Source organism: Brienomyrus brachyistius, chromosome 20, assembly GCF_023856365.1.
Source record: "Brienomyrus brachyistius isolate T26 chromosome 20, BBRACH_0.4, whole genome shotgun sequence".
In the NCBI taxonomy this organism is placed as follows: Eukaryota; Metazoa; Chordata; class Actinopteri; order Osteoglossiformes; family Mormyridae; genus Brienomyrus; species Brienomyrus brachyistius.
This window is the reverse complement of record NC_064552.1, coordinates 16,763,814-16,879,296: the sequence shown is the minus strand read 5'-3', so window position 1 is coordinate 16,879,296 and position 115,483 is coordinate 16,763,814. Positions and strand designations below refer to the sequence as shown.

Genomic DNA, 115,483 nt, shown 5'->3' with positions numbered 1-115,483 from the left:
TTGGGGTAGCAGTATGTTTCAGAAAAATGAAGTTCGATATATCATAAAAGGCCAGTTGAACAAATCTAATCTTATTAAAGATTTATTTGCTATTTTATGTGATTATGCATTTAATAAATAGATATATATGATATATATGTAAACATACATATAATACAGTAATATTTATTTCTGGAGCTTGAATTTGTTAATGTTTTTCATATATATTGTGAAGATAATGGTACTACAATACTAGATGATTTTTTACTTATGGAATTATTTTTCTTAATTCAAACTCATAACCATTTTAATGGAAAAAAAACTCGTGATTACAATTCTTTTCCACAGTCACAAGCATTCCCCAGGCAATATCTCTTCAAAGCATTCTTAATTTTAAGCAGTCTTGTATGACAACTATTTAATTTCAAGATTGATACTATTTGCTGATTTCAAATTCTTGGTGTCTGTGAGTTGTTATATAATAGTAACAATGTCGCTTGTATTAGTAGTACTATTTATTTATTTTTTAGAATATTAAATAGGTCCTGTATCATTTGTATACAAGTTTTTTGCAAAAATAGGAATACTGTTTGATTTTTATAGAGCAATGCTTTTTTATTTTAGCATATTATTTCATATTCTTTCAATTTAACCATAAAACATGAAACTTTCTGGAAATTATGCATTATTATTTGGGATATTTGAATGAGACTGCATCCCTTTCTCAGTTCCTACAACAGATGACATATTTAATCATACAATTTTTATTATCACAGTAGGAACTAATTGGGCATATTAATGTAACTGCAACCTTCTTGTGAAAATATGTAGTTTATATTACTTTTGGCTTATTTAAAACTGTGAAAATCACAGAAATAGATGTTTGAGAATAAAGTTTTTGTAGTCAAAATTACACTTGTAATGTGTGATTGATTTCAAAAAAGCTGTTTTTGCATTGTGGTTCTTTTCCTGAAGAGGCATTTCACCCAAGTAAATTCGTTAATTTTATACATTATACATTCTGCACACTCATCTTCTGTGGCGATGCTGTAAAACCAAGAGCATCTTTAATGATGTAATTAAAAAAAAAAACACTTTACATATTTGCTTCTTTGAATCTTCTGTCAGTGTTTGGGGAAGTAGAATATATAAATTGCAAGATTATTTAAAGTTACAGCAAAAATAAAAGCACATACCTACTGTTAATAAAGCAAAAGAAGACACCAAGAAAAACCTGCTAAAAATAAACAGCAAAAGGTTATGCTGACTGTGCACACTTAAACACAAGAAGCATGCATCACATTTATATTGAGTTATACTATGCCTTCATGCCTTATCCAGTGTCATTGTTTCAGTGTTGCAGGTGGACCAGTATCTGCTCCACTTCCAATATAAGAATATAGCGATGTGTAATATCATACTGTCAGGTCTCAGTAATTACAGCAGTGCATAATACCAAACCAACTGCTAGTCACTGCCACTAAAAGCCCACAAAACTACCTCATTAAGCGTAGAATGGTTACTAATTAGGCGAGCGTCCTGATAAGGTAGTTCTGTTGAGGGCTCCTTTCGTAGTGAATGTATGAAACAATTTGCACGATAATATAAGACAAATCACAACCTGTGTTGTGAGTTTCACAATTCACTGAGAAATGTGCAATGCATTCAGTGTCCCTCAGCTGAAGTACATCAAGGCCTACATGAAGATGAGCGTGGAATATTTTCGGTCGCCTCGCTGTTGCACCCTTACCCCAGACTCACAGGAGCACGAGTACACACACAGTGGTTTAGGACACACTACTTCTGTTGAATCTGCTTTTTATTAATTCTAATTGAAACAATTATTTTTTAATCAAGTGTTTTAGCCTAATTGATTTGCCTAATAGGCATGCTGATAAGGCAGGTGTCACTTGAATCTAGCCTATAATGGTAACAGATTTGTACATATTAGTACAGTTGTCCCTCCAGATTCACATATTTGACATGAGTGGTTTTGGTTATTCACAAGCTGGCCGTGAACAATTAAACAGGAATATTTTTGAAGATCACAGAAACTTTCTGATGACATATAAGCTAAAAATGATATTGAAACACATTAAATTAAATACAGTAAATAATATAATAGATAACTATTAAGGTTTTTTAATATCTGTTAGCATAAGTGTATGGTATGTCTAAAATATTATATTATATTATTTTAAAAAAATGAACTTATGTTGGCCTGCGTACCCTGCACATCTTTGTCTTGGCAACCAGCCTCTCTCACAGGTTACCTGTCTTTTGTGATCTAGTTGTAACAGACACAAGATCAGGACTGCAGGGACAAGAAATAAAGTATTTTGTTTAATATACTAGGGCTGCATGGTATTATTTTGTAGTAATAATTATTGGGGTATTTATAAAACAAAAAGGATTTCAATATATATTTCTCACCAGTCTAAGAGTGATTTAAACAGCAAGGATGAAAATGATTATGAATGTCTCAGAGAACACTTATGCAAAAGCAGTGGAGGTAAACTTTAAATGAATTTTGAAACCTATATTAGATAATAATATAACGAATAATAATTAAAATTGCAAAGCCAGCTATGTTTTTCTTTCCTATAACAAATTAAAAATGTTTTAAGAAAACAAGCTCCCTTTTTCCTGATTAGGAAAAAACCTAATCTAGCTGACTAGTGATGCAAGAACTGCATGTGCATGGCATGCAATGTTGATATTAATACTGCACACCGTTTAATTTACTGGTCTTTTTTCGAATCTTGTACAAAATACCCCACCCTGCGTTGTGATGTTATTCAGCGCCAGTACCAGTTATAAACCAGTGGAAGACAAAAACATTCTTTAAGTACCAAAAGTATGACTTGGTGAGATGGAAAAGCGCCCTTAGAATGAATTAACGGCAAAAATGCTGTATAGTGGTACCATTTGTTGAAGAACTTATCAATAGTATCGGTATTAGTTAATAATTCAGTACCAGTTCTTGATGCCCATCCTTACTCAGGACACAACCCTGAGGAATACCTGTGTGGAGAGTTAGGTAAGATGATGTGTGTCCAACCACACAGACAATCTGGGGTCTGCTCCTCATGACTCAGTTGCATAGAGGGCAGTTGCATCTTGTTTTGATCTGTTTTGACAGTATGCAACCTGAAGCAGGTCCAATATGTTAGGCATAATGGAGCAGATCTCTTAAAGTACTTCATAATTGTAGAGGTGAGTGCAACCAGGAGGAATTTGTTTGGATCCACAATATTTTCTGGTAAGTTGACCCAAACTCGCTTGACCCACGAGTTACACATAGAGCCATGCATTAATATGCTCAGATAACTCTTAATGTGATTTTTTTTCCAAGCGCGCTGCTAAAATATAAAAATATATTTATGATTCCCTTTTAAGAACATAAGAAATTTACAAAGGAGAGGAGGCCATTTGGCCCATCAAGCTTGTCTGGGGAGAACTTAACTAATACCTCAGAGTTGTCGTTATCTAGCTCTGATTTAAAGGAACCCAGGGTTTTAGCCTGCACTACTTGAACAGGAAGACTATTCCACACTCTAACTACATGTTGTGCAAAGAAGTGTTTTCTCAAATTCAGTTTAAAATGTTCTCCTGCTAATTTCCACCTATGGCCACAGGTTCTAGTATTTAAGCTAATATTGAAGTAGCCAATTGGCTGAACAGCATCGAGACCTGTTAGAATCTTATACACCTGGATCATGTCCCCCCTTAGTCTCCTTTGCTCGAGGCTGAACAGATTCGGCTCAGCTAACCTCTCCTCATAAGACATTCATCTATGAATAGGAATCATTCTTGTAGCCTTATGTTGCACCCTTTCCAAAGCAGCAATGTCCTTCTTAAGGTATGGTGACCAAACCCACACACAATATTCTCCCTGCATGGATTACCTTACATTTATCTATGTTAAATTTCATGTGCCAGGTATCAGCCCAGTTGCTAATTAAATCAAGATCCCATTGTAGCGTATGTGCTGCTAGTTTAGTATCTGCTACACCACCCACCTTGGTGTCATCTGCAAATTTAACCAGTTTACTGTATGTATTGGTGTCAATATCATTAATTAGGAACAGTAGTGGTCCTAAAATTGAACCCTGCGGTACCCCACTATGAACGCAGGCCCACTGTGACATTGTGCCTCTAATAACTACCCGCTGCTTCCTGTCTGTTAACCAGTTTTCGATCCAAGCTGCTACAGTTCCTCAAATCCCTGCAGTTTTGAGCTTAACCAAGAGCCGTTTGTGGGAGACAACATCAAAGGCCTTTTGGAAATCTAAGCAGATCACAACATAGGCCTTTTTGTGATCAATTTGTCTTGTAGCTTCCTCAAAGAACTGAAGTAGATTAGTTAAATCTGAAATCTCTGCTTTTGTCACCCCTGACAATTTTCTATAGTATACAGTGATGTTATTCAGTTTACATAATGCCCCGGCAACTTTTCAAAGGTTGATGCATCGAATTCTCAGCGATGTTAGGAATTGTGAAATCTATCTAGATGACGTTGTCATTTATTCAGATTCCTGGGAGAAGCACATACGTTTGCAGAAAGCTTCGCTTGTCCTCGTTAGAGAAATGTGAGTGCCGTTAGTTATTTAGGAAAATTGGTCGGACATGGAGTAGTTAAGCCGCTACATAAAGGTCCATGCGATCACTTCCTTCCCTGTCCCCCAGTCGCCGCATGAGTTAAAACGGTCCTTAGGGATGGCCGGTTATTATCGTTGTTTCTGCAGGAATTACTCTGATGTTGTTGCGCCCCTGACTCGGCTGTTACAAAAAGGGGTCTTCATATGGTCCCCGGTCTGCCAAGCAGCATTTGAGTCAGTTAAAATGCTACTCAGCAGTTCACCAGTCTTAACAGCCCCAGATTTCTCTAAGCCCTTCAAACTGGAGGTGGATGCTAATGGGATTTGTGCTGGTGCTGTTCTCTTGCAGGAGGATAACCGTGGACATGACCATCCTGTTTGTTATTTTTGCCGGAAACTTGTGAAGCATCAATTGGCATATAGTGTAATAGAGAAGGAGGCCCTCGCTCTTTTATGTGCATTACAACATTTTGAAGTGTATGTGCAGGATACCCCCCAGCCAGTGATGGTTTACACCAATCACAATCCCTTGGTTTTCCTCTCAGGTAACACCAATCAGCGTCTCATGCGCTGGGCCTGAATTGTGCAGTCCTTTAGTCTCGTGATCACCCACAAAAAAGGGGTTAATAATCTAGTTGCTGATGCCCTCTCTCGGGCTTGACTTGTAATTTCGATTATTTTCGTTTTGTTTTCCTGAGATCCTGCTATGACTGTTTGTATAACACTCCGATTTGTAATTGTGAACTCCTGCTGGGGCTCACTCTTGTGTGGGGGGGTGTTACAGGCTGTAAGCTGTGTCATGTAACACGAGGTACGTGCTGTAAGGAAGATACGTGCCGTAAGTTTCGGAAGGATGCCTGCCGGTTCTTCGAACGTCCTGAGCTCTCGCCCATTCGTCAGCCACTCTTTTGACTCCGCCTTCTGGACCTGGCCCCGCCTCCCTCGCCTTTGGAGCAATTTCCGGTTTGCTGACAGAAAAGGCTGCTGCTTCGACATTTCGGCGGCTTGCCTGTAAGCTTGCTCTTCGTTCGCTTTCCCTTTATATGATTGCTCGTGTATGCTTTTGTTCCCGATTTTTCGATTCTCGCCTCATCCTTTTCTTTGGACCTTTGCCCTGGTTTTGACTGCTTGCTTGGTTTTGGAGTTTTCACCTGTACTTCGACTTCGCCTCTTTTATACCCCCTTTGGATACCTTTGCTTTGGCTGTGTCTGCTTGTTGCTTGTTATCACTAGGTGTGTGTAAGGAGTGACTGCCGTTTTGGTTTATGTGTTAAGTGGGGATTACTGTTTGTTGGTTAGGGAGTTTAGGATTAGACATTGTTGTTTCATTTCCACTTTAGTTTCCCTTAGTTTAGTTAGCCTGGACTGTGTGTGTTCGGTAGATGTTTGTTTGTTTTTGTTTGTTTCTTTGGCCTGTGTCACTCCCGAAGTTTACATCGTGTTTGTAAACTTGTCTGTGAATAAATATTAAAAAACCATAAAAAAACTCTCTTTGTGTCCCATGTTCCCCTGGTTGTCCCGTCCTTCCCTTTCCTTTCCCTTAGTGTTGCGCTCAAATGACGCGTTCGTTTTCCTCTCTGAACTTGGAAATTCCGAGTTCAGCGACATCACATCCGACAAACTCCCGTTCGAGCTACAGTACCACATCTCCGAACAAACATGGCTGCCTCCATGAACATGCTGCTGTGTGTAGTTGCTTTATATTTTAGCAGATTTGGAGTGAGATTATTTTTTCCGAGAGACAAACAAACAAGAAACACAAACTAGTTTGGGGTGATCTGTATAAAAAATGTATCTGTTCCAATTCAGCACCCATGTCATGGCTCTGCAATGTTTGGAAATGTTCCACCAAAGAGTTTTGAGTTATTCTTTTAACAAGTGAAGTGCCTTCGATAGCGGTGGACAAGTCTCAAAACCATATACATTCACTGACTCCAGACAAAACAATAACTGCAAACAATTAGATCATTTTTTATTGACTATATGAACACTAGAAATGTTCCCATTATGTTTGCTTTTTTGAATATTCCCATAGCAATGGAGTCTGGCAGAATCATCCTTATTTGCATAGTTCTCAAAGTTTCTCTTTTAGTAATACTTGATTTTTTTCATCTGGAAACCTTAAAGAGCATTCCAGCATCATCAGCTGACTGCTGCACATACATACTAATGCTAATTTACATAGCACATCAATATGCCAATTTGGATCTAGCCATAGGCAACAATATGATTAAGGACACAGACGTATAATTTGAAGCTTGCAGGCTCACATCCCAGCAGGCGTCTGATGCTTTTAAACAAAGGTAATATAATATATATATTACAATATAAAACACAATTACATCAGCATCTATCTTATAGAACCAAAACGCCTAACTGCAGTCGTGTGCACGCTCCTCTAAAGGCAATTTTGTCACACTTACATCTAACATGCAATTCATTTATTTAATCAAAGTAAGGATGAAGAAGGGGTTTATTCCATTATGCCTTATGTCATGGCTGTGATGTTGATGGTAGCGGAGCCTTTTGCACGAAGTCCTGCTTGTGCGTGCCATCACAGTACGGGGCATTGCTGGTGTGCTTACAGCCACAGAGCAACAAAGTGCCATCTTGTTCGGGTATGAAGCGGAACGGGGATATCTTTGGAGCCAATGCCTTGTGGGAACCGTCACAGAAGGGCTGAAATATGAAAGACAGGGCAGAACACCATGGACATGAGATACGCAGTAGGCCTTTGAAGACTCTTTGCTACTGTTTTATAGTGCATGTATTTTTATTATATTCTCTGAGTTTATTTTTGGAAAGTGCAACAATACTCTGAATAATATTTTTTCTATTCATCCACCTTCCAACTGCTTTTGCAATACAGGGACATGGGGTTAGGCCTAAGCCAGGCAACACAGGGCAGAGAACAGGAAACAGCCTGTGCAGGACGGCAACAACACACATGTGTGTGTATCCATATCTTTGTGGGGAACATCCATTATTTATACTGGGAAAAACTCAAATCCCAGCAACGACAACATTGCCCCACCCTAACCAATCAAACTAAACACAAAACTTTTTGTATTTCTAGTTTTTTGATTGCAGTCACAGATTTTTATAACATTGGACTATAGGAGGAAACAAGGGTAAGCTGAAGGAAATCCACGTAACACAGAGAAACTCCACCCACAGACCAAGGGCAGGATTCTTGCAAGCATGCTGTCCACAATAATAATACTATTTGTCATTTGTTGTATTCACTATTAATATTACAATACTAAGAATTTACAGAACATATTACTGGAAATTTCAGCATACACAAAACACTATGCAAGATCAATACATCAGCTAGGCTCAGAATGTCAGAAATGTAAAATAGGTTCTGTTTACAGGGATAATGTAACAGAAAAACAGAAAACAGAAAAATTAATGCAGGAAAACAGATTGCATGCATTGAAGCCTTGATTCATACTGTACAGTGCTGTTGCTCATCCATAACACTTAACTGTGCTTGATCTCCAAAGAAATTTTGTGTAATATAAAAGACAACCTCAGTAAACACAACACACACTTTTTAAATGACCATCCACCAAAACCAATATCACCCATCTAAAAATGTGCCCCATTAGTCATTGAATCAACCACTGAATCTAGAGCTGGGTGGTATGACCAAAAATTTATCACAATATTTTTTAAAGTTATATCGGTTTCACAGTATACACCGGTATTCTTTAAGTATGACACATTTTTGTTTTACGCTTTTGCATTGTTCCCACATTAACTATATTATTTTATTATTAGCCATTGCGCCTATCCGCTACCTTAATAACATGTGTTTGTTGGCTAACTGCTTATAGATAAACGGCTAATGTTAAGATGTGCGGTCATCAAGTTAACATTTTTGATAAGTGTTTAATAGTTCCGTGTTGCTGGAACGCGAGCTTTACTGACCTCACGAAATTTCTCAAAGACCAGGATGTTGGTCTTTAAGATGCTTCGCCAGGTTTGACGTGCTACTTGACTTCGTCGCCACAACTTTGTAGCACTGTTTGCATAGAGGATTATCGACATCCTTAGTCTTTCCATGCTCGTCTGCAAAATACTTCCAAAGGCGCTTTTGCGTTTTTTTTTTACTAAAGCGACTTGCCAAGTGCCTTCAACTGCAGTGTATGCCATGTTCGGCCAACTCGGTGTGTGTTAACCAGCACGAATGCGTTCAGCGGCTATAGAGACTAGTGGTGCTGTGTGAAATGTGGCGAATGAGGCGAAAACTACTCTGTTGGTAACAATAAAAGTGAAAATGAGTATCTAATCAGATAGTAATTGATATAAAACATTAGTATCTTAGAATCGATTTTTTTTGACAACCCCAGTGTCTCATAATTTTCAACTCAAGCGTCAGCTATATCTTCCGTTTCTGATATTTCATGGTACATTTTTAGTGGTGCAGCAGTGAAAAAGGTCACTCCTTATACAGGTTCCAACTGCGCCACTTTCCGAACTTTGTGTAGGCTATTTAAACCGGTATTCCTGTAGTATAAGAAAAATGTATATTATAACAATAATAAAACACGGTTTTCGGTATGAACCGGTATACCGCCCAACCCTAACTGAATCAAAAATAAATTGAGTTGTCATAATTAATGATTATGAATAAAAAATAGAGGAAATCAGGAAGGAGGTAAATACTTTGTTATAGGACTATGTTTTGTGATTGCAAAGATATTATACAGTATATATGGAGCTAAAGAAAGAAGTGGAAAGAGCCTTAAAGTCTAAATTTAAGAAAAATATGTCCCCCACTTTATGAACGATCATTTTGTGACATTAACCTTTCCAGAAAAATCTACATTAGCACCTGTTTTCGCTAACCAAAAGGAATCTGAATTTTTTTCCAAAAGGAATCTTTTTGCTTTTATGAAAAAATTTGAAAAGTGAGAACATCCTTTAGCATTTATTTATCAATGAGCCAATTAAGACATACAGTCATGCGATACATAATGATGTTTGTCAACAATGGACTGCATATCCAACAGTTCCATGAGATCATAATGGAGCTGAAAAATTCCTATCACCCTAGTGATATCGTAGCAGTTGTAACATCACACCACAATGCATTATTCAGTGTGTTTGTGGTGATTATTTCTACTTTACATAGACTGTGTATCATATCATTCCTGCTTGTAGTATGCTATATTGGCAAAATTATTGGGACACCCCTCCAAATAATTGAATTCAGTGTTCCAATTGCTTTCATAGCCACAGGTGTATACAATTAAGCACCTAGGTATGCAGACTGTTTCTACAAACATTTGCGAAAGAATGGGTCACTCTCAGGAGTTCAGCAAATTCGAGCGTGCTACCTGTGCAATAAGTCCATTTGTGAAATGTCCTTGCTACTGAATATTCCATGGTCAGGTGTTAATGGAATTATAACAAAGTGGAAGCAATTGGGAACAACAGCAACTCAGCCACGAAATGGGAGGTCACGTAAAATCAGAGCGGAGACAACGCATGCTGCAGTGCACAGTGTGCCGAAGACGCCAACTGTCTGTAGAGTCAATAGCTACAGACCTCAAAACTTCATGTGGCCTTCATATTAGCTCAAGAACAGTGTGTAGTGAACTTCATAGACTGGGTTCCCATGGTCGAGCAGCTGCATCCAAGCCTTACATCACCACGGATGCAATGCAAAGTGTCGGATGCGGAGGCGTAAAGCCTGCCACCACTGGACTCTAGAGCTGTGGAAATGTGTTCTCTGGGGTGACGAATTACACTTCGATGGACGGGTCTTGGGATGGTGATTGCCAGGAGAACGTGACTTGCCTGACTGAACTGTGCCAGATTTGGTGGAGGGGGGATAGTGGTGCGAGATTGCTTTTCAGGGGATGGGCTTGGCTCCTTAGTTCCAGTGAAAGGAACTCATAATGCTGCAGCATTCAAAGCCATTTTGAACAATTTTATGCTCCCAACTTTATTGGAAAAGTTTGGGGATGGCCCCTTCCTGTTCCAACATGACTGTGTACCAGTGCACAAAACAAGGTCCATAAGGACATGGATGAGCGAGTCTGGTGTGTAAACCGATCACAATCGTTTGTGCCGGTTTGTGCCATTAAAACTGTCCTTTGTGCTGCTTCAGTGCAGATATTGCTTATGTACATGGTCACGTGACTCTGCCGTTACATTAGCCCCCCATTTGCCTCCATATGTGTTTCGTATGTAGTGAATTTTCCCATTAGAAATAATATACACTGCTAAAAAAAAAATAAAGGAACACTTTTTAATCAGAGTACAGCATCAAGTCTATTAAACTTCTGGGATATTGATCTGGTCAGTGAAGTGGCAGAGAGGGTTGTTTATCATTTTCAGCTGCTTTGATGTTAATGAAATTAACAACTGGTGCACTAGAGGGGCAACAATGACACGATACCCAAACAGGGATGGTTTAACAGGTGGAGGCCACTGACGGTTTTCCCTCCTCATCTTTTCTGACAGCTTTTTCACTAGTTTTGCATTTGGCGACGGTCAGTGTCACTACTGGTAGCATGAGGCGATACCTGGACCCTACAGAGGTTACACAGGTAGTCCAACTCCTCCAGGATGGCGCATCAATACGTGCCATTGCCAGAAGGTTTGCTCTGTCTCCCAGCACAGTGTCAAGGGCATGGAGGAGATTCCAGGAGACAGGCAGATACTCAAGGAGAAATGGACAGGGCCGTAGAAGGTCCTTAACCCATCAGCAGGACCAGTATCTGCTCCTTTGTGAAAGGAGGAATAGGATGAGCACTGCCAGAGCCCTACAAAATGACCTCCAGCAGGCTACTGGTGTGAATGTCTGTGACCAAACAATTAGAAACAGATTTCATGAGGGTGGTCTGAGGATCCGATCCTGCTCTCACTGGAGCTTGATTGGCATTTGCCATAGAATACCAGAATTTACAGGTCTGCCACTGGCACCCTGTGCTTTTCACAGATGAGAGCAGGTTGACCCTGGGTACATGTGACAGATGTAAAAGGGTCTGGAGAAGCCATGGAGAACATTTTGCTGCCTGCAGCATTGTTCAGCATGACCATTTTGGTGGTGGGTCAGTGACAGTGACATATCCATTGAGGGACACACAGACCTCAACAGGCTAGACAACAGCACCTGAACTGCCATTAGGTATCGGGATGAAACCCCAGGACACCATCCATCATCTCATTAGGACCATGCCCCGAGATTGTCAGGCACGCATACAAGCACGTGAGGGCTATACAAACTACTGAGTACAATTCTGAGGTTCTGCAATGAAATTTCAGCAAAATGGACTAACCTGCCGCATCATTTTTTCACTTTGATTTTCGGGGTGTCTGAATTCAGCCCTCTGTAGGTTTGTAATTTTCATTTCCATCAAACGATGTGGCATCCTTTGGTTCCTAACACATTACCCAGTCTACATCAGTATAGATATCCAGCATGATTTTTTTTCCCCATTGAGATCTGATTAGTTTTCAAAGTGTTCCTTTAATTTTTTCTGAGCAGTGTAAAAACTCAGATGATTCATTCCACAACCCACAAATATTCATATGAAAATGACTAATATAAAATATAAATGAAAAATACATAAAACAAATTAAGTGGAAGCAATTGGGAACAACTTCACCTTTGAAAATAATTGTGGATGGCGTGAGGGAGACCAGCTGTTTTCGGTCGCTAGTAGTCCAGTGTATTTCAATCCGCATTCGAGTACGTTTCCCGAGTCCTGTCATGAACGTTGTGTGTTCCCCCTGCTAATAAAACCCTTTTTTTGTATCCATGGCTCCCTTTGCCTGCTTCCGTGTCTGATCTGTGACACCAAGCCCTGTTGTAGCATTTTTACAGCTGCAATATCTTTCCATGTGTGTAATATTCTTCAGTGTTTGCGTGTGTACTTCATGTTCCATAGCCTAGCCGTCTTCTTTAGTCAGTGGCAATGAAAAGAGACAGTGCAATTATTAATACTATGTGCATAAGTATTTAAGTTACATGGTGTACATAATTTCCTCAAAGTTTAATGCATAAAACACAGTTCACAGGACATGTCTAATATTTAGGTTTATTTTTGACGCTGGGTTGCAGCAAATAAGTGGGCAAATGCAGTGGAATTATAAAACTATTGCAAGGGATTGCAAAAAATTTGCGAGAGAATACAAAACTATTTTCCCACCCTGACCTCTTAGGGGCTCTGTAGTATTCTATATACACAGAGTGATTTAATATACGAATCAAATCGTTTATTCTTTGATTATACAATAACTGAATGTGGGCTTTTAAAGGCCATTATTTAAGCTTTATATTAAAGGCAGTATGGATAGCAAAGACACCACAAACAATTCCTGCAAGAGTTAGTGGTGTAAACATTCACATTGAACATTAGGCAGACTATTTACAGTGGAAACTGCTTGTAGTGATCATATCTGTCTGGGTGAAATTGATCACTGTAAGTGGATGATCATTATACCTGATTTTTCTTCTTCTCAGGCAGATTACTATCCAACCAACATTTGTATATTTATTACACGAATATAAGGTAATGAAACAGATAGCGTAGCCATTCGCTTAATTTTATTGACGATTTCAAATTACAGCTTTTTCCAACACTTCAAATTACAGTACTATACAAATTACTGAACTGTGTATAATTCAAATACGCTAACAGTACAGTACTGTACATAATTCAATTCAGTTTTATTTACACAGCACATTTTCACGTAGACAGGTTACTGAAAGGCAAAGTAGGACGATCAAAGTAAAATACATTTTAAAAAAAACTGCAGTCTTAATTTTTTCCATGGGTTGTCGTATAAAAGACCCAAAAGGAGCATTGTAAGTGGACTACTTGATTACTACAAGTGAATTGTTTAAACAGTATTGGTAACAGGAATGATTTCCCCCCCCCCCCCCCCCATCATTGATCACTATAACCATGATCACTATAAGCGGTTTCCACTGCATTTACCATTTCCAGTTGTAATGCTGCAAAATGCTTTACCTGTTTCTTGCTGTATCCACAAGCACACCAAGAATAACGCTGGCCTGATTTCACATCCACTCTGAAGGGGTGCTTGGCTGCAATGCATGGCTCTGTAGTTTGACTTTGGATTCTGACCTATTCCAATAGATGGTTAAAACGTATTAATGGTGCAGTGAGAGGTCATGAACTTATGTGCCCATCCATCTAACAATCTAATTGCTTATCCCAGTCAGGCTAAAGGAAATTCATGCGTCTGGTACAACTGAACAGAGTGGCCTTGATACACAATAGAGGCATCATCAAATTTTTCAGGGAACCCTTAGAAAACCAGAGACAGAGGTGTTTCCTAGGAAACAGTGGCAATAACAAGGGTAAAGGATGCATGGAAGTCTTCAAATCAAATGCTAGATAAGAATATATCCTCTACCAATCAGCATTCTCAAGCAGATCATGGGACTGCATGGCATTGAATGACTTGCGCATGTAATAGAATTTTATTTATTTTTTAAAAAGACAAAACATCAATACTCACCACCCAACCTATAGGACACATGAGGGAAATAATTGTGTCACACTTGATTAAAATGGATCCTATGCTTTCAACATCTACCCAAATTCCTATTCCTCCCACATCCACCAACCACTACAATTACTGGATAGATTAACTGGAAATGGGAAAGCCAATAAATGTGTTTTTACCCAACCACTTCTAAGTCCTAGTTGTGACACATAACTCTAGAACTAAACCTATTCATTTATTGCACATTTCACTTACATGCCAATTTACACAATCATTCCCCATCAATTAAGCAGTTAACTGTATCTGTGTCTTAATGGCCATATCTTTCATAATTTCATGTCTAAACATTATCGGCATTTTCTGTGACATAACAGTAATAACCATAACAGACATACCAACTGTAACTGCCATGTAATGTCAAACAGAAATACACAAACACCATTGTGATTTTCTTCTGAGATTGTTTGACTGTACACACAAGTCTGTATAATATACCAGATCCCAAACTTGCAAACAACCAAAAGTTATATTGGCATTTAAAATATGGACACATACACACACTACATTAAAATGAGCATGCATACTAAAATGACTGACATATTCCCTGGACAGGCCCATCACGCCCTGTCCACAACCAAATCAGCACGTCTCCCAGACGCCCCAACCTCCATCTCTGCCCCCCCCTACAGTAGGCTTGGATGGTAGATAATTATTCATACCATCCATTCAGGGTGGGTTTGCCCATGATAAGTTATGCTGAATAAAAATACTGCAGTATGACAAAAATATTACAATACTACTGCTCAAGCCTACCCTACACATCTCCAAAATATCCTTATAGAAAGTTACAAAACATTTCACGAAGTTCCACGATAAAATTCACTGACTGGCTAATGAACTGCTACCGGTAAAATTTCTGGAGCGGGGTGGGCTAGCAAAAAAAAAAAAAAAAAACCACAAATGAATTATATAGATAAACTTCATTTTACAATATTCAGAAAACCCATCTCATTCCACACAGTTTAAGAATCACTGACCAGGCCAGTCTGTTCTGTAGGTAGGTTTTTGCTCCAACTTCCCAATTAGAGGACTGATTGAGTCCTCACACCTAGATTTGAACAGCTGCCGTATACGTTATCCCCAAAAACCTGCATAAACACCAGCCCTTTGCAAATTAGATTGCCCACCCCTGGTTTAGATGGTTTAGCCATGTTCACAAGATGCTTTCTTTAGCCTCCCATTCAGCGCTGCCATTTCAACTTTAGGGTGATTGGTATCAGGTCACATCATATGTAGATTTTCATCCAAATAATGATTTGTAAAGATCCAAAGAAGAGTAAATTGAGTAATACCAAATGTAAGTAACCTGTTAACAAGGTGGCCAAGGTTCTTCTGCAATCACCATTCTCTTTGCTGTCACTAAGCTGCGCTGCTTTAATATTGATGCTATTCGTCTCAAAATGCAATCATTTCCCATAAAAGTGTCCGCAGTTTGAAAAACTTTCGAGCTGTTGCGTCCATGGAATACAATGATATACATTTTATTAGGAAGACCTGCTTAAGGAGCCAGTTTGTCCAAACAATCAATATGCGTCTCCATCTTTCAGAGAAGTCCAGTTACTTAATTATATTAATTCAGGGGTGGGCAATCTTATCCAGAAAGGATCGCTGTGTATGCGGGTTTTCACTGAAACTCCCTAATTAGAGGACTGATTGGCTGAAGAGGCCTCACACCTGGGTGTAAACAGCTGACCTACAGGTTATCCCAAAAACGTGCATACGTACCGGCTCTTTGTGGATAAGATTGCCCGCCCCTGCATTAATACATACCTTCATCCCTAGAAGTCTTCACTGATTTGGACTCAAATGTAAATTAGAAAGTATTTTAAGTGAGGGATCAAATTGTACGCATTATACGTTTACACATTCTAGCAATTTCAGTTAAATACTTGAAATACATATATATCGTATTAAAAAAGCCATAAATTTGCATTCTATAATGCCTCAAACTTTGACCGTTTGACATACATGCTTAATCAAATAGTAACATGGGAAAATGGAAATTACTTGTGTGGGGTAGGATACCATTATGGGGAAATGCAGAAAACGGTAATAAAAGAATCAGCATTTTCTACATTCCCCATCGCAAGCCTAGGTCTCTACCTAATCTTAATTGTATAGCTAATTAAATGTCTACTGATCTTAAACCCCTGCTGTAACATTCAAACTTCTTACCCAAAATATGGGAAGAATCCCGAGTTTATGTCTCTTAAGGGTTGATATGTTTCTTCCTGCAGTCTTGCATAATATGCTGATCATGATTTTTTTTCTTGTCAGTTTCTCTTTCGCACTTTAAAATCCAGCAGCTTTCCCCAGTAAAATGCAGGTCTCTAAAATAAATCACTAAACTATTTGCAGAAAGGGACCTTCGATACCTTCTTCTTTTTCTTCGATTTTTATTGCGGTTTGTAATCAGCCTTACTGGAGCATTACCGCCACCTACTGGACTGGAGTGTGGCACAAGACGCTAACCGCCCAAAATGGAGAGAAAACTAGATCCATCCATCCATCCATCCATCCATCCATCCATCCATTTTCCAAACCGCTTATCCTACTGGGTCGCGGGGGGTCCGGAGCACAATGGGCACGAGGCAGGGAACAACCCTGGATGGGGGGTGCGGATTGCGTAAAGGCTACCTTGCGGGAAAGCCGCTGAGTTCCGTCAGAAAACTGTTTTTAACTAATCTGTTTCTGCACAAAAAGAACCAGCTGATTTGATGGTAATATTTTACACCTATTTCACCAGTGACGTTGGATATTTAAACTTGACCACCCTGAAAAGAACAAATAAACATTAACATAGGCTACAATAAAAACATGGGAAAACGCATTTATGTTATGTCCTTATGAAATTTATGTCCTGCAATTTTTAGTAGTAATGCGCCGAACGAGACTTTTGACACTGTTAAGCTTTCGCAGTAAAAGCTAGGTTCAGTGCTCCGAAGTTTCCCATGTCCCACCGACATCTACTGGTCAATAAAAATGTCCAGTAGCCTACCATCATTTTTCTAAATGAACAACACGTAAACACATACGGTCATCATTAAACAAAGTATAGCCTACAACAGTCACAACTGTTTTAAGTTTTACTTATACACAGACCTAACTGTATGTGTATGAGGGATTTTATGATCTGGTTCTGTAGGTAATATCAGCCTATAGATCTATAATTAAAATATATAGGCCTATAGTCATTAACACGGGGAGCAAAAAGTTTAACGGGTTTGCCTTACTGAGTGCCCTACAACATATATTCATAGAATAACACAAATGCACAGAAATTGACTTACATGTTTTCATTTAAGAAATTTTTCTTCTGTATTGGGGCTGAACCTACTCATTATTATTATTTTACTAATGACATCCCCAGCTTTTAAGAAGATGCACTCACAATTAAGGCACAGCCGTCGCTAATAGAACCAGATATTTAACGGTCAATGTACTGTATACAACTGGGGGTATATTGCAGGATGTGCCTGCCAGTAGTTAAGGGGGTGAAAAAATTACCAAGGACAGTGGTTTCATCTGTAAAAGGAGTATAACAAACTTGAAATTTATTTGGTCTCCCCATCTTACAAACATATTTGTGGCATTGGGTGTATGTGCGCGTGTGTGTTGTATAGGCATAAAAAACATATAAATCATTCTGCATAGTTGTAATATTTCTTATCCGTCGTTTTTCTGAAATACAACAAGGGAAGGAGACAAATGAAAAACGCAGAAAATGCTTCGGAACACTTCACACTCCGGTGCATAGGGGGCGATATTACATTCAGAATTTTTAATTGCATTGAATTTAACCCACCAACGAAGTAGTAAGCTTTAGCCAAAATGGCGGCTTCCATGATGAGGTTGCTCATGCCTTTTCAAAGGCCGATGATCTTTAAGGTTCAGGTAATTCACCGGAGCCACATTTAAACATGTATTGAAATGCGTGTTATGTAAACCCTTGAAGTCAAGAAATGTAATTCTAAATCTAAGTTATGTGTAGTTCTTTAATACATTGGTTTGCATGTATTGCGCATGGCATATGTATCACAATTCTAATATTAAAATTATATAGTATAATATTTTACGTGTGTGTTAAACCTTGTAACTCCTAAGATAGGATCTAGGTTTATCATGACCATGTACTTGTCAAGTGTTTTTAAGATGGCTGGATATTTTTACACTTATTGTATTTTTCGCAATACATAAATAATACATAATCTTGTATGTGTACAATAATGCCCATACATTTTTAGAACATATACATGTATTAGTAAACATATTCCGTTTTGGACCGATGTTTTTTCCCAAAAATGTATACCTAACAAAACTGGGGTTGTCTTATTGGAGTGGAAGAATTTATTTCCATGTTAGTATAGACATACAGCAGTAGATGGCATAAATCCGCCTTCTAGCTGTGGTGGCCGTGTACTTTAGACGCAGTGGACGGCTTTTTGCGCTCCGCCTGGGCAGGATCTTCGTTTGTCTGATCCTACCTACTGTTGGCTGATATAAATGTGGTTAGCAGGACTGATCAGGCGGTTAGCGCTCTTGTTTTTTTAAATTGTGTAAATTGATATGTGTATTCGTGTATTTTTTAATGGTGAATATCATAACTGTGCAGTGTTTACAGTGGAACCCGTGTGTTTCGTTAGTGTACAGGGCTCTGAGACACACGGTTTACCCCTCATGTAATCTAACTCCAAACGTTTGGTAAAACTTGACAGCCTTGGCGTGTAACCGCGAGTGTCATGTTTACTTTCCGTGTATAACGGTTTTTCGAAGGGAGCTGGATCTTACGGCTCCATTTCGTTTCAAAAGAACGGCTCCACGTTCTTTTTGGGGGGTTGCTAGGTTTATCTGCGAATTAATCACTGGGATAATCATAGGGTGAGATTTGGGTCAGATTCACATAATTTTATTTCGCATTTGTGGATTTAGTTTAGCTGCGCTAAATTACTTGTATTGCCAGACCTAATGTCGATGATCTGCGTTGTAAACATTATACAAGGTGACGCCATATCCCCCTGCTGTATAAATTAATTTACTCTTTTAAGTTTATCCTTTCTATGAAACGTATTATGTAAAGTTGTCTTGCAACGCTTACAAATCCCGCTCACTGTGCATTCAAATTAAGTAAGTTAATTAACGCGACGACGTACTTTTGTGATGTTTCACGTATAGGGGCGTGGAGTGGATTTGGAGCAGGCAGTGGAATGTGACCAGAACGATAAAAAGAACGGCTCTCAAGCACGATTTCCTTTCGTCTGTACTAAGGAGCCGTTGAAAAGAACTATATCGTTCGGAACGTAATATCTCTAATAAAGAGAGCAACTTTAATTTTAAAAGAGCCGGCACCACCTTTGTCAAAATTACTCAACCACTCCCCACAATACGTGGGTCTAGTGAATCAAAAACATTCTGCGCCCTCTAGGGTTGTGGAGTTAATTATATTAACTGTCCTTTCTTCCTAAATAGTACGTTTGTTTATTGACATGTTTGCAGGATTGGAGTACACTGGAATATATATATATACACTTATTGTGATGTGATTGCCTGTGGTTGCTTTTTAACAGCGAGATGGTTCTTCTTATATGTTCTTATAACTTATGTTCTTGTCAAATAAAATATGTTTTTCATTATCAAGGTAGTTTTTGGTATTCCACAAACTTTTCCCCCCAAAAATAGTTACTTGAAAAGTGGGGGTCTTCTTATAATCGGGTCAAAACGATATTGACATTAGGGTTGCAAAATTCTCTGAATTTTCCCTTTAACTCCCTTATATTTCTGTTAATACAGTATGCAAATTTGAGGGTATGATGCTTTTGTAGACATTTTCATGCACATACAAGTTAATTGCCTGCCACTGTAGACACATTCCCGTTAAGATGATAACTGAAATAGTGGGGAAGGTGCCGCATATTGATTACAATGAAATGGAGCAGTTTCTGACACCTGATCTCCCTAGTGTGATTAAAAGGTGTTTGATGAATCTTCTTCAGAATAACAAAAAATAATATAGGTGAACAACATTAACTGACAAAATGCCACCCAGTGGCAGCATTGCAGGTGACTACCTGATACCTACTATTTGATATCCATCCATCCATTTTCCAAACCGTTTATCCTACTGGGTCGCGGGGGGTCCGGAGCCTATCCCGGAAGCAATGGGCACGAGGCAGGGAACAACCCAGGATGGGGGGCCAGCCCATCGCAGGGCACACTCACACACCATTCACTCACGCATGCACACCTACAGGCAATTTAGCAACTCCAATTAGCCTCCGCATGTTTTTGGACTGTGGGGGGAAATCGGAGTACCCGGAGGATACCCCACGACGACATGGGGAGAACATGCAAACTCCACACACATGTGACCCAGGTGGAGACTCCAACCTGGGTGTCAGAGGTGTGAGGCAACAGTGCTAACCACTGCACCACCATGCCACCCCTCTATTTGATATTATCTCTCTATTTAATCTTTGATTTATGAAATGGTAATAAAATCTAAATATAATATGGATGAAACTCTATACCTGAGACATCTACACCTGAAGCCTTCTTGTGAAAGCTGAAAATCTGAAAGTACGGATATTATCTAACATCCCTGGTACATTGTATAGATCAGTGGTTCTGAGGATGGGCTGAAGCAAGAGAATTTCCTGAATATTCTAAAATTTAAACTTGACATTTTTTATGGGTGATTTTAATCATGTTACCTGTGTGCCATTTCTGTAATAGCGCATGAAAAAACAGGTGCAAATCTGGTGAGCATGATTACGTTGAGATGAGTTACAAAATACCAGAGTAGCATTGATTGCATTTGAAAATACCGTGTAAATACTGTATGGATGGTATGACGGTAAGAAAATATTATATTCTGCCCAAACGAGGTGTAAGGGGGCTAGAAGTAGAAGTTGTGGGCTGTGGTAGCAGGGGAGAATATATTATGGCAAGAGCATCTATTTAAATATCGGCTCTTAGTTAATGCGTGTAAATGTTTAAAAACTTACATTTTTGTTAATATGACAGGTGGTTTTTCATCAACTTACTTATTTTTTTTGACATCTCCACATAGATCTCACCATTCAGTATTTTTAATTAATTTGTTATTCAGAAAGCCATTTATATTTTATATGTTGGATAGCAGAAATGTTGGCCTCTTGGTTTTTTATTGTGGAGTTTATGGAAAATGGGTTGATTTTCAGATACATCTGCATCATTTCCAAATTGCATAAACCGTCTCTTTGCTTGTTCTCTTCAGATTTTATGACATTTGTTGATTGTCTTATTTAATATTTTTGATTGTACTTTCCATAAGAGTAATTTTTAAAATTACATTACAAATGATAAGTTGTTGGGGCGGCATGGTGGTGCAGTGGTTAGCACTGTTGCCTCACACCTCTGGGACCCGGGTTCGAGTCTCCGCCTGGGTCACATGTGTGTGGAGTTTGCATGTTCTCCCCATGTCGTCGTGGGGTTTCCTCCGGGTACTCCGGTTTCCCCCCACAGTCCAAAAACATGCTGAGGCTAATTGGAGTTGTTATTATAAATATTTATATCTGTCATTATTATAATAGCTTCTAATTCTCCCTTCTTGTTTTCCTTTAGTGTGTAGAGACTTTGCTGGACCCTACTGGATATTGTCGTCTGCCTACAGTAACCCCACTGCGGACGAAGAAGCGGTACTTCATTCCAAAGATGCAGGACACGAAAACGCAGAGCAAGGCTGAGCAGGAGGCACAGGCCCGCAGTGCCGGCTTGGTGGTCCAGCAGGAATATATGGAGAGAGCCATCAACATTGCCTGCACTGGTAAAGGCCGCACCACTGTATGCAAGCTCAGGGATGGCTTCATGCTGAAATTTCACATATTTTAGTTTTCCATGTTATAGTAAAAAGTCAATATCACTTTCTGTTGACACTTGATTTAAAAGTCTAGAGTCTAGACATTTACATTTACAGTATTTGGCAGACGCCCTTAGCCAGAGCGACTTACGTAAGTGCTTTGAGACTCTGCGATGAATTTCCGATGCTAGCTCAATAAGGACCCAAGCTATGAATACCATCTGTCTGACAACTCCGTTGAGAAGTGCAGAATTTTTTTTTTTTATTTTTTATTTAAACACACACACCAGAAAAAGAGCTGAGTAAGAATACAGAAGTACTACGTCAGGTATTTCTGAAAAAGGAATGTTTTGAGTCGTCGCTTGAAAACATTCAAGGATTCAGCTGTTTGGACATCTAGGGGGAGTTCATGCCACCAATTAGGTGCCAGGACAGAGAAGAGCCGAGATGTATGTCTTCCTTGTGCCTTGAGGGGAGGTGGGACCAGTCGAGCAGTGCTGGAGGATCGGAGAGATCGTGGTGCAGTGCGGGGTGTGATGAGGTCCTTTAGGTAGGATGGTGCCAGACAATTTTTGGCTTTGTATGCGAGCATCAGTGTTTTGAATCTGATGCGGGCAGCTACAGGAAGCCAGTGGAGGGAGCGCAGCAAAGGACTGGTGTGGGAGAACTTGGGAAGGTTGAAAACAAGACGAGTAGCTGCATTCTGAATCAGTTGGAGGGGACGGATGGCGCTCAGTGGTAAACCTGCTAGAAGCGAGTTGCAGTAGTCAAGGCGTGAGATGACGAGGGACTGGACAAGTATCTGGGTAGCCTGAGTGGATGAAGATCCAGATTGTAATGAAGATCCAGTGCTTACTGACATATAAAAGTTACTTAGATGTTTAATCAAATGTGTAATCCTCCACAGGGTTTCAGATTGTGTGAGCATGGTTTTCTGCATTTTAAACATTGTCTCCAGAGTGTGACTTCTACAAATTATTCAAATGTAATGGATTCTTATTTAACTTTCCACTAGTATGTTCAGTTCACTGTCCCTGTAGTAATACATTATATGGGCGCCAAACTAGAACTAATTAAATTTTGAGACAGATGAACCCAAAATTGAAGCACTGCTGCGTCGTGATACCCAAATACACTGCAGTTTTGACACTTGAACTCAAGACCTGTTACGTGGATCTTTTTCAGACTTTGCAGAGGGACTCTGTTGCTAACGTAGAAGTGATTACATTTTGAGAAGGATTATCCCAGAATTGAACGGACTTAGAGACAGTAAACATTATATCGATGAAGATCATACTGACAGTAAAGAGAAGGCCAACTCAGACACTTGGTCTTGTCATTATGATAACTGTTCTTCTAGAAATTGTACCAAAAGTTGGTGAGTGTACGCTAAATACGCAATAGATGGGCAGAGCAAAGGCAAGGACTGTCCAGGGAACACAATGCTGTCATTTCCTACTGAACCAAATCTAGTTAAATCACTTGCGTCGTATTAACTTTTTTCACCTCCTAGTGATATTTTAGCAGAGCAGAGTTTGTAGTCCACTATGCTTTGAATTTTGTCCTTAATTTTGGAGTACTTCCACCCTGCAGATACTTAATGGTCCCACTTATTTTGCTCATTAATGATAACACTGATATGTCGTTACTGAGTATTGGTTATAGGCATTGGTGCCTTGTCATGAGTACAAGTACATAAGCAGGAGATTGATGCACCCCAATAAACCATGCGTTTTTTACCCAACAGAGCCCCTATGGGGGCATGGACTCTCAATGCTTAATAACTGGACTGTGTCTGTTCAAAGAATAAATGATAGCATCAGTAGAATAAAACTAAATGACAGATATGTCCTATGAAGTGGACTTAAAGCATTAAACTATGGGGGACAATGCACACCATTTAACTGTATAGTATTTGTTATTAATTGCAAGTTTTTTCAGATAATGGAAAAGTATTGTAAGATCTCACAAAAGGACTCCTTATGTCCTGCCATGTCCCCTCGGGAGCTGTGTACTACCCAGACACATTTTCTTTGACTGCCTAAGACATGCACAGTACTATATATTTGGAAGGTGACACCTCCATTTTTAAGCATTTTCCCTGCTGTGACCAACTCTGAGTGTCTGAAACATTTGACTTGTTTTCACTGCATGCTCACAAGTGGGACATTCATCATATAGAGCAAATCGTAATGTGCAACATGTACAGCAAAATGTGTTGATTCTCCTAAATTCCTGTAATTTATTTTGAATTCTTTCTCCTTTTAGCTGGAATATTTGACCCTTACATTCCGCCAGAAGGTGATGCGCGTCTTTCGAAGCTCTCCAAAGAAGGATTGAAGCAGCGCACAGAGCAGCTTAGGCAAAGCGCTGCTTCGCAGTTAGCGTAAGCGTTTCTCTTTCTATTGCTGCTAACTTATACTGTCTTTCTTGCATTTACTGTTGTTTACTCTGACTGTATGCTTCTAAATCCCTTTTTTGTAGCATTACTTTAAAATTTTGTAAGTACTTATTATATTCCTCTGACTTTGAGGAATACATATGGTTTTAGTCCCGGTCTACCACCACCACTAATGCCTTGGTATGTAAGTTAACGCAAAAATGGTTTGATCATTTCTTTTTTTTCTAACTTTGCACAGGCATTGTTTGGGTGAGAAATTAAAATTTGAGACAGATTGCTCCAAAATTGCAGCAGCACTGCATAGAGATAGCAAAAAAACGGGAAGTTTTGACACTTGATCCTGTTAACACGATAACTAAAAACCATTTTGATATGAAAACAGTAAATATTTCAATTTAAAATATTTTGACAAATCTTTTTCAAACTTCTCAGGGGTCGGGGATTCGAACCACAATCGTTCAATTACAAGTGTACTTCCCAGACCATTGAGATGATTAGAGGCTAATCCTTCTGTCCGTTTGTCATTGTTTACTCTCTTTACCTTGTTTAATCTTTGGTAGATCTTATTACCATTTCACAAAAACATCACACCTAAAAATGTATGCTTGATCAGATCCAAAATTGTAATTTTGCCTGGAGAGGGCAGCCAAGAGTGAAAAAGGAGGTGTTTTATAAACACAGATCTGCCATCTGAACTTTTTTCTTTTCTTTGGACAGGTAATTCATAACAGATTATTAAATGAATCAATAAATTAATCAGTAGATAACTTTAATACTAATATAATTGTTAGTGACAGACTTGCTCTCAACCCAGCTGCCTGTTGTGGTAATTGCAATGTAACAGTTTTTTGTGCATGGCCCGCAGTGTCATTGTTAACGGTTCACATTGTGTAGGCTTAGTTGCAACAGTGAAATGTGAAATTGTCTAAGTTTTTTAAACTACTAAACTCCAAAAACGTACATACTAGTCAGGAGTGTTAAGCTTAAGTTATGATGAATTGTGTTAGTATGCAAATATGGTGCATTTTCCACTCCTTTTCAGCATTTGTAGACTACATTTCCTTGGTATCCATCATTTCTCCAATGCAGTGAATATTTCCACAAAGATAAAACTGTATTTTTTGCCTTCTTGTGCAGGATTCGAAAAATTAAGGAGCATGATCCACAGTTTAACACGAAGGACTTCCCAAATACAGCCCTGAACATCTTTATTGAAGCTCATTCTGCACTTACTCAGTAAGTCCAAGCTTCATAAGCACTGCTGTGTGTGACGGCAACACACCATGTTTGCCTGGTGTTTTGAGTATTTGGGGGGAAAAGCGATGGACTCATGAGGTCAGCTGATAGTTCCCATTAATGGGTTGGATTAATGGAGCCCCCCCCCGCACACAGACACTTGGAACATTTTTCTCACCACCAGTATGCATTTGATACAGTTGTATATCAGTATACAAGTATAGTTGGCTTTTGTTTAATTTTTGCCTGCAGTGCAGTTTACTTTTTAACGAGGGGAATCCCTTTGGATACTGGTACAGTTTAGTAATGGTGAGTCTGGGTTATATCCCTAAAACTGAGATCTCTTTTTGGCATAATGGAGTGCTTTTGGTGACACATGTGGCAGGGAAATGAGTCTGTGAGATTTTTCATATTTTTCATTTTTTTCATACCTCTTGAACCATATTTGGTTGGTGTTTTGCCGTTGATTCATTATTCATTTGCCCAACAAATAGCAAAATAGCTTTTAACAAGCTTCCCATTGATTGAATTTAAGCTAGCTGACAAAACCAGATATTCGTTGTACATGTGAGGGCACTGAATTCAGTCAACACCAAAGAAGCATTGTCTTTTTAGTTCTGCTCGTTCACATAAAATGGACCAGCATAAAGAAATGGAGCAGTTGAGAGCAACTTTTTCCATAGCAGGCAAGCAAATCATTGTAAATAGTTTTGAAGAATTTGAATAAACGCTCAATGTGAAAAGTGACAGAGAAGAGGCATAAGAATTCCCTGCATGAGTGTTATCAGTGTTGTTGTTAGTGTGGGAGCAGACAATGTGAAGTCTCCTTACAACACGAATCAGAACCTGGAAAAAGAATTTAAGAAACTACAAATAAAAATGTATCTAGAAATTGAACAATTCTAGCATGGCTAACCAATATGACAGTTTAGTTTGCCACTGTACAAACTGCATATGAAAAGAATTTGAATCCTGAAATAGATTCATAATATTTCTTTCTTCCAGAAAAGGCAAAATAAAGAGGTCCAGAACATATGGGGTCATGAATGACACGGTGATTTCATTTTTCCCCAAATTGGGGCTGGATCATATTTTGTCTGACAGCTCTACCTTTGGGGTTGTCTGTGGTATGCAAGTCCACTACATTGGGGGTTTCCACTGCTGGTATTAGTAGCCCTACCTGTAGAACCCCAAAGTAAATGAAGAAAGATTCCAGGCCTGAGTTCTTACTAGTGGGCCATTGAAAAGAGTCGGATTGGGGGTTGGAATAGGGGGTCTATGGCTGACAGGTATCCTCTGTCCCCAGCAAGCAGTTCATGGAAGTTTAGGGGGGGAAGTTGTGATACATTGTTGTGCTGGAATTCAGGAGCTAACTATGGTTAGTCATAGAAATGTTTTTATTGGTCAACAATAAAACAGAATTGTGCATTGATTTTGAAACCAAATTCAAAATTTATGAACCAAAATCACATTTAGGGTTAACTTATTTATTTTATTTACCCAGAAATGAAAAAGTCACCTTCTCAGTCTTATTCAGATTTTCATCTATGAGTTTGATTGGTTTCCAGACCTACAACTTGGACCACATCTTGTTTCAACATCCTGTTCTCTTGATGTTCTATTATTTCCCACTCTTGTAAAACTGATTTGTCACCAGCCTCCCACCTACATGTCCTCAGTGGCATTCATGTCAGATGAGGGTGGTGGCCAAGTTATCAGATGCACTTCTTTTTGAAAGCCCATCTGTGGAACTTGTAGCATCTGAAGAATGTACAGTAGTCATGTCATGTTTCACAGCTGATGCACCTGCTTTGTTGAAGACTTATGAGCTGCTCAGTAAGGGATGTTTAGTGAGAACCTGCATGAGTTTACATTTGTCCCAGGCATTAATGTTCTTGAAACCTTTTCCTTTGGTTTGTGTCCTTTCTTTCGTTGCATCTTTTGCATACTGCTTTTTCCAGTGGTCTTTGTGTGATGTCTTTAAAATATCCAGTGTTTTGCCAATCACCAATAACTGCACCATTTTCTCTTTCTCATTCACTGATAAATGTTTCCTTTTACCCATTTGTAAATACAGAAATATTTAGTTTTATTTTCTGTTTGACGTTCTTCCTCAGCTCGTAATAATGTCAGGCAGTTTTGTCATTGTTTGCAAACTAGAGGTCACACAATGTTGTATAACATAGGTGCAATCAAATCAAGTACATTCCCTTTAGTACAAGATAAATAGTGTTTTAGTTTCTCTACTTGATCATAAGATATTTAACTATTTACACTTGCATAATTTCAGACACACCGTATATTTTATATTTTGTACTTTTTTATCCTTTTATTCCCCTGTTATTAGCACCAATCAGGAAAATCCACATTAATATATTTGTGCTGCAGTACAATAACAATGAAGCTTTCTGGTCAGTTCTGTTTTGTTGTATACAATGGATGTTAACAACCTTAAAACACAATGTAAAACCAGACACTGGTGGAATGTTTTCAAATGGACAATGATGAAAGCAGCAAAATGGTACATAGGAATAAAATGAAAAACGTTAAATATAGGAAACAATGTATTATCTGTGCAAATTGTAATAAAATGTCAAAGTACTGAAGGTCATGAGAGTTAATGCAATGTTAAGATTGGTGAGGAGTGGCACAGAAATGAGTTTGCAGTCTGAGCAGCCATAAGGAAAAGCTGTTAAGCTCTCAAACCATAGTGATAAACATGCAGCTGATACGTTCATGTCATAAGAACATAAGAAATTTACAAGCGAGAGGAGGCCATTCGGCCCGTCAAGCTCGTTTGGGGAGAACTTAACTAATAGCTCATAGTTGTTAAAATCTTATCTAGCTCTGATTTAAAGGAACCCAGAGTTTTAGCTTGTGCTACGCTAGTCTGAAGACTATTCCATACTCGACCTACATGCTGTGTAAAGAAGTGTTTTCTCAAATTCAGTTTAAAATGTTCCCCTGCTAATTTCCACTTATCGCCACGAGTTCTAGTATTTAAACTAATACTGAAGTAGCCATTTGGCTGAACAGCTTCCAGACCTGTTAGAATCTTATATACCTGGATCAAGTCCCCTCCTTTGTCTCCTAACCTCTCCTCATAAGACATTCCTCTAAGACCAGGAATCATTCTTGTAGCTTGCATAATTCTTGTCCTTTTTAAGGTATGGTGACCAAACCTGCACACAATATTCTAGGTGGGGTCTTACCAAGGAATTGTATAATTGTAGCATCACCTCCCTTGACTTAAACTCCACATACCTAGAGATGTAAACCAACATCCTATTGGCCTTTTTAATTGCTTCCCCACACTGGTGAGAGTAGAACATGGAAGCATAAACATACCCATGAGGTCCTTCTCATCATCAGGTACCTTTATATCTGTACTTTATATTTCTGCTCCCTGCTTGGATTACCTTACATTTATCTATGTTAAATTTCATCTGCCAGGTATCAGCCCAGTCGCTAATTTAATCAAGATCCTGTTGTAGTCTCTGTGCTGCTAGATCAGTATCTGCTACACCACGCACCTTAGTGTCGTCTGCAACTTTAACTAGTTTACTGTATGTATTGGTGTCAATATCATTAATGTAAATTAGGAACAATAGTGGTCCTAAAATTGAACCCTGCAGTACCCCACTATGAACACAGGCCCACTGCGACATTGTGCCTCTAATAACTACTTGCTGCTTCGTGTCTGTTAACCAGTTTTCGATCCATATGTGTTTTACCCTGTGTTTTGTTTTAGGTTTAACAAGGAGAAGCTACATAAGCTGGTGACTGAGAGGTGCTATCCTGTAAGTCATTCTGATAGTCACATTGATTGTAATTTGCATGTAATTAGATTTTTCACAATGCTCAGTGTGTTGTCGTGGTTCCAGGATCAGATTCATTTATGGTAACCATTGTCCAGGTATGACATGATGTTTAAGGTAATTGAGACCTTTGTAGCACAAAGCAGTCAAGTAGAGTATCATTTTGTAAAAAAAAATATTTTGTGTATTGTTTTCAAGAATATTTTTAATAATCTCCGACTGCAAGGCAAAACCCTGCTACCACAGGACATTAACATTCATGTATGTAGATAAACGTACGCTTAACATTCACATTCCCTATTAAATCCATTATAAAAAATGTTTACTTTAAAACTGGTCTGGATGACTGTATTAGCAGGGGATGTATTAGGCATGTTTTGGTACCTGCTGCACGGAGAACATGCATTGACACTGCCGGTGTGTATGGCTCCACAGGAGATGGTGAGGGGCAATCGCTACAAGACTTTACGCTGGAGTTTCGTGGAGTCCCTTGAGCCACCTCGCGTGGTACATGCCCGCTGCCCAGATATGGTCAGCAAAGGCAACCTCTACGGACAGGTCACACTCCGGTTACACTCTCGGCAGGTGAGCAGCTGATTGGCTCATCTTTAAGGACTGCGTCAATATCATATTTTAATTCGTGTAGCACCCTACCTGAAAAGAAATGCATGTAACTCAAAATGCTGAGTATAAAAAGGAGTCACGCTCTCCAAAAGAAGCAGTTTGTTGAGGACAGGAATAGAATAAAAAATTGCCTACTTACCGTGTTGACCGGAATGTAAGATGTTTTATCGTTTTTCTTTTCGCCGCAATACATCTCAAATAGTGACGTTGTGTTACATTTGGAGTCTAGACAAAAAAGGGAATAGATGCCGCCAAGTAGGATATTTTGTAATGAACGTTTTGACTTGCTGTAATATGTTAATATGTATTTGCCGTAAGATTTCTCGCATGAGCGTCACAGTCTGAAAGATGTGTGAGAATTGGCAGCCCTGGCAATCCGCATGTTTAGCCTGTATCCCTGAATGTTGTGTTAATTGTTGACTTCTCTGGCTGTGCCACTGCTAGTATTAAACAGATAGTGGCTCTTAATAAAAATAGTAACAATCATTTTAAAAGAGCTATCATGTCATTAATCACTCAACCTTTCCTTGCAATATATATTTTCCACTCTCTTCATGTGAGTCTGCTGTATCAAAAGCACTCTGCACCCTCAAAGGTTGTGGAGTGTGCAGTACTCTTTATCTACCCCCCCCCCCCCCCCCCAAATAACAGAGTGAGGGGCTTTATAATAATGGGGCTCATCTTATATGGGCGAATATGGTATATACAATTAACGTGACATTAGTTATTTAATTTTTACATATACTAGTTTAAACTGGTTAAATCCACTAAATGCATACTTAAGCTCTGCTGTGTGCTTGGTTTTGAATAATGGTTTTAATTTTAGTTTCAGACCTTTTTCTGTTGAATGACTGATAAATGCTACATTAACCTTCAGGTTTAAATGTGCTTCATGTTCCCCTGTGACCTAAATCTTCATTTTTGTAATGCATTCTAAATGAACCCTCTCACATAATCACTGCTTTCCTGCTATCTGTCAGACAGTGGCCATCTATGACCGCTTCGGGCGGCTGATGCTGGGGAATGAAGATGAACCACGGGATGTCCTGGAGTATGTGGTTTTGGAGAGGCATCTGATAAACTCTTACGGCTGTTGGAGGCTTCATGGAAAGATCATCCCAGCCTGGGCTCCTCCTAAGGAGCCTGTTATCAAGGTGAACCATTTTTCTATTTGTAAAACATTAGAATGCCGCATCACTATATAAAGACAGCTTGTCTCATTTCTTGGAGCAAACTAACCTCATTGGTCTCGTCTCTCTTTTTGTTCAGACTGTCATGATTCCTGGCCCACAGCTGAAGCCATGGGAGGAGTTTGAGAGCCTCTGCTATGAAGTTCCCAAGCCCAGATCTGTGCAGTGGCACCAATAGCTCCTTTGCTAGCCACTTTAAAATAAGTCTTTCTCCAAAAGTGTCAGAAAGTGAATTTCTATTATGTACTTTTCCACCAAAATTCTGTTGTCTAACCCTGCTTTCTCACTTGTGCGTTGCTTTGGATATGTGTCTGCTAAATAAATAAAATGTAAAAATACTGAAATTATAGTAAGAAATCCATGCTCCACCTTGTTAGGTAGCCCGGCTGCTCAAGGGATGTGGGTTAAATTCATACCTCTGCTCTGGAATTTACATTGATCTGCATTATGAAGGTCTTCTTCCACAGTGCAGTGATGTGCAGCTCATAGGTGTCTAAATTTCCTGTATTGTGTGAGTATGACTGTGCATTGATTATCTTAGGTGGCATCTATGAATTGCGTCAAGCGTGTAGCCTGTGATGGATCGGCATCACGTGCTAGCTGGGATAGGCTACAGACCTCCGTATTAATCAGATCACTTTACAAACTGTTATTACATTATTAAATACTATGTTGAGTCAGTAAATTATTAAAGGTACAGTAGCACTTTCTATGAATACCATGTCTATAAAAATGATCAAATTGATATTGATTATAATGCATTCATAAAGCATTATAAACATGGCTATTAATATTTATAAAAAGGCATAACATAGTCTGGCTTATGCATTATGAATGATTTATGAAGTTCTCATTTATGAAGCACTATAGGTACCTTCATAACAGTACAAAGCACCTTTCATTCTTAAAATGCATTATTGATGTACTTATAGTCAGGGGTGCACATAACTGGTACGCAAGTACGCATTCACCTTTAAGAACGATATGTGTGACAATCGATTGTTTGCACAAATGCGTACTTATTTTATGTGGATTTGCGCTGCTATGACAAGAAAATACCTTGCATTTTAATCTTTATATGCTAACGACTTCATTTGCAGTATACGGGTTAAAATGCAAGGTATTTTCTTGTCATAGCAGCGCAAATAACGTAGTGCAAAAAAACGATCGATTGTCGCACATATCGTTCTTAAAGGTGAATGCGTACTTGCGTACCAGTTATGTGCACCCCTGCCTATAGAGCATTATAGATGAAAATTTCATTGACGCTTATGAAGTATTATAATCAGCAATATAATGTCATGACTGTCGATAGAACATGCTGTAAACTTTTAACAGATGAAAGCTGTAAGTGTTGACAAAGGCACTTCTGTTTTGCTTATGTTAAGTTAGAGGAGCAAGTTAATACGCGTTTTAGGGAGAAGGTGTGTACGCCACTAGCCGGGAGGGGGGAGAATGAAGAGCAGAGAGGTCGAGAGAGCTGGGTGACCGTAGGTCGTAGACGCAGGAAGGGGCGTACACACGTTGCAGAGGCGGCATCACCTGAGGTGACTGTGTCGAACAGGTTTCAGGTTCTTCCAGCTTTAGAGCCGGAACGGACTGGGGAGGCAGGTGGGCCCTTGGGCACTGAGGAGCCCCCTCCCCCCAGGAAGAGGGAGGTTGTGGTAGTGGGGGATTCCATTATTAGGGGAGTAGACAGTTATGTGTGCACGCGTGATAGAGGGTCCCGTACGGTGTCTTGCCTGCCTGGTGCCCAGGTAGGAGACCTTCCAGATCGTGTGGATAAGCTTTTGGCCCCAGCTGGGGTGGATCCAGTTGTCGTGGTGCATGTTGGCACCAACGACATAGGCAAGGGTAGAAGGGCTGTTCTGCAGGATAAATTTATAGAAGTTGCCGATAAGCTTAGAAGCAGAACGTCCACGGTGGTATTCTCCGAAATACTCCCCGTGCCACGTGCAAGTCAGGCTAAGTTAGCTGAGATAAGGAAATTAAATGCGTGGCTAAAAGGATGGTGTAGGAAAGAGGGGTTTAGGTTTATGGGGCATTGGAGGACCTTCTGGAACAGGTGGGACCTGTTCAAGCCGGATGGGTTGCACCTGAACCAGAGGGGAACCAGTGTATTGGGGAGGCGTATGTGTAGAGTAGTTGAGGAATGTTTAAACTAGGGACTGGGGGGGCAGGGAGGTTAGTTAACTATGTCAGTGGGGGGAAACGGAAAGCCCCAAATAATCATATTGTAAGTGGGCACCGTAATAGGCCTACCCTTTGTTGTCTGTATTTAAACGCCAGAAGTATTAGGAATAAAATTCATGATTTAGAGGCTTTTATCTCATCGGACTCTTATGATATTATAGGAGTAACTGAAACGTGGTTGAGTGAAAAGGATGGACAAGAATATAATATGGATGGTTACACGTTGTTCCGTAAGGATCGTATAGGAAAAAAGGGAGGTGGTGTTGCAGTATATGTAAAGGAAAACTTGCAGGCAAGGGAACTTACTGATATAAATAAAACTACGGAAGCAATATGGGTAAAATTAGATGCTAAAAACTCAAATAGCCTAATTGTCGGTGTTTGTTACAGAACACCTAATATAGCTGCTGAGGAAAGCAGATTGTTATACAGTGATATTAGGACTATGAGCAATAAAAATGATGTGGTAGTTATGGGTGATTTTAATCTACCAGGAATGCAGTGGGACATTGTCACTGGCTCTTCAGAAAATGAACTGGAGATGGTGGAATTAGTACAGGATTGTTTTTTTACTCAGTTTGTTAACACCCCTACCAGGGGAGATGCCATTCTTGATCTTGTTCTCTCTAATAACCAGGACAGGATTGGTAAATTAGACGTTTTAGAACCACTTGACAGTAGCGATCATAACATGGTCAAATTTGAGGTTAAGTTTAGTGTTCGAAGAGCTAAGTCCAAATCAAAAATATATAATGTTAGGAAGGCTGACTTTAAGTGTATGAGACTAAAACTAGAAACTGTGAACTGGATGGAGTTAAATAACAAAACTGTTGAAGAGGCCTGGGAATTTTTTAAAAGCACATTATTGCAAGTGCAAGAGGACTTCATACCTGTTTCCAGCAAGAATAAATCTAGGAAATTGCAACCTAGGTGGTTTACTAGGGAAATAAAGCATAAAGTAAGGAGGAAAAGGGCTTTGTTCCAGCAATGGAAAATAACTGACGATGACAGAATTAAGCAGGAATATCTAAGTCTACAGACTGAGTTAAAAAATGATATTAGACGAGCTAAAAGAAATGTCGAAAGGATGGTTGCATTGGAAGCTAAGGATGACGTTAAAAGTTTCTTCCAGTATTTTAACTCTAAAAGAGCTCTAAAACCTGAAATTACTAATCTGCAGGATAGTAAGGGTCTTATAATAGTAAACGACATTGATATAGTAAATGAGTTCAATGATAGTTTTGCACGGGTATTCACTGTTGAGGACCTTAGTAATTTACCAGTTATTACCTATCCAGCATTGTCTATAGCTAATATATATATAACTGAAGCAGATGTTTTGCAAAGCCTAGCTAAGCTCAAAATAAATAAATCCCAGGGTCCTGATGGCATCTTACCTATAGTGTTAAAAGAGATGAGGGATATTATTTGCCGACCCTTAACTTTACTGTTTCAAAAATCCTTATCTGAAGGTGTGGTACCTTCTGATTGGAAGCACGCCTTCATAACGCCTATTTTTAAAAAAGGGGATAGAAGTAATTTGTCTAACTATAGGCCAATCAGTCTAACTTGTATAACTGGTAAAGTTATGGAGGCTATAATCAAAGAGAAAATGGTAGATTACCTGGACTCTAATAACATTTTGCGGGATAGCCAGCATGGATTTAGGAGAGGTAGATCCTGTTTAACAAATCTGTTGGAGTTTTTTGAGGAAGCTACTCAGGAAGTTGATGATAAGAAGGCCTATGATGTCATCTACTTAGATTTCCAAAAGGCTTTTGATGTTGTCCCCCACAAGAGGCTCCTACTTAAACTCAAAGCGACAGGTATTTTAGGTACCGTAGCGACCTGGATTGATAACTGGTTAACAGATAGGAAACAGCGAGTAGTTATAAGAGGCACAATGTCACAGTGGGCTTGCGTTCATAGTGGGGTACCGCAGGGTTCGATTTTAGGACCACTATTGTTCCTAATTTACATAAATGATATGGATACCAATATATACAGTAAACTGGTGAAATTTGCAGATGACACCAAGGTGGGTGGTGTAGCAGATACTGAATTAGTGGCTCAGCAGCTACAGCGGGATCTTGATTTAATTAGTGACTGGGCCGATACCTGGCAGATGAAATTTAACGTCGATAAATGTAAGGTACTCCATCTAGGGAGCAGAAATATAAAGTACAGGTATTTCATGGGTGTCACTGAAATAAAGGTAGCTGATCATAAGAAAGACCTTGGTGTGTATGTTGATGCTTCCATGTCCCATTCTCGCCAGTGTGGGGAAGCAATAAAAAAGGCCAATAGGATGTTGGGGTATATCTCCAGGTGTGTGGAGTTTAAGTCAAGGGAGGTAATGCTAAGATTATACAATTCCTTGGTGAGACCTCACCTAGAATATTGTGTGCAGGTTTGGTCACCATATCTTAAAAAGGACATTGTGGCCTTAGAAAAGGTGCAGCATAGGGCCACAAAAATGATTCCTGGTCTTAGAGGAATGTCATACGAGGAACGGTTACTTGAGCTAAATCTGTTCAGTCTCAAGCAAAGGAGACTGAGGGGGGACATGATCCAGGTATATAAGATTCTAACAGGTTTGGATGCTGTTCAAGCAAATAGTTACTTCAGCATTAGTTTAAATACACGAACTCGTGGCCATAGGTGGAAATTAGCGGGAGAACATTTCAAGCTGGATTTAAGGAAGCACTTCTTTACACAGCGTGTAGTCAGAGTATGGAATAGCCTTCCTGATAATGTAGTGCAAGCTGAATCCTTGGGTTCCTTTAAATCAGAGCTAGATAAGATTTTAACGACTCTGAGCTATTAGTTTAGTTCTCCCCAAGCGAGCTTGATGGGCCGAATGGCCTCCTCTCGTTTGTATAGTTCTTATGTTCTTATGTTCTTATGTTCTTATGTAATAGTAAATACTGTGAGCAAAAATATTTAACAGAGGTTTAAATTAAAATTGTAACCATGCAGCTAGAAAGGTGCTTTGTTTATTTTAATAAATAGGTTTCATTCATTTATCTTTAGGATAATTAAAAGTACTACAAGAATATTAAAATACTTCATTATATTTCCTGTAACTGCAGAAAAAACTGCATACAAAACAATGTGAAACGAGTCAGCTCAGTAAAATACATTTATTCACAGTAAAAGTTGAAATGCTTTAACAACTGCTTTTCACTTTTCATTAAAAGTATTTAAAATTTCATTTTACAGCCAACTGATTACTTCTCCACAAAGTACAAAATACAAAGAAAAAGATTAGTCATTTTTAAAATAAGTGCTTCCAAATATGTCTTGAATACAAAACATCTGAAAACTATGCATAGTCTAAATTAGTAACAAGCTTAAAAATTAATCTTTCAGCATTATATTGTATTTCCGCTGACAGCGGTGGCAGAATCCAGAACTGTACTTAAACTACATTCAAATAAATGTGTCACTTCTGGGTGTATTTAACCTAGATAGGAACTGAAATAGCTTTATACCGTTTAAAATGAGATTGACAGAAACCAGTGCTTGCCTGTTTGTTTTCAAAGTTACAATAATCAATGAAAATACATTTTGTTAGACACTCAGAGAGCACATTCATGACATTTGACAACCAGTGCTTGGAGGACACTGTCCATAATCAGGGGCAGAGTAGGGTTTAGCTTTCATAGGTGACAGAGGTAATGTGACAAGTTGTTTATGAAGTTTTGCTCCATGGAAAATCAAATTGGTAATAGTACAATGAAACTTATAATGCCTTTGCATTATGATGCTTTTCAGAAATTCACTGTGGGGTCAATTCTCCCATGGTCTTAAGTCAGAAAGCACATAGCTGTGTGCATTTTTCACTGAAGTGTATTCTCCCATCAACTTTAACTTGGGGTTCACACACAGTGGATGGAGAAACACCAAGATATGGGCATGTCACATGTAAATGACCATTAATAATATAATATAATGGGAATATAATAATGCCAATTGTTCAGCACAAAATTCAAATGCTGTATTTTATTCTGGTTAAAGGAGTCTCCTGGTTGTGAGAATGAACAAAAATAAGCATAGTAGGCTGCTGCTATGTTTTCATTTTCATAATGAAATGGTTTCAGAGGATTTCAATTAGGTCAATGTAAATAAAAGAGTCCATGTTGCACATTGATTGGCCAAAACATTGAGGGGGTAACTCCCTTTGCTCGCTTGACGAATTAATTATACTTCTTGCACGGCTGCCCCTTCTTTCTCAGGTGAAGGGCGGTGGGTTTATGGGGGGATGCATAACTTAACATCGTGAAACTTATGAAGCATATTTTTTTATTAACTGTCCGATGGAAAAATGCACCCCTGAGTGTGTTATTGTCATTGTTGTTTTTACCCATCCTTGCTGGGATTTCTAACATCTTGCTGAAAAATATTTCTAATATACAGTCTTTTAATTATAAAGTCAAACACTGAATGCAAGACCTGTAACTTAAAATGAAATGAATAAATTTATGTAATCAATTCATATAAAGACACTGCTGAGGAAATGTGACACATTTTGTACTTGCAAATGTTTTAGCCAAAGGGTGGGTGGATTGTAACCTGTCAAGGTTATAGTTTATCGGGCGTTTGTTTGTTGATACTGCCTGCTGTATCATTCATTGTTGTGTTTGCTTTGCTATGGATAAGTGAATAGGTAAGCTAATTCACAAATCTGGATTCTGCCACAAAGTTATACCACCAATGGAAGAATAGTAATGAAATATGCTGAAATATCACCTAAAGTTATCCAACTTGCAACGCATATACAGTGTCTATGTATGTAAATTCCCACATACAATTTCAAAATACAATTAATGAAAATGTCTGCACATATATAAAATAAAAAATGGGCCATACTGCCCCAGTGCAACTTAGATTAAGTACTTCTTCAAGATCCAGCTCATTCCTTCACACTATAAATTTCTTTGTATATATTTTTTGTAAGTGCCAATTACAGTGGATTTATCACACAATGTTTCTGAAATATTGAAATAAAACTTTGGGATGGTGTTCCTAAAATCATGCTTAGTCGTACTGTCACATCGATGAATAGTATGCAGATCAGGTTCTGATAAATCTAAGAAGCACAGGATGGTCTCCATGCCCAACATACTGATATTTTGAGGCAATGAATTTTCAGCCACAGATAAATATGGTTGCTTCCATTTGATAATGTACAGCAATGATAAAACTAACAGCTACAAAACATCTAAGAAATGGACAGATTGTGAGTGCAATACACAGATTAACTCATCTTGTAATCAGAGTGAATTAGTTTATACAGGACGTGTGAAAGAGCTAAATATGTTTGAATAATGAAAAATATAAGCAGCACAATGTGGCATCCAAGAAAGAAACAGTTACAATTACAAAAATTGCGCATCCAAAGTAATATGATACGAGCAAAAGTGTTTCAAATACAGAATCTATCCTGAAACATAAGACTATATCTTAAAACGCACATTTCGTAAGCTAAAAAGTGATTTTGTTAAAAAAATATGCAGCAGCTATCTTAAATATAGCTATATTCTCTTCAGTATTAACAAATATTATTGTAAATGTAAATATTCACAATTACCAAAAAGCAGTATTGAGACTGAACTGAAGTACCTAAGGAAAAGGCTCAAATTATTTCCTCTATGTTTAAATACACATTATTAAATTCTAAATTGAAAGAGCACTAATCAATTTTGGGTGATAAAATGACACGATTCTTATTACCTACCACATACATATTTCATAAAGGCATTAACTAAGTACAAGACAGAGCATGAAATGTAATGCTATGAGTTTTTAGGTGTTTCTGTACATATCAAAATTTATTTAGCAAAATATGAAATGAAAAACTGTGCTAAATACTATGTGATCATTTTAATTCTATTTCCAATGCCCTATAATGATCTAACAATTAGAACAAGTTATTTGGATGTTTTTGTTGTAAAAAAAAAAACAAAAACATTAACCTCATTTTGGTGACCATTTAAGTCATATATGAAAAATACAAAAAGTAAAGCATTAGCCAAATGAAGAAAATTGTATATTAAATCTGGTTACTTTAGATAGAATATTTGTGAGCTGTCGTCTAACAAATAGGTGAATCTATTTTTTAATTTATGACACTTCATTTCGATTAGTGTCAAACTTCACACTTTTGGTCTCTAATGTTTTTGGTGTCCGTTTACTCATACAATTTAGTTTAGCTCTAATTGCGTTGCTGTATTTGAATTATTACTAATTTGTGTCCTGGTTTGTTGTCTTTTTTAAAAATCAACTATTAAATTAATCCATTTCAACGTCCAACAATTAATCTCTATCAAAATACCTTAAATTAGCTGTGAAGTTATGGTTTTTTTCATTGTTCATAATATCACATAAAAACAACTAAAAATGTGTTCAATTCACATATATTTAGAGATACCGAGGTCATTCAGAATGAATCATTTACAATTCACATTGTCAACAAAAAACAACAAAGTAGTAATTCAAAATAAACATGTAATTGCTTACATTGCTTGTTTGAGTTTGTGAATAGAATATCAAAGTAATATCTTGTTATTCAGATAACTTTGCGCGCTGGCAGGAAAAGTACTTTGGTACATTTTGGTAAGTTTTATGCTTCAAGTATTAAATATTGCTGTCATACTGATACAAACTATCATTTAAATGAAATCGTACAGGCTATGTTTAAGAGTTTTTATAAGAAATAAAATAAATACAACTAAAAACAGCCTATATCTTTGCCTTAGAAATCTCACAAAAATATCAGTCAATATCAACATATTAAAACTTGTGTAATGATTACAAATAAAGTCTGATGCTTGAAATTGAATTTGTCAGCTATATCCAAATAGAAAAGCTAGTTCCTAGAAACAGTTCCAAATTTGAATTCAGCAGAAAAAAAACAAAAAGTTAATATGAAATAAAAATAAATAAAAATGTTTTAAAAACTTGGAAACTAACGGCAGAGAGACGACCTTAAAGTGCCTTTAAATTTTCACCTAGACTAACATACACTTTGAGGGAATGTATGGTTTTATTAACATTGGATGTACACAATGCACAAATAGAGCAGCAGCACTGCATTAACGGGCCTCCTCAGTACCGAAATATTTAGACTTTTTTGTAGGACGGCCAGAAGAGGCAACATACACCCCAAAGCCAAATAAATATCAGTCTTCTAAAACAAATCAAGGACTAATTTTCCTATTATAGCTACCTACCTTGGTCAGTCATCCTCCGTAGAATTTGGTATAATTACCTAAGACAAAAACACCTGTATTAATTTAATTAATTTATAATGTGTAACCGTCTGATTTTACGTATTTTTGCAAACTTTGTAGATAAACTAGTTAATTATTATTGTTATCTCTATTTAAATTCATAATTATTGAACTTATTGTTCATCTCCTTAGTAGCTTTATTATATAACTATTATTAATATAATCTTTCTATAAGTACATGGCAACATGATGTATTGTATGGTATTTTACGTCATAAAATGGAGGTTTACTAATAATTACTAATCATTGTAAAATTGTGAGGTCTAAGACTAAGACTGCTTGTAATTCTGTGTATCTGTATTTTAAGCTGCCGGAATCTTGTAAAATCATATGAAAATTAATATTTGCTTAAAATATTTTTTTTAAAGCTGGGGTGAATTAAATGTAATTTATTCACTGTAAGGCCGGTCAGTCCTATAGTTGATATAGGCAACTGTCTAGGGTCCTAATTTCTAAGAGGGTGCTGACTTAGCCGGCTCATTTCACAAAGACAGTGCAAACTTGGCTTACTCACACTCCCTGACGTTCTGGCAGAAAATGCAATGCACGGCACCCCGAGAAGTACTGGAGCCTTTTGCAATACCAGTACAAAAGACCTATGTGACGTAAAGTGCCCCATAAGTATTTGTGACCTCCAAATTGCCGGAACTGAACAGCCACGCAATGTAGGGCACCCCTAGAAGCATTGGTACCTTACGAAGTGCGGGCACACAAAGGTTACATGACGTAGCATGCCCCTAAAACAGTGTTTCCCAATCCAGTCCTCAGGGACCCATAGGCAGTCCACGTTTTTGCTCCCTCTGAGCTCCCCGTAGCAAAAATATGGACTGTCTGGTAGGGAGCTCAGATGGAGTCAAAACGTGAACCAGCTGTGGGTCCCTGAGGACTGGATAGGGAGACACTGCCCTAAAAGTATTTGTGACTTCTGCAGTGAGCCAAAGTGAAATTGGCTAGATACGTTAATCTATGGCACCACGTGGGCCAGGACTGATCCAAATTTGATGCTGACCATTGTATTGAACTGTAATAACAATTGAACAAAAGTTACAATACTATTAAATGCACTTGAAACTGCACAAGTTTTTTTACAAAATGGGAAGCATATGATGTACTTTCTCATGCAACACCTGTGGTACAGATCCCATTTTTAGTAGAATTATGAACATAAGGAGACCATGCTACACACATGCAAGTTAACCCCATGAACACATACTTGCGTCTAGTATGTTAGTCCTGCCTTTCCAAAGCTTATGCAGACTGCTTTAGCACATAATGTACGATTCTGCAGAAACTAAAGTTATTTAGCTTATTATTTAGATTATTTTTATAATTATTAATATTATTATTACTTTTGGAGTCCATAGCTGTAGAAGAGCCTGTTGCTTTACTAACAATTCTGTGCATGTTGATTAAATATTAACAAAGGATATTGTGATGACATAGGATTTTAATGAGCAGAGTAAAGCCGTAGATGTATATTAGCAGTTTGATGTGTTCAACTCAGGATGGCAACAAGTTACCAAAAAGTAGCATTAAAAAAGAAATTGTGAGATCATTACAAAATTTACACTACATTTATAAACCACTGAGTCACCTACCAGCACGGAGAGTAAAACACTTTTTTTCTCTTTTATCTCAAGGCAATGATTAGTATTAGTATACTATAAAATAAAATGTTTTTTTTTTTTTAGAAATTTTCAGTGCTAATATAATTTCTGGAACCTCACCCCAGATGCTTGATTTACTTCTCTAGGCTTATATACGGTCAAACACAGCAAAGAGATGATGGTTATGGAGCTCATAAGCATGGATGTCAAAATCATTACATTTCTGCAAATACAAGTACAGTTCAAACTTTACAATATATATTTTTTTACATCTGATTTGTTCTGGCCATTATATATAATACATCTTCATAAATGATGTCTTGTAAAAAAAAAAAAAAGTGTTTTTGTAACTCATGCCTAACTTTAATCTCAGTGAATAAATCACGAATAAATGACTACAGGGTAACTTTAAAATTCATTTTTTTAGATGCTGAAATGGTTTAACTAATTTGTTAAAAACCTACAGGAGCACTTTAGTTATAGAAATCTGTGTTTATGGCGTGACCTATAACAACGCAAACAAGGAAGCCTGGCTGATGTTTGATTTAAAGAAACTAAATAAAATTAAATAATTAAATAAGTAGCAGTGGAACAATATCCCTACAATTTTACTGCTAAATGCAAAATGTTTGATGGATATGGTATGATACAGTATGTGGTCTCCCATCAAGCATTATGTCTGGATGTCATAAAGCAATCAGCCACTCGTTTTTACAGAAATTACAGAAATATCTGCATTTTTCTTATCTTTATCTCATCTTTATTTCTCTAAAATCATTAATAATGGTAAAGCCAAAGAAACATAACCCATAAAAATGTATTTAGTATGGTCTAATAGTAACTGCTGGTTAGATTTTGTCCCTTTTTGTCCCTTGATTCATTACTCAAAAGGAAAATGATTTATTTTTTTCTTAAAAACTGTATGACAACGTGCACCATGTATTTCCTTTTTGTGAAGCAATACTTTTTAAATCAGAACATCATTTTCATATCAGTTCATAGGTGCAGTTTGTAGAATCAGTCCATTACCTATGCCTGACTTCTCAGTAATAATACAGTATGTTACTCTAATTACAATACACTTGTATACGATTCATTGTCATTTGGTTTCAGTTTTTTCTGTAATGAAAAATATTCTGTATTAAACATCATAATCATATACTTCATAAAATAACTTAACTGTACCTCTATGTACACCGCATGGTAATGCTTCAGGGGGTGACAGTTTCACTTCATAAAAAACAGTTTGAGAAACTGAAATATACTATACAACTTAAGAACTGTGAAAGAGGTACAAGCCACAATTGTTACTTCAACAGTCAGGACACCAAACACACAAACTGACAGAATGCAAACATTCTCTGGGTTAAAAAACCCAACAACTAAACAGATATAAATCCATCCATCCATTTTCCTACCCACTTATCCTTCTGGGTCTCAGAAGCTATGGGCACGAGGCAGGGAACAACCCAGGATGGGGGGCCAGCCCATCGCAGGGCACACTCACACACCAGTCACTCACACACGCATTCCTACGGGCAATTTAGCCATTCCAATTAGCCTCAGCATGTCTTTGGACTGTGGGGGGAAACCGGAGTACCCGGAGGAAACCCCACGACGACATGGGGAGAACATGCAAACTCCACACACATGTAACCCAGGCAGAGACTTGAACCCTGTCTTATTTTTAACCCTATATTTTTAGAGTATAGGTAAACCCCCTGTGTTTATATTTGACAATTTCTACTAAATACTTTATTATATTTATTCTTATAATAATATATGCCACTTTCATCTAAACTATAAAAGCTTGCAATAAAAAGAAATTCTTCAAATGATTATTTTTGCTTGGTTCAGAGGGGATTTTTATTAATTAGCTTTAAGACGCTTCACTGGAAAGAGGCCCGTTGGTTTTGTACGCTCAATACTGGAATCATTCTTATTTTATCTGGTCTTGGATGTATTTTAAAATTTCATTTAATTGAGCCTTAAACTGACAAACTACACATATTACTGTCATGAGTCAAACTTAATTAAGAATGTCTAATTAGTCACTAGTTCACAGGGGTCCTCATAAATATACTTTTAAGCCTGGAAAGAAGGAACTGAACCTTGAAGTAATATTTTCCAACTACATATCATATTATTCATTTAGTCTGTGGTGCTGTAAGAATCCATAAAAAAAGGAAGGCATGAAAAAGTGAAGTATATCTCAATGAGTTTGTGTCTGTATGAGCGAGATAAATACCAAAAGAAAGATTCAAAAGCAGTGCTCTTGATTAAGTTTGATTGAAGGCGCGAGTACATGCTGTGCATGTTCTCTAATATTTATGTAATGTGGATGGGTTCGTTACTAACAATAATTGAGATATTATGCTTAAATTGTTAAAAAAAATAGTAACCAAGGCAAAGATATCTAGTACTGATCAATGCCAATTCTTGCTTAGTGCACCCCATCCACAAAACCAGATAAGTTAATCTGTATACTGCCAAATTAAAACTGGTGCTGTACATTCAGTATATTCAGCACCCGCTGCTAACTGTACGTCACAGTGACCCCCCCCCACCCCTCCTGGCTGCAGTTGCTCTTCTGCTCCAATTGTTGTCAGTTCTTCTCCCCACCCTTATCTCCCCCTGACTAAAGACACAAAGAAATGCACATTAAAAAACATTGAATTTTGCGTCTACCGGTAGCAAACATATGTACAATCTATCTTCCTAAAAAGATCATGTATATTCATTAGCAGTCATGACTCGGTAGATAAACATTATGTTGGTATTTTTAAAATTCATTGTTTTGGTTAAAGATTCTGTTTAGGCACTATATGTTTCACTCTACAGTACGGCGAAAATAAACCTAATAATAAATAAATAATACTAATAAGCCTGTCAATAAAATACATTTCAAAATTTCATATTTGAAAACTATTGACGAATATGCTTTCGAAATGCGAAGTCAATTCACGTAATATGGCAGAATTTCTCATACCTACCCCAGGTTTGTGCTGTGTGTTGTCTTGCAGATTGAAGAAAGGATTTCCTTGGCTTCCCTGCAGTGAGGGAGTTGTTGCCAACTGGTTGACCATAGGGTTGGCAGGCGAGGAGGTGAAGGAGCTGGCCAGTGTAAAATGCTGAAGTTCTCGTCTCTGCTGCTGAATCATCTGGTAAACAACAACCTGTTGCTCCTGAGTAGCAGACGCAGATTGATGGGGGGGATGGGGGGGGTTCAGCAGGAAGTAGAGAGTGGAGAGAAGGCAAAATGGGAAGTGTAAGTAGAAGGATAGAAACGAGAGGTTTTTGGCACAACAACATATTACCCTAGCCCCAGGACATTAGGCCTGAGTGGTATATGGTACATGGTATATGGTACTTAGACAATATTTTCAAAAGCAACATTATTCTGCTATCATGGTGCAGATGCCCCATGATAAATTTAGCAAAGAAAAATATCTCAGTACATCATGATATTACCATAATACCACCCAAGCCTATTGTACACCTCTCCAAAAATAAATCAATTAAATTAAATAAACTCAATTCAATTTTATGTAATTTCAGGGGCGTAGGTTTGATTTCAACATTGGTAGGGACTAAATCAGTGCTGAATCCTGCCAATTATTTACTGGACTGCTACTGATAAACTTTGCCGAGCAACAAAATTTGCCGATATAATTTGCTGAGGGTCTGCTGGTGCAAAAAATATATAAATGGTACATTTGTCTAGGTGTAGACTTTCATCCATGGTTTTGTGAAATGGCAATAAGGACTATTAAAGATCAGACAAAGGATCCGTCAAATCATCTCTGAGTCACCATGTTGACAAGCTTAAATCTCTGAGCTGCCCTTCCCTTTATTATTACATGACTATATGCTTCGATTTTTGGGCAATTTGCGTTATCGGCAGTAACCAGATCAAGGATTTGAGGCTGTCCTCCTCTTTAATGTCACTATGGAGGACTGTTTTATTTTCATTGTGAAAAATGTTAGTACTTTGACATAACATTCACAAGGTCAAAAGCAGCCTTTCCTTTGCTCTCACTAGGTGGTGTTGCTCTGTGTGGTTTGTCTTAAAACTCCAGTTATTATTATTCCAGTTATTTACCCATAAGATGTATCTGCAAAGTTTGAAAAAGAGTGGTTGCACTAATGGGATCAGTTGTCTGAAACTGCCATTTTCTTTGTTATGACTTTGCGGCACTACTTCAGCTTTGGTGTTAGCTGTCCCAAAATTTGACCAGTTCCAGTTCATCACCCAGACAATGCACAATCTTTCCAACTGAAATAAGAGCTGTCATATATTATTTGTAGCGGTGGTGGACTGGTCCCAGAACTCTATGCACTTCCCATCCAGAGAACATAATAAGTACACAGAGAATAACCAGCAAACAGGTTCCTTCTTGAACTGCCCAGCATACAGGACTGTGCAATAGAAGAAGAACATCTAATACAGAAAAAGATGTCTATTGAGAAGTTCAATGAAGGGTAAATTGCTTTGGTTAATGAAATGGACTGTTATGAACATTACGGGAGTGAAGTGCTGGGAATGAAGCAGCTGCTGAAGCTGGTGCTGCTGCTGGAGAAGGAACTGCTTCTGCTGTTCTGAGAGTAGGGAAGACCTGCACCATAATGAATCATAAATTACTGCATATAGTAGCGAATATATGCAGACAACACTGTTGATATACAAGTAGGGTATCACAAGACATATATAACATTACTGTTATATAAAATATGCATGCAAATGGCACTCCCAAAACATACAGCACATTTTCATCTAAGCATAAAATGAAAGAGATTTATAACATACACAGGAAAATGACCTTTTTTCCTTAAAGGACTTTTCCTTATTTACGTGAATTTTGCATTATTACATTTACGATACACAAAAAGTGCTCCTGAAAGGAATACAATCTCAGCAATACCAATTAACTTCCTATCACTACCCCTACATCATGAAAATACTCCGTAGCCTATACCAGTGGTTCTCAAACTCGGTCCTCAGGACCCACTGCCCTGCTTGTTTTCCTGCTATCCCTGCCCCACACACAAGTCCCAGCTGTCTTTCAGCTTCTGATTGACTGAACACACCTGATCCAGGTAATCAGCAGTGAGTAGGGCAGGGATAGCTGGAAAACAAGCAGGGCAGTGGGGCCCGAGGACCGAGTTTGAGAACCACTGGCCTACACACTGGTGTTATTAGTTGTTTTATTTGAAAGGGGAACTCACGAAGTCAGGCTGTTAGGGATCTGCAAACCCTGAGACAGTGTCTGTTGATGAGATGGTTGTTGAGTGGGTACGGAGAGCTGAGGCTGCTGGGTAGCATTTTGGTTGGGAGACTGAATCACCCCATTTAGGCTACCCAGCACACCATTCATGGACAGCTGTGGACTTCCAGTCAGACTAGACATTAACCCACCGACCATCGGAAGGGTGGTATTACCAGCTTGATTCATGCTTCCCAGCCCTCCAGTAAGTGCCCTCCCCAGCCCATTTACAAACTGCTGACTAAGGGAGGCAGGGCTCTGCTGAGGGGGCGGAGTGCTCTGAAATGAAAGGGAGGAGCTACTTCTTGATGGACAGCCAGAGGGGAGCTCCTGAAAGACAGAGATTACACAAGGCGCTATATCACAAAACCCCAGAAACTGGCATCCAACTGAAGCATACACCTGAGGTGAGACACTTACAGGCAGGGATGCACATAACTAATGTTATAGGCAATTTCTTGTTATAACAGTAACCTTCATAACCTTTATACCATGGAAGCATGCATTTAGCCACGTAAAGGTTAAAATGCATGGTGATTTCATGTCATACTAGCCGAAATGCATATAAAATAAGTACAGATCTATGCTGTTATGACAAAAAATTGCCACATATATCATTTTAGACAGTAAATGTGTACTTATGAACCAGTTCAGTGCATGCCTGCTCACAATTAAATTTCAGTTTATTCCCTGTAAATCACAATTTACAAGATATGGACAAAGTAATGGGACCCCTGGCCATTACACCCATGGGAACTTTTATGACGTCCCATTCTAAATCCACAGGCATCAGTATGGAGTTGGTCCCTTCTTTGCAGCTATAACAGCTGCCACTCTTCTGGGAAGGCTTTCCATAAGATTTTGGAGTGTGTCTGATGGAAGTTTTGCCCATTCACCCAGCAGAGCATTTGTGAGGTCAGGCACTGATGATGGACATGAAGGCCTGGCTCACAATCTCTGTTCTAGTTCTAGTCTTTATGGACCTTGCTTTGTGCACTGGGGCGCAGTCATGCTGGAACAGCATGCTGGAAGCATTGAATTGTCAAACATGTCTTAGTATGCTGAAGCATTAAGAGTCGTCTTCACTGGAGCTAAGGGGCCTAGTCCAACCCCAGAAAAAAACCCTCATCCCATCCATGAAACTGCCAGACAGAAAAGCATGATTCGTCCTCTACAGAACACATTTCCTCTGCTCCAGAGTCCAGTATTGGCGTGCTTTACACCACTTCATCCAGTGGTTGCAAGTAAGGCTTGCATGCAACTCATCATGTAAACCTGATAGCATGACTCAGTGCTTAACTTTATATACCTATGGCAATGGGTCTGAATGAAACACCCAGAATTCAATAATTAAGAGGTGTGACTCAATAGTTTTGCGTATATAGTGGATTTTCACAACTGTGCACACCAAAGCTTGGTATCTTGTATCGATGTTTAGTGACTTTTTAAGTTGATTTTGAAAAAAACAGGATCAATGTTTTTGAAATTCAAGGTATTTAAGAACTTTATGATGAAAAAATGAATTCACATATAATTTTTAACCATATGACATATTACAGCTGTGTCTTCTAAAAATGTAAAGTTAATGCATTGCTAGAACATCTATTCCCATCTTTCCAGGGTTACATGCACATGGTTGCAATGCACATTTGCCCACTTTCATATTTAAAATTTCAATTGTGCAATCTGTGTAAAAGCTATGCCTCTTTTTCAGAGACTCAAGGGAAGAAAACAAAATCACATCTGTTTATGTACAAGCAGTGGTTTGGGAGACATAGCCATGTAGGGTAAATGCAAATGTGACCTCACCTCAGAATTTGTGAGCGTGTTCTCATTCATAATGCAGGTCTTTGAAGGGGGGCTCTTCTTGGAATTGAGAGCATCTGTAAAGAACAATAATCTGAGAAACAACAATCTGAGAAATTTAAAAAAACATTGTATTATAATGACAGTACTAAATAAAGTGATTAAATTTAAACATGTTAAAAGAGTGTACTATTTAATTTGCATTTTAAAATAGAAAAGGATTTCTAACTAGACATACAGAATATCCAGCAAAAGAAGCATGTTAAAAGTCCAATCCAAACAAAACAAGGTTTCAATATCTTCACAATTTTATACTGATATATTATGAAGCTCGCAGATAAATTAATCTGGTACCACTTTACACAATAGGACTCCCTTTACAATAGGGTGGTGAGTAGCTCAGTGGGCTAAGTCTCTGTGTCTGTGATCAGGAGATCACTGGCTTGAGCCTTGGTCTCGACAAAACAGTCACGCGTCTGGGGTCCTTCATCTCCAGCTCCGGGGGGGCACACAATGGTTCACACTGTGCTGTGACTCCCAAGCGATGAAGAGCAAGATGGGGTCAGCAAAAAGACAAATTCCTTTGTACCTGTACTTGTACAATGGCTGATAAAGGATTATTATTAAATGATAGTTTTTCATTAATTTAAAAAAAACTGTATTATAACTTCCTTAAATTGTTTGGTAACCTGACTATTAACCATTCACAGACCCTTTATAAGGGTAGTCTTATTGTAAAGTGGTACCATAAATTCAGAGAAAATCTTCAGAATTTCAAAAGTATGCCTACAATCTAGTTTGCTATACAGATCCATCCATCCATTGTCCACCTGCTCATCCAGTACAGGGTAGGAGCAGGTGCCTAACCGATGTTTCTCATTAGTTTTCTGTATTTTCTATTAAGATAATTCCATTTTTAAGGATAGACGATGTGAGCATTTCCAGTCTAAAATGACACACATTTAGTCCCTTTACATTTACATACACTGCCAGTCAAAAGCTTGGACACACCTTCCCATAGAAAGGTTCATATTGCTGTTTTCTACATTTTAGAATAATTATAAAGACATAAAAACTATAAAATGACATATATGGAATTAAACACTGACTAAAAAATAATAATAATTTAGTTCAGTTCTGTGGGTTGGGATGCAGAAGGTTGTCAGTTCAAATCCCAGGGTCAGCAGAATGACTCCACTATTTGGACCTTAAGCAAGGCCCTTAACCTGAATTGCCCCAGGGGCAGGCTGACCCTATTGTCTCCTCTAAGCTAGTTTCATGATATTGGCTCCTGGGATACTTTTCGAGCTCTCCTGAAGGAGGCCCCCCTTTTCCTTCATTCTCAGGTCAATCTCCTACAAAACCATTTCTTCTGTGATTACGTCAGGTGGCCAGGTCATGTGACGCAACATTCTCCTTTGTAGGCAGCTTGGTGTGTCCAAAATTTTGACTGGTACTGTACATTTCTCTAGCAGACACTTTTGTCCAAAGTGACATACAAGTGAAGCAAATAGCACATCAGTAGTTGTAGCACGTTGAAGCTGGAGGAAAACGGTACGTGATAAGGCTGACCATGAGGGGAGGACAGGAAATTGATCTGGTTGGTGGTCAAGACAGAAGAGGTGGCAGGATGTGCCTGAGGAGGGAAGGGTACGGCCAGCTCCACATTCAGAAGCTGGAGTCGCTCCTTCTTTGCAGTCAGACTGAGAATCTGATCCTGAAGTCGCTGGTTCTCTTGCTGCAGGGAGTGCAATGACTTGAGCATTTCTACAACTGAGGCATGTGGATTGGGGGAAAGGGTAAAGAAGTAAGTAAGGGGATGGCAGGAAAAGAACACAAGGAAGGGCAACATAAGAGAAAAAAAAAAACAGGCATGTTAGGTTTTCCTTTCTACTGCAATGTAACAGCACTTTTAGTCAGATATCTCCATTACTCTGCTGTGATGAGTGAGATGAGTCTCACTTACTGTTCACTCCCATCTCTCCATTGCCGTGTTTCTCCAGGAGGAGTTCGATGTGGGAGCTAGCGAGGGGCACATTTTCCGGCCGGCCTCTGGCCCCTCGGTCCACCCCCTCCCTCTGGTCAAACAGAAGAGGCAGGCTGCTCATAGGTGACCTAGGCAAATGGAGCAGATCTTACATATCTGGTAAACAGAAGTTCGCTCAGAAATGTAAGCACTGATATTAGAAACCTAAAAGTAAAATTACACAGATCAAAACGTGCTATTTATGATAAAAAGGGAAAACTGAACAAGAGGCAATAATTATCGTATGGGGCACCACAGCAACTAAGAGAGTGGTTAAAGGATACATGACATCAAGAATCAAAAACTGCTTAAGGTCTACCTCCAGTCAGCTGCTTTCTCTGTGTTGGTGATCTTTAACTACACAGGGACTTGTTGAGAAACACCTACTGCTTGTTCTGTCATACATTACAGTGAAGTACAATCACAATGAAGGCAGCTGCTGCATCAATACTGTGGCATGATGAGCAAATGTAGGATATTTAAGAATTACAAAATTATGGCCTAATGCCATTATGTGAAGAATACAATCCTTGACCAAAACAGCCAATAAAAAGGCTTCCATTCCCATTCTTGTGTACTTATTTGTAGAGTAATATATTTTTTTGTGGCCGCAGAATAAGTTCAATCAGTTAAAGAAATGTATTGCTTGAGATTTCATGGTTAGCCGCTTGCAAACAATGAATGTCATCGAAACATAAATACTAGTGTCAGAAACTAAAGTGAGGCAGCACCCCCTGGTGGCAAAAAATATCTTTGTCCACCACTTCAACTGCAATACTAACAACTCAAGCAAATTTTATTAGAATATTCATAAAACACAGTTGAAACCAAACTCATGTCCTGATTTTCCAACACGCCCCTGGGTCAACAAGAGAGGGGCTTGCATTTCACTTCTTTAAACAATCAGAGTCTTCATTGTATGACATCACCACATTAAATAAAACCAGCGTTTTCTTTTAAGTAGTAATGTACATAGATTTGTAAAGTATCCATTTTATTGTGTATGCCTTTTGTTAAGGGACATGTCATAGATATAAAACATAGAAACATGCTTACCTGCAAAAGCTCTAATGTAAGCAATGTAAGGGTGCGTCTTTATTTCATGATCATAATAATAACAACAAGCTGGGGGTTAAGGACCTTGCTCAAAGGCATATGGACATGTGGTTATTTCAGTAAGGCTGGGCTAAAACCAGCAACCTTCTGATCACAGGCACAGAGGTTTAGCCTGCTGGGCCACACACTACCCCCAGCCTGATGGGTGGAAGAGTTGAGTTTGAAAATGAGAAAATAATATGTATCAAAGTGGTGGTCCTACATTAGGGTTTCTCAGTTCTGGACTGGAGATCTACAGTACAACACAGTTTGCAGATTTGCTTGCTGAAACACATCTTAATCAGCTAATTACCAGGTTTAGAATTCATGTTTGAGTAGGGAAATCTGGAAACTGTTTTGGATTCTGGCCCTCCAGGACTGAAACTGGGGTACCCTGTCATACATCCATCCTTAATGACCCAGGGATGCACTGAACTTGGGAGAACCAGGACGTCCAAAACCAGTCAGTCAGAAGAAATAATACTTGAACTTCAGCTGTCTTTGAAGGAACAACACTGAGGAATAATCTGATGGTGTGAGACCCGAGACCAGATCCTGAGAAAGAGCTTGACTGAAAACACTGGGTCGCCTTATTACGGTGTTTTTTTTTTACTTTTTGTTTTGATCCCTTGTTACTAAAGAACTATATGTTATGTGCTTGTGAATGATTATATTCTCAGAAAGTTATAAAATATTTAAATATCTCTAAAATTTTTATTGGACCAATAATACTATAGTAAACTATAAACGAGCTTTAAGGCTATAATGACAGCAACTGAACTCCCATGCCACTGGTGACCGACACCTTAAAAAGAACATCAGAGATATAATTATAATAATTATAACATAGTTACAATATTCAACTATGCTTAGGCAAGGTATGTATTATAGCAGAGTAAACTATGTTTAAATGTCATCTATGTAATGAAGGGTGAGTTGATGCAGAAGAAGAAGAGATAAAATATTATTTTATTGTTATCAGTTCATAGCCTTGTTATTATATGTGTTTATTATTTCTCTCTTTTTGCTTCCCTTCTGTTTTATTCAAGCACATCACATTTCATTAAAGGCTGAACATAGGAGGACAAAGCTGAAATGGCCACCTTGACAGGAGAGCTTGCACTGAGCTGCATGAGTGACAGTGGGAGACAACAGTAGACAACCTTCCGTTATCAGTAAAGATGTAAAAGTGACAGACAGAGAATAAACAAGTGATAGTTACTGTGAGGAAAGGCTTTCTTGTGGAGAGCTGCCCCGACAAACAAAGTGATCTTCCAGATGTGGCTCTGAAACAAACAATAAGATTACTGACCATCATCACAGAGGATACCGTCCACTTTTGGTGGAAGGCAGAGTCAGTACTGGGTTCTGTGTATTTTGCCCAATGTCACCTGAAAATAAGCATAGGAGCCTGCCCTATGGCCCATAACTGTGACATGCTAGTTTTGATCTGTGAACAATGCACCTCGATCCAGTCTGTCACTCAAGACAAATGGGAAATTCCCAAATGAACATCATCGCAGCCAAAAGCCCTGAAACATGGGTCTGCATGCCATCCCCGCCTGTAATGCTCTCACAGAACCCTTGACTATTTGAAGATGCAAGTCAAAACAACTGAAGAGCAACTTTGTGATAAAATTATTTCCATAATATGTGAAAAGATGCGAAAGAACCAAACCAATAAAATATATCCAGTTATATAAATGAATTCTGGGCAAAACATGCACTAAAACAATCTAAAACATCTAAAAAATTACACAGATCAAAAAACATAAACAGCAATTTATTTTGCACAGATAAAAATTATAACATCGAAAACGACAGAGGGAGGAGAACAGGCTGCTGTCAAGCCACCCGGAAAGGAGCCCACTACGGGTATCATGTGCCATGTGCTGTACGTGTGCAGACAACCTGGCAGCGAGCTCTGGGTCTGGCTCAAGAGAGGCGACAATGGAGAGGCAGTCGATAGAGCGCTGCCGCACACCCGGGTCGAGCTCAGACTGTAGGAAGAACTAGGGAGTGTGTACACCTGCAGGACAAGAAGTGTAACATCAGCATTATGTAGGAATTGTCAGGAAATTTCTTCATTCCATAAATAGGTATATATACATAAATACTTAGACATGGTTGAAATGGTACTTTGGAAATGTATTCCAGGACAGTTACTAAATACCTGGTGAAAACATGTAGTGAGTAACTACAGCCAATAATCACAATATTTAAGTAACCTAAGCTTACTACACTCCATTATTTCTGGAGTTCCCCAATGTCAAATGTGCACACAAACACAAGAGAAAAGAAATGTCAATAAGAAGATTCTGAAGACAACAGAACAATATAAGATAACAATAGGAGAACAATTGGAGACACATATCAAACATGTCGCTTAGTACATGGCTTAAGAGACTCAAAACTTTGACAGACCTTTTATTGTTTAGACATATTTTATTTCATGTGTTTTTGATCATAGACTAGGCTGTTGTCACTGTTTAAGATCAAATTAATATAAAAAGAAGACATCACTGTAAGAATAGACATGAGATGACCAGCTAGTTTATCTGACCAAAAGTAGGTAGTTAACTAACTAGCTAGCTAGCTGTAGCCTTTGTCAAATGGCCTGCATAATATTTGGACTTTTTTTTTCCTTCAGATATAGCTCAGTGTCGTCTACATGCTGGTGGAAAGAAATACTTTATTTGTTAATATAGTTTGCTAACAGCAACATGTAAAGGACCCAGAAAAGATCCCTGAGCGCCCCCCCCCCCCCATGTCACCACACACCTCTCTGAAGCATAGTCACCAAAGTGCCACATATAACTCACAATCAAAAAGAGAACATAGAATCTAGCACCGAGCAAGAAAGGTCAACCTAATTTTGCAGCTGTTGTGATCGACAGTATCAAATGCAGCACTATGGCCAAGGAGTAACAAAATAGCAGGGTGGCCAGAATCATTGTAGAGTCTCAGGTCATTCAATCCTCTAAGTAGGGCCGTCTCAGTGCTATGAAGACCTTGAAAACCAAGCTGATATGTCTCATCGATGTTATTGTTATTAATGTTATAAACTAACTGTACAGGTACCGCTTTGTTAATTAGTTTGCCAAGAAAGAGGAAGTCAGAAATAGGCCTGTAATTGCTGAATACAGAGGAGACCAACCCACTTTTGTTTAATAGAGGGCAGACTTTGGTGGTTTTAAGGTGACATGGGTAAACACCTTGTTGCAGAGACAATTATATTCAGCTAATCATTACAGATACAATTAAATATGTTGTTTAAGAATTTAGTGAAGAGAGGATCTAAGGAATAGCTTGTGTTCTTCATAAGAGGCATGATTGTCATTGATGGCTCATTGATGGTAACAGCTAAAAACGTCGACATGTGACTACTGTGTTCTATGTGCTGGAGGAGAAAGTCCAGCCTCTGATAAACATAATTCATGATGTCATTTCTTGTGTCAGCAATTTTACTGCTAAAAAAGTCTGCAAATCCATTACATTTCTCAATAGGGAACAATTTAAAGAAAACCTTTGGGGAGGGTTAATAGTTAATGTGTCAATAGTGGAAAAAATTTTGGGGCATTTATATGGGCAGTGAGGAGACCTGATAAATAAATACTCCTAGCCTGCTTCAGGTCTTCGAGAAGTATTTTTAAGTGATGCTTGTAGGAAATATAGTGTACTGGAAGCTTAGTTTTACCTCCATAAGTGCGTTTATCACTAAGATCGATTTTGTAGTCATATCATCAGATCTATAACACTATGTGTTAGACACTCAGGTTAAGAGAGGAGCTGAGCTGGATTAGATGATGGGGGAGAATGCCAGATAGACCTGGCAGACCCAAGCACATGGCGTGTGCTGGGAGAGTCTGGCCGCATCCTCTGTCCAAAAGATTCAAAAGTCGCACCTCCAGCAGCAATTCTCTTGCATCCTGAGGAAGGCTGGAGACAATAAGCCTGACTGTGCCATGTTCCGTGCCTTCGTTGCTGGGACACTGTGAAAGACTGTGGCCATAAGGTTGTTAATGCCTTTCACAGAGGCAACGCCTACACCTGGGGGTGGACACCAGCGGTAAAGCAAGCTGTCAGGCTGAAGGTCTTCCAAGTTTAGTTAGCCTGTGAGACTCCAAAGGCAGCTGACAGGTACCGGCCAGCCAAGAGGAGTGTGACGTTTGTAGTTGTGGAAGCAAAAACTCGAGTTTGGAAGGTGTTTGGTGAGGCCATGGGGGTTTTGGGAGGTGTTTGGTGAGGCTATGGGGGGTTTGGGAGGTGTTTGGTGAGGCCATGGGGCGTTTGGGAGGTGTTTGGTGAGGCCATGGGGGGTTTGGGAGGTGTTTGGTGAGGCTATGGGGAAAATGACTCTCAGTTGGGATCATACCATCAGGCAACTAAGGAGGAGGAAGACGCAGCCGGTAGCCACTAATTTCCAAGGGGGCGGGACTGTTATTCTCAGTGAAAAATGAGCATAAATAACAAGATGACGAAGATGAAGAATGATTATTTATACTAGTAAGAATTGTATAGATAAATTGAATTCATATTCTTACTGGTAAAAATGGCATTTTTATTAGTAAGAACGTTATTTTTACTAGTTAGAATTAAGTTAAGCCTTATAATAATAAACGGCAATTTGGCTTGTCACAGTGCAGTATTTTGAGAGAAGACATGCAGCTACGTAAATATGAGCTCTAATATACGCTTGTTTGTTTGTTATTTCATAAATATTTTTGCAGCAATTTTAACATTTGGTCCCAAGCAGACAACAGCCTCTTAACAGCAATATAAAAACAAAAAGTTGTACAGAAGTTTGTTTTTAATTCTGAATATAAAAATCTCAGATCTCAAAAATCAAATGATCGATTCATTTCCTGGAAAAGTTTCAGAAAAATGTCTGAGGATCTCAAAGAGACTTAAATTTCCCCACAATCATCCATCCTAACTTGCAGACATACAAAAACACAAACTTTTATTACCTGTGTGTTGGTCACAGAGGAAGATGTATAGGGGAGCGTAGAGGTATGGGAAGACAGCAGTCCTGAGGCTATTGTGGTACTACACATACCCCCACCCAAAGAGACAGGGTCCTTGTTACTTGAGTAGACACCTGAATAACGAAAGCAGAGGTCCGTATCATACAATATACTGTATACATACAATATGAAGAATTTGATAACTTACCCAAAGTTATACAGTATTTTCTGTCCTTGAGTGTAATTATGGGCCAGTTTCTCTGTCAACACACAGCTTCTGACAGTAAAACTGAACATTTCCAAATCAAATAAAACGCAAAGCAAAATGATATTATCATGTCCTTATTGTGCTGATGGTGTAAATAACTGTAAACATACCATATCACTGAGCAGTGATATGGATAGCATTTGGAGTTCAGTAGAAAGAAAATAGTTCCTACATAAAATTGCTCACTACAGGGACTGTGGATTATCTCAAGTAGCTGGGTCATGATTTCTAAGTGGGATTACTGTTGAATTTTTCGAATGCATTTTTGGTGCTTTAATCACCAGAGAAAGAATGCCATTTAGCCCCATTATATTCCAGAGATGGCATTTCTACAGCCGATTTCTCCAAAACTAGGCAACTCTCATCACAAAAGTACATACGGACAAATAATGCTACATGATATCTGAAAAATATGTTTTTTTTTCTGGGATGAACTGTCCCTTTAAGCAATCCATGGATACAGGCCTCTGAACATCAAACGGGCACCAGCTGAGAGGGAGAACACATTTAGATATCTCAGAGTCTGTATCGCCGATGACCTCACCCAGCTCAATTATGTTCAAATAAGCCAGGCATCAGTTGTACCATCTTAGACAGATGGGGAGGTTCAAGGTCTCACCATCCATTCTTAAACCCATCTACTCTGAAGCTTTAGAGAGCATCCGCACCATGGGAATCACAGCCTAGTTTGGCAATTACTCTGCCCAGGACTGCAAATCTCGACAGTAGGTGAATCATTCAGCTGAATGCATCACCAAGGCTGATCTGCCTTCCCAGCAGGACATTTACCTCAGACGACGCAGAAGCAGAGCAGCTCAAATCAGTAGGGACACATCACACTCTAACAAGTACCTCTTTACCAGGCTAAAGTCTGGTAAGCGCTTTTACTGTCTCTCACTGAGAGATGAGAGGCTCTGAAGGAGCTGCTGCCCTCAAGCCATCAAATTACTTAATCAACAGTTACAATTCATCACTCTTTCCTTATCTGTGTATATCACATTTTATTTGAACTGTGTTACTTATCTCTGGTATTTTTCGGTATAACTTTTTGTTCCTTATTTATTACATATTTATTGCCTTGTTACTCCTTACAGTATGTCTTACTGCTCTCACTATTTTTATTATTATTATTTATTTAAATTTTATTTTATTTCACTGACTGTATACCTTGCATGTGACAAATTAAGGCCTTCATTCCAACCAGTCCGTGTGGTTGTATGCTGTACATACATGTTAGTTTAACAAGAAATCTATTTTTGATTAGAGATGCACAACACTTCGATTAACATATCAGTATTGGCAGATAGTTCATTAGAAATCAAGGTATTGCATCAACCTGATGTCAGCCAATATTTGAACTTTTTGAAAAGTTACTAGCACCAGAGCTAAAGACACAACTTCTGAAATAATTGAGTTGATTGTATTAGACCAACAGCTATTTCCTGTAGTGGCGAGGGACTAGACGAGGGATTCTGACAGCTCCTAAGAGGTCTGAAAGTACCAGCCTACGAAATGTACCTGGCCTGCAGGTCGATTTTGCACAGAATGAAGACCAATGTGACATCATTCCGCTAATCTGCGCAGGCGAGCTTGGTCAAGTTTCACGTAGCACAAATGGCTCAGAGATTAGCCACTTATCAGTATCGGTGAAATTATAAAAAAATATATTGGTATGGGTTGGCGCCAGCGCTTGAATTGTGAAAAAACAGGTGTTGGTACTCACCTTGTTATTCACTACCGGTAGATTATGAGAGGTGCCAGTAGGCAAGAAATGTTCCTGGTACTCTGAAGAGAAAAACAAAGAGGTACCGGTACTATGTACCGGTAAGTACTGGCCCACTTGAAGCACTGATCAGCATGGCACTATTTTTAATATAACACTCATGCCACGTTTCATAAACGTGACTTAAGAATGGCTTCGCTGTACAGTGCTACCTCAGCAGGCCTGCCATCCACATAAGCAGCTGCTTGGTGAATTTGTGCAAGAAGTGTGAACGTCCAGGAATGCAGATGGACCAGCACTGTCGTGTGCACTGTGGTGCATTTGCATCTGCAGAAATTTGCATTAGCCCAGGAGGAGAAGGCTGAACGTAACAGCATCAGAGAACATCATATGGAAATAAACTCTACTCCTATGTTCTTAAAATCACAGAGCTTGCCAATGTTGAGGTAATATACTAATTTCACTGATGACATCACCCATGACCGAAAAAGCAGAAAGATGTTAAAAACACGGCGTCTCGACAACATCCAGCACTTTCTATATCTCAAGCTTAATCCAACACAACTGCCTTGATTGTGATCATTGTGCAGCTCCTTGGCTACATTAGGGTCTCCCCTCAATGTTAGGTGTGACATTAGGTTGAGCATAAAGTATATAACTGGATAAAAGAGAAGCCTGACGCTTTCTAGCGATAATTTGAATTTCCTCTCAGCATTACGTTTCTATTAAATAAGATGATGATGGAATAAAAACGAATGTTTTGGTTTCGTTTACAATGGTTTGTTTTCCTGGTTTTTTTTGCTATATGGGGGTAACAAATGTTAAACGTAGGTGATCTAACTTAATGCAAAACCCTAAAACATGTTATATATATTTAAAAGAAATACTTTATAGGGTGCGTTCATATGTTCTCATGTGCTGAGGCGTTTTCTCATTTATTATGAGATAAAAGTTATTTTATAGGATAACCTAACCACAAATACTCAGTGCAACGCTTCCCTGCTCCTTCTCATCTTTGAACCGTTCTTTTTCTTCTCTCTAGCACAATCCTTGTCATACTATATTGGCAATGAGATTTACTAGATTTCATGCATTAATGGTAGATGAACAAGAGTGGAAATTATTTTGGCTCGATTCACCACTTAAGCACATGGTGCATGTAACCAATGAGTATTTTACTGAAAGCACCAATTTGCATTATCATTACTCATTTCCATTCTTCTGGTCTATTTATTACAGACACTGACACTTGTAACATGTAAATAATAAATCGCTTATTTCCCGAGCTCTCTTGGATGATATATTAAACAACCTATAATTTTGGTGGTTATGAAGGATATTGCCAAAACAGCACAGAGAACAGTATTTAGCCTCTCCCCTACAGAGAGACACTATCTGGTACTTTATAATCACAAACCCAACAGTAGAATCCTAACATTATAAAGATCATCTGCTCTTTTGCCCCAAAACAACATCCAAAGATTTGTTTCAGCCACATACGTATTGGCTTTAAAGAAATTATGTTGTACAGATACTCAGTGTTTGTAGATTGCATAAGACTGATGTTGACCTTGATGCCTTCAAATGCTCATACACTAAACAGCTGGACTCACCAGAACTGAGCAGAGAGCTGCTGCTGCCTATGGAGAAGGAGTTCTGGGTGGAGACTGGTATGGAAGCTGGATAGCTGGTGCAGGGAAGGGCAGGCGGCACTGGGTATGCAGTTCCAGGCAGAGACTGGCTGATGTGGTGCTCCTTCCCTTCACGTCCTTCTCGATTCCTGCTGCCCTTCGGCCTCCCAGGCCCATGCCGGCTCTTCTTGTTCATGCCATGACGCCTCTCACTGACTGGGGGCATTGTCTGTTCCTCGAGAATATCTGGTTCCTCTATGATTGCAGAAGGGGTCTGGTGCACCTTGCTGTTCGGTTTGCTTGGCCTGTACTCCCCAGGGGACACCTTACGCACCTTGGCACCCCCACTAAGCCCCCCTGTGGAAGTAATACGCATGATGGAGCCAAACGTAGAAATTGTGACTTTGGGCTCAAAAGAGCTACCTTTACTCTCCACCCGGTTGTAACTTGGTGAGTTATGAGGACCATCACTCATGGTAAGAACTGGGGGCAATAAAGACGGCTTAGCATATTTTTCCTCCTCTACATCTTCCTCTTCTTCTTCCTCCTCCTCCTCCTCCACTTCCCATGGCCCTCCATTTCCCTCATTGGTCTCTTCAGTCGCTTGCTCTTCTCCTTGCTCTCGTTCCCATTCCAGACGGGATGAAGAAGAGTATTGTAGAAAATCTTGAGTTGAAGAAAGAGAACCACCACCTGGTAAAAAAAAAAAAAAGATTATAAAACCAAGGACAGCTGCACAGCAAACACTGTCATGCAAAGTCAACACACGATGTAAGAAGTACAGTTACAGTATACAAATACAATTATTGCAAAAGCCAAGCATAGCAGAAAGGTATTTGTGTTTACCTGTGTTAAATGGGCTGGAAGAACATGAAGACGAACAGCTCTTGGGTCCACTCCCTGTTCCCTTTTTGCTCCGGTGCAGACTGTGGTTCCCCAATCTCTTGGTTTTCCCCACCGTCTCCTTATTACCATGATGGCTAGAGGACAACTAAATAAACAAAGAAGTATTGAAATGGATTACCAGGTCTAGTACATGTGATATTAATATTGTGCAGAGCAGACATGATCTGGAGTACACTTACATGCTTACTCATGTTTCTGATCAAATTGTTTTTAAAACGAGACAATATGTTTAAAGTTTAATGTTTAAACCTGTTGGATTTAAGGTAGTCTGGGCTAAACAGGCTGTATCTTCAGCTCAGACTACCTTAAATCTGACAAGTTATCCATCTAAAGCAAGAAATCCTGCTTTGTTTAATACCCTTCAGTAGAACACATAATACATACATCTATCACTGAGTTTCTTTAGCAGAAAGCACTGTATATAGTAAAGTTGTTTTAAAGATTTTTCAGATCCGTTAAACATTATTTTGAAATAAAACACAAAAAAACAGAAAACACATTTGAGCTTTATATACCAGAAGAAGGGGGATTTAAGCTACAATTGCATCCTTCCAAATAATGCACAAAATCTCCTCACTGATTTGCTTTTCTGTCTCAACTGTTTTCAAACATGCATACATATTTACAGACATGTAAAAATGTAAGATGTAGGGGATCACAGGATTCAGCCCCAATTTTTAGAATGAATACCAGCATTGTTTCCCTGCTACTTGCCCCACTTTGAATAAAATTTAAATTCCCAAATTCCCCAAATGTGATCTATGCAAACCCACACACACACACACACACACACACACACACGCACACACATATTCATAACTTTGTGGGGACCTTATATTCATTTCTGTGGGAAAAACTCTAATCTCAACAATGACAACCTAATCCCCGACCCAGCCCTAACCTTATCCAAAAATAATGAAACAAAATAGAAGACTTTTGGTATTTTTAGTTTTTTGATTGCAGTCACTAATTTTTAAATCATCAACCAAAGCTCAGAATTTACAATTTACATCAGTACCCTTACCTATGGCCTTGAGCTATAGGTAGGGCCCTATGATTTCCACGATGTGGAAAATCTGACCAGAAGCAGAGAATTGAGGTAGGAAAATGGCATTTACCTATAAACATGACCTCGTGGATAAAGTGTTAACATTTTAAACCCATACATTTTTTCACATTTCACAATTGTCTAGATAGTATAATATATACTTACAGTAGACATAGCCTGAGACTTTTCAACAGGAAGGACTCATAATCAAATCAGGTCAAATGAGTGCAAGGATGTTGCCTAGTAACCATAATGCCTATTTCCACCGCAGGAACTCGGGGCACTTCCCAGGTACAGGAACAACCCCCCCTTTCTGCCTTTTGTGTTTCCATTGTGTTGTAAGAACCAGTGATGCGCAGTTCCATTCACAAGCGACCTGAACTCACCCAGTGATTTTATTCAGCCTGACCGCATCTCAAACTACTGACATGAATAAAGACAGAATGATGCCGATCTGATACCCCACCCACTTTATATGCGTAAAATGTATATGCTTAAATTTGTATGCTTATATTTTATTGTCACTAACACACCCACGAATTTTGTTTGAGGTGTGAGCACGGATGCCTATGGGTACTGCTTTTTTCAGAAACACCGGACTCACGTATCAGACGTTCACGTATTTAGCGACAGCTCTGACCACAGTATTTACACTATGTCGAATGTGTCAGCATTTATAAAAAAGCTTTATTGATATTTTGCAGTTGTTTGTGTTTGAAGTTAACCTTTTTAATGTAAAGACTGGTAAAAAATGAAAAATCAACAGATCAAAATAATAATAAAAAAATAAAATAAATAAAATGGAATTTGAGCAAAAACAAAACGTTTTTTCATAGGGCCCTATGTAAGTAATGACCAAACTAAGATATGAGAGCAAACAGCTGTAATGAGACTTATCTACAATGTCAATGGACTCAGTCTGAGTGACAGGATAATGAGTTTAGCATTCTGGAGGAATCTCAAAATTGCCCCCTTCGCTGGCTCCAAGCAAACTATTTCAGGCATATCATTTTGAAAACGGATGGATTAATAGATAGGTAATCTTGTATCCCAGACAAACATTAATGATGATTCTTATTCATTTTTCCATCGGTTATCCACCATGTATTTAACTTGGGGAAATGGTTTGTCTTAGCAGAGTTTGGAAAATCATTTTTAGTGTTTATTATGAAAATATGCTGTTCAAAAACAAAAATGGAGGCCAGTTTTCTGAAAAATAATATTTGATGTCATTGATGCGCAGTGATTAAGATATTAAACTAACAATGGTTATAGTGGGAGTTATAGAATTCTGAATGTTAATATCGGAAAGGAATTCTACATAATGGAGTTAATATGTAGTTGCGAATTCAGAGTAGCCATTCTGCACACAAATATTACACTGAGCTGTTTTTTGTGTACGTATGGTCATCCTGTTAGGTTTATCCAGTCTGGACATTCACCAGTAACCTCTCCCAGATGTTTCTGACAACAGACCGGATGAGTTTTTCACACTTTTCTCTAGACCAGGGGCGGGCAATCTTATCCACAAAGGGCCAGTGTGTATGCAGGTTTCTGGGATAATCTTTAGGTCAGCTGTTCGAACCCAGGTGTGAGGACTTTAGTCAATCAGCCCTCGAATTAGTAATCTAATTAGGGAGTTGCGCTGAAAACCCACATACACACCAGCCCTTTGCAGATAATATTGCCCAACCCTGGTCTAGCTTCGATAACCACTAATCCACAACTCCAAAGTTTAACCTGATAACACTGAACCGTTAAACCACTAAAATTAATTTAGCAGAAGCTAGCTTTAAGCACTAACTGCTAACTATTATTGTATGAATTTAGCTTTGGTTTGGTGTTGGGCTCTGAAACCCTTAAAAAGGTACCGCAAGAATTGAAATTCTAATCTGTTTAGCAATTTAGTTTCACAGGGCTGACATCAGGGGCACTGTTAGCCCTAAAATGTTTTTTAGCAATAATATATTGGCTTAAGTCATGAATAGATTGCCATCAGCCCCCCTATCCATTCTTCTCTAATGACACCCCTGGCTGAAGTGATTACCTGGGGGTATTTAGTACTTACCCAACTGGGGATTGGATTCTGTGGAACCTCTGGAATAAATTTTCTTTCAGTGACATTCCGTTTGTGAAGTAAAACCATTTTTGTTGAAGTGCTAGTCTGCGATTGGTTCATGCTCACTTTGCGCTATCGGTGAAGCCACTTGGTGACTACAAACATGGCGCCATTTACCCAGAACAAGGAAGGAGGGTCTCAGCTCTTTATTAACTATATGAATAATCAGAGGCTGAAGCAGGATTTCTTGCTTAACTGCATAACTTGTGATACTTAAGGTATTTATTTAATGTAGTCTGGGCTACTTCAAAGTCCAATTAAAATAAAGTCCATTTAAACTAGGGTACCTAAAATCCGACAAGTTATACAGCTAAGCAAGCAATCCAGCTTTGTGATACAGGACCCAGTGCTCTACTTAGATCAGGATACATGGACTTTATCTTTAGCCCAGACTACATTAAATAAAACAAGTTATCAACCAATCACATCTTGTGTTTACACATATTCAGCCTACAACATGCCAGACAGACTGTCACAGACCGGAACAAATATGTGTGATTTTAGGATTTACAAATGTTTTTGACCCTTTAAACTTTAATCACTTTACCTGCAAAAAAAATATTAGTGAATTTACAGTTAGTGCAACAAAATTTTGTGAACACTTATTGGTCTGCTAGCAGTTTTCAAAGTTAGCAGAAAAAAATCTCCAGTTAGCAGAGCCCTGCCCACTTCTCTAATGAATTAAAAAAATGTTGCAGGCTGTATATAAACCATTTAACATATGAATTCATTCTGTCTCACATGCTTATTTAAAATAAAGGTTTGAGTTCCTGAGTTTTTGTGTGACACACGAAAGTGACCATGAATTGCTTACAGTTCCAGTGCAAGACAGCCCAGGTTTGTGAAATGTGGTGGGGAAAGACCCTTTATATATAATCATGTAGAGATAGAGATCTAAATCATTTCATATATTACCATGAACAAAGCAATAGAGTCTAAATACATATTTTATAATTACCTATTCTATACTACAAAACAGTATTCCATTTTGACTCCTGTCACAGACAGCAGTATTTATTATGTAAGTTATGAAATGTTGGAATTCTTTTACGAATTATAACTCTGTGAATTATTATTTCATAAGATTTGTTTTGGTTGGGATGGCAAAGAGATCCACATAACACAGGGATGGGAGAATGGAACAAGGATTTTATTGGGGTTTTGGGAGTTGAACACACTGTGACAGAGAAAGGCAAGACAAAGGACCGAAATACTGGCTTTAGGAAAAGGGGGATAGAGGCAGGGAAAGCAATTGGAGTATCGGGGCTGCAGACTGGGGAGGCCATTGAAACAGGAGCATGTCGGTACACCTGCGGCATCCACCACAGGCGATACCTTACACATCTGTTTGTTTGAAAGCACTCTGGATGGAAAAGGATGCCAGTGACCAAACTTTCAACATTCTTTGCAGAAACAGAACTTTAGCTTAAATCTTCCTTCTAATCCTGTGTAAATGTTAAATGTGTTCTTACTTATTTAACAAATTCTCTTATCCAAGCAACGTTCAGCTAAAAAAAGCAGGATCAGACAGCACCTGGAGCAGTCAGGCTTAAGGACCTTGCGCAAGGGCCTAACAGTGACATCACTCTGCTCTACACAAGATCTGACCCTTCAGACTTCTGATCACGGGCACCAAGACCTAACCGACTGGGCCACACACCATCCCCAGGGTGTAGGTATTAGCTCATTAAAGGGATATAAACAACATTAAAACTTAAATTTCATCATATCTCATTTCAAAACAATGCTTAACAAACCAGAAAATTGGTAAAAAATAACATTGCTATATACTGCATAACATCCAGTGGTTTTTGCTAATGAAAATCCGCGTGTGTGTATGTATCCCATGAATCTATCGTCTTGCCTCAGCAAAATACTTCTGGGGCACTTTTAATTACACTTCTAAGCAGACTTACCATGAACTTTGTCACATGTACCAATACTTTGTCCCATAAAATCCTACATTGGGTGAGATTAGATAATGGGCCACTATGCTGGTAACTCTAAATATGGTTATGACCAGTTCTCAAGTTCTTTCATTCAGAAAAGATCAAACAATCTCCTAAATGAAGAAAGCTCTCTACAATTAATTTGTTCATCTATAATATCCACCCACCTACCATACCACTCATCCATTACATGTCTGAATGACCCTACAAATTAGTCCAAGAAAAACAAAGCAGAATGCAGGAGATGCCACTCCATCACAGGGCACAAAACAGAGGACACTCTCGATAGGAAACCAGGCCATCACAGGCCACAAGGTAGGGGACTCTCTGGATGGGACATCAGTCCATCACAGGCCACAAGGTAGGGGACTCTCTGGATGGGACATCAGTCCATCACAGAGCACATGCACTATCACACATGCAATCACATACTATGTGCAATTTAGAGACACTATATCAAGTGAATGTTTTTGGAATGTGAAAGAAAACCAGAATACTCAGAAGAAAGCTCTATAAATGGGGGAAGATACAAATTCCACATGGGGGCAGGGATCGAACCCAACATCTACAATGCTACCCAAGACCCATCGTACTACACAATAATGAGCTAGGGCACCGTTTAGCAACTTAATAAATCTAAAAGTACTGGCAAATCATTCATCAACAAGAGGGAGAGCTGGACTGTGAAGGGACACAGCAGGGGGAAAGAGACCAGGGTGAAAAGGTGGAGATGGAGCATGACAGCATGGACCATGGGCAGGAACTGACCTTGCCTGTAGAGCTAGACAAGGAGGAGTTCAAGCTGCTTGGAGGCGGCCTCTTGTGACGCTCCTTCTGTCTCAGTTTCTCCTTGTGGCTCTAAAAGACATATACTGTTTGGTGTAACATGATGCATTCGGGTAGCCGCATGTCATATACAAGATATATCCTATAGTATTGATCACAGGCAAAGTAATTTGAGTTCCATTTTTTACAATTAGTTTTTATTTTAATACTATTTTTTAAATTTTGTTTCCTTTTTTGGTTTAGTTTCTTTTTAGGTAATGAGCAAAGAAAGGTGCAGTTTTGACACTTGATCTAGTTAGTGTGATATCACAAAAAATTTGAAGAGTCTTTTTCAGACTTTGCAGACACACTGCATGGGTGAACTGAATAAATTTTGAGACAAATCGAACCAACCTGAAGCAATGCCACTTAGTCACAACAAAGGGAAGGGTGACTGCAGAAGACCCTTGACGTTCTGAACATGATGACTCATGAAGTATTTCATAAATCTTGTTACCAAATCACAAAAAACATTATATGGATGAAGATCTACTAGATGTACTAGATATCAATATAAATAGCACCAAAATTGAAGCAGAAGTGCTAGGTGGCTGCAAAGGAAGGAAATGGCGACTGCAGAATACACTTAACCTGGTGAATACAGTAGCTCTAAAAGTATTCGATGGATCTTTTTCAAACCTCCCAGCAACTTTAGATAGGTGATGATCTGGGGCCTATTTCACTTTGAGACAAATCACTCCAAAACAGAAGCATCATTTGGTGGCACGTGAAATGACTGCTCCACCCACAGATCTGGTGAACCTGAATTCATCGAGACACACAAAGTTTAGCTTTTAATAAAAATGGTTTTATAACTGGAGTGGTGGGGACAGTGTGTATTCTGCCACTTCTGTAGCCATAACCTTGGTTTTTATATGTCACATTTATATGAATTTTCATTTCTTTTCATTATGTTCTTTAACTTTCACTATCTGTCTATATATCTGCTGTGGCATCATCAGACTATCAGAAGTTGCTGATGTTTCTTCCAGTTTATTCTTGAGTCTACTGTTGTCCTCTTCAAGTCCATCTTAATTAATCAGTTCTGGGTACAACTTACATAGATAATATGCAGTTGTTCTGATGTTTCTCCATATTTAACTCTGACTGTGACTTCTTTGTGTGTTGCAAAGTTTCATAAGGACAATAGCATGGGGTATACCCATTCTCACAAAAAAAATCCACAAATTGACATTCAACAAAATGGAAGACTTTGTTGTAATTAATAAAAACAAACAGTACCTCTGCCTGATATTACCTAGTGTTTTTTAATCCATCATATGTCATCAATGAAGTCAACCTAATAAGTTAGGGAACTTTAATATTCAGCAACAAATCATATTACAATAAAACTTTAAATCATCACAGTCTTAAGTGATAAGTGAGTAAAGTGGCTGGAAAAATGACACAAACAAGACAATATATACTCAAGGAACAAGTCTGCAAACAGCAGCATTCAACATGGCACCACAGCCCGGCACCATCTTAGATTAGTGTGTGGCTGTCTTCTACAATCCTCTCCATTGTCAGAGTTTACATGGCTGATGAATGAGATTAAGGATTAAATGCTGAAATGAAAGGAAAGGGGTTCCTCTGTCAGCTTCCTGGCCTATCCTCTGTTACTCAAACACAACTGCAATTCTCCATTTTACCTGCATAATCTTTCCCCACCAATTACAGATGCAGCCACCTCAATTTTCCCTTCCAAGCCGGCTGCCTGCCGGTTGCCAGCCAACTGCCAGCCGGTTGCCTGCCGGCTGCCAGCCAAAGGGAGTAACCCCCCTCCTTCTGGGGGTGTGCCTAAATTCTCGTCTAAACCCGCCCATTTATTCACTTGCAGGGTGTTACCATGAGATGGCACTTTCTTTACAAAAACACATTTTAGTTGTGGTCACAAGTATACATACACAAGTACAACAGGTATCAGCCAGAATCTTTTGGTAGGCATTAGCAAGCCTCTGGCATAATTCTGGCTGAATATTTGACCACTCTTATTTGCAAAATTTCTAGTTCATTTAAACTAGTTGGGTTCCTGGCACGGATCTGGCTTTTCAGCATAACCCACAACTGTTTTGAAGCTTGGCATCCTGATCAGGAGTGCCAATTTACATAAAAACATAACAACATAAGAAATTTACAAACAAGAAGAGGCCATTCAGCCCATCAAGCTCGATTGAGGAGAACTTAACTAATAGCTCAGCAACTAATAGCTAACTAATTTGTTGTTCTAATATTCATTTATTGTTTAACTGTAGGTAGTTACCTGTATTTCATTGTGCATGCTTTAATGTGCATGTTTTAAAATGTTATATATATATTACTCATTTTTTTATACCTAGATATTTATATTTCATCCATTTCTCATTTGCACTATGTCCAACATTTTCTGTGACATAACAGTAAGAACAGTAACAAAAACACTAATTGCATTTACGGAGCCCTGAAGGGTACGATTTTGTGGTACGATCTGGACACAATTTAATGGATCCACAAAATACAAAATAGAGCGCACTCAATCCCTAAAATGTGCACTCAATTTGCTATATCGAACTCTTAATCTAAAAAATACAAAATTCATTAATTGAATTCATTGTAAATTCTTTCTCATATCCAGATTACCTTGCTCGGCCATGGAAAATTAGGTTCATGTGTTATACAATAAAAGTAGAAAGAAAAAAAAAAACGTACATTTAAATTTTTTTTGTGCTGGCCTGTCCATTGGAGGGCACACATTCACACCAAAACTAAATGGAGAACTCAGAGGAAACAAATGACAATGGAAAACATGCAGATTTCATACATGGTCAAGGATAGGGACTAAATCTACAGCCCGGGGTGTCTGAGGCTACAGTGAACACAGAATTCCATATACTGATTCATCACTCACCCTTTTTTGCCGATGATGGTGGGAACCATGCTTCTCCGGGATGGTGGATATGGAGCTTCTTCTAGTGTGGCAGAATGAACTGCTTGAATTACCAGCTGCAGGTCGCATCTTTTTCTGTATTCAGGGCACAAAGGAGGAGTCTGAATGAAGACTAAAACTGAAGATCCTAAGTGCCTTCAGAAAAGGCCAAGATTCATTCACCCATTTTCCACAACTGCTTATCTACATGTTTGGTGTAACATGATCGAGGAGACAGAGGCCACAGGTCATTGACAGCGCTCCAGATATCGAATGGCATACGCTACAAATCATTTGAAGACGGGTATCTACCTGAACTGTATATTCTTTATTTGAGAAAGCAAACTGAGACTTGTAGAGGAAACTCACACAATGGCAGAATATAGAAACTCCAAACAATATAACCTGGCATTTGTGAGACATTGCTTATATACTCAGAGAGCCTGAGAATTTTTCATTTTAAAAAAATGGAGCGGGGCTATTATACTTAATGATTTGAAGAAACTGTCCAAACAATTGCTTTATTTGACTGATGTAATACTGGTACAGGTATACATTACTGTCTCTTCATCTAGCTTTTTCGTGAGCTTTGGAATTCAGCTTGTGTATACTTGTAATTAAAAGCTGTAGTCATGCCATTAAACAAATGTTAAAAAATACTTCCTTGGTGATCATTTCATATTAATTTGGGGATTCAACGTGTAAATATTTATCAATACAAGCTTTAATTCTAGCTGTAATTAATCATAAAAAACAATGAGATTAGTTACTTTTAATTTACTTTTATGTAAAATAAGAAGATTTATTATGATTCTGCAAAATAAAAAAGTAATGAGAATGAAACCGGAAAGAATTTGGAAGCCTAGTGCAGATGGTGGTATAGGGTTCACATATCAGCAGTAAAACAAATACAAGGAAGCAATAAAATGTACAAAATGAACATTGAGATGAACATTTGTTACCGATACTGTTGGTGTCCAAGAGTATCGGTGCAGCAGTAAGTAGATAAATAGTGTAATAGGCAATTAGTGTGGTGAGTGTATAGAATTGTAATACAATGTGCACAAATACTGAAGGCAGTACTGTAATATTAACAGTGTGCTACAATTATTCAAGAGGAGTCAGAGTTCAACAACCTGGCTGTACAAGGATTTTACTGTACAAGTTTTTAAACCTTGTAGTCCTGTCATTTCTTTCCTGAAGGAAGAGGAGCAAACAGATGATAAGCAGGGTGGCTAGACTCTATCGATGATATTAGAAGCCTTTTCCCTGCACCTGCTTGTATAAACCCCACCGATGGACAGCAACCTAATACAGTAAATCTCTGGACTACAGGGATCTTCTGTCCACCGCAGAACAACTACCATACCAAACGCTGATGCAGGATATGATTTACAGTCTTTTTATCAATATTTTCAGTGAAAAGGAATGGCTTGCCTTGGAAATGTTGTCCTCATAAAGTTAAGAGAGAAAATTATTCAATAATTCACTGTACTAGAGAAGAAGTGAGTTTCTTGTGTCTCAGACATAATTCCTGGCCTGCAGGCATATCGCACCAGTGTCAAGGTAATTACCGAGTGGCTGATTTCCAACGCAGTTCTTAGGTTTAAAGGATTTGCCAAGATCTACAACCATTTTATCCAAAACTATACTTCTGAATTTGTGCTCATCCTGGTACTAGTCAGTGTTCAAAGGGTCCTTTTCTAATGTGGTATGGACCACAGATTCACTTCAGCCAGCTTTCTGATAGAGGTGCACCAATCCCACTTTTTCAGTGCCAACATGATCCCGATACATGAACAAAGGGTATTGACCGGCATGAGATACAAATGAGAAAAAAAAAGTATTACTAGAAACATACATAAAGTTCTGACTTATTTTCACATCTTGTTTTAAGCATTTCTGAAGCATTTCCAGTTCAATTTCAATTTGGAGGATACACAAGCGGCGAATGCTTAAAATGCTCCACAATATTTCTCCCACTGGCAATACCGTTACTTACACTTAGTTGAGATAGATGCCCCTCATGTACTACAAGCTGTAGCGAGTCCGCAAAAGAGCCGAAGCCAGTAATTCCCAAATCCATACATTACGTCTTTCATATTAATCACATTGTCTCACACAATTTCTTGCACTTCGTTTAGTGAGATGATCCATTAAACGTTGCCTCCAGTTCTCAAAACTTTATTGCAAATTTCCGTGCTACTAGTACTTATTTCAAGTGCAAAATACTTCCACATTGCAGACATGTTTGTTAGTTTGTTTTGTAAGCATGCAAGTCACATTTGCTATCATCACCCTCTTATCTAATGTTCTTACACTCCTCCTACTGCAAAGGCCATGCACATGATGTCACAACAGGCAGAAGTCACTGTGCTCACAGCTTAATTTGGAACTCTTTGGTATACTCCTGTTTGTGTGGGAATGTTATTGGGTTTGAAGACTTGAGCAGACACTAGGGAACCATGTGCTCACTTACCTGCCACAGTGCAAGGACATGCAGTTAAACTAAGTGGAATCCCGTGTATCACTCGCTTATACCTTATTTTGCCTGGGATCAGCTTAACCTCCCCCCCCCCCCCCCTCAACTCTGACCAGGATAAATGGCTGGAAAATTAGTGTTATTTTATTAGTTAATATATTAATTTAAAAACCATCTGCTTAGCTTTTGAGCTAAATGGTAAATATGCGTCTAAGAAATTAACTAAGCAAACGCCAACTACGTAGAACGTATGGTTTGAAGAACACAAACACGTATTTGAAGCCCACAAATAAGGCTTGCTTTTGCATTTCTGGTCAAAAGTATTAACCCAAGGTTATGATCTAATGAATATCTGATGTCATAAATTCACTTAAACATCATGTTTTAGGGCTGCCAGAGGAAAGCCATGCAAACTGTATAGGGTTAGGAATCAAATTATGAACACAATATTACGAATGCACATAAATATTGTATCAGTACAACTGCATCTCTTCAAGTTACATTGCTACGATACAGTAATTTGAGGTCTTTAAAAATGGTCTTTAACTTGTCATACAATTAGATTTTGCCCAACAACTGGAAACATGCAAGTATTTCCAGTACCTTGGTAAAAATGTTCTACCACACTTATGTAAATATTTCTTTATGTCTCACCATTTTACTGAAGTGGTATTTGCAGTATCCACAGTACTTCACATTGTCGGCTTCTGGACCTTCCTCCTCACACAGAAGCCCAGCCATCTGAGCACTGGATTAAGAAAAAAGGGGAAATGAGACATGAAAGGAGTATGGCCTTCATTTCAAATGTTACTTCTCAATGTTTGCTGCAAATTGCTTTGATTAACTGATACAAATCCTTTTTTAAAAATGTAAATATATATTTGAGATGCATAGAAGATGATGGGCTCACAAAATTAAAAAAGCATCAACAAAAAGTAGATGTTGTTGCAAAATCTTCCTGGGAAGTTTGAAAATGATCCATCAAATACTTTTAGAGTTACTGTGTTCACAAGGTCATGTATCTTCTGCAACCACCCTTCCTTTGCCGCCACCTAACACTGCAACAATATCAAGTTTCTGACCCCGCCCATCTCTTTGTTTTCACCATGTGCATCTGCTTCAATTTTGGTGCTATCATCTCAAAATGAAAGAGATCCCAGATAATGATCTATACAATGTTCCTGGAAAGATTGAAAAAGATTCATCATATACTTTTTTGAGTTATTGCACTAATGAGATAGGTGTCTGCAATGGCAGCAGTGGCAACTGGCCTCAGGATTATAAGTTCCCCTTAATCAGGGAATACAATTGCTTAGAGAAGATTCACCTTTGTGTTTGATGAATATTATTGCTTAACATATGTTGATTGATTTGTGAATTGATCGACTTCTGTGTGGTTATTCATAATGTCCATTAAGAACAATTTGAATATGGGATATATAATAATATTTTGCAATTAGGACATGCTATTCATTGGGTCTTTCTTGGAGGAATATCCTAATACTTCTTTCTCTTGCTTCTCCTCACTGTAAATTCGGGCAGTAACCATGGTAGAATAAAACTGCACTTCAGCAGTCCTCAAAGCCAGTGCAGCAGCATAGGTTCTGAGGTTCCACTGGAAAAGCATTTCTGGACTTCATCAAGAAGATACTTTGGTGCACTGCATACTTTGCCTACATGCACTGCAGACCTTCATGTCAAGAATGTGCAGGACTAAATGAGGGTCATCACCCCTCTACCAGCTGCCAATCAGGTCACGTTGTTCAGGATGGCCCCCCGTCCCATTACTCTGCTTATGCATTCTTGTGCAATGTGCTCATCAGCCAAACAGTTATTGGGGTTTTTGAATAGTACGGAAGTGAGTTCTTGTCAGTGAAGAGAACTCTGAAGGAAATCTCCATATTGCAATATAAGTCCATTTTTCATCAGTTTTGGCTTGGGGTTAGGAATTAGAGTGTAAAATTAAAAGAGAAAAATAAAAAAAGAATATTAAAATGCAACAGATAATGTGCTCCTCCTCATTTTTATGCTAAGTTTTTCATGATGGCCACGGAGAGCCCAGAAGCAAGCCGCTCCAGCCAGCAGGGCTCCACACCCTTTGCCAACATCAGTGTGAGGGACTGTTGGGAATCGTGCAGCACTGCTTGGCAATAATGTTCCAAGTTCCTGTGGCGGTCCAGGAGATGCTCCAGAGCTCTGGAGAGATTGGAAAGAACGTCATCACCTAAAGCTACAGCCACGACGACTGTGGACCAAATCCATTTTAGAACCTGATCCTGAAGTCCTATATGGCAACTCCTCCCTTGAGGTCCCTGTCGGGACTTTCACCCCCCCACACTCCCACTGGCATTCCCAGGTTGCGTGTATCTGGGTAATTTCATTTTCTCTCTTCCCCTGCAGCCTCAGCAGGAACTAGACACCACCTACCCCTCCCACACTCATGGCTCCCATGTTGCCCAGTTCAAGAGACACTGACAGCACTTGAGAATGTGGTTGCCTGAGGCCCACCTCCCTGCCTGCTTGCTGCCAGGGTGCTTTGCTGCACCCATGTGGGTTTTTCCCATTTTGTTTGAGTCCTTCGAACTTGCTGTAGGCTCTCCTGGAAATAAAAACCGTCTTGTGGAGGCTTGACACCCAACCCCCTGTCCATGCCTCTCTGCCTCGGCGTGAGCATCTCATGACAGTAACAAGAGGCATGCCTAGAAGCATATGGCTGGAATCTATATTAAATGCTGCAATGCGATGGGCCATCAGGACTCCGCTGTGCACCAGCAGGTGGCAGTCAGCACCACAGAGGCTGGCGGTAGCCATGGATTCCTCAGTGTCAGCCAGAAGGTGCGTGAACAGGACGCAACTGCCGGCTGATAATTGCCCCTAGCAGGGAGCAGCACAGTCTTCCCTTGCAAGTCTTAAAGCCCATAAAGTGAGGAAGGTGGAAAAGAAAATTGTGGACGCTTCCACTAGCCCAGTGGATGTACCGCTTACACTGAATTGCACTTGTGTAAAGATTGATTAAAACAGGCTGATGCTGAATAAAATGGGTTTTACAGGTGCCCCTTGACCGTTCCATTTCATGGTTCATGTGGAACAAAAATAATACATTTTAAATAACATGTTCATATTTTTTCATAAACTCTACAAATTCATTGGATAATTGTGGCTAACCTATTTAGGATAGGAAAATTTCCGGAATAACATTTAAGGAGAAACGTCTTCAGAACATTATAAACTTTCCCAATTATATATGTGCTGAAGTGGATAAGCAGTCAAGCAACAAAATATGGGCGGTAAAAAAAATAAGGTGACCGCAAACTATGACAGATAACTACACAGTTTTATATTCAAAAACCATTTATAGTTAATATGCAGTAGATTTAGTGATTTCCTCGTGGAATCGTTCCTTGCATAATCCTACACAGGGCCACTATTCATATGTGAAAGCCATAATCATTAAGTTTGCTCCTTATAGCATAACTGTATGCCAACAAAAAATACAAAAGAAAAACCAACATATGTGGAGTAGTAAAGTGTCCGAAATGCACGAGACAATGATCAGAGAAAGCCGAAACAACTTTTGTGACATTTCTACTTTCCTCCAAAGATTGTGATCTGCATGATGGGAGGGTTTGTATGCTTCAATAACCCACAGAGCAACGTCATCTGGAGCCTGAGTTCCTGTCTGGGCCCCCCCCTTGAGGAACAGGTCTATGGAGAGAAGCCAGACAAACACTGGTCTAACAAAGACCCATATGAAAGGTATAGATTAATATCACAGTACCCTAATTGGACTAGAGTTACTGGGACCCACAACTGGAGCCGGGCCAGTGGTGGGTGTTCGCCATAAAAAAAAAAATAATAATAATAAAATAAAATAAAAAATAAAAAAATAAATAAAATAAAAAAAATAAAAAAAAAAAAAACCAAGTGGCTGGCCCACCAAAGTAATATGGATAGAGCCATCATGTGGGCTTACCAGCTGCAGCTATGCTGTATTGGTAGCAAGCATGACAGAAAGGCTCCAGATCGATCAGGCCTTGGCAATGGAGACTGGCTTAAAGAACATGAAACGTTATCTTGCTGGCGGGAAAGGAGCTGAGTTAGTGCAGGAGAAGGGTGTTGCCTAGATATGATTTGCTTTACCTCCACACACAGCATAAGAACCAGGCCAGGGACTGAGACTGTGAAGTGACATATCTCCTACTCTGGACTAATGCCTAGTGAATAAGAGGGTTGCAACTGTAGATTCTATCCATCCATCCATCATCTCCCGCTTAATCCGGAGTCGGGTCGCGGGGGCAGCAGCCTCAGCAGGGAGACCCAGACTTCCCTCTCCCCGGCCACTTCGTCCAGCTCCTCTGGGGGGACCCCGAGGCGTTCCCAGGCCAGCCGAGAGACATAGTCTCTCCAGCGTGTCCTGGGTCTTCCCCGGGGCCTCCTCCCAGTGGGACATGCCTGGAATACCTCCCCAGGGAGGCGTCCCGGAGGCATCCTGATCAGATGCCCGAGCCACCTCATCTGGCTCCTCTCGATGCGGAGGAGCAGCGGCTCTACTCTGAGTCCCTCCCGAATGACTGAGCTCCTCACCCTATCTCTAAGGGAGAGCCCAGCCACCCTGCGGAGGAAACTCATTTCGGCCGCTTGTACCCGCGATCTCGTTCTTTCGGTCACTACCCAAAGTTCATGACCATAGGTGAGGGTAGGAACGTAGATCGACTGGTAAATCGAGAGCTTCGCCTTTTGGCTCAGCTCTCTCTTCACCATGACAGACCGATGCAGCGCCCGCATGGCTGCTGACGCCGCACCGATCCGCCTGTCGATCTCCCGCTCCATCGTTCCCCCACACATGAACAAGATCCCGAGATACTTAAACTCCTCCACTTGGGGGAGGACCCCATCCCCAACCCGGAGAGAGCACTCTACCCTTTTCCGGCTGAGAACCATGGTCTCGGATTTGGAGGTGCTGATTCTCATCCCAGCCGCTTCGCACTCGGCTGCGAACTGCTCCAGTGAGAGCTGAAGGTCACGGCTCGATGAGGCCAACAGAACCACATCATCCGCAAAAAGCAGAGACCTAATCCTGAGGTCACCGAACCGGACGCCCTCAACGCCCTGGCTGCGCCTAGAAATTCTGTCCATAAAAACTATGAACAGAATCGGTGACAAAGGGCAGCCCTGACGGAGTCCAACCCTCACCGGAAACGAGTCCGACTTATTGCCGCCCATGCGGACCAAACTCTGGCACCGGTCATACAGGGACCGAACCGCCCTTAAAAGGGAGCCCGGTACCCCATACTCCCGGAGCACTCCCCACAGGACCCCACGAGGGACACGGTCGAATGCCTTTTCCAAGTCCACAAAACACATGTAGACTGGTCGGGCAAACTCCCATGAACCCTCCAGAACCCTGCTGAGAGTATAGAGCTGGTCCACTGTTCCACGGCCAGGGCGAAAACCACACTGCTCCTCCTGAATCCGAGGTTCGACAATCCGGCGGACCCTCCTTTCCAGGACCCCCGAATAGACCTTACCAGGGAGGCTGAGGAGTGTGATCCCCCTGTAGTTGGAGCACACCCTCCGGTCCCCCTTCTTAAAGAGGGGGACCACCACCCCGGTCTGCCAGTCCAGAGGTACTGCCCCCGATGTCCACGCGATGCTGCAGATGCGTGTCAACCAGGACAGCCCCGCAGCATCCAGAGCCTTGAGGAACTCTGGGCGAATCTCGTCCACCCCCGGGGCCCGGCCACCGAGGAGCTTTTTGACCACCTCAGCGACCTCCACCCCCGAGATAGGCAAGTCCACCCCCAAGTCCCCACACTCTGCTTCCATATTGGAAGGCGTGTCGGTGGGATTGAGGAGGTCTTCGAAGTACTCCCTCCACCGACCCAAAACGTCCCGAGCTGAGGTCAGCAGCGCACCATCCCCACCATAAATAGTGTTGATGCTGCACCGCTTTCCCGCCCGGAGCCGCCGGATGGTGGACCAGAATCTCCTCGAAGCCGTCCGGAAGTCGTTCTCCATGGCCTCACCAAACTCCTCCCACACTCGAGTTTTTGCCTCAGCGACCGCCAAAGCCGCATTCCGCTTGGCCTGCCAGTAGCCGTCAGCTGCGTCTGGAGTCCCACAGGCCAGAAAGGCCCGATAAGACTCCTTCTTCAGCTTGACGGCATCCCTTACCACCGGTGTCCACCAGCGGGTTCGGGGATTACCGCCGCGACAGGCACCGACCACCTTGCGGCCGCAGCTCCGGTCAGCCGCCTCCACAATGGAGGCACGGAACATGGCCCATTCGGACTCAATGTCCCCCGCCTCCCCCGGGATATGGGAGAAGTTCTGCTGGAGGTAGGAGTTGAAACTCTCCCTGACAGGGGATTCCGCCAGACGTTCCCAGCAGACCCTCACTATACGCTTGGGCCTGCCAGGCCTGGCCAGCTTCCTCCCCCACCAGCGGAGCCAACCCACCACCAGGTAGTGATCGGTTGACAGCTCCGCCCCTCTCTTCACCCGAGTGTCCAAAACATGCGGCCGCAAGTCCGACGACACGACTACAAAGTCGATCATCGAACTGCGGCCTAGGGTGTCCTGGTGCCAAGTGCACATATGGACACCCTTATGTTTGAACATGGTGTTCATTATGGACAGTCCGTGACGAGCACAGAAGTCCAATAACAAAACACCGCTCGGGTTCAGATCGGGGGGGCCGTTCCTCCCAATCACGCCCCTCCAGGTCTCACTGTCGCTGCCCACGTGAGCATTGAAGTCCCCCAGCAGAACAAGGGAGTCCCCAGGAGGAGCGCTCTCCAACACCCCTTCCAAGGACTCCAAAAAGGGTGGGTATTCCGAACTGCTGTTTGGCGCATAAGCGCAAACAACAGTCAGGACCCGTCCCCCCACCCGAAGGCGGAGGGAGGCTACCCTCTCGTCCACTGCGGTAAACCCCAATGTACAGGCGCCCAGCCTGGAGGCAATAAGTATGCCCACGCCCGCTCGGCGCCTCTCCCCGCGGGCAACTCCAGAGTGGAAAAGGGTCCAACCCCCCTCAAGGAGACTGGTTCCAGAGCCCAAGCCGTGCGTCGAGGTGAGTCCGACTATATCTAGCCGGAACTTCACAACCTCGCGCACCAGCTCAGGCTCTTTCCCCATCAGAGAGGTGACATTCCATGTCCCTAGAGCTAGCTTCTGCAGCCGAGGATCGGACCGCCAAGGTCCCCGCCTTTGGCCGCCGCCCAGATCACTTTGCACCCGACCCCTATGGCCCCTCCCATGGGTGGTGAGCCCATTGGAGGGGGGACCCACGTGCCTTGTTCGGGCTGCGCCCGACCAGGCCCCATGGGTGTAGGCCTGGCCGCCAGGCGCTCGCCATCGAGCCCCACCCCCAGGCCTGGCTCCAGGGGGGGGCCCCGGTGACCAACTGTAGATTGAAGAAAAAAAAATCTGACAGCTGATAGTGACCTGGCCTTTATAGGAAGAGTGGATGAGGTACTTGAATGTGAACCTCTTACAGATTGTAAGGTCCACCAGGTGACTTCAAGCCAAATGGAGAAAGTGATGCAGATGCCAGGAGGACATAATTAGAAAGAATTTAAATTGTAACTGGACTTATGCAAGCTTTGTTCAAAAGAAGAGTCCTTGGTACTAGAGCAAAGGACTAAAAGTTAATGATTAACTGTGTATTTGTGTCATCTGAGTTGAGACACTCAAGCAAAAAGAAGTACAGAATTATAAACCGATCAGAACTTGGTGGTGAACTGGATTCGGACAAAGGGATATCTTCTGGGCTAGGAAGACAAACGATTTTCAGAGAGTGCTGGACTGAATTGCAAGATGACTTCAACTCATACCTCTGTAATGACGTCTCCTGAATGCTGATAGAGCGTGGGATATTGAGTGATTTGTTAAGTTTCCGGCCCCAGAGATACCACCCTGGACAATTAGCCATCTTACAACTAGACGGCAATATTGCAGCCCGTCATGTGCCTATCAACTCAACCTTGAAATGTTGATAGACTTTACAAATACTTTGCTTTCCATTCACAATGGGGATCCTTAGCTAACCTACTTACAGTAAGCATGAGAAGACCTGTATTTCCCAATTGCAAGCATTGTAATTCCATGATAACCTGCATCATTATTTTTTACTGTGGATTAATGAAGTGCACACCCCAGAAACACTGGTTTAAGATGTTGCTGTACAATGTTCACGCTGTGCACATTTGAGCTTTGACAACCAGCTCACAATGGTGATTTCATTAAAAAGCTCAATATGTGAATTGTTTCGAAAAAATACATAGTAGGTCAATTTGTTGCAATAGTCTGGAAACGCCAAAATATTTTAATACTTTCTTTCCTTTTCCCATACTTTTCCAGACTTGGAAAACATCAGAATGACGTTCCAAGCTTTTCCATTCTGTATAGGACCTCTGGCTGTCATGTTCAGAAAGAAGGCCTTCAGGCTACGGTGGGTCTCCTTCATCAGCTGACAGTTCTGAACAGATCAGAAAGGCAGCAACAAAGGAGGACGCAAAAGCATGGGACATATTTGGAGAGGTCCTGGAAAGAGAGATGACCTTAAAGATGTTTTAACAAACTGTTAGAGAGCCTACCAGAGGGGTGGGGGTTGAAGGATACAGTGTCAGAAAGTTCTGGTGGATCAGAGTTTAGCATTGCGGTTAAAGTTGCTATGGTGATCACAGGTCTCCACTTTGGAAAGGCTGCAGGGGTAAATCAAATCTGTTCAAAGGTTTTTAGGCTGACGTGGTTGACATACATCTTCAATAGTGCATAGAAGACAAGTAAAGTACTTCAGCACTGGCAGACTGGGGTAATTGACCTATTTTTTTAACAGGGGATACAGAGGGTATGGTCCTTCTAGAGATACACCTTATTTCTCAGGAACTACAGGAACTATGTGGATTCCAATCTGGCTGTGGAACAGTGCAGCATCTACTCCAGGGGTGTCAAACTCCAGTCCTGCACATGTTTGGGTTTCCCCTCATTTAACAAACTCCTTGTGCTAATTATCACACAGTTCTTGAGCTGAATCACTTATGATGGAACAGGGAAAGAACTAAGCTACATAGGGCTCTGGCCCTCCAAGACTGGAGTTTGACACCCCTGATCTATTCTAAGGACATACACGATAACATCTATGAGAAGGATACATTGCTCTGGTGTTTCAATTACAGGAAGCAGAAAAATTTGGTTTATGGGCTAATTGATTTGTGGGCTAGTTTTGTGGGCATTAAGGTCAATGGTGGGGAAGCAGGAAGTCTTCGGAAGAGCGCTACAGTTTACCAGTCTACATCCCCACCCTCATCTATGATCATGAGCTTTAGGTAGTTACAAGGTGAAGAGTATAAGGGCAGCAGCGAAGGACGGGGGCAAAGAAAAAGGCATAGGGTTCCTCCACAGGGATGCCTGGCTCACTGACTGTGATGGTGGATCTCAGGCATGTGGAGGGACCTCGAAATAGATCCTCTGTGGGAAAGAATCTCCTGAGGCAGTTCAAGCATCTCACACGGATGCTACCTGGCCAGATCACAAGAGGGCTGTTCCAAGAACATCTCACTAGAATGAGGCCCCAGGGCCAGGCGTGGATTAGCACATAGGCTTCATAGGCTGCAGCCTAGGGGCCCACGACCACCTTAATCCGCCTCTGCCCAGGGCACACCAAGGACACCTTAGTTTGATATGGCTTTGGGAAAAACATGCAAGCTCAAGAAAATGAGAACTAACATAACATGACTCTTAAAAAGTCACAATCCATCTGATTCCATGACTATATTAAGCAAACAAATGCTGTATCACTCACAATTACCTGAGTATTGCATATCCTTTGTCTGAATTGCTGTTTCCTAGAAATCAGTCCAGTTTTTCAATTGAACATACAACTGACAATATTTCAACTCAGTTCGAATACATACACTTGGTAAATGAACAAGTAATTCAAATTTACTAATCTTTATGAAACACTAAAAAGTATCCCCAAGAAAGAGGTCTACTAAGATCAACAATCAGTCAGTGGTTTCAAGAGTGTTTCAATATTTTAGATGTTAAGGCTAATATATTTTTCCCACATTCTTAGTGTCTTCTGTACAGACAATATTTCATTTATATTGAAGTTATATTCCATGGCCGTTTTATTGTTCCTCTCTCTACATGTTGACTCCAGGAATGGAAGTACAAAAGCAAAACATGACACACAGAAAAACCTCATTATTACACACACCTTCCCAATACAGCGAGCATGCAAACTGGGATTGGAAACTCATAATCTAATAATAACAGGATAATGGTATGGGGTTGTTTTTCAGGGGTTGGGCTAGGCCCATTAGTTTCAGTGAAGGGAATTCTTAATGCTTCAGCACACCAAAACATTTTGGACAAATCTATGCTTCCAACTTTGTGGGGGCAGTTTGGTGAAGGCCCTTTTCTGTTCCAGCATGACTGTGCACCAATGCATAAACCAAGGTTCATAAAGACATGGTTGGGTGAGTTTGGCGTGGAAGAGCTTGACTGGCCCACAGAGCCCTAAAATATGGGATAAAATTGTGATCCAGTCCTTCACCTCCAACATCAGTGCCTGACCTCACAAATGATCTTCTGGATGAATGGGCAAAACTTTCCACAGGCATATTCCAACGCTTTTTGGAAAGCATTCCCAGAAGAATGGCAGCTGTTATAGCTACAAAGCAGGGACTAACTCCTTATTGACCTCTATGGATTTAAAATGGGATGTGATAATTGTTCCTGTAGGTGTAATGACCAGGCATCCCAATACTTTTGTCCATATAGTAAATGTTGTTGAGGGCAATTGGCCCTGGTAGGTCTCCCAAGGTAAATCAGTCCTTGGTGAGCGTTTAGACAAAGTGCAAATCAGCAGGCCCCCATGATGGTAAAGAACAAGGACCATGTAACCACGCCCACATTAGGGAAACCTGGGCCCCACCCTGTGCTCACAGGTGAGCACCTGGTGGTTGGGCCTCTCCCCATGGAATTTGGCTAGGCAAAGCCTGAAAGAGTTACATGCCCCCCCTCCACCTTGTGAGCCCACCACAAGGTGGAGGTCTGGTGCTATGTGGACCTGGCGGTAGCTGAAGCAGGGACCTTAGCGGCTGGAAGGCACCCTCTCTGGGAACTCCACTGTTCTACTGAAGGACATTAAATCTTACATGAGTAATGACAGTGAAACCTGGAAGGGTGTGATTGGGATAAATGACTTGGCAGATCTGAATGCAAGCAGTGCTTTGTTACCAGGCTTTTGTACTAGTCACAGTACTAGTCCCATAATGAACACCAAGTTCAAGCATAAGGGTGTTCATAATTGCATCTAGTTCAAAGATACCCTAGGGTGTAGATCAACGATCTATTTTGTAGTTATATCATCAGATCTGTCTGCAAATCACTCATTGATGAGAGGAGCTGAGCTCTCAGCTGATCACCATCTGGTAGATGTAGAGGAAAATTCCAGACAGACCTGGTGGAACCAAATGTATAGTGAGGGTGTGCTAGGAGTGTCTGTCGGAGACCCGTGTCTGAGAAATGTTTAACTTGCACGTCTGGCAGAACTTATCTTACATTCTGACAGAGGCGGGAGACATTGAGCCCAAGTGGGCTATGTTCTGTGCCTCCATTGTTCCGGCTCCACTGTGGCTGTGCAGAGCTGCAGCTATAAAGACATTAGTGCCTGTTTCAGTGGCAACCCCCAAGCCTGGTAGTGGACAGTAGCAGTAAAAGGAGCCATCATGCTAAAGAAGGAAGCCTACCAAGCTTGGTTAGCTTGTGGGACCCCAGAGAAAGCTGATAGGTACCAGGAGGTCAAGGGGGCATGACAGTTGTGGAAGCAAAAACTTGAGTGTGGTCAGCTTCAAGGTGAATCTGGCAAGTCGTCCAATGACTACAAAGGGCGAAGCAATTTCCTGCTGGTATGAAATGCTGCTGGCCTCAAAATTGGATACAGTCGGATGGTGTAAGAAGCACTTTGTAGACCTTCTGAAGCCTGCTGACAGAGAAGGGTTTTCCCATTACAAGGACCGGACCAAGATATTTGACAAACTCCTTTGTGGTAAGACTCTAAGGGTACAATAGATTTGCCATGAGTTCCTGAATGCTCTGGATGTTGTTGAGCTGTCTTGGGTGACACATCTCTGCGTGGAGGTCGGGGACAGTGCCCATGGACTGGCAGATGGGGATGGTGATCCCAATCTTTAAGAATGGGGACTATAGGGTATGTTCCAACTTCTGAAGGATCACATTCTTCAGCCTACCTGGGGAAGCCTATACCAGGGAGAAAAGGAACCGTCCGTTTGTCGCACCTTGGATCCAGGAGAAACTATGTAGTTTCCATCCTGGTTGAGGAGCACTAGACCAGCTCTTTACCCTTACAAAGACATTTGAGAGTTTATGGGAGTTTGCCAAAACCAGTCTACATCTTTTGTGGACTTGGAAAAGGTTATGACTGTGTCCCTCAGGGAGTCCCACGGGGGTTGCACTGAGTGTATGGGGTGCCAGACCCCCTGTTATGGGTCATTATGTCCCTAAAAAACTGGAGCATTGACAACAATGAGCAAGACTCACTCTGTACGATGTACCAGATCCTGAACTTAAAATAAACACTAGCAAACAAAAAGATACAAAAAGATCAGAAAATGATTTAAACGAAAATCGACATATTGTAGCAAGCTTGTGGGTCACGTTTAAGAAATAGACTATCGACCAGCAGCTCTGTAGACTCTGGAGCTGTACCAAGACAAACAACCACCGACCAGCAGTTCAGGTACGGATACTACTCAGCACAAAATCGCCACTTTTGAAGGCATAGCAAGTCCCATAACTGAGAGACTATCAGTAAGTGACACTAGAGAAATCTGATCCTGCGCTATAGCCAGCACACATTTTAGATGTTGATCGTGTGGAAATTGGCCAGAAAGCTCCTTTCAAAGTCAGGCCTGATTTAATTTTGTGACCCGATGGAAGAGCATTTCATACCAGCCTTCACTTCAAAACTCTTCCAAATGGAGAGAAGATAATAGAAGCTGGCTAGTGTTGGTGATTTTGCAGCCAGGAAATGCAGACGTGTGCCTATGTAGAGTCTCTAACTGGAGCTTGTAAAGATCTGTTGTATGTAGTTTTATAGAATAGCATGCTCCCTTTGCAGAGAGCACTGCCCTCTGTTGAGTGAATTCTATAAATCTGTCTTTATTATTTGCACTTGGTTATTGACTGAAGAAGTTTAAAATACTTTATTATTTATTTATGCATTTGTTATTTTTAGTTATTAGTTATTTTATAGTTTACTTTGGAAATAAAGAATATTTCACTGGCCAGTATTGAGTTCTTGTTCGTTTTTTTGGTGGGGTGGGGGGGGGGGGGGGGCACCACAAAGTTGCAAATTTGCTGCTCACACCCACTCACCAAGTGAGTCATGTATTGCTCACGGTTGCCCCAGTCTTGCATACCCTTTGTCTGCCTTACTTATGCAGGGTAATCAGTCCTGTCCCTCAATAGCTTTCTCCAGACTCCAAACTGGGAGCTCCAACAGACATAAACACATCTAAATGCCACGGATCACTCTCTGGAAACAAGTTCGGCCTGTATGTAAACCTGCTAAACTAGCAATTCTGAAAAGACACTTTGATGCAGTGACTTTTATCCCCAGACAGATGATTATCAAAGACATCAGTCAACCTACAGAGAAGCCAACATACTGCATCTTTTGCACATTCAAAAAGGGAAACTTAAAAATAAGTGGAACTGAATTGACTGAATGTAAAAATATTTTAAATGCCAATGTTTATAGTTAAATATTGACTGGCATAAAATGTTTAATAATGGTTAACATGTTTCCATAGTACAGTATGACAGATTGCGTGTTGATTTCGGATCAGAGCACACACCAGGTGACGTGGAAGGCCTGCCGGCAGCCCTGACGGTTGCAGGTCATGCAGGCGCCGCTGGCTGCCTTGCTCTCCCGCCCGTGGTCGTCGCAGATGTAGCACGTCTGAAGTGCAGCCACAAACACACGAGAGATTTAAATAGCTTGCAGTAACACACTGTCGACAGACATTAATTCTTCTCTGGATGACGTAGCTGTCTTTTATGATTATGCTACAAAACGTGGACATTATGGGAAGAGACTTTCCAAAAATTAGAGTCTAGAATAAAAGGAGTGCAAAGAAAGATGGAGAAAATCAAATGGGGCAGCTGGAAGGTACCTTGTTGTATCGCTCATGAGGGACATACTGCAGGACGATGGGCTCCATGGTCAAGACATTAGCAAACTGTACTTCTGGGATGTAAAGAGCACAAACCACATGGGCCCAGCCTGGAGACAGGGGGACACCAGTTACTCTCCAACAGAAGAACACACATGTAAACACAAGAGCAGAGTTATAATGTACCAGGAAGAGGTAACATTACATTACCATAAACAAGGAAAAGGGGAATTAACTGTGTGGTTGCAGTAACACATGAAACATAAAGTGCTTTAATTTAACAAATCAGGGTAAAGCATGAAAACAGAAAAAAAAAAAGTTTTTCATTTGGAAATCACATATCGCAAACTCCTTACATGTAGAACTTTTTATTACTATCAAGTTATTTTTAAATAAAATAACATTATGTAAATGTCGTAAGTGTATATGCGACGAAATATCAAAAGTCACTTTCAAAAAAAAATTGTCCATACAGGTGTTAGCACAGTGTATCATTCAACCCTATCAAAAGACTTCATAGAACCTCAGGAAGACTGTTGCAAACTGTCATTAGTCTAGCAAATTCTAAATATCTATTGTAAAATGTTTTGGAATTGTTCAATAGAAGATATTCTGGGGGGTCCTGTAGATTTTTGGAAAATGTGCACAGTGCAAGATCTGAAACTGGAGACTTAATGTTTTGGTCATAACCAAACAATAAGGTAACAAAAAAAATTATGACAAAATAACATGATTTTAGCCTGTAGGTGTTAACTGTGGCTGCAGTGTAACAGTCTGCAGCCTTTCTGCCTTTAGGCCTGGATGATTTATTGGCACATTTGTCAGTCTGGTTTCGATAATCACCACCAGAGTAACCAGAAATTATGTTGTTTGTGCTAAGGATCAGAAACAGATTTTGGCCAAATACAAAAATTGCAAGACCTGGTTTGTTATTCCAGGCAGTCTACAAATGTTGAGCTTGGACTGGCAAACAAACATCAAAAAATATTGCAAGAGACTGATTAATAACTATAGAAAACATGACTATCATAGAAGTAAAATTTTGTGGCATAGATTTAATTATCCTTCAGAGATTACCTCTGCATGCAATGAGTTATGTAAATTATATAAATTCACATGGTATTCAGGTTATCCTCAAAAATACACATTCAAGTGATTATATTTGTTTAACATTTATGAATTTTATACTTCAAGTACCATTATAGTAATACTGTATGACTAGGTAACACTTTAACTGATGGGGCACAAATAATACAGTCTTAGTTGCATACTGATCTCATATTAATTCCATCCATTCATCCATTTTCCAAACCGCTTATCCTACTGGGTTGCGGGGGGTCTATCCCGGAAGCAATGGGCACGAGGCAGGGAACAACCCAGGATGGGGGGCCAGCCCATCGCAGGGCACACTCACACACCATTCACTCACACATGCACACCTACGGGCAATTTAGTAACTCCAATTAGCCTCAGCATGTTTTTGGACTGTGGGGGGAAACCGGAGTACCCGGAGGAAACCCCACGACGGGGAGAACATGCAAACTCCACACACGTGTGACCCAGGCGGAGACTTGAACCCGGGTCCCAGAGGTGTGAGGCAACAGTGCCATCCACTGCACCACCTCATGTTAATTCATCATTAATAAATTGTGAAGTGTCTTTTATCTCAAGTAGCGATTTTATTTGTTCATGATTTGTACTTCAGTAGTAACTGAATCATTACTAAGTATTTGTGTCGTGTCAAGTAAAGTGTTACCTATACGTTTTTTAGGTAGAATGCAAATTCCATCAATGATCAGTTTAATCCCTGATGAATTTTACACATAACAGATCAAATAAGTTTTAGGACATCATAGCAAATTGTGGCAAAACAGTTGCAGTTTAAGGCTGCTTTAGCTTGGCTATTTTACCTCCATTGTCTGTCCTCTTAAGGGCCCCATCCTTGTGAGGACAGAGTTCACACCTCTGCAAAAGATACAATGTACGTTTTATATAGGACAGGATGGCCTCTGATAGTTCCAGTGCTGTTTGCTTTCACTGCCCTTTATTTCACCTCCCACTGCATGTTCTACACCTGGTGTGTGTCACACCTGTGCTGGCCAGTTACAACACACTTGCCAAGGTGCTCCTCATGAAACATAATATTCATGGCTCTGTTTTTGGTCGACCTTAAAGGGTAAACAGAAAATTATGTTCCTTCCACAACCACATCCTTTTCAATCTAAACCAAAGCTGCTTCCTGTTTCATAAAAAAATACACCTCTGGCAGTTGCTATTTACTCTTTCATGCAGAACTTTGTAAAGAGAAGCACTTCATCGAGGCCTGGTTAGTGGCTCATGAATAGGGGTTTGAATCCCTCCTCTGCCCTATGTGTGTGGAGTGTACATGTTGGTTCTCCCTGTGTTGTGTGGGTTTTACCTACAATCCAAAGACATGCAATTTGGCTAACTGCTGTGTCCCCATTGCCCCTAATGTGTGTATATGTAATGGACAGGAAGCCCATCCAGGGGCTAGCCCTGCATTGTGCTCCATGCTGTCTAGGCCTATCTGTAGCCCTGTCTAGGATAACTGCATCAAAGATGGAGCGATTTCATATTATCCGCTCAGCTGTCATTAATGCAATCACTTTTTTTTTGTTTCTGTGTGGATTTGGGCTCCATTACTTTGTTCTGTAAGTGTGTAGTATTCCTATCTGAAAAAATATCATGAGAACATATGTGCCCAAATATTTAAATGCTGCTACTACTACTGCCACTAATAATAACGATAATAATATAGCAAAATTCATAATTATATTGCAATCTAACATTATGTGGTGAAGGCATTTCAAAACATTTGTAAGGGAATACTTGCCACTCTAGCCGCTCTCTCTTGCGATTCACACTTTCGGCAAAACCAGGGTCCAGTGGGGACCTGGACGATCCCATAGCATGCTGAAATATGAAGAATGAGCACATATTAGACAGAGCAGTACTGATGCAAAATATCACAGAGTCAAAGAAATACTAATAGTTACGAAGTTGGTAAACAAAGATAGAGAGCACTATCACAGAGAGGCTTCTGAAAGCTTTCCGCTCCAGCATTTCATATGGCACAGTGGGCTGCAGTGTAGCCTGCAGTGTAGCCTGCAGTGTACCCTGGCACTCCCAGTGCTGACACTTCCCTTCTTACGCCTGGGTCTGTGTGTGTGGAGTTTGTGTGGCATTCCGCCCACATTTGGTTATTTGATTGACTTTTCTTACTACATGAAGTATGTACCCTGTGCTGGACAACCAACATTCCGGCCTCAAGCCCCTTGTTTATTCAGATAGTCTCCTTGCTCACTGCACTGCAGTTTTGGATAGTTATACAGGATTTAATGATATTTCCACCTGGGGTCAGCTGAAACAGTCAATTACTAATACTTTAATTATCCATCTTCCTCCAGCTTCCTACCATCCTAGTTGTTCGTAGGGGGTCCAGAGCCAATCCTAGGTACTACAGGGCAATAAGCTGGAAAACACCCTGGACGGGATGCCAGTCCATCACAGAATACATGCAGGCACACACACACAGCAATACACTGGAGGGGTAATTTAAAGACTCTAGTCAGCCTAATTGCATGTCTTTCGACTATTAGAGGCAATCGGATTATCCAGAAGAAACCTGAATAGGGAGGAAACACAAACCCCACACACACAGAGTGGACCTGGGCAACAGTGCTACCTATTCAGCCAATATGCTGCACAATATCTAACAAGCTTTCAAAGAAATTAAAGTATAGCAGAAAAGTTTTTTATACCTTCATTGAAGTCACTTTAGTGCCTTGCGATTAAAACACATTTTAATAAGTATTTTATAAAATTGATTTTTAAACTCCACTCTGTAAAAAGAAATAAATGTTTACATGACTTCTCCCTGAGCAATGAACTAATTATATTAGACTTTAGCAACTGATCAATAACACCAAAGATGAGCAGTACTAAAAATAGTTGACAACAAATTTTGTCATCAACTGCTTGCATTTTTGCTGCATTACAATTTGCACAGTTGCGTGTATGGTGCATACATGGTACATCTGCCTGTGGATGCAGGCAGTCATGGTACAGCAGTGATATTCCAGTAGAGCATGCAGAGGGCAGATGTACTGCAATAAACATAAAAACAAGCATGGTAGTGAAATGAGTAAACATTTCACTTTTCTTTAAACCCTGTGTTTTGCCCTAACTAATCACCTGATCACATGATCAACTGATTATCATATGTATGTGCATGATATGTATACACACACCAACTACCAGTCAAAGTTTTTACACACAGCGAGATTTTCTACATTTACGTTACTCTCTTAATATTTACTAAAAACACTCAAAATTCTTTGCCAACAAATTTACAGTATGTTCACCATTTGAGTGCCATTACTGGCAAGAAAATGCCATATCTTTGATTCATCAAAGTAACCTTCTATAACAGCAGAGAAAATTTGAGGCATTTCTTCTACAAGGGACATTAAATACTGATTTGTTTCATAGGATCAAACAGTTAACTAATGCATTTAAAGTTAAAGGACAGCCTAGAGTTTGACTATGCCATCACCACACTGCCAGTTAATAGGATCAGACATGCACTGTTATATTCTCTTTCCATATTATAATGGAAACTTGTTTTATTTGACTTATATTTTCATGTTCTTCATTCAACTTTCCAATTTGCACAATTCCAAGGTACACCCTGAACAGGAAGCAAGCCTACAGCACGTGGCGAGGTACACCCTGAACAGGAAGCAAGCTTATAGCATGTGGCGAGGTACACCCTGAACAGGAAGCAAGCCTATAGCACGTGGCGAGGTACACCCTGAACAGGAAGCAAGGCTATAGCACGTGGCAAGGTACACCCTGAACAGGAAGCAAGCCTATAGCACGTGGCGAGGTACACCCTGAACAAGAAGCAAGCCTATAGCACGTGGCGAGGTACACCCTGAACAAGAAGCAAGCCTATAGCACGCGGCGAGGTACACCCTGAACAAGAAGCAAGCCTATAGCACGTGGCGAGGTACACCCTGAACAAGAAGCAAGCCTATAGCACGTGGCGAGGTACACCCTGAACAAGAAGCAAGCCTATAGCACGTGGCGAGGTACACCCTGAACAAGAAGCAAGCCTATAGCACGTGGCGAGGTACACCCTGAACAAGAAGCAAGCCTATAGCACGTGGCGAGGTACACCCTGAACAAGAAGCAAGCCTATAGCACGTGGCGAGGTACACCCTGGACAGGATACTTTCCAATACCACAATTATTTTCCAGTCAATAAAATCTGTCATTTTTTAAGCACATCTTTCTGATCACTCATCCAAATCATAGCACATGACCATTTCCAAAGATATGAAAGATAATACTAAAGTTAAAATTAAAACAGGAGAGGTAATTTTGGGTTAAAATTAAGAAATTAAAGGAACAACAATGAAATCAACCACAAGGAATTACAGACCTCACAGGACAATTTAAAACAATTACTGCCACTGGCAACAATACCTGGTTATTCACACTTTGTACTGATGTTTTGTTGATATTCTCCTTTGTGTCATGATCCAGTGATTTTTATTTTGCATACGTGTAAATGAGTTGAATACAAAAGTTTTGTCAGAATTCCATTGAACATACCCCTTGTACATAACCACTAATTCGATTTTTCTTGAAGTTGCATTGATATGTCATACTTCTGTGTTGTGTACTATGAATCATAAACATCAGCCACATTTCTTAGATCAGTCTGGTGAGCTTCATTCCATTCATTACATCTATCAGGTTTGCAAGAATTCTTGTTTTGTGAGATTTAGCAAATGTACGCCACAAGTCTTGACACTAAATACATTTATCCAAGTTTACTGAAAACATTTAAACTTCTTCTAAAGTCCTCTGGATACCAGCAAGCGTGACCACTAAACATTAAAGACTTTCAGCAGCTGAAATGGCCATATCTAACAGTTCCAAGTACCATATTTCATCAAGTAACAACCAGGATTCGTTTAAAAGACAAGTCTGGGGGCTGGACATAAACGAATAAAGGCCATTTCATTTATCAAGGTAAGCCGCGATGTTTAATTTTAGGTAATATCCTAGTTTTTTAGTTCAGATTTTGCTTGAAGCTAAATGTTACCATTATTCGATATTTGACTATTGTAAAAAAGGAAAGTCTATTAATGTTTATATTTGGAAGAACTCATGAAATGCTTTGTTTTTATGTTTTTCATGCGTATGAGACATCTGGGAGTGTTTATGATAAAGTCCAGTATGCGATTGATCATACTACACACAAGTCAAAGTGATAATATGTAAGATTTACATCTTGATGAGTTGAAGGTTAACTTATATACTTAGAAAGCAGTTACTGGTACCATTAACCTCTTCAAATTTCAAAAGCCTTGCAATACAGTAATATATCGTTATACAGTCAGAAAATATTTCCAACAAATGTACCTGGTATGTTTTAAAGGGTTGAAACACAATTGTGGCATTGATTCATTTATATATTTTGTTTTAAAACCGTTATGCAGTAACGTTTAGGCGTAGGTAAGTAAAGGCCCCTGCCATTTACAATTTACAATATAGTACAATATTCCAAGTTTGATGGTAATATTTATAAAACCGTTTTTGGGTGGGTGTGTAGAGGGTGGTGGTCTCAGATCAAATATATCAGCAATAGGGGGGCCCTGTCAAAAAAAAATGTTTCAATACCACTGGAATACATGGAGGTCAGAAGGACCCACAGATAGTTTATTATTTTGTGCTCACACCGTACATGTCATTCATTTGTATTTAACTGATGCTTTTATTGAAGAAGGCTTACAGTAGGGTGAACAGGTACAACTTACATGTACTTTGTGTCATCTGAACCCGTGAGCTCTGCATAGTTAGCGCAAAGCTATTTCTGCTGAGCTACTCTTGACACAATACAAAATTATGCTTTAGAATTTTGCAATTGCATAACATATGGGGCAGATGTAAAAATAAAATGTCTTATTCACAATATATACAAAGGATTAGCTGCAATGAACAAGAACTATATTTAGAAATAAAAAAAAGTATTTTAAACTCTTGGTTCTTTCACTTAGAGTACATAAATTTCTTTCCCACAAAACTACAAGCAATATTGCTGAACAAGTGCCAAGTGACTTTATCTGTCACGATCGGGTGAACGCGGGTAATGCGCACGGGCAGGCAGATGGGCAGGAAGCAGGCAAGGTACGGGGAAAACGGGGATTTAATGAAAATACGGGGAGAAGGAAACATCGGACGCCAACTAACATCAATGACAGACAAGGGAAACAGGTAAGACCAGGACTTAAATAGGACGGGACTAATCAAAGTAAGTGGACAAAGCTGGAGACGATCAGGGAAGCACACGTGGGTAATCAGGGGGCGTGGCACACACGAGGAGCCGACGAGCCGGGCATGACATTATCTTACCTGATTGCTGAACTCACATTTTTAATGCTAATATACACCTACACACACACACACATACACACACACTACGCTTGTTGTCCCCCCCATGCAGACACATACACAAGACTATCCAATAAGCAGCCTGGGTTAAAACGTGCTGACTGGAGGGGGGATGTGTTAATGGGGGGTATTCATAATAACCAAAACATAAACCCTAGACAAATCATTCATCTGTCTTCAATTACTACTTATTTGATAGTGGGTCATATTATCATGAATTTTAACCAAGGAAACAAAGAGAATACACTTTACCCAGGATCAAAATTATTAGCATACTACACTGTTGTCTGATGATATTTGAATATGATAAAACATCTATATCACCTAACTCAGGTTTCCCATATCCAATCGCAAAACTTACAGATGTTAACTAACCAACAGCAGCTTCACAAAGTATAAACTCTTGATTTAACTAGATAAAAATAACTTTTGTCGTATTAAAGCCATTATGCACTTAAGACAGCAACAAGTACCATGAAAACGTCAAACACTGCTTTGCGACACTTTAAAACCAACCAAATGATGCCTTTGATGTTTCTCTTAAACCTACCAACAGGACTTGGACTCCATACACAGCACAGTGATGCTTGTCTCATATAGCCTATCGCTCAGGCTCATACTTATGCTGAGCCAATATGACCCTAGCATTCTGCTAAACTGAAAGATAACAGATCACTCACAGACCCCATTCATTCATAAATAAAAATGTGGGTCTATTTCTTTCAAGTACCTTTTTGATTTTGAAACTATCTGTTTTCTTCTGTTCACAATCTCTGCAGATTGTATTAGATTAGCCAAAAATGATAGTATGATATATATCACAGTACATGGACAGCCCGATAATTATGTGGTCCAATTTGTCTGAACCGTCTCCAACACAAACGCGATGCGCATGAGAACAGCACACGCACACAGCCAGACACAAATTAAAACCTCAGTACTGGACATGTTCAATTTCAAGCGCTAATCATGGACCCATCTTTCATAAAACTTACTGCAAAAGGGCATTCACTATTAGTTACTACTCACTATTCACTACTGTATCAGTTAAATAAGGTAATTGTTCAAGAATTTGAATGAAACTTTAATTGTTTATGTTCATGACATTTTCAATTATAAGAGTTTTTTTCTTCTTCTAATTGGAAGCAAACATCTGCACTGGCTTTTACACTACAGTATAGTACAGATTAGAGGAATGCTGGTCTAATTTCCTCTTCTTAACCAGCAGGTTAAATGTTATATATGCCCAATTAGAATGATTAGTAAGTTCCTGCAAAGTTTTCGATTAATTTGTCAATAGCCATTTCTAGTCACTCTTGGCCAATTACTAGTTACTGCACCTAGACTGTTGCAGTGAATTCAAAAGAACCAACTTGTGAATAAGCTCACATTGACGAAGATCACAGTTCATATGTATCACAGCTCCAGAAAGGCATAAATCACAATAATGATCTTGCTTTCAAATCAGCCTGTGCCAATTTTTAACTGGTTAACAATGACATCGATGGCTGCCCAGGATAATGTGAGCTTCCACCCTCATATACACATATATGGTACATTTAAATATCCAAGCAGCCAAACAAATGGCCACACCATGCCAATCCCAATATACACACATTATTAGACATACCAATTGATTGCGGCTTAACATGCATTACAGGCACACAACCTTTGGTCACTGCAGTGCTGACCAGATTAAATGGTTATAAGATGTACCTTTTGTCTGTTTTCTCACTATTAACATACAACATAGTAAGATCAAACAAATCTCCAGTCTGGGAAAAAAAATAAGTTTAACAAAGTACACAGCAGTAACTGACTCTGCAAATAGCAATGTCCCATAATCGTACAGCAATTCACACAAATTCAGAGAATCCCGGTATTTATAAATGAAACACAGGTGAATTTTCATTTGCATTCATACCCAACTGAAGAGCTGCAAAATTCAATCGTTCCTTAAATCTGTTTCCCTAAAGACTTGCTGATAGTAGCACTTAAAAATTCTCTCCCATTGGCTTAGTGTTCCACTTCTGTTTAACCATTTCTGGATTTTTATGATTTGTCGCTCATAAACTGACAGATGATCGGTAAGATTAATTACAGTTAACCTATCAAGAAAATCAGAACTCATCATAATTCAGAATATGAGTACAACTATATATTCAACATCATATACACTGAGATAGCAAGAACCAAACTTCAGCAGGCACACAATCTACTACAGCACAAACATTAAAACATTTCTTGAGAAGTTCACTCAGAGTTTCTTGAATCTTTTTGCTTATTCCATTTGTTCACTCTTGAATGTCCTCACTCAGATACCGTGCAATTTTTTTCAGCTACAAGCACAAAAAACAAGTTATACATAAGTTTTCTCAACCATCCATCCATTTCCTGTAACCACTTGTCTTACTCAGGGTTGCGTGGAGTTTGAAGCCTATCCCAGAGGCTAGGGGCACAAGGCAGGGAACAACCCAGGATGGGGCGCCAACCCACCTACAAAAGTTATATCCCTGGAAATGTGAAAGACTTATTATGTGTCTTTACCTGATTTTTTGGAGTTCTGGTTCTCACAAGTAACTCTGAAACTACACATTAATTTATTGCAAATCCCACTTATATGCCAGTTTATACAATATTTCATCAGAAATTAGGTGGTTAACTGTATTCCTTTGTGTATGTTTTAATATCCAAGTCAACGTCATTAACTGGAAATTTGAAAATTAATAAAAGTGTTCTTTCTGGAATGCTCTGTCCTTGATGTATTTATAATACATAATACTTAGGTCTGAAAGTATTAATTAATTGCAAGTTCTACTTATATAATAATCTTTACAATCCTTACTCACCAAATAGGTGGTTACTTGCATTCCTTTGTGTATTTTTAATGTCCATATCCGAAAATATAATTTATGTTGCTTATACATTTATATTCAATGCATTTCTTTTTTGCATTATGAGTAACAGTATTTTTTTTCCCCCATGCACATGATGTACATTTAGCTAATGCTTTTACGCACAAAAGACCTACAGTAGAGGGAACAACTGCAATTTATGTCTGGTCCCTGAGATTTGAACTTACAAGCTCTGTGTTGTTAACGCAACGCTGTGCTGAACTACAGGACCACTGCTGACACTCTTCTAAACTGCGCTTTCGTGTACGCATCCTATATTGGTTCAAAATGGGACACAGCATTTTATTTTTCAGTACAGCATGGACATAACTCGCATCCTGATATTGCCTGAAAGATTTAATTCCATTACTGTATCGACATTACAGTGGGTCAGAGTGCACAGTAAAGCTATTTATCTAGAAAGACTTCAAATGTTCTGGTGTTGATTTTCAACCAAGTAATGTTTGATTGTGTTTTAAAACAGTAATAAGATCCATCAAAGGTTAAATAGAGTAAATAGAGCAATTATAACAAATAGGGTGGCCCTATATACAAAGGTAAACCTCCTATCTATCCCTTGTCTTGGCTTTTACTAAGTGCCGTTGCTTCAATTTTGGTGCAATCGCTCTCAAAGTTTGATCACATCCAGTTTGTCACCTCTACAATGTGCCTGCAAAGATTGAAAAGAGATCTGTAAAATAATTTTAGTTACTGTGTTCACAAGACTAAGTGTCTTTCCTTCCTTTGCAGCCAAACATTGCTGCTGCTTCACCTTTGGGGCAATGCATATGAAAATGAAATCAGATGCAGATCTTCATCCATTTTTTTGTGAAACAGTAATAAGATCCATCAAATACGTTTCACAATGTCAAATGTCCTGTCTGTGTTCACCTTACCCTTTGCTGTCATTAAGTACTGCGGTTTTAATTTTGGGGTGATCTGTCTCAAAAATTAAACTGGTCACCTGCCCTACAATGCCTCTGCAAAGTTTGAAAAAGATCCATCTAATAGTTTTTGAGCTATCATCTTTAAGGTATCAAATGTCAAAATTGCCTGTTTTTTTCCTATTACTATGTGGCACTGCACCTGTTTTGGGGTGACCTATCTCTAAATTTAATGAATTTTAGTATGTCGCCCATACAATGCCTGTGCAAAGTTTGAAAAAGGTTCATCAAATGGCAGCAAGCATTTGGGGAGTACACTTCAGATAAGTAATTTAAGATAAAACATTTTAATAATACAACTAATAAAAAGATGGTAGAGACATTTAAGTGCACTTCTTGAGTTATTGTTAAAATCTGATCCCTGCCACTACATATATGGAATATATGTGTATATTCCTGTGTTCATGCAAGTTCCTAGAAGTACATCCCAAACACCTGCTGCTCTGTAAATGGGCATATTTAAACTGCCCATAGTGCCTAATTACATGTAGACATGCACAATATATCAGTTAACATATTGGTATCAGCCGAAATGTGTAAAATATCATGATATTGGTATCAAACTAATGTGTCAATCTTGCCCAGTATTGCCAGTCGATATTTACATTATATCAATATTAAAAGTTAATGGCACCAGAGCTGAAGACAGTATTAAAGATCTGCATTGGATGATCAGCTATTTTCCGTAGTGAGGGACAAGGGATTTCGTAGGTTCATTTGCCACATAGAAGTAGGGTTCGCGGAGTTGTCCAGAAAATTTTTATGAGCCAAGTGGAGGAAGGAGGTACTAAGGGAAATTAAATGGTGTGATTAAAAAAAATTGAGAAATTGTGTCCTGTGTTGCTTCAAAACAGAACACAACTCATTAGAATTAGTCTCAAAGTACTAGCCTGCGCGAAGGTTTAATCCGGTTTACGACGTTTTTAAGTCATTATTAAATCTTACCAGTAGATCGATCTTTCGTTTTTCACAGAACAAAAAACGATGTAACTTTATTCCATTAATCAGCACCAGCACATCCAGCCCCACTCAGCAAGTGGCTCTAAGGTTAGCCAGTTAATGGTATCCCAGTATAACAAAAATATATAAAAAGAATCAGCAAAAATTTCCATATCTGCGCACGAATTATTATTATTACATGCAGTCTGAAAAGGTTCCAGGCTCAACAACACCTTCTACTAGAGAGGTAGCAAGCAGGATGGATGAAATTACTAAATTCTAAATACATCATCAATATTATCAGCCTTTTAACGGGTAATGTCTTTGTCTTTATGAGCAACATTCATGTTTTAAGCATTTTTAGTCTAGCAACTAAAAGTCAAAAAGTATTTTTACGAATTAATAACAAAACAAATTGTACGCTCACTCAATCCTATCAATATTCTGATGGCCTTTCAGACACTGGAATTTACAACTTGTTTCATCATTTCCATCTATAAAGTGATCTTAACAAATTTTGTGTTTTATCAATTTAAAAAAAGTTGACACATTAAAACGTTGTGCTATACCATTTTCTAATAGGGATTCAAAATTTAATAAGATAATGGAAAACAGTTTAGAACATCAAAAAATTCATCTCGATCCACATGAGATAAAACATTCAGTGAGTGCCTTGTAATTAGATTCATCCATCCATTCATATGCCAATTTTGTGTTTATCCTGGTCACGTTTGAGGAGGGAGTGCTGGAGCCTTAACTGGGTTCAATGCAGAAAGACAAAACATTTCCAAATGACCAGTACTGTTCCACAAATCTGGAATTTGCATTCTTTCCTGATACATACTTTATGAAATCATATGCCATGGCTTTTGACGAACAAGAGAAAAAGGTTGGCTGAACAACCCAGTAACCTGTATGTTTTACTCCATTTAAATGCATTAGTATTTAAAAATGTAACTAACACAGTTCTTTGACTAGATGCTGAGGAAGCAAAGTGGGGAAAAATCTTTTACTAAAAAAGTATATATGTTTTGTATTTTCACATGCTTCTAACAAAAAAACAATTAATCTTAGTAATTTATGTGGTTATTGAAAATCTGAGATTGCTGAATTCAAACGATCAGCACCCTTTGCCTAAGACACATCTATTATCTAATTAACAAATGTTTTGGCTGGATGGAGGTGTCCGGAAGGAAAAACTTGAATAAATCCCAAAAGTAAAAAGACATACATTGTGACAGGAAAGAACTGTTATCAGAACAACCAAATACACGCAATGTCAATTATCTGAACTGTTACAGTATTTCGAAAACGTTGAAATGAACGATTTTCAGCAGTAGCCATAGGCCTGAAGGGCACTAACTAAGCTTCTTGATAACCAAAAATGGTTTTTAGCAAAAGCTGGACAGCATGACTTCCTCAGCTTTAAATATCATACAAGCTTCATCAATAATAAACAAGGGAACAAGCCAAAACAAGGAAGCAAATAAAAAACCAAAACATATATATGTATACATATATGTGTACTTATTTCTACAGGAGAATACGCGGTCAGACATATTTACTACGGTTGGCGTTTTAGAAAATCACACTGTTAGTAAAGTAAACTATGTAGAGTTCTGTTCGTTTCTGTGTGCATTAATAAACTGATGCATGCAAGCACACAAAATCAACAACCTCTCATACTTTACTTGGTAGGAAGCAGCACAGCAGTGATCATTTTCATTTCATCCAGCCCTTGTTTTAAATATCAGACAGGTTGGTATAACGCATTCGACACAGGCAAATAACAAAACAATCTGTCCTCCCTAAAGGTCTTGGAAACGCCGCGTATCCTGCGCTGAACCCGTGTTTTGTCTAGACTTTCCAGCTTAATGGCCGAAAATAATCGCCATGATGTTCTAACGCTGACAACAGACACCGGAAAAGCGCGATCTCACTTACATCATTAGCTATAATAATATTCGGCGTTAACAGCACGCGAAAATGAAAATCAACGTTTTTGTGCCTTGTTTCAACACGGGTATTGGCAGAGTGACCAGGCGTATCTGTATTAATATAAATACAAAAAACAACAGGCTGCAACTACGAGCCGAATATTACCAATTAGACCCGATTACGAGCTATGGTCCCCGCTTACTCAGATTTAGCATGTAGCCGGCTAAAAGCGCTATAATAATAGAGTTACCCTGATGCACAGCGACGCTGCACCCATGTCCATCACAATACACAAGCGGATTCTCAGCCCAGCCTCGTTCATCGGAGCACACGCAGCAGCCTCCAACCATTTCCCGCATAGTGCGTCCATACGCTCTTTCCAGACGGCTCTCTCAGGGCAAAAACCTAATCGGCAAGCCTAATCTCTCGAAAAGCGAGCACAGGAGGCAGCATGTCGGCAGTATTCCGATCCCATGGCACTCCGAAAAGCAGAGGAAATGTGCGAGGCTAGTTTTCCGTGATGTCGCCCTGGCGTCCCCGCTAACAGACATATAGTGCGCAGACTCCGACTCGCAAGCCTCCACGCTGAGCCCGTCAAGCCAAACAATAAGCCCTCTCTAACAGTCTAACTACTTCCCCAGTGTTACCACCGATCGGCAGGGCCGGTCACTTTATTCTTTAATTATTTATTTTTTACCTATCTTCGTAATTACAGACAGTGGATATCAAAATGCATCAGACAGGCTTAACCCTTTAATAACCTCTCACTGATATAAACCATGTTTTACTACTGAAACGCTCCTTCGGTCATGGCAAAACCAGAACAAGATCTGGCCGCACAGAGATTTCCTTTCTGTAGGATTTGGGCGTAACCTATCCTAGGGGCGTGTATGCATGACATTTAGCTTTTGGGGGGCGTCCACCTCTTGGTGGCCTGCAGATGTTGCGGGTGCATGACCTGACGTACACGGCTAGAAACAAAAGATACGTTGACATTTTTCCGCACATTGGAAGCCCATTACTAGTATTACGTGTGCTTGTTGGGTCAGGTTGAGCTATACAGCATAAAAATAATGCTTAAGATGCCTTTTAAGTTACTTTTGTGACCTTTCCTAAACTATGCTCACACTGCTGCTTCTCAAACAAGAATAGCATGTTTCAACATCTACAGCAACGTTCTCCAGACCCGTGAGTTAGTCACTTAGTTTAAATATATATATTACATTTAATATCTGCAGAACTGTAGCTGTACTCTGAACTTTCCTGTTATTTGCTTGTTTATTTATTTGTGAATTTAGGGTAATTGTACTGGGAGTTTATTTTTGCAATGCTGTTGGGTAAACGTTTCTCGCATGGGGATCAAGAAAGTTTTACATACCTGAACTAGACAAGCATTATAGCTGAATGGATAAAATGGTTAGAAAATAAGGTTTAAGATATATCCTGATTTAAAGACAAGTAAACAACAGTAGAGCTTTACAGAAATCTATGCAATGATGGGTTATATTAAAACCCCAAAGGTATGGGTTTCCTTGAAATTAGTAAATCTGCCATTACTTTTAAAGGCTTCACTGCTTCAAGTGTTAAATTTATGTTGTGTCCTGTTTTAAACTGTGACCCCATGCAAATTGGGATAACTGGTCATTGAAGAAGGTGTCATCTGAACCTATGGATATAATACATCTACCCCCAGTCAGAGGGCACCCTTATGTTATAAATGGAATGGTGCTGGGCATTTGAGGTGCTCCATTTGGGTCATTCCATGTCAAATCATCACACTTTCGGACCTCATCGTCACGGATTTTAATGAAACTCGGCAGCTGATTTGGTCACATGAGAAACTCATGAAACTGAAATTGGGCATGTCTTGGACAGATACTGAGGAAGATTTCAGCGAACAAATTATTATTATTATTTTTTTTTTTGGGGGGGGGGTATGACTTTGACTGGCTATATTTACCTTAATATAAGCTGCACAGAAATGGTCCTCATACTGTTTTAAAGTTATTGTCCAGCTCTATAGATTGAACAAATAATATGCCATCCCCATATGAAGAATTACTATGTAATAACTGATTAAAAAATTCAATAACCAAAAAAACCTATATTTCAAAATTTATCAACTTTTTACTAAAGCTAGCTCGTAATGTCATGAACATTTCCAGAAAATTTGGTTTTTGAGTTGTTGCTAAGATATCATTACTTATGTGAAATGTGTATCAAAATCACAGTTCCTTACAATGCCGTTAGAGACTCAGAAACAGTTACTGCCCTTATGCTGTCAGGCTACTGAACTCTCAGGGACTGATCTGATACCACACACAACATACACAATTACTTGTCAACACTATTATTTATCTACTATTTACTATCTTTACTTTAATTTTTTATTTTTTATTGTTACCTCATTACACAACCCAACTGTACCTTATCAGTACTGGGTTTACTGTGCTGTTTGGACTCACAGGTCTTGCTGTCCTTTTGAAATATTTGCACAGTTTCTGCACACTGCACTCTACGTCACTAGGCTGTTAGGTGTTAGTCTTGTGTTAATTTATGTGGCACTTTGGTCTGATAGAAATGCTGTTTCATTTTTAACTGTGTGCTGTACTCAACTGTGTATGGCTAAAAATGACATTAAAGACCTGCTTGGCAAGACTTGATTTGACTTGATCAGACTCCATATTCCCCTTTAAGGGACACGGGTAACAGCAGGGTGTTCAGATGCACTGGCAGCTTAGGAAAGGTGAGTAAGAAGTTCACAGATACAGGGTGGAATCAGCAGACAGATTAAATTTTCTCCAGTGATGATGTTTCCCCCCAGAATTTATGCAAAACGCAGAATTAAACAAATATCTAAACCAATATATTTATTCGAAAATCTACAATGCAAGTTTTGTTTTCTATTCACAGGTAGAATAACTTTCCCAGCCTTCAGCTCCAATTACAGCTAGCAAGGACATTCTTTTGAACTGCTTTTAAGTGAATCTTTCAAACCAGTTGTCAAATCTAAAAGAATCAAATTCTTTAAAGATCTGCACACTGTATAGGTCAAAGTCTACAGCTCTAAAAATATTTCATGAATTAATATATTGTGATGCTGTGGGGCCAGGCAATAGAGATTTATATTATTTGCATATCAGCATGCCTTGCACTAAACAGTCAATGTAAATAACTGAATTACTGTATGTAATTGTGTATTCATGTTGTAAATGGTAAGTGATGGGCCATTGTGTTGAAAATGATGAATGTAATATTTTTAGAGTGGTTTCTTTGTTGCGTAGCTGTTACTCTGAATATGATTAGTGTGTAAATTGCTGGCTTTCCCTGTCTGTACTGCTGCTAATTTCCTCTATTAGTGCACTATTAATTAAAACAAAAGTGCTTTTAAAAGAGCAACTTCATCCATCCATTTTCCAAACCGCTTATCCTACTGGGTCATGGGGGGTCTGGAGCCTATCCTGGAAGCAATGGGTACGAGAAAGGGAACAACCCAGGACGGGGGGCCAGCCCATCACAGGGCACACTCACACACCAGTCACTCACACATGCACTCCTAAGGGCAATTTAGTAACTCTAATTAACCTCAGCATCTCTTTGGACCGTGGGGGGAAACCAGAGTACCCGGAGGAAACCCCACGACGACATGGGGAGAACATGCAAACTCCATACACATGTGACCCAGGCGGAGACTCGAACCCGGGTCAGAGAGGTGTGAGGCAACAGTGCTAACCACTGCACCACCATGCCGCGCCGAGCAACTTCATGTCTGGCACTGCAGGAGGAAGCGCTCCACCCTCCTCAGCCAGGTTAGATGTCCAACCCTGCCTTCCTGCAAGTTGCAGCAAAAGTCTTCTTTTCTCATCTATCACTTTGTGAAATTTTTATAAATGGAGTGATGATATTTACTTTTACAAACATTACCTTATTTTTTGTGATGGTAAAGCCAATAAAGGACTTCAATATGTAGGAGACGTAGAATTTCATGTTATTTGCTAACTTAGCTAAAAGCGTCTAAATACCGTTACTCATGTTCTTCCTTACCACGTACTTTAAAGGATCAAATAAGTAATGAGAAGCTGTTGCAGTAATGAGATCTTAATATAACATTCATAAATGAACAGTTATTTTAATTCATATTTTACTTCTAACAATTTTTAATCTTACAATTATTAACTATTTATTAATTATGTAATCACTTCATATTTAACTATGTGAATAACTAGATGGTTAATAACAATAAGACAGAATTGTTTCTGACACAGTCAATCAGAGGACATACACCCACCTCGCCTTCATTTTAAGGAATATGGTGACTTTTTTTCTCACTGTTGCCACAACTGACAGACAGCCAGCACAGGAAGGCTGCAGACAAAGCTAGGATTGAAAAGCACAGGGAGAAATTAAATGGTAATCCTGAACTTCTGGAGGTATACAGGAGAAAGGAATGTGTGAAGTACGTGTTCCTATAGACCAGGGGTGCCCAACTCCAGTCCTGGGGGGGGGGGGCTGTGTAGCTTAGTTCTTTCCCTGTTCCACCACAAATGATTCAGCTCAAGAGCTGTGTGGTAATTAGCACAAGGAGTTGAATCAGGTGTGTTAAATGAGGGGAAACCCAAAAATGTGCAGGGCTCTGGCCCCCCAGGACTGGAGTTTGGCACCCCTGCTACAGATCAAAGGAGGGGATTTAAGGTGGCACACGGACACTGACTGCAGTTTGCTTGATATGTCCGCTCGTGTGTTTAATGTGATGGTTCGGATGCATATGAGTGAGTGTATGAACATTATTATGCAAAAGTAATGGATGGCTTGAGTTTTGAGACTTATTCTGCTGTTGCTACTGTGGTGTGAACCGTATTGATCTGGCCAAACAGAACAAGGCGACTACAGAAACATATAAGGGAAAGTGCTTCTGTCTCTACACCTTAACAGTAATTTTACAAACACCGCTTCTTGACCACATGCCCAAGGACATTAAAGCACCATGACACCATCAAATAGGAAGAAGCAGCTGGAGAGGAGGCACCCGACAGTGGCTACAGCAAAGAGGGAATCAATCACCCCTGCCATCACTGATCCTGAGCAATGCAAGATTACTGAAGAATAAGATGGATGAACTGCGGTTCATTTCAAGGGGGTGTTTGGAGTACTATGAGTCCTATTCATGCTCTTCACCGAGACATGATTACATCTAGAGATTTTCACACATTCACTCTGATAGAAACTAGCTATCAAGCTATCAGAGAAAAGCAAAGGGGGAAAGCAATGAAAATACGCTTTCTGTATTTACTAGTGATGTGCGAATCACGAACGAACTTGTGTTTTTGAACGGGTCTTTAAACTGAACTGACTGAAACGATTCGCTGGCCAAAACGTTTGGAATGACTGTATGAATGCCTGCTAAGCCTCCGTGCCTGCGATCAGAAGGTCGCCGGTTCGAGCCCTGCTTCAACACAACGGCGGGTCCTAGAACCGCAAGAGGTAGCTGCCCTTCGCGAGCAGCTTGCTGTCACCCACAGAGAGCAAGTTGGAGGATGCGTAAAAATAATTTCCCCACGGAGATCAATAAAGTATCTATTATTATTAAGTGCTAACGTTATCGTCAGTCCATGTCAGCAATTCGGGAAGCAGTCTATCACTAAACAACATGAGAAACACAGCCGTGACGACACGTTTAAGTTCAACAAGCACCTTCCATTAACTGTACAGTTCCACTGACTTGAGATCAGCGACTACATTGACATCGCGCTCTGTTTGATCACAACGACCACCACTCGATCTCAGCGCCCCCACTGACCGTGTTATTGCAGATCAGAACGATTCGCTGAAATTGAACACCACCCGTTCAGCGTACTTTTTCCATCGAGTCTTTTTTGCTCATCGGGTCTTTTCGTTCACTCGTTCATTCAGTGGTCCTTTGGAACACCAAGTTCATTTGGTTCGCATCGTTCATTGCATCTTCCGGTTCACTGGGTCTTTCGTTTCGGTCGGTCTATGGGCAATACACTGCCTATGTAGTGCAGTGACATCTATTTGCCAGAATAAGTATTGCCACGAGTGAGGACCGGTTTGTAAGGCAAAATATTGACTAATAAAATTTGTGATTATTAACGTGTGAATATTCTGTATATTTATTTTTAGCCTATAGTAATAGATACAATGATGAAAAACTGTTGGTGGTACATGTTAATCAGGTTTAAATATATAGCCTCCCATAGCATGTATATACTTGTGTGCTAATTATAACGAGTTAAATTATAATTATGATAAATACGCGCATAAATACCTACATATATAGGTACACATCCACCCATCAATTTTTTCATCTCTACGCCACACACATGCACATACACACATAACCAAAAGTATACACATACAAAGGTAGATGCATACACAAAGGCTTGTTTCAATGATAATAAGTTGTAAATTTGTATTATGTTGTGGTTGATGTTGCTGTTGTTATTGTTATTGTTGTTATTACGGTTGCAGCTGCAATTGTTATCAGTGTTGTTATTCTTGTTGTTTGTTGTCGCTCGTTGTTGTTTTAGTTTTATATTTTATAATATTATTATTATTTTCATTCTGTTTTTCTTTGTTTGTTTTGTCTTTTATTTATTTTTATTTATTTTATTTATTTTTGGTGCGGCAGTCTGTGTGGTCCTTTTTATTTATTCTCATCATACTTCTTCCTCCATTGTCACTAAAAAGATTGCGTTTGCACATTACTAGTATTTACCTCCTGGACAGTAGGGGGCAGCGGTGGGATCGTGGAAAGCCTATGATTTATAATGTGCGCCGTTAACCGTTTCCTCTCATTCCTAGTGAGGATTCCGAATGTTGGAGTTACGTATCTTTGTATGACCATTTATTCCCTGTGTTATCAAGGCAGCAAATGGCAAAGCGTCACATGTTTTGTCATGTGTAATTAAATAACTGTAACTAAGATGTGTCAGTGTAAGAAGTTTGTTTGAATGGAATACGGAGTTTTCCCACCAAGTGTGAGTCTGGTGAGTGTATGCTAATAGTGGGGGAAGCCCCACATTTGTGTTGTATATTGTCCTTTGTGTTTTATTTGCCCCTGTCGAAAAACATATTTTATTCCTTGAAAGGAACTGTTGATGTGAGCATTCTCTGTCCCCATATATATTGTATGTTCTTCGGGTTTCTAAAGGTCGTATGGGAAACACCGTGTCTGTGCGCACGTACATGTTTACCGGTGTTTTTCACTTTAATGTATCTAAGTAGATGTCTTTCTATTTGTATCTCACAACAGTGCAACAATTGTGTCAGTTTATCGGCGCTATTGCACCGAAATTGGAAATAGAGTTCTTCGAAAGAAGGGGGAGCTAGCTGGTAAATCAAACTGCTATGTGTAGCCCCGAGTTGTTTATACGCTTTACCAATAGATGGCACTGTGACCTTGGTTCTGTTGATGATGTGCCAGATAAAGGGATAAAATAATACAATAAATAAAACAACGGAGGTGTGCTCCAACATATGTCTGCGTCGGCTGCTTTATTGAAAGCCTCCAGAAAACGTGTACACCAGAACATAACACGGTATTAATATAATTTGTATTTAAGTCATGAGCGAAAGTAGCGGGGAATTGTTATGAATGCGTGAACCTAAGTTTGAGTGAACGTGGTACTAGTGAAACAAAAGCCTAAAAGTGAAAAGATACTGGATGAATATTTTAATTTGGGGTGTATCACTATTTACTTGTTAACTGATGAAATAAGAAGAAATTGTATTTTAATACATGTGAGATTACATACTAAGTATACAGCGATGCAAAGATAGACATAAGAGTTGCATTTGTTGAAAATATGCTAAATAAACGTTCATTCCTAGTAAGGATTCCAAACGGCGAAGCTACGACTTTTTGTATGACCATTTATTCCCTGTGTTATCAGGACCCTAATACCTGTTATATCGGTCACCCAACGTGGGACCCGTAACATATGAGCCTCCCAGGAGTAATACCTCAAGGGCTGCTGTACAGTTTGCAGGTTCTGTTCATAAGTAACAACAGCACACCCAAATGCCATGACTTTTATCATGCGTAACTTTAAACACTGCAACCGAAGAATCACATTTCCAGGTTTTGAACAGTATGTTAAATGTGACACCAGGAATAACTGTTTTTTTAGACAACTGCTATGATAATGTTTAGAAAGCATGTTGAACCATGGCCAACCATGTCTTATCCTGACCAGAACACTGTTCACCTGGTTCCCATTTATAAAACAGCCCTTAAAAGAAGTAAGATAAAAATGAAAACAGCTGTCAATATAGTAATAAAAAATGTCATGTATCAAGGGATGCCACAGCAATGAAAATAATGCTTTTTATACTCAAATGATGAAAGACCAATGCTAAAACATAGGGTACTGTTGTATATTTTACAATGAAAATCTACCTGTACATAACTGGTAATAGGAAAAATTTGTTTAGAGATTTCTTAACCTATTGTAGATTGTCACCGGTTTACAGGCTGTACTCATGTGGTATGCAATTTTAAACACATGAACCATTCGATACTTTTTAAACCTTATTTTTTAGGACCATGCCGATAACTGCAGATAACTGAAACCACGGATTACACTGTAACGTTGATTTAATAATGCAGTCAGTTTTTAAGATCTGAGACATTGAAATTACTAACTGACAAGAATACTGCACAGCTCAAACCTCTGAGGGCAGTGTGCCTACTCACTTTTGAGTCCCTTTTCCTCCATTTATCCTTTCACTCCATGGGCCCAGGTCTTATCAATATTGTATTCATAGTAGCCACTATATGTTGTACATACCAGAAGTACAGCTTTGGTACTGATCAAGCCAAGTCAAAGCAAGTTTATTTATATGGCAAAATTCAGATGAAGGGCAAATCAAAGTGCTTTGCAGAGGCACAGGCATACATTAAGGGCACTTTTACACCACACCAGTTACCCTTCTGTTGGTATGGCACTTTTGGTACCGTCTCCCTTGCCATTAACTTCCGGTCAAGCACCAGTACCAAAAATTCCAGTACCTAAAGTACCAACCCAGCTAGGGCACTTTCGTGGTACTTTGGGGTGGGATTTGCAAACTCTTTCTTTGCCGATTGGTTAAGCAAATAGCCAGTCTCCAAACACGATACAACTGGCATCTAGAAAAAAGTTACAAACTCAGAAGACAATGATAAACGAAAAAAAAAAGTAATAATGGATTTGTGGGCAAATGAAGAGATCAAAGAGTTCAGAAGAACAGCTAGAAGAAGATCAGAGTGGCATGTCGAACATAAGTATTTTGGATAATATACTGGGACAGCGTGGTATTGGAAAATAGTGAAATATTGCATTTTGATTGTCATAATAAATATTGGGTATTTATAGAGCAAAAAAGAAGTTCCACATAAATTCCTCACAAACCGGTCTTGGAGAGATTTTAAACAGTAAGCATGAACAGACGCATGCGGAACTTATGTGGCACACATGCAAAAGCAGTGGAGGTAAACTTTAAACTGATTTTTAAAACATATACTGGATAACCTTGAAAAGGAATAATCATTAAAACTGCAACGCTTGCCAAGTTTTTTTTCCTATGACAGAGTAAAAATGTTTTAGCAAAAGTTGAACCCAAAATACCACCCCAAAACAATTACCATTCAATTGCAGAAAATTCTGGCACATCCACTCACCAAGAGACTGCTTTCGCCCCTGTAGAATTAAATCACTTATTGTGGTTTCCCCTAGGATGGTATGGGGTTGTTCTTAGTTTGTGTAAGCCAGCTGCCTTACAGAGCTGCTTTTTGTGTGAGATTCGATATTTTGTCCCTGATAACTATGTAGTTTTTCTAGGATCCCGAAATGCACAATGAAACTGTCCCACCGGCATTGTGCAAGCATGCATTTTGATTAGGTGTTGGGATGAGAAAGGAAGGAAGGAAGAGTGGGCAAGTATTGCCAAGTGAGGATGTGTTATGCTGATGGAATCCTACACAAAAAGACTGAATGTTGTAATTAAATCAAAAGGTGCTTCAACAACGTATTAGTTTACGGTTGTGAATGCGACCAACTTATTGTATGTTTTTATTTTTTTATATTTTTCCCCCTAACAGATTTGTTTGTTTTCCAATTGATTTGTACAGGGTATCGGTCACATTGAAGGTGGGAAAATGTTTAAATGATTTATTGAAACCTGGCATTTTAACAGGGGTGTGTTAGTAGGGTGGTCCACAAGACTGATAAAAATTCAGCTTGATTGCCTCCACATGTCTGAATATTGTCACGATCGAGGGAGAGCAGACGGGCGATCGTGCGGGTAGGTGGGTCAGTAACGAGCAGGCAGGCGGAAATCGGGGAAACACTACGGGTTTATTCGGGGACGTCAGGAACAGGAGACAGGTAACCACACTGACCATCACCAAACCACAATGACGGACGGGGAAAACAGGTAAGACCGGGACTTAAATACCACAGGACTGGGCAACGTAATCAGACAGAGCTGGAGACAATCGGGGAAGCACACGTGGGTAATCAGGGGGCGTGGCACACATGAGAGCCGGTCATGACAAATATGCTCTACCTCATAGATAAGATATGGTTACATTTTTAAACAGTGTGGGACAAACTTAGAGGTTGCTAAAACTCCTATAATAATCCTCATATGGCTGGCTCTTCATGAGATTCACTATTAGGTCAGTTTTGCTCAGATCAAGATAATGTGGTAATGTGGTTAGTTACAAAATTGTTACTTAATACTAAATATTGGTTGGTACTAGTGATGTTTAGAAATAACACGTAAAAATAGCTGTTCTTTGATGCTGTTGTTGTGGTTGACAGCAAAATGTTTACTGTCTCACACTGAAGGACGCAGGAGCAAAAGGTGTAACAAAGAAACGCTTTATTTCAACCAAAATACCCAAGAGAAAGAAACAGGATCATGGGGGATCAAAACTGGGAGTACAGAACACAGCTAACAGGACAGGCCACAGACAGGATTGATGTTAATACCAGGACTAGGGAGCACAAGACTGGGAAGCACTTTTATGAAAAGACTAACGAGGGAGCATAGCAATAGGCAGCTGGAGTGAATTACACAAGGGCAGGAACGAGAGGTAAGACAAACACGTAATAGGTGTGGCTTGTCAGAGTCACACTAGGGAGGAAACCGGACTCCACTGAAAGGAATTGTTTTAATGCAGTATAATTCAAGTCTCACAAAGAATGAGAAGTACATCCTTCGCCATGTTGCTCAGCACAGGAAGACCTATCCAACATGCTCCAAAACCACACTGATGAACACTGACTTGAATGTAGCACTGCCATTTGTGTTCATCCTTCGCACATAACAAACATTTTGTTCTTACTGTCATATAATAAGATTAGTTAATGAACAGGATAAAACATGAAGAGCATTTTTTTCTTAATGGCTTCCAAAACGATAAGGAATGTATCTCAACACTACCCCTGCCAGGCCCCGATCGTCCTCTCCTTCCGTGTGCCACGCCCCCCAACACTACCCCTGCCCTGCCCCAATTGTCCACTCCCCCCGTGTGCCATGCCCCCCAGCACTACCCCTGCCCTGCCCCGATCGTCCTCTCCTTCCGTGTGCCACGCCCCCCAACGCTACCCCTGTCCTGCCCCGATCGTCCGCTCCTTCCGTGTGCCACGCCCCCTCTTTAACCTTGTGAGAATCCTATGTCATCAACTGTTTCTGGTTATTTTCATTAGTCCTCTGTATTTAGTTCGCATTTCAGTTTGTTTCCCCAGTCCGGTCATTGTGATGTCATTGTGTTGTTCTTCCTGTTCTCATTTAAACCCCGTCTTTCCCAGTCGCTTGAGTCCTGTCCCTGCTTCCCCGGTCCCGGCTCGGCAGATTGTTACAACCCCAAGCCATGCCCCAACAGTAGACTATGCTATGTGGGCCATTGTTTATTTTTCTTATTACTTTGTATTCATTAATTTGTTCGTAAATCACAAACTTTTAGGTTGTAACATTTGTACAACTATAGCGTAACCTTTTGGTGAGCAATGGCTACCAAAATGATATAAAGCACAGTGTATTACCTGATACAATATTTTCAATTAAAAAAAAGCACTATCACCAACAATCGATGCTACGACAGCAAATGCAAGGCTGACATCGAAGTGTTACCCTTTGTTTCCGCTGAGACACGTGCCGCGTGACTCATTTCCCCGGGCATACAAGTTAGGTTAGGTTGGCGTTCACGGTTCAACTTGTGAGATTCAGATTGAGTTCTAGATCTTTTTTTTTTTTCAAACTGGTTGGTTCTATTTTAAGAAATTTGGGTTCTGAGTTCAAGAACTGAGGTATCACTGTAATTTTAATTCCATATTCTCTTTTCATGCATTTAATAATCAATATTTGACCTCTAAATGCTCCCCAAAAGGCTTACAATTTGGCACAATTAACAATCGCCAGACATACAACAAAATTACACTTGTGGAAGTCATGTCTCATGAAGTTGATTATTTTGGACCACCCTAGTGTGTTAGTCAATCCCTGAGGGCATCTAGAAAACAGGGAGTGGCCAGATCTCTGTAGGTGGGTATACCTATTTTTGGTCTGGTCAGTTTGATGGCAGCCACACTCTTTGATAGCTGTTGCCGATTATGTCTAATGTCACTCCTTTCAATGAGCGTATCATGAGACTCAGGCTAAGGCACTCCTTGGGAGTGTTGTTTGTTGTCTCAGTGTATGCTCTGACCGCGGTGAATCATGCCCCATTGAGGGAAACATTTTACTCACAACTTAGATCAGTGGTTGATCGGTGACTATGCGGTGACATTCCTCTGGTCATGGGTGACTTCAGTGCAACCACTGGCACTGACAGGGCTGGCTCTGAGGATTGTGTCAGTGATTGAGGTGAGAGTGGCTGCATGTTCAAAAGATCAGGGGCTGCGAGTCGCTGGATCCTGGTTCCAATGCCTTGAGTCACATCATTGGACTTGGTCCTCCAATACTGGTGGTGCGGTAAAGGAGATTGATCACATCCTCGTGGGCAGACGCTGGATGCTCCTGCAGAACTGCAGGGTCTACAGAAGTGCCCAGTTTGTGAATTCTGACCATAGACTTTGTGTTGCTACTGTGAAGATTCAGCATAGATCCACTAGGCTACCACCTATTAGGAGAATGAGGCTGGACTTGGCCAGACTTTGGTGCGACGGCTGACTCTAATGTGATGTGGGAGACCTTCTGTGATCAGACCCTGAAGGTCGCTGAGGGTTGGGATGGTATTGCTGCCGTTCTCGAGTCTGATCTTGGGGAAAAAAAAGCACCTAAAAATGTCTTTTTCCAACATATTTGAACAAACAAATATTTAATCTTAATTAAATTAATTAATGAAGAGGTTTGATAGATAAAAGTGATTTGATAGATAAATCAACAAATGTTTGATTTTGAAATTATTTATTCAACAAAATTCAGCACAAATGCCACTTTTCTCTGCTGGGAAAAAGTAAGTACATTATTACATTTAGTACCTCGAGAAACTTTTTTCATGCCTCCATGCAGGCTCCGTTCCTCCAGCAGCAGCGTGCGTGGTGCTGATCATGCCCTGGGAGTGTCCAGGGAATTTCCTGCAGGTCATCTCATCACAAAATATATACTCAGCCGATGGAATCTACTACTTATTCATTCTTCGGGTTTTCTAAAGAATTTAAACTGAAAGTCCAACTTTTCCATTTGCTTTGACTCATCTTGTTCATGATTCTTTCTT

The 115,483-nt window shown here is 39.8% G+C and overlaps 2 protein-coding genes and 1 long non-coding RNA gene across 9 annotated transcripts; 2 read left to right on the top strand and 1 right to left on the bottom strand.

The window, feature by feature from the left end:
• The first annotated feature begins 17,930 nt into the window (after positions 1 to 17,930).
• Positions 17,931 to 31,585, top strand: mrpl45 (mitochondrial ribosomal protein L45). Its single transcript, XM_048986940.1, has 8 exons — positions 17,931 to 18,032; positions 21,738 to 21,939; positions 24,241 to 24,358; positions 25,511 to 25,609; positions 29,361 to 29,409; positions 29,863 to 30,012; positions 31,032 to 31,205; positions 31,321 to 31,585. The coding sequence occupies exons 1-8, from the start codon at positions 17,970 to 17,972 to the stop codon at positions 31,417 to 31,419; spliced, it is 954 nt and encodes a 317-aa protein (XP_048842897.1). The 5' UTR covers positions 17,931 to 17,969; the 3' UTR covers positions 31,420 to 31,585.
• A 4,978-nt stretch (positions 31,586 to 36,563) lies between these two features.
• LOC125715406 (protein AF-17-like) lies at positions 36,564 to 110,513 on the bottom strand. Of its 7 annotated transcripts, XM_048986846.1 has the most exons (21): positions 107,558 to 107,734; positions 106,049 to 106,137; positions 90,415 to 90,494; positions 89,471 to 89,525; positions 87,561 to 87,670; positions 87,243 to 87,346; positions 74,005 to 74,098; positions 70,851 to 70,964; positions 67,907 to 67,996; positions 61,963 to 62,107; positions 61,099 to 61,809; positions 57,498 to 57,628; positions 54,439 to 54,556; positions 53,750 to 53,813; positions 51,373 to 51,521; positions 50,979 to 51,179; positions 49,410 to 49,483; positions 47,563 to 47,930; positions 46,862 to 46,952; positions 45,330 to 45,521; positions 36,564 to 44,974 (listed from the first exon to the last, which is right to left on the bottom strand). In XM_048986846.1, exons 5-21 carry the CDS (start codon positions 87,606 to 87,608, stop codon positions 44,942 to 44,944), a joined length of 2,727 nt encoding a protein of 908 aa, XP_048842803.1. In that variant the 5' UTR covers positions 87,609 to 87,670; positions 89,471 to 89,525; positions 90,415 to 90,494; positions 106,049 to 106,137; positions 107,558 to 107,734; the 3' UTR covers positions 36,564 to 44,941. The 7 variants fall into 7 exon arrangements, with proteins under 7 accessions (XP_048842803.1, XP_048842799.1, XP_048842802.1 ...); XM_048986842.1 differs by lacking the exons at positions 106,049 to 106,137; positions 107,558 to 107,734 and adding an exon at positions 110,477 to 110,513; XM_048986845.1 differs by lacking the exon at positions 106,049 to 106,137.
• On the top strand, positions 92,326 to 92,799 carry LOC125715457 (uncharacterized). The gene is made up of 3 exons (XR_007384070.1): positions 92,326 to 92,387; positions 92,429 to 92,510; positions 92,552 to 92,799. It is a non-coding gene; the product is annotated as an uncharacterized LOC125715457 (long non-coding RNA).
• Positions 110,514 to 115,483: the final 4,970 nt, after the last annotated feature.

Bases quoted from the DNA above. Each gene is read 5' to 3' on its own strand.
- mrpl45 (XM_048986940.1), top strand. From the start codon at position 17,970: ATGGCGGCTTCCATGATGAGGTTGCTCATGCCTTTTCAAAGGCCGATG. The intron at 24,359-25,510 runs GTAAGCGTTTCT...CTTCTTGTGCAG, and splicing joins AGCGCTGCTTCGCAGTTAGC to GATTCGAAAAATTAAGGAGC. The intron at 30,013-31,031 runs GTGAGCAGCTGA...GCTATCTGTCAG, and splicing joins TCCGGTTACACTCTCGGCAG to ACAGTGGCCATCTATGACCG.
- LOC125715406 (XM_048986841.1), bottom strand. From the start codon at position 102,119: ATGCGGGAAATGGTTGGAGGCTGCTGCGTGTGCTCCGATGAACGAGGC. The intron at 89,526-90,414 runs GCAAGTATTCCC...TATCTTTTGCAG, and splicing joins AAGAGAGAGCGGCTAGAGTG to AGGTGTGAACTCTGTCCTCA. The intron at 51,180-51,372 runs GTAAGTGAGACT...CACATGCCTCAG, and splicing joins TGGAGAGATGGGAGTGAACA to TTGTAGAAATGCTCAAGTCA.